Source organism: Clarias gariepinus, chromosome 7 (genome assembly GCF_024256425.1).
Source record: "Clarias gariepinus isolate MV-2021 ecotype Netherlands chromosome 7, CGAR_prim_01v2, whole genome shotgun sequence".
Taxonomy (NCBI): domain Eukaryota; kingdom Metazoa; phylum Chordata; class Actinopteri; order Siluriformes; family Clariidae; genus Clarias; species Clarias gariepinus.
The window spans coordinates 4866611-5010789 of record NC_071106.1 but is presented as its reverse complement, the minus strand read 5'-3'; the positions used below and the strand labels follow the sequence as shown (position 1 = coordinate 5010789).

Here is a 144179-nt window from a genome sequence, read left to right as displayed (position 1 = left end):
ACGTATGACATCTATGATTTAAATTGTTCACATTGATGTGTTGTTGATCTAATGCATTATCGTTACCATAGCAACCACCCATTCACAGAGCTTGTAATAAGAGGAAAAAAAAGTGCTATTATTTATTCAATTTAAATGCAATTTTACTTGTCACACACACACACACACGACATGCAGTGAAATGATTATTTAGGCTGCCTGTGATATAAAAGTTAAACATTTATAAATACAAATTTACTATTAAACAGATAAAAACGGGGAAAATATAGTATTAAAAATATAAAGGACTTCAAGTGGCAAATAAAAGTGTATTTAAGGTAAAGTGTAGATATACTGTATGCAGTTAAATGCAATACAAGAAACTGCGCCATGTCAAGTTGATGTAGTTATAGTAAAATGAAATCAACAACATACAGTGTGATGTATATTAATAAAAACAAATGTGCTGAAACCATGTAACATTCGTTTATTTGTCGTTTCGGTCAGGTTTAGGTGCAGGTTCTCAGTGAGTTACACATTTGGTTTACTTTAAATGATATAAAAAATTAGCATGTTTTCAGGTAAAAATAAACTAACAAACAAACAACTAACTATTATTATTATTATTATTATTATGGAATAATGTTAACCAGTGCAACATGTAAGGAAACAAAATTAGAAAAACCAAGGTCATACTATGTAAAATTACCGAAAAACAAAAACAAACAATAAAAAAATAATAAAATAATAATGAATGCTTGTTCTCTCTCTCTCTCTCTCTCTCTCTATATATATATATATATATATATATATATATATATATATATATACACATATGTACATTCAATTTAAGCACAAAATCTGAAAAAGAAAACTGGGTATACAGTATATACATATATATATGTGTGTGTGTGTGTGTGTGTGTGTGTGCGTGTGTGTGTGTGTATATGTGCTTATATAAAATATATAATATAATACATTGAAAATAATAAGGGCGTCTAGCTCTGTATATTTTCTTGGTTGAGGATAAGAGAATTTTAGCACTGTGCATGTGTGCGTGTGTGCACTCTTTAGCACAAAAGTAAAAACTGCCATTTTTTGTGATATTAAGGAAATTGGAGAGGGAAACGCTGTATATATAGCTGCTTTAACATAAGTAAGAACAGGAGCATCAATCTGTCCTTCCATACTTCCTTTTATCCACTGTTCTTACCGCTTATCCTGTGTAGGGGTTGCAGGGGCTTGCTTATCCAGAGAACCCATGGGACAAGTTTGGGTATACCCCGGATGGGGTGCCAACCCAACAAATAGGGACAAGCACACACACTCACACATTAATGCACACGTTCATACACTATGGGGCAATTCTGAAGCGTCCACACTGTATGTCTTTGGACTGTGAGAGGAAACTCCCCAAGCTTGCAAAGAACATGGAAACTTCACACACACACACTGAGAATTGGTGAGATTCGATCCCCCAACCATCATTAAATGTATGATCAATAGTCCTGGCATCTTTGGCAGATTTCCATGGTGTAAGAGGAATGAAAAAAACTTCGAGACATGATGTTGGTGTCTCCACTTCACCACAATCCCCTGGTTGATGATTATTTTCCTGTACCAGTATGACACAGTGTTTTATTCCCTCCTTTTTTTGTTGTTGTTGTTGTGAACACAGACAAGTCTAAAGTCCAGCACGTCTTCACATGGCTCAGTGTTGATCCCATCTATTTTCACACTGGCTGAAAGCTCACAAGAAAGATGATCTGAAGACTGATCCTTCCAGTTTATTATAGTGGATGGAATACAATCTCTCTCTCTCTCTCTCTCTTTCTCTCTCTCATCTTTCCATCATTCTAGCCCATCATTCCTTGTTGGCAAGATTATCTACATGACAAGAACACACATAGCCACAGCTGAAGGTTTAATCAAAACTAATTAATCAGGGAAAAGAGAAAAGCATGCATGATATTTCACAAAATAAAGAACTCAAACTTCTATCAGGATAAAGTCTTAAACTGATTTTAAATACGGACCCAGAGCATTCGTTTAACCTGACTGTGCACTTGTTTGGCTGGTGGAGGGACTGAAGCAGGTTTCACCAAAAATAAATGTAGCAGCAAATGAACTGCTGCTATCCATCATGTACGCTGGCTCCGTCGCCACCCATAGCTTTCAAGGACCAATCGAACTGTCTGCAGCCTGGGCTGTGTAGTGTGAAGAACAACAGAGGCGAAGCTAACAATAAAGCATGTGTTCAAGCAGGTTCGAATCAATCAGAACGGCTAGAGCATTCACAGTCATTCATAACGACTGAATGAAGCATGCCTTCCTACTCTCTGGTCTGCTCCTGTCAATGTTAAAACAGAGAAAACATGGCAGGATGTAAACGAGTTTTGACCGGTATGACTGTCTCATTGATAGTGTTTGTTTTTTTTCACAGTGAGATTGACAAACAAAGTCTGAGTCGGATATGGAGACTTTCCAATCTCAATCTCAAATCTCAATAGATTAATGTTGAATTTAGTCAACGCAAAAAAGTTTTCTGACACACACACAACACAGGAGAGGTTTGAGGATCCATGTCCCCTAGGTTTGTTAGGTTACAATCGTAAATATATGTTTTTATATAAACATATATATATATATATATATGTTCCAATTTATCTACAATATCGTAATATAAGATTCCCACCCAGCCTCAGAGTGGTGCAGCGGTAAAGTGCTGGCCCTATCATCCGGAGATCACTGGTTCGATTCCCAGGTGATGCTGTAACCTCTCGCAGCCGGAGGTCTAGAGAGAGCTGATTGGCCGAGCTCTCTCAGAGGGGCGGGATGAGAGGTGCTCCCACATCAATCACGGCTCTACAGCCAATCAGGGGCGTCTGTAAGCTCGCGCTCGTGAAAGGAGCGGAGAGCGCTGGTACATCGCCCCCAATAGTGCGTGAGCGAGCAGTTCGAAGGAAACACGTGATAGACTTTGGCCCTCCTGACTGAGTGGTAGGAGTAGCCTTACTGTGGGAGCCCCCTAGTGACAGGGAGGAATTTGATACGACTAAATTAGGGAGAAAATAATAATAATAAAAAAAATAGATTCCTATCCATCTAGAAACCTCTGTAGTCTAACTCAGAGCTGTGGAGGCCAATGGTGACCATTGTATTTGTTTTCATTTTTACGACTGAGGTAGGACCTTCACACTTCAACTTCACAGGCCAACATTCACACACGTCAACCATTTGGGTTACAGATAGTCTAACCTACATGTCTTTTGACTGTGGGAGGAAACCTGAGTCCCCAGAGGAAAGCCACCAAGCATGGAAAGAACATGCAAACTCCAAGCAGACAGGGATCAAACCCAGGACCTGAAGGTGCAAGGCGACCACTAAGTCACCATGCCACCAGTATGGTTATAATAAATCAATAAGATTAAGATTACTAAACACTATTTCTAGACATTTTATTTGTCAAGTCTTAACATTCTTGCTCTGTTGGTGATTTTGCTAATTGATAAACATGTATTTTTAAAAAGAAGTTATTTTTTCTGATAGAAAAAAAAGTGAAGTACGACTAGACATAGGCTTAATCATCTATTTGGGTTGTAATCTTTTAATTATAAAAACTCGATCAGTCAGATTAGATTGCTAACATGTGACTTTTCTGAACAGTACAAACACTCAAGTAAATTATTTTTAGTTTGATTTTGTTTTACGAGAAGTGTAGAGTGTAGTGTAATGACAAGTCAAAATGGGACTTTGGATCGTGCAGAATAATTAAAAGAGTAAAAACTCTCTCGATTTCTCTATATTTAAACACCTGCTACATTAATGCACAAAGATGTATAGTACAGTTTGGGGTGGAGGGGAGGTTGGTGGGCAGATGGATAGGGTCTACCTATCTAGACCTTCCCAATATTCGATCAAGTCATACATTATGAGGACTTGGGTTGGACTAAATAGAAAGATGTGACCAATTAAATAATATTTACAAAAAGGGACTGTGTAATATCCAAACAAATGTTTGTTTTTTTTTTAAACAAACAATCAACTTTGAGATAAAAGATCAATAGGGAAGAGCAGAGATATGCAAAGCTGTAAAATTCCAATGGATCTTGAGGTGTGAATGTCTCCTGACAAAATATCATGGCAACAAATGGCTTGACCATCCTACCATGAGACTTGGTATCATTCTGGAAGTATCCTAGCTTGGTGGATTTTAATGTATAGGTACACTCCAAAATTTTCCACTGCCAAAATCAGTGGTGTGTACAGGAGTTCCCTTGTAGAGATACACTTCTTTTCATGCAGTGCTAGTGTTTAACTTGGATACCGTCAAGGTAGAAAGTTTTCTCAGTATGCTGGAGCCATGATCGGACTTCACGTCTATATACTATAGACTAGCCTCCCACGAACACCTTTAATGGCTCAACCATGTGGAAATGGCTTAGAGTAAGGTCAGTACAAATGCAGGTAAAATGCAGTACAGTAAATGCGGCAATCTGTTGATCTTCAAGGATCAGGCGTTCCACTCATTGCATGTTCAAAGGAACGACTGCAGTGAGCTCCGAGCCACCTCAACTGGGAACGCCATTTATGGACATACAGAGTTCTTTACAGAGTCTTATCCCTGTACTGCACTTAGAAGTCTTGCTTAAACACCCCCCATAAAAGTCGTGTAAGCGATAAGTGTTAACGAAGTAAGACAAAGCTGGCCTTAATTTAATTGATTTACCGTCGCTAGAGAGGTTAGTATACACTCCCACTTTATAGTAGATACAGCATTATTTGCCTATTATAGATTATTGCTCTGGAGTCAATGACTAGATTCAAGAACATTTCATTTGCTAAAATCCTTTTTTGCAGTGTTTTGTAGTCTTGATATCAGCTGATATAATCCCTCTGGTCTTGATTTTTCATGAATTTCATGAGATTCAAGATTAAAAGTAGGCAGGTTCCACTAGAGAATTTAGTATTTTTACTCGGGTTTAAGGTCAGTTTAATTATTGGCTTCTCTGTAACTGGAATCCACAATCACTGGTTTGGTCAAGACCCTATTTTTTACCAGAACAAGGTATTGGGTTTCTGGACCAGTTGAAAACAGCTTTCACATCGTACAACATGCTGAATTTACAGTGTAAAAACATGTGCAATAGAAACTAAGGATGAATCAAGATGCTTTCTACATGGAACACTTTCTCAAAAAGAAACAGAAGGGTTCTACTGTACACAACTATGGAGGGATGAACCAGAGGATGATTGCGGTTCTTGTGAGAACATGCTGTATATTTAATTAAATTCAATAAAATTTTATTTATATAGCACCATTAACAATGGTCATTGTCCCAAGGCAGCTTCACAAAACGAAAAGGAATGTTTCTCCCTTATAGAAGGAAATCAACCTGTAAACTGGTGCAATGGCAAAAAAGATATATATATATATATATATATATATATATATATATATATATATAAAGATAGATATAAAGATAGATATATGTATAATAACGGTTTAACGACAGTCACATTGAAATAAATAAATAAATAAATAAATAAATAAATAAAAGTGACTGTGGGTTAAAGCTGTGTACCACTCAGGAGTGTGTAAAAGTCAAAGCCCACTATTGGTTTTCAATCAAATGTGCATTTGGTTCTTAACGTTCAATATTTGTTGGGTCAATAACGCAATATACTGCAGGTCAATATAAAAGTTATAATGCACATAAAACATTTATACATTTATACTGATCAAGTGACCTTTAGTGACCTTTAGTATTGTTTTTTTTTTTTTTTTTAAATGCGTGACCTTGTCTTTATCATTCATTATTTTTCTTAAAACAAAACACAGACCACACACTGAAAAAACACACCGAATTGGTGTTTTATCTGTAAAATTAGAGGGTTGAACATGAGTCTAGCTCAGCCTGCTTAATCAATATCTAATCAACATGTTCATAAGTCAGACGTGTGTGTGTGTGTGTGTGTGTGTGTGTGTGTGTGTGTGTCAGTGTGTGCATGGGCTGGAATCCAAGCCTGCAGGAGGAGTTAAAAATCATTGCCCTGACTGCTTAAAGTGGTAGTTCTTCTTCGCAGAAGTTGATCAACTGCTTTCTGCGGACAAGAGCAGATTTGTCTTCAGACCAGCAGACACTTGCTCTCTGGTGCTGATGCTAAGCTTCTTCTCTAGTCAGACAACAAACGACAATCTTAGATCAGTAAAAACAGGGACTAAACACTCACTAGTTCTTGATGTTTTCATAAACTACACTAAACACACACACACACACACACACACACGCAAAAAAAAAAAAAATCTTAAATATAGGCAATTCATTGGAAATCCTATTTCTTAATCTTGTCTTATGTTTTAGTTTATTGGGGCATTTGCAGATTATTAAACTTTTCTTAATTTGTAGAATGAAATTACTTTAAGCATTAAATGAGTTAAACTTAAATAAAAAAAGGTTGAGTTAAGAGAGATATTAGCTGAATTCTTGACTATACAGTATAGTAAATATATACACACTAAAATATATTTTCTGAGATTAAAGAGAGCACTGAACTATGTTCCCTTCGATTAGGCTCCTCCCCTTTCCATGGATTGTACCTTTAAATCTTTCCTTAAATAAAAACATAATTACTGTCCATTCACGGCTTTAAAGGACACCTATTATGCCACATTCACTTTATGATCAAGGGCATTTGCACCGCAGTATCTAAGTGAACTGCTAGTGTCTTACGATCCGCCACGCCTACTTTGATCAAAGGATGCAGGCTGCTTATCAGTACCGCATATTATGAAAACTACAGCAGGGGGCAGAGCTTTTTCTTACGAAGCTTCAAAGTTATGGAATAGTCTTCCAAATAGTATTCGGGACTCAGACACAGTCTCAGTGTTTAAGTCCAGGCTAAAAACCTATTTATTTAGCCAAGCATTTTTATAAATAGATTAGCCATAGGTAAAGGAGCAGATCTGGGGGACTCATGGACGTAGAGTATTATGGTGAACTGGTATGTTTGGATACTGTCTTCCTCACTCTCATTGATCACTCAGGTTTGTTGACGGTGAGGTGATTGTTTGCTCTCCATCTCAGGAAGCCCTCATGTCTGTGTTTCCTTCTGGCTCTCCCTTTTAATTATGCTGTTATAGTTAGTTCTCTGCACTCTACACTAAATACAGTATACATTCACATTACACATTACAGTATGTGACTGTGACCATATCTAACTGTTATCTCTCCTCTCCTGTTGTCTCTCCCCCTCTCTCTCCTTTCCTCTCTCTGTCGAGCTACACATGTCGTTCCTGAGCTGCCAGTGATCCAGACTCCCTCTGCCCTCCGGACCTGTCTGACCCATCCTGGTGCCCCGCTTCTGATTGGAGATCTCGTCAAAAGGATGCCCTTTGTGTCTCTTTGGGATGTGTTTGGTGTCTGGGGATGGTTTCACTCTACCATGAAGACGGTTCTAGCCCTGTTTCTTTGAAACAGCTGTCAACACCAGTTGTAGTTGCTGCAGTTAATCGATAGTTCAGGACTAGAATTTCCTAAGGAAAGAGCTGACCTGAGTCCCCAATAACTACCTGGACTCCATATTAACATCAATTAACATCAACTGTTATAGCTGAACTGGCTGCCACCTAACACACAGTATGAATGCAGATCATTTACTGCTTTCTGTTTCCCCCAAATGAGGATGGGTTCCCTGTTGAGTCTGGTTCTTCTAAAGGTTTTCTCCTATTACCATCTCAGGGAGTTTTTCCTTGCCACTGTCGCCCTCGGATTGCTCACCAGGGACAAACTGAGAAATTTTGATTCATACACATTCACATTCCATACAAACTTAAATAATTCTAGTGATTGTGTAAAGCTGCTTTGCGACAATGAAATTTGTTAAAAGTGCTATACAAATAAAATTGAATTAAATTGAATGTTAAGATAGATTAATAAGTTAAGATTAATAATACAACCTATCTGTATGCTGTTGCTGCATCTTAAGGTAAAGTTATTAAAGTATCCATTTGTACATACAATCATACTGTAATGTCTGTAGGATCTGTGTTTTTCTTATCAATATTTAAAATACAGTATAATCTCATCAAGCTACCTTCATGTATAGCTCTTAAACTGCAAAATTGTACAGGGTCATATCTTTCTTTGGTAATTTGGCCAATAACTGTTAATCCCCAGTGAAGGACAGTCGTAATGTTTCAGCATACCAAGACATCCTGGACAATGCTATGCTTCCAACTTTGTGGCAACACTGTGGAGAAGGCCCTTGTATATTCCAACATGATTGTCCCCCAGTGAACAAAGCAAGGGCGATAAAGACATGGTTTGATGAGATCAGTGTGGAAGAACTCGACTGGCCCGAGCATAGAGCCCTGACCTCAACCCCATCGAGCAGGCCAACATCAGTGCCTGATAAAATTCTCTACAGAATGGATGGGCACGAATTCCTGCAGAAACACTCCAAAAAGGGGGACCGACTCCATATTGAAGTATATAAATTTGGATACAATGTCATTGCAGGTTTGACCAAATACATTTGTCCATATAGTGGGTTTTTGGCCCCTCACCTGGGTCCTTAATGTGTGTGTCCTCTAGCTGGGTAGCATTGCCTTTTAATAATGCCCTGGTGTCAAAAGCTAATGTAGACAACACATCTTGTATCATACCGATAACACCATGGCCATATTTTTGAGATATCAGCTAACTACAAACAAACAAAGAACCTTAATTCGCCAGTCCCTGTGTGTGATTATATCAATTATCTACCGTGTGTTTTGACGCCCCAGGGGGATATGGTAATCTCTACCTGTTAAGAAATATAGAGATGATTCCTTCCTTGCTTTAGCAGACTGATAACAACATAGATCAACAGAACAATGAATTGACTGAGACTAATGAGTCTCATAGGGATAACTGAGAAGACCTCACTCTGGACTGGCCTCCAACACCAGGTGGGTATTACCCTAGTCGTCACCTAGATACTGGCGTAAAAGAGAAATATGGTGTAAATGGTAAGTAAATCCTTAGATGGTTAAAAAGCATTTATATAGTTTAAGTAGTTTGCATAATAAAACAAATGTCATGTGTGTCCACCACATGAACAGCTGTAATGTCTTCTGTGAGTACTCGAATGTTAGTGATGATATTTTTTAAAACCTGATTGGGAGGCAATGTCTGATAAACATACGCAATGTATTGCTTTGTAATTTGTTAGATATAGTATTAAAATGTCATAGAATGACAGAGGAAGGGAATTGGAATGGAAAATCACATTTTATTTGTGTGTGAAATGTGCAACGGAGACTATAGATACACTAAACTTGCTTGCTAGGTGTAGAAGGACAAAGCCTACGCGACCAGAACAAGATAAAATAGGAATGAACTGATTGTAGCCACCAATGGATGATAAGGTGAAGACATCTGTTTGGAGACAGATAACATCTTGTATGTGAGGACATTCTGTACCGGGCATAGATTATGTTGGCAAGGAAGTTTGTGTTTAAAGTGGAAATGGCTGGGAGACAGAAATCACCTTTCTCCATGAAAGTGCAACTGTTTGCTGTATGAGACCGGTCCTTCTGCAGAAGTTTCAATAAACCTTTATTTCCTTGCTCTTACTCGACATAGTTTTCAGACGAGTCCCATTTTCTGTGTTCTTATTGGCTTTATTGACAAAGGAGTGTGTGAGGGTGTGTCGAGACTGCATGGTCAGACAAAGTACAAATATAACAGGTACTAAAATCATCTATCCAAAAACGACAAATGGCATAATTTTCTGCTGATGTTTCCTCCGCAAAGTGTATCATCTTACATCGCTGGTATTACAGTATGTACTGTATGACACTAAGACATAAAAGAGTAAGTTTTTTGGCTTGTCTGTAACTTATAACAAGAAATCTATCAGCTAAACCCTGTAGCTGTTACCCAGAGTCGCAGCTTTTCAATGAAATCGAAACGATCCCAAAACTGCATTTTTTTTTTTTGCCCGGCTCAATAACACCTCATAAAAGCTGCTCTGATCTCTGGAGACATCTGAAGGAAGGAGTTCTCCGCCATCACTGAATACAATGGTATAAAACGCTCAAAATTTGGAATATACCGAATGATATTCTCAGGGACGGTTTTCTTCAATTTATTACTGTCTCCAAACAACAGTTAAAACCTGCAGGACAGTATCATATACAACACAGTATCACAGGTGTCGTGGACATAATGAGGAATATTTAAAATAGTGATGTAGTAAAGAAAATCTGAGTTACTAGAGCTCCAGATAAAGGAAATGATCTTTTAATGCCTCCTAGCTGGAAATGACTAAGGATAAAAATAACATCGCCTTGCTATGGTGTGTGTGTGTGTGTGTGTGTGTGTGTGCGAGGGTGAGTGTGTGTGCTGGTGTCTCTAATATATGCCAAGATCAATATTTAATGTTCATTTTGGAGCTGCCTGCAAATATCCTGAAAATTGGTTGACTCTGACCTGCCAGATATTGGAGATGAATACACTGCCGGAGGACAAGCGAACTCACAACTCATCTGCGGCTTCCGCTCGGAGACGGGCGTGTCACGACACATCCCTGACACTGACGTGAATCCTCCCGAGGAAAATAAAGCAATCTGGACAGCCCTGAATGATTCACACAGATAGCTGCATGCTTTCAGAGGATGGAAAGCAAACGACTGGGCAACGACTTTCCTTTTTTTTTTTTTTTTTTGGAGTTGTATATGTAGCTTATAGCAATCAGGAATAAAGTTGATTAAATCAATAAAATAAAAAAAAGAAACATTAGGAAAGAGGGAACAATTGAAAATAGGAAAAATCTTAAGAGAAGGTAAAAAATTAAACTTGATTAAAATGTCAATGATGACTCAAACCTTTCCCTATGGAATATTTATGGAATGTTATCGCAACATATAGGTAAAATTCAACCAATTATTTAAAAATGCAATTTAAAGAAAATTGTTTAGGTTTATTTATTTATTTTTGTTTTTCTAAAAAAATAAATGCAAAATAATTAAAATTTAAAAGAATCACCTGCTTATAGATCAATATATACGTTTTTATATAAAAATGAGTAGAAATTTCCCATAATCATGAAAATACTAAACACTACATTCGCCTGACTATACGGACTATACAATCTTTACAATATACAGTTTGTCCGTCTGTCAACAAGTTTTCGTATTCCCTCATTAAAAACATTTATGGCTGAGCTAACATGCACCACTGTCTTCAGTTTTTCATCAGAAGTTAATCTTTGTCCTCGTAGTTCTCCTTTCATGCGACCAAACAGACAAAAGTCTGATAGAGTGGGATCAGGACTATAGTGAGGATGCTTTAACACCTTAGAGTGTCAACAGTGTGGGCAGAAGTGTGCAGACGTGCAACATCACGCAAGATCACGACACCCTCGGACATCAGTCCTCTGCATTTAATCTGAAGTTTAGGCTTTAGCCCTTTGAAGTGTCTCACTGTAACATGCACTGTCCATCCATTTTTGCTTGCACTGCAATTACAAATAAACTGATGTAACACGTTCACACCTGCACAGCAGTGACTGGGCAGACAGGAGTCTTAAGCGGAAAATGTTGCTAAGACTGTGCGGCTGACAAGGTTTAATATCAGGTCATTTTTGTCTCATCTTATATTAGCTAAGATTTTGTGTTGGGTTTTTCCATTCTACTCTGTTACATCCAGCATACAAAATTTGACCAGGATTGGACAAATCAGAATTGTTTTTGCCCAATAACGCACCAACCAAACAGGTGAACACTGATCACTAATCTAATAGACATGATACTTTAGCAAAGAGTGAGCTAGCTAGCTAGATAGGAGAATTACTAGAGACGTGTGTATTATGTTAAGGTTCTCCTTGGGAGTGACAAGGATGGATAGGATCAAGAATGAGTCAATCAGAGGGACAACCCACGTTAGATGTTTTGGAGATAAAGTCAGAGAGGCCAGATTGAGGTAGTTTGGACATGTTCAGAGGAGAGATGGTGAATATATCGGTAGAAGGGTGCTGAGGTTGGAACTGCCAGGCAGGAGGTCTAGAGGAAGACCAAAGAGGAGATTTATGGATGTAACGAGAGAGGACATGAAGTTAGTTGGTGTGAGAGAAGAGGATGCAGAGGATAGGGTTAGATGATTCGCTGTGGCGACCCCTAAAAGGGAACAGCTGAAAGACAAAGAAGAAGAAAGAAGACTAGATACTATGTCGAACAAATATATAAGATATTCTTACTGTATCTTCTGACAGAACATTTGGTATAACATATTATGACCTGGAGATACAATCAGCAGGTGATTGGTGATGAAGTTATTTTTGGTTACAAGGATCAGTGTTCTATCTATGTAACAGTAATCAAGGCAAAGGTGTGTCCACATGTTCTCCGGCACATCAGGCGGCAGATACTCCCCACCCTTGTGGTATATTATTAATTTCTGTGGCAGTTACTGACAGGGTCGGGTTACCAGCCTAACACCTGATTGTACCTGTGCACTTGGAGGTGAAGGACTCAAGTGTTTTTTAACACTGACACTAACACTTACATTGGGAAATAAGATAGAATAATGTAAAGAAAAAATATATACAGTATATATATGTACATGTAGCTTTTTATATATCAAACACTTAGGAAATAGAGTACTAAAAGCATTTTTTTACATTCTTTTTGTAGTTTATTTGTTTAGAAGATGAAACAGTTTTCTTTTTCAGTAATTAGTCTCTTAGATATAGAAAATGAAAAAAAAAAGAAGACAGAAAAGCATATAGTACCAGGACAATCATATGGGAATATACTGCAGGTTGTGTCAGCAGCAGCTTCCCATTCAAAACAATAGGCGGTCAAATGACCGCTGAACCGCGTTTTTAGTAGGTGACACTGGCGCGGCGCTTCTAGTGTTAAATAAAATTTAAACAGATGTTTGTCTGTGTCAGATAAATCAAAAACTCACACATATTTGATTTAGCAAAATTATCTTTATAAGCATAAATGACAACTCTTTTTTTATTTGATTAATGAGTATTGCGAATTTCAAAGTGTCTTTGGCTTTTATTTGTTTAAATCCAGCCAAGAAAATCACTGTGATATAGCCAGAAATCATAATCAGGCAGGCAAACATCACTGCAATTTACGTAAAAATCACAGAAAAAAGTAGTTTTGAACTGATTGAAATGATAATCAAAGTCGTATCTCGCACTGTAACCAAGGACATGCATTAACAAGGACAAACAGGTCGGTTCTGACTTCAGGTTATCATTAAAAACCCACTTTCTGAAGATGTTTTTCATGTTTTTTTTTTACTTATACTCCTGGAGAATTTCTGTCCAGTTTTAATCATTGGAATCTTTAAAAACTCGCCACATGGGAGGGAGTAATAATTTAGTCATTCCCTGAATAGTAACTGGATCCAGGCCTGTTTCCCATATGGTGGAAAAGAGGCCTGAATCCAGTTACTATTCAGAGAATAACTAAATAATGGAAATGAAGGGAGAAGGAAGTGAAGGTGAAATTATTCCAGGTATAGAGCTACAGTATCAAATGAGGAATATTACAAACTACGGCTACTGATATAAGCACTAATCTGTAAACTTAGTGTTCTTCATGTGTGTCAGTGGTAAACATAACATCTTGTAAAATAAAGGGCTTCTACTTTTCACACTTTTAGGACCTAACTGTGAGTGAATACCGTAAATTGGATTTTCCCCCTTTCTGGATTAACCCATTACGGACTAACACCTAGCTCCGTTTTTTCGTGCTCCTGGACTGTTTCAACGTTACTGGTTAGACCGAGCCATCTCTCGCACTACACATACTTACAAACACGCTCATAAATAACCCGGACTCTAGACATTCTACCCCATCCACACACACACTCATCCATTTTTTGGTCTTTGTATATATTTTGTAAATATTGTGTTTTTTTGGTGCACCATTTCAGTTTCTTTGTCACTTAATACACTTTGGGTTTTGATAAATTGTTGTTGTTGTTTGTCTTTTCTTGTTCTGCTAGGCCTAAACCACACCGTAGTTAAATAAAAGACCCCGATTAAGGGTAACACGATTAATAACAAATTTGATTGTTACAACATTATATACAGTACATAAAAGGATCCATCCATACATCTATCCATCTACCTAGGAGCCTCTACAGTCCAACTAAGGACCATGGAAGCCAACAGTGACCATTGCATTTATTCCCATTTTTATGACCATGGTAGGATCACATAAAAAGATGTTCAGTACTAATTCATCAATCTGTTACAAAAAAATGGACTAAAAAAATCCAAACAGTTTCCACATATGCTGTAACTGAAGTCAATTGTGATATTTATCTTCCTTTTCTTACCCTGAAATCAGCTTGGATTCATATAAGACGATTGCTCTTTTGCTTGTTAAACATGACTAAAGGCAGATTGGCCTGTTCGCAGTGATCTGGGAGAACTCTGCTGCTTGATACACCCACTTTCCACCCACTCATGTATCGATCAGACATGAAATGTAAAATGGTTTTTAAAAGCCTGCAGCTAAGCTGAGATCAAACGTACTGTATGTGCACACACACACACACACACACACACACGGATATGCAGAAGGCTTTTCAGCCTGTGATATGATGGACTGTCCTTGCATAGTAACCATGTTTATGAAGTTCTGTTGTAAAAGTCAAATAACAAAAATGTTGTCCAAAGTGCATAATTTGTGTTTATAATCACTTTTATATTATATTATAGATATTACTTTTCCCCCAGTTTTCTTTTTGTAGTCAGTTTAAAGCATACTACATACTACTATAATAGATAGCTTAATAGTTATATTAATCTCAGGGTCTGAGACAATATAATAATTGTTTAGAGATGATTACATTGTTTGGAATCGATTGTGGTAAAAAAAAAAAAGGGGGGGGGGGGGGACAGTTCTTAATTCCAGGCTGTGGTTGAAGATTTGCCACAATAGGAAGATTTAAATGTGTGATAACCATGGAAACCATACACTTAGCGTTTATTTCATTTTTAGAAGAATCATAATGCGCCAGCAGGCAAAAATGCAAACAGTGCTTAAGTGTGTTAATGTTTACTCTGGCCGTTATACAGCATACCAAGTGACTCGCAAGACTAGCCAGTTTTCCCTAACTAAACACAGTTAATCTAGTGGTTCATGTATGCTAGAGCTAACAGACCCGTATTATTAGTGTGTTCAAGACCTGTTTAATTAGTGTCCAAAATTGAGTTGAGAGTGTAAGTGAGTATAATAAATACAGCACTGCAAATAATTACATGTTAGAAAGGTAAAATATCTTTAATCTAATAATATTTAGAAACCATTTCTTATTATATTCCTTATTACTAAACAAAATTCCAGATTTTTAAGGCTTAAATTACCCTTACAGTCTATTTCAACTCAATTTTATTTGTATAGCGCTTTTAACAATTGTCCTTGTTAGAAATGTGTACTTAAAATTGATCTGCTAAATCATCTGCCAGCAGAAGAAAAAAAAATTAAAGCTTAGAAATAGCAATTTCTAAACAGGAATTTTTGGTTTTTAAAAACGTTGTGATTTAAGAAAAAACCTGTGGCCATGGTTCTCAGAAGACCTGTCAACTCCAGGTAGGGAGTGAGGTGTTCTTGTTCACGAGTGTTGGAATATTGAAACGTGAAGTTGGCAGAAGAATCGGAGCAGCGGGGGCGGTATTGCAGTCGCTTTACCGGACTGTTGAGTTAAGTCAAAAGGCAAAGCTCTCAATCTACTGGTCGATCTTCATTCCAACCCTCACCAAGTGGCCGGAATGGGTTTTCTCAGAACGGTAGGACTAGATGGAGAGATTATATTTCCACACTGGCCTGGGAACGCCTCGGGATTCCCCAGTCAGAGTTAGCTGAGGTGGCTGGGGAAAGGGAAGTTTGGAGTTCTCTGCTGGAACTGCTACCCTTACGACCCAACTTTGGATAAGCGGTTGAAAATGGATGGATGGATGGATGGATTACAGCGGTTGGTATGATGCTGACATTCAATCTTTTTTGAAAGTTTGGCTTTGATGAAATGATGTTGCAAAATGATGAATACATGATGACAGGATAAGGTTTGCAATAAAATTGGCAATACTGAAAAAAACACTCCATAACAATATTAATACCAAACTGAGGACCTAAGCTAGGCTTAAAATCCGGTTGGTAAGGTGAGAGAGCACTTCATATTTATCATCGGACCACTAGGGGGCATGCTGTTGATGTGTTTACATAACAACAACTCCTGCAAACACCATATTATAGTAGAGTAATTTGTTAGCTAAGATGCAGCTTATGATAATATTTCTAAAAGGCAATTTTAAAAACAGAGAAGTAACATTACGACAAGCTGTGTGTGGGAAGCTGTTGTTTCTGTCCCAATCTCTGATCAGTATTCTAAGCCTTGTTAGAGAATTAAGAGAGCATGGATGTGGTCGGACCTTGTGCTGATGTATGATAATCTTCATAAACGCTCCAAAATGAAGGTTACACAGTCATTTCATTATTTTTAAGTTGCATTTGCAATGTTGTGTTTGGTGTCATTCGTTTAATGTCCCAGTGTTGAGCATCATCACAATGTCATTACAACTACAGTGGTACCATGGCATGTACATTTAATTTGTTTCAGAGGCGAGTTATCAAGGCGAAATTTCGTGTTGCAAAACATATTTTCCCATAGGAAATAATGTAATTGCAGATAATCCGTTCCAGCCACATAAAAATATTACCAATATTACCAATTTCCAACACTATAATCATATTTTTGTATATAAAAACAATCAAAAACAATCAAAACATTAAGAAAAGCAATGTAAATAAAGTGAAATATAAATAAAATAGACAGTAAACGTCACTTATCTGTAATTTATGATTCCTCTTTGCACCAGTTGCTATAATAACCAAACTGAAAGCGGCTCCCTTTTCTTCTTGCTATCGTTATTGATAACATTTTTGTGCCCAATGGTGCTATATCTTCAATAAATCTTGCACAAAATGCAAAAAAAATCCACAAAAAATATGTAAACTTGCTTCACTTGGCTTTGCACTGAAACAAACAAGTTTTAAATGACTTCGGGATTTAAGCGCAAATTCGATTCGGGTCAGTTCATTTGTTTGTATGCTGTTTGTTCGTATTTTCTCAACTTTCTTAAGGCAGGGCCTTCGAAAGTTGACATACCACTAAGAACACTTAGCAAATGTTAGAATTTCTGTTTGGATGCTTGGATATATCTCGAAATTGTCTTATATTTCATATTTTATCTTATAATGAGAATTAGCAGTTATATTTATTAGGATGTCAGGCCCAAAAAATAAAACAAAAAACTAAGACTGTAAGATATACTAAACTAAGATAATAAATGTAGTGAAAATGAAAGTCAAATTTAGACATAAAGTACCAGGGATGTGTGAAAACTAACTGTTCAATAAGGCTAACTTAACCGTGACTTTAATACAAATCAGCTGCATGCTAATGGCTAGCTGTCGTAATATATGATAGGGTTTCGTTCCTCATGTTAAGATTTGTTAAAAGTTCAGAGCTGCTCCATAAAAACACTATTGCAAATATATGATTATAGTTAAATGTAATGATGATTGAGAGCACAGTGATAGTAAGTAAGAAGAATGGAAGAAAGTGTTAGGTAAAAAAAAAAAAAAAAACTCAAAGACAGAAACTTTAAGTCACTGTAATTTGTTATTTTCCACCCCTGCTTTTATTGATGCATAAATCTCTTTCATAAAGTCTCTACGGGAAACAAAATGGCTTCTCTTGTCATCTGCCAAAGCAAAAACAAAATAACAACAACAAAAAAAAAAACCATGCAAGTTTTTAATCTCCAGAGCCAAAGCCTCTTAGATCCTAGAAGATAGAGATTGAATGTATGTTTGTTGTGATCGATAAAGAAAATTACACTCGTGTGTGTGTGTGTGTGTGTGTGTGTGTCACTGTGCATTATGGTAGGTTTTACATCATTGTTATATCCCTGGGTGGATTTTGTCTTTCTTCATCTCTCTCTCTCTTTTTCTCTCTCTCTCTTTCTCTTTCTCTTTCTCTCCTCCCTTCTCACATCAGGAGTTTGTAGAAGAGAACGAGATTTGATGTGGGGATTGGCAGATAAGAAATGACATCCTCACTTTGGATGAAACCAAAGAAAATGTTGCGTCGATCATGTCAGTTCTAGTCAGCTGTTGACGGTGTGTTCCAGATTTAAGCTAGTTTTGGTGGGTGTGATCTCCATGCTAGCTTTTAAACTTTGCATAATGGAGCTTTATGCTAGTTTGGTTAATTACAGTATGAACACATGGTACATCCTCATCATAACTCAACTAGCAAGACAAATATATGCAGTCTATAAGCATGGAATAAAATGCTTAGTGTGATGCTGTTCTAATAAAATGTCATGTCAGGAGGGTTATTTTGAAGTAGAGTTACTGTTTTCAGTAATTATTGGCAAGTGCTAGTCAGGGCTAGTCAGGGCCCGTAAGGGCCCAATCATACCCAATCAGGGCCAGGCATAGTGTAGTCTGTCAGGTCCAGTCACAGCCAATCAGGGTCAGTCATAATCTGTCAGTTCCATTTACTGTATGGCCAAGCAAGGCATTCAGGATCAGTTAGATCCTGTCAGGTCAGTCAGATCCCATAAGGGCCAATCAGGTACATTCAGGGCCAGTAGGGGCCAGCCAAGTTCAGTCTTGGTCAGGCAAGGCCTGTAAGGTACAGTATGGGGCAGTCAGATCCCATAAGGGCCAATCAAGACCAGTCTGGTACATTAAGGGCTAGTAGGGGCCAAACAAGTCCAGTAATGGCCAGTCAGATCCAGTCAGGTACAGTTAGGGGCAATAAGGGTGTATATACTGGGTTATATAAGGGTGTATACACTGGGTTATATAAGGGTGTATACACTGGGTTATATAAAGGTGTATATACTGGATTATATAAGGGTGTATAACTGGGTTATATAAGGGTGTATATACTGGGTTATATAAGGGTGTATATACTGGGTTGTATCAGGGTGTATATACTGGGTTATATAAGGGTGTATACACTGGGTTATATAAGGGTGTATATACTGGGTTATATAAAGGGGTATATACTGGGTTATATAAGGGTGTATATGCTGGGTTGTATAAGGGTGTATATACTGGGTTATATAGGGGGGTATATACTGGGTTATATAAGGGTGTATATGCTGGGTTGTATAAGGGTGTATATACAGTACTGGATTTTATAAGGGTGTATATACTGGGTTATATAAGGGTGTATATACTGGGTTGTATAAGGGTGTATATACTGGGTTATATAAGGGTGTATAACTAGGTTATATAAAGGTGTATATACTGGGTTATATAAGGGTGTATATACTGGGTTATATAAGGGTGTATATACTGGGTTATATAAGGGTGTATATACTGGCTTATATAAGGGTGTATATACTGGGTTATATAAGGGTGTATATACTGGGTTATATAAGGGTGTATACTGTATACTGGGTTATATAAAGGTTGTATAACTGGGTTATATAAGGGTGTATATACTGGGTTGTATAAGGGTGTATATACTGGGTTATATGAGGGTGTATATACTGGGTTGTATCAGGGTGTATATACTGGGTTGTATAAGGGTGTATATACTGGGTTATATAAGGGTGTATAACTAGGTTATATAAAGGTGTATATACTGGGTTATATAAGGGTGTATATACTGGGTTATATAAGGGTGTATATACTGGGTTATATAAGGGTGTATAACTGGGTTATATAAGGGTGTATATACTGGGTTATATAAGGGTGTATATACTGGGTTGTATAAGGGTGTATATACTGGGTTGTATAAGGTGTATATACTGGGTTATATAAGGGTGTATATACTGGGTTATATAAGGGTGTATATACTGGGTTATATAAGGGTGTATAACTGGGTTATATAAGGGTGTATATACTGGGTTATATAAGGGTGTATATACTGGGTTATATAAGGGTGTATATACTGGGTTATATAAGGGTGTATATACTGGGTTATATAAGGGTGTATATACTGGGTTATATAAGGGTGTATATACTGTATAAATGATAATGTGTCGTTTAAAGCAGCTTTCCCATAAGAGCTGCTGTTATAAGCAATTATTTAACACTTCCTGACCAATTACAGTGCAGAATTCAGTAGTGCTGTGGGGTACACAAAAGGTTATTGCTGAATTTGAGCTGTAGCTATATGGAAACTGTAAGAGTGCCTTTCCTTTTGGGAGTTGTCCTGCAGCTTTTAAATCATAAGGTTAGAGTTTCTTTCATTCATGTTACATCACTCACTTCCCACTAGCACAACAAGGCTTCTATTTCCTTTTTTACGTAAAAGTGTGTGTGTGTGTGTGTGTGTGTGTGTGTCAAGTCAAAAGCTCACTAGACGCTGAAAGTGTAAGATTTGTGTTGTTGTGATGTACAGCATTAAGCCACGCCTCCTTCCCATGGATCAAATACACTTGACAGGTTTGCCCAGACGTGCTCCTCTAATTTACAGCATCACAGAGGCTCTAAAAACTGCTGAGTCAAGGCACTATAACACTGATGACTGCAATGAAGTGTCCTTGGGGCCATATCGGGCAAAGGATGCACTCGGGGATACATCCCTGAGCCCTAGTCAGAATGATCTCCGCTTTCAGGATGCAGCCTGTAGGAAATCAGAAATCTGCTTGAGTTTTTTTTTTTTTTTCTTTCTTAGATGATTTTTTTGATCAAACAAAATAAGGTAAAAAGCACTTAGAGCACATTCATCTTGTTGTTGCTGCATTACTCGTTTGTTTTTTAGGCTGAGGTTTCCGGCAATGGAGCTCGTAAAGGGAAAATGGAAGCGAGTATCTGGAGGATAGGGACTAATGCAAGAAACAAAACACAAATATATATACTTTAAATCATTCATCATTTTTAATCATCTCATAATGAAGATCATAAAGTTTTCCTAGTTTATTCAACGACACATAGCTTCAGGGACACTTTCCCCTCATATTACATTAGATACACTCGGATAGCCATTCCATGCTAAGTAAAATTCCCATCGGCATTCCAAAGTGGATAGATTATCACCACTGTATCTGAGTGGACATGTGCATCACCTATTTCTCTCTCAATATATCCCTATATCTTTGTATTTGACATTCTCTTCATCTGTCTTCCTCTATGTCTGTCTTTCTTTCTCCTGCTCTTTATCCCTCTCTCATTCTCTCTTTGTCTTTTGTTGCACTTTTCTTTCAGTCATTTACTTTACAGTATTTTTGTTTCTCTCTTTATTTCATTCTTTGTCTCTGTCTTTTTTGTCTCTTTTCTGTCTCTCTCTGTCTCATGTGTCTTACCAGAAAGAAATTTATTTAAGTGTACTTATAGTATAGTTCTTTCAAATAAGAAATAAGAAAGTATGCTTTCAGTTTACTTTTTACGTAAATTTCAGAGATATAGCAACATATCCTTAACTATACTGTACATTGCAAAAGAATTCAGAAAAGTTTAAATTTACAATCATGGAGAAGACTACGGATCTGACGGACACCCCCCCTCCCCCAATTAATATGCTTTCCTGAACAAAAAGTCTTTAATTGTTTTTTTTTTTAAATAGTCCACAATCTTAAGTGCTCACAATTCCTTTTAGCCAGGGCATTCCAGAGCCGTAGAGCAGCTGTCGAGAAGACTCGAACCCCATTGTGTGGAGTGTTGTCCTAGGGGGCAAAGATTTTAGGTATTTGTGAAGTGAATGTGTCTTGTTGCATTAGAGTGATGTGTTCATATTTCCGCACCCTCATAAGGATCCTGGCAAGTCCAGTTAGGCCCAGTCAGATGTTTTCGGCATAGCAATGAAATGAGACTCCATGAGTGCCAATGATGTGGCCCAGTGGAAGCATGTATACTGTAGATGTTATGGTAACACAACTGACTGAGTGGGGCTGTGATTTGGCATCCCCAAGGGCTACGTATGCTACATTGGTAAAATGGGACCAAAGCCTTTCCAGAGCAGTGCCAGAAAATCAGGCTACATGCTGTTTATGCAGTAATTCTTGCTACAGGATCACTAACCTCTCTTAATTTCTGATTCCCACTTCTTTCTCTCTTGCTTTTTTTTTATCAGGTTATTCTACTCTCTCTCTCTCTCTCTCATTTTGGCTTACAATCCAAAAATCTTTTACTTTACTAATATAAATTCCAGAGCCATGCACCGGTTTATTAAATGGAAAAACAAGAGATGACAGGCAATGAGAGCAGGAAGGCTGCGGGTCAGAGCCGACATCAGAGCTTTTATCTGTCAGAAAGGCGTGCGGCGAGTTTTGTTGACGAACGAATCCTCTTTGACCGTCTCCAGTGTCGCAAATCCTTTTTGTCCCCATTACTCAAATGCATCTGTGATACACATCAGCAGAGAGGCTAGAGTTTCTTTCTGCAGGGAAAGACTGACTCATGTGCACAGATGTCCTCGTTCGGAGAGCTCATGTGAGAGGCAGAAGGACGCTCTGGGAACAGCCAGTGCTCTCCATCAGTGTGTATTAGATACCGCAGGGATGCATCGGCACCATATGGGGCAATTCAACACTTAAGAATAGTCCAGTTCCATATCCATATGTGTGGATGGGGTTTTCTCAGGATAAATACTGTCCTAACACTGGGTCTTTCAGAAACTGACTATACTGAAGCTTTAAATACTTTTAAATAGTAATGCAAAGTTTAATCCGCTATTGTTTCGTTCCTGCTGAGTTAAGATGCAACAGTTTGAGGTAAAATAATTAATAAGCTTGGATAAAACTTATGCTTAATTAACCTGGGGAAATAAATAAAGACCAGAGCATTTGATTCATCATCAAACAGATTTAAATGAGAAAAAAAAATGATTTAAAAAACAGAATGAAAAAGGAAAAACACTGACAGGTATTGATTTAGAAGAGGTTTTTAATTTAAGAGGCAGAGATCAATGCAAGCAGAGGTCTTCTGAGGTGAAGGGCATAGACGGGGATGGAAGTCATAGACTTTCCTGAATCAGTCGCACACAAATTGCTTGGGTGATGTTCAAGGACACAGCAGGGACTTACTGCCAGGCTCAGGATTTAAAATAACAACCTCATGGTCACAGGAAAAACTGAAGAATTTTCAATTCTTCATTTTATATTTTATTTAATGTTGTGGAACATCCTGTTCTCACTTACAGTATGTTATAGCAGCTATAAACAGTCCTTCCCTTCTTTATTTCTCTCTCTCTTGTCTGTAGTATCATAAAAAATATCATTATCCCATTTGATGTTGCGTGTGATGTCGGTCGGTCACTCAACAATGTGTCTCTTTCTTCTTTACAATTTACCTTTGGGATCTATCTATCTATCTATCTATCTATCTATCTATCTATCTATCTATCTATCTATCTATCTATGTGTGTCTGTTTTTCTTATTCTATCCCTCTCTTCCTCCCTCTCTCTTATTACACTTTTGTGTCACTCTGTGTCCTCCCTTTTTGTTTCTTCAGGGAGTCTTGCCTTCTCTCTCTCTCTCTCTCTCTCTCTCTCTCCTTCTGTCTTACAATCCTCACTATAAAGTCCCACTCATAAAAAGTTGTTTTTTCTTGACTTTCACATCTTTTTTTTTTCCTCTTGATGTTAATAAGACAAAAAGCACAGCTTGTTACCAAAGAAACTGCAAAAAGGCATCAAGTTCCTTGTGCTGAAGATATTGGAACATCTTCAAGAGCTTTACATACTGTATAACTGTTATATAAATGTTCTGACACTGGAGACTCCTTACACTAATGTTTAAGGAACACTCTTCTCTTTTCGTTTATGATCTATCATGCATTTCTCTTTACAACACATTTATACTTCTTAATGTAATTGATTACCTGCTTCAGTTAACAATTGGAGTGAAAGAGTTTATTAATATACAGAAAACTGTTTTGAGAAAAACCTTCTGACCAAACAGAATTCAGCATATACAGTACCATATACGATATGATCCCCCCCCCCCCCCTTATAAATGATCATTCGATCCCAGCTCCCTACTTTACAATGATTATTTATTTTTTATCTTGTATTTCATTGGGCCTTGGTTGTGGGTCTGGAAGCCTAACCTCGTTCTGCTGAAGCGCTAGCTCTGAACAAACAAAACCCGTTGCTAATAAGGCCGATTCCTCGGTGACTGACTCACAGTCTGGTGTGTTTGCACAAGCAGGTGAAAACCTCATCACTTTTTTCCTCCCCTATTTACTTCTCTCTAGCTCTTGCTTTCTTACGCTGAGCTTTGTGTAGCACTAGAATGAATTATGCAGATTCACCAGCCTTTTGATTTATTACCGCAGGAACCTAAAACATTTTCTAATTAAACATTTTTAGTGTGTGACTGTGTCCTTCTGCAAAGAGAACGATGAGGCTTACTGCAGGATACATTGCTCTCTCTCTCTCACTCTCTCTCTCACACACACTAAATACAATGAGAGTGTGTAGACTCTGCAGCAGTGTAAGTGGGCTGATGTTCCACGAGCCCCAGGCAGTTGTTTTACATCCTGTCGTTGATGTGAGCGGACCAGGCAGCCCTCCACTTTGATCCTACACTACTGGAAAAGAGAAAATGCCAACGCTGACACTTTCATTACTGTAACCGGGGGCATTTTCTTCTCAGTGACCTCCAAACAGGTATAGGTGTGCTCCACTGCTCCACTGCTCCACTGGCTTCTTTTTCTGCTGATTATTTCTGATGGTTAGTTGACTGCATATTTAAAATAAATAAACAAAAAAATATATAAACATTGTTTATTCCAACATGGTTTATGTGCTTCTCTGGCGTCTGTGGCATCTGGTTACACTAGAGTGAAAAACACTGCACACTGAAATACAAAAGGTTGACAATGACGTTTCAATATCCACACACAAGTGCACTCACTCATTCATTCCTTTATTCATCACCATACATCATCGTCTATGACTCTTTGTTTTTATGTGAACTGTTCTCCACCTGTCAGCTCAGACATGCTCACATGAGCTGCAGTTGTTCAGTGATGTATGATGAAAATACATCAAAGTGACACATTAAACAGATTTATTGAAGTATAAAATCATTTTTGCCAAATTACATGAATACACATCTATACATACATATAGCCTTCATGTAAAGAACCAGTCAAAAGTTTGGACACACCTCCTAATTCAATGTTGTTGTTGTTGTTGTTGTTGTTGTTTTTTCAACACTCTATTCTATACAACATTTTATTTTCACGTTCTAGACCAACACTGGAGATTTTAAAACTATAAAACAATAAACATGCAATTAGGTAATTGAAGAACAACAGCAACACTCAGTAGTTATTTTAAGGCATGAAGGTTGGCTGTTCTGGAACAGTTTCTGGCAAGAATGGTATTGTCAAGTGCATTTGCAAAAACCCATCAAGCACCATGATGAAACTGGAAAAAAACCAAAACAGTCTTTATGAGAGCCAGTTTTCATTAGGTGCTTGATAAAACTGACTCTCATGAAGACCTTGCCTTGAAAGCAAGATCAAAACTCATCTCTGCTGCAAGTTCATTTAGAGTCACCAGCCTCAGAAATCACCAATTAACAACCAGCACCTCAGATTAAAGCCGTTATGAAGCTTTACAGAGCAGAAGTAGCAGATAAACATCTCAATATCAAGTGTACAAAGAAAATCATTGCATATTTTGGATGCCATCTGTGTTGTTTAACAGTGTAGAAAGAAATAAAAATCAGGAACGACCATGGGAGGGGTGTCCAAACCTTTGACTCATAGTGTACATACATGCGTACATACATATATACATACAAATGAATTGATGTCTTGATGTTAATTTACTCTTGTAGGATTCTACAGTGGACCCAGAAGAACAAATACAGTATACAAAGCCTGAATGTTTTATTTTTATTATTATTATTATTATTATTATTATGCTAGCAGTGTAGTGGTGTTTCCTGAACAATCACTTGAGTGTGTGCTGGATGCAGGCTCTGTAGTGAATTAATCCCACACACCCCTGTTTGACAGGTCACGGACATCTCGCTGTAAAATGTCACTCCAGGTGGAACTCAAAGAGCGCAGCATCCACATTTTCTGAAATCGAACACCCAGTGTAAACTTTGCGAGTCCAGCAGCGTAATCACGAACACATCCGGAAAGCTGTGCGGCACTTTTCATTTTGTGCACTCAGGCTGTTCTCAGACGTGTTCATTTAACACCAGAGACGGGGTGTATCAGAGCGTTAAGCCGCAGTGCTCCGCTTCCTGCTGAATCTGTTTTGTTCAGCGCTGGTACTTACATGGCGATGGCAAGAAGGCCGGTCTGTAGTGGAATGGGGGTGTGATGATAAACCAGTATGATGGTGTTCTTCATGAAATCAGAAGAAATTTAATTAATGTGGGTGTAAAATGACTGCAGAAGGAGATATCTCTATTCTGGTAGTTTTGAGAAAGATGAGAAAAGCAAGAAGTGTAGATACTGTAAAGGGTATAGAATCGCATGTCACAAAGAAATTGTTTTTTATTTATTATACCAAAGAAATGATTAAAAATTATCAAAAATCTAAACATTTCAGCTAAGGAAAAAGTTAGGACACTCACATATTTATTTATGCTTAAAATGGTTTAAATTAGGTGCAGGTGTGTCACATCAGGTGCATCTGATTAGAACTATTTTGAAGAAAACTAGCCTTATTTAAACCCCAGACAGTTAGGTTGGTTTGCCCTTAATTGTTGAAGTGAAAGGTGTCAACATGATGAGATCCCTTAGGGCTTCAGAAAATACACTTGCAAGTCTGGTGAGCGATATTAAAAGATCACTAAAGAATTTTTAATTCAAATTTATAATTTACAAGTGGAGAAGATTTAAGACAACTACAACATGGCCAGAGAAAATTCACCCCAAGAGCACACCAGAAGATGCTTTAAAAAGTCTCCAAAAACCATAAAACATCATCAGGGGACCTACAGTACTGTAGAGCAAGCTCTTTCATGTCAACGTACATGCATCCACAGTCTGAAAGAGACTGCAGGACTCTATATACCATGCAAGGTGTGCAAGAGGAAAACCTTTGCTATCTAAGAAAAACATGAGGGCAAGGCTGAAGTCTGCTAAATGACATATAGATAAAGGCCAGGACTTATGGAATAATATGCTTTAGACAGATGAGTCTAAAATTGTATTATTTGAACACCATAACAGAGGGCATATTTGGCGCAAACTAAATAGAGCATTTCAGCAACAGAACCTTATGCCAAATATGAAGCAAGGAAATGTACTTTAAGCGTCATGGCTTGGGGATGTTTTGCGCCATCAGGACCTGGCGAACTCATCATCATAGAATCCACTATAACTTCTACATTTTATCAGATGGTGCTTGGAGAACATGTGAGACCATCTGTCACAAAACAAATGAAGCTGAAGCAGAACTGGACCTTTCAATGTGACAATGACGCAAAACATAAAAGTAAATCCACTAAGGACTGGATAAAAAGGAAAAGACAGAGTTCTGGAATGGCCCAGATCTAAATTCTATTGAAAATGTGCATTGCAAGAAACTCATCAAACATCACACAGATGAAAGAATTCTGCATTCTGCAAGTGGAGGAAACTTTCTTCTAGTTGATGTCAGAGACTTGTAGGTGGCTGCAAGAAATGTCTTATTGAGGTTATTCCATTCACATAGCTAGTAGCTATAGTTATAGTTATAGCTATAATCCTAAAATTTTTAATGATGTAATAATGATTTAATATTTTTTTAGATGATTAGATTTTTTGTTTAATAAGTGAAAACAAAGTGATTCATATGTTATTTGCTTGCAACACAGCACCCTTTATCTGCAGGGTAAACCAAATTAAATATCAATGTTGATATTTTAATAGGATCCTAATTTTTACACGACTATATAGCAAACTTACAAACTTTGCTGATTTTTTTTTACCGAGTCAGAAGTGACAGCAAATTAGATTCAGTAAAAGAGTATTGTGTTTTATTACACATGAAACCTTTTTCAATTACAAAGATTAGAAACATTAGATACTATACAAAAACTTCAGTTTACACCATCATGCTTCTTCTCCTTGTAAGTCCATGGGTGTCGGGGAAACTGCAACAGCAGTAGCAGATTCTAAACCTTATTAAATACCCCAGTAAATGCATGTTAATGACTTTGTTTGACATCTGTTCTTTAATTTCTTTAGATCATGGCATGATGTGAGTTCTTGATTCAACAGGAATGGCAGTAATCAGGCCTGGGGCTGTTAAGTGTGGCAAAATTTAACTCAGCTTTCGAAAAAAAAAAAAAAGTGGTTAATCACTGAAAGGGGGGCATGACAGGCTTGGACAGCTTTTTTCCCTAATAAATAAAATCATCATTTACAAGCTGCATTTGTGGTTTACTCTGGTTATCTTTGTGTAAAATAAGAATGTCAGTTCCTACTATGGTTTATGCATTCTTTATGATTTTAATTAAATAATTTGTTCAAATATAATGGTCAACTTGTCACAAAAATCAGAACTCACTAGTGGTGTCGTGAAACCACCTTTTGTCTTGTTCCTTTACTGTACCATCCTTTGTTTGAACTAGCAGATATGTTACATGGGGGGAATTTGCTAACTTGATCCATTGATATAGCGAAGAAAAAAAACATTGCTTTTGTACTTTTCTACTGTACCTCAAATAATACTGAAGAATGACTATATATATTTCTCTCTCCTTTGTCCGGTTCCTGCTCCGTGTCTTTCTGTCTATTCTTGTCTTCTCTCTCACTCTCTCTCTCTCTCTCACACACACACACACACATACAGCATCTGTCATATATAATAAGGTTCTGGAGGGGACACAGAGATTTTCCACCATATGAGTCATTTGGAGCGTTTAACAATAAGCTTGTTTTATATCCATAATAGCTGCAGTAATGCGCTGATTGCCGGTGTGAGTGTATGAAAAAAAGAAGAAAAGGCAGTTTAGACGAATAAAACAAGAGTGATGTTTCACAACAAATAGCTCTCTCATTATCCTGACAGTTTCACAGCAAATGTTTCTGTCTTGTGTAGGCTGAGTTCTTTGAGTTTGAGGTTTTGTGCAACAAATGTTTATGTGTGAGTGTGTGTGTGTGTTTGTGAGAGAGAGAGAGAGGGAGGGTGTGAGTACGCAGACACTTGACCCGTGTAAAGAAACAACGATACTACCAACACTATGTGTAGATCAACCAAACCAAAAAATAATGTCTTAATCAAATACTGACCCATGATTTGTTCATACGAAGAATATACGTTATAATGTTGCATGTCCAACTTATTTATCAATCTTCCAAAAACTAAAAAGATGTTTGCAATTGTTTTAGAAGGGACTAAGCTGAAAAGTTTCCACAAGTCTAATTTTCTTCATGATCGCTTGTGTATGTTTAAGCCTCGCAAAAAATTCCATAAAAGACGAAGCTGATAGGGAGCTATGTAACCATGAGAAAATAGTGAAAGACGCCTCCTAATCAGGGCGGACGCCAGATTAATAGCACAGTAATGTAACTTTGCATTGTGCAGACTACCCTTCATACCCTTCATACATTTCCCCCCCATTTATAGGGTGCCATTACATTAACCTTAATTGAAAAGGTAGCACTTCATTTTATCCTTTATACCACCTTTTCCTCACTTTAGGCAATTTGGGAATGCCAATTAGCCTAATCTGCATGTCTTTGGACTGTGTGAGGAAGCCAGAGGAAACCCCCTAAGCATGGGGGGAACATGCAAACTCCACGCACACAGACCCTGAAGCAGGAGTCAAACTCTTGATCTTGAAAGTGCAAGACAACAGTGCTAACCACTATGCCACCATGTCTCCTTTCAAATGAAATGTCTTTGCCTTAAACAATTTGCACCTTCAGGGTCCAGGTTTAATTCCCACCTTGGGGTCTGTGTGCACGGAGTTTCTCCCCATGCATGGTGGGTTTTCTTCAGGTACTCCGGTTTACCTCCCACAGTCCATTGACATATAAATTATGACTAACTGGTGTCCCAAAATGCTTGTAGTGTGTGAATGACCATGTGAGTATGTGCCCTATATGTGCTTTGTGTCCTAAGCATGTATCCTGCATACCAAACTGTGCATTGGTGTGAATATGTGGGTGTTGTCCCAGGTGCATAGTTTAGCATGCAGGGAAGGAAATATGCTTTTGGGAGAAAAGTAGAAAACCTAGAGAAAACCTCAAACAGAGAGACAAAAAGTGTGTGAAAGTCCATATGGAGAGAAACCTGAGCTCAGGATTAAATCCTGGAGCAGTGAAAAGTCAAGGCTACGCACTGTTGCATGTTGTGATGTGCAAACCTGCAATGACATTGTACCTACTGTACACACATTCTTCAATATGGAGTCGGTCCCTGTTTCGCAGCTATAACAATTTCCACTCTTCATCCACAAGATTTTGTATTGTTTCTGTGGGAATTCGTGCCCATTCATTCTGTAGAGCATTTATGAGGTTAGGCACTGTTTATTATTGCAGGTTTATAATACAAATAATTCTAAGAATTTTAAGATAATTGGGATTAATTGGGATTAGTCACAGAGTAGCCTATATGGTGGACTTGCACCTCCAGGGGAGAGGGTTTCGATTCCCGCCATGGGGGCTGTGTGCATGAAGTTTGCATGTTTTTCCTGTGAGTATGAGTGTGTCCACAGTATATGTGTGTGTGTGCCCAGTGATGGATTGGCATCTTGTCCAGGGTGTACCCAGCCTTGAGCCCTAAGTCTCCTGGGATAGGGTTCAGTCCCTCTGTGGCCCTGTATACAGGATAAAGTGGTGATAGATGTGTAGATGATGTGTGAGTAAATGAGTGTATTTTGATACAATATCATTGCAGGTTTGGTCAAATACTTTTGTCCATAAGATAGATAGATAGATAGATAGATAGATAGATAGATTGCACTTTCCATATAGCGCGCGTGTGGGAAGATCCAAATAAGCACACACCCACCTCTCTCTCTCTCTCTCTCTCTCTCTCTGCTATAAACTCAGATGCTGAGTCGATCTCTCCCCGCACACACACACACACACACACACCGGACACCGAGTTGAGTTGCGCAACGCGCTTTGGCACTCCTCCGCCTCTCGCATACACACACGCGCGCGCGAGCGCGCGCTTCGGATTCTCCAGGCTCGAGCTCAAAGCACGCGCAGGCTCTCGAGGCGGGTTTCTCTGTGTTTCTCTGTTCCGGCGGGCAGGGCGGGTGGAGCCCGTCTCTCTCTCTCTCTCTCTCTCTCTCTCTCTCTTTCTGTCTATCTGTCTCACTATCGCGAGGGGGGATCCGATCAGAGAGATCAGAGAGATTAAAGATCGGTATCAGATCACACACACAGACGCGGAACGGAGCGGGAGCGTGAGAGAGCGCGAGCGCGGCGACAGGCGCGCATGCTGGAGCGCGTGAAGCCGAGCGGCGGCTCGCGCGCGCTCTGATGGTGCTGAGGAGAGCAGGAGGAGCTTCACTTTCTCCGCTCATATGATCAGGTCAGTGCCAATCTCGGGGTGATCGATTGTTTATTTACTTACTTATTTACTTATGCATTCCTTTATCTATTTGTTTATTTATTTATTTATTGATCTAATTGATGCTTCAACCCTAAACAAACCTCGTGCACGGATCATCCATCTGTTCTTCTACATTAGTTCACATATAAACTTCTCTTTATAAAGTACACTCCATTACACTGCTCACACATAAATAAACATATATATATATGGGGAGGCGGTGGTTTATTAAGACTCTGAGTTACTGATTTGAAGGTTCGAGCCCCATCTCCGCCATGTTACCACTGTTGGGCCCTTGAGCATGACCCTCTAGCCTGTCTGCTCCAGGGGCATCGTAAAAATGCCCGTCCCCGTGCTCTGACCCTAGCTGCCTAACAAAGCTGGGATATGCAAAGAATAAAATATCTCACTGTGCAGTAATGTATACGTGATGAATAAAGCATGAACTTAACTTACTACATATATAAAACATCATGTATCACACATTATATGACATTTTGTTTCAATTTTATTTACTATCGCACGCTGGCATATTATTTAGCACTGTCGCCTTGCACCTCCAGGATCCAGCTTTGATTTTCACTTCAGGTCTGTGTGCATGGAGTTTGCATCTTCTCCCCATGCTTTTCGGGAATTCCTCCGGGTACTCCGGTTTTCTCCCACAATCCAAAGACATGCAGATTAGTCTTATTTCGTCATACCAAATGTAATATCATATTATTATGAAATTGTAAATATATTTATTTTATTTAATCCCCTTATTTTTTTAAGCAAATAAGTGTTCAGCTAGTTTACGTTAAGTTAAATATAATGTTTGCACTCTTTTCTATTTAATATCATTACAATTATTTGCCGCATAAAAATAAAAAATGATGTTTTAATAATTCCAGTTTTATATATATTTTTATTTTATTTAGGTATTACAGTATTTGACCCATTGAAGGTTTGCCATTTTTTGTGTTCAAATTAGCCTATCTTTAGTGAAAGGGTATTTTGTTTAAAGTAATCTTATTTAAAACATCCAATTGTTTCATTAACATAACCACATCAAAACCTTGAGTGTGATATTAAACTTTTATACAACCGTTTCACATTTTTCTTCGCCAACACATATACTTTTGCATCTACTGTAACTAACTAACCATGACTGGCAGAGCTGGCCACCGACAATTAGAGGCAAGAGGTGAGGAGAATAAACCATGGAGGTGGTGAACAGTCCTGACAAATTTACAAGATTTACTCTATATTTCCACTTATTTCGCTTTAGAATATCAGCTTCGTTAACTTCCTGGCTTTGGGGTTGATTCCAAATAGTGTTAAATTGAAAGCTAGTGCGCTATGTAGGGTGTACAATCCCCTGTTCCACACACCAAGTAGTGCCCTTGATCAGGGGTTAGAAAAGGGTTGGGAATTCATCCTTGTTAGCTACGTAGTTATAAATTAAGCAACACAGACAGTTCAAAGACGATTCAGAAGGACTTAGAAGCGATTACTGCAGAGACGGCGTGTAGTTTAGGATGATATTACGTTATCAGATGTGTGTTCTTACTAATAGTGCTTTTGTGACTGGTTGTGAATGTGGGTTTTGTCAGGCAGCTGCTCTCTCCTCAGTACTGCGGGCCGTACAGACCCACTCTCACCCACGCAGTTAGTGTAACTAACCACTGTACAACACGGTTGTACAATTAATAATCGAATGTTGTGTGTAAAGCTAGTAGATAATGTATACATGCAATATAATTGCTGGATTGTTGCCCTGGCAATAAAGAACATTATTGTTGTCCTAATATTTTTAGTACATTTCAAGTTAACTAAATCAAGTTAAGGAATTTGATCTGTATTTTTTTTTATTATTTTTTTTGCTTAATTAAACCATAATTGATGTGCCCTTATCATTAACTAGAATAACCATACCTGGCTAACTATGAAACATAGTTTAAAGGAAACTTCCACCCTGAATTACATGCATATTATCTTTGTTTTACATGCATATGTGATCTTCGATGACACCTGAAATTTATTTAATAACAAACTTTTTAGTGGACTTTTAGTTAAAACTTTTAAACTCCTGAACTTAACAAATAACGCCTAACTTTACCAACAACGCCATTCAACTACAAGACTCCTGGCTAGTATTGAGACTGATGCAACTTCCTCACCCTGTACATTAACCAGCCAAATCTTATCCTGTAGCTGCATTGCATTATGGGAATCTGATTTCAGCATTTTCTTCAACATCTCCTCTACCCTGAATTTCTCATTAATATGATGTTATGTTACTGTATGTTGTATGATGTTGGTTGAAAGTGTAAAAAGCTCACCACAATTAGGACAAACATCAAGTAGAATCTAATGAAAGAAAATCATACTATACTGTAAGTAACAAATTTAGAAACTAGCTATGCAAAATCCTTTGGGAATTATTTCTATGATTGTTAGTATCACCGTGTGGTGTGTAACGAAAATTTAGCTGTAATTAATTCTGGTCATTTATAGCTTTATACACAAGGGGAGGAAGTCTGTAATTAAAAACAACACACCAACAAGCAGAAACTTCTTCAAGGCTCTCTAGCACACGTGGGAATTTGTTGCAAGAACTCCTGTGGAATATTAAGTTTTACAGTGTAGAACTCCTTTAACAGCGTTTAATTAACCTGATGTTCATTTGTGTCCAGTCAGATTTATAAAAAATGCAGAAGTGCATGAGGTGCTATGATTACTGTAGTAAGCGTTAAAACTCCTAATTAAAACACAGAGCTTCAGCCATGTTACTCATATGAGGTCGGTTGTAACTTAATTATTATTATTATTATTATTATTATTATTATTATTATTATTATTTTATTTTACGTTTTTAGTAAACAGTCTTTGAGGCATTTGCTATATATCCTGGGGCATTATTATTTGTTGTCAACTTATGATGGTTTAATCGTAAAATCAGATACTCATTTACAGTAATACTGTATTATTAATGTATTTAGAATTTCCTTTTTGATTAAGTATCTATCTATCTATCTATCTATCTATCTATCTATCTATCTATCTATACTGTAAAAAAGTTTAGTAACATGTCGTACAGCTTTTTTAGGTTTGCTCAACTTTTTCTGGCCAAACTAAATATTACACATTACTGTTTAGTTGACACATTGTGTACCCAGTTCATTGTACCCAGTACCCAAATCTTAAGTTGACTCAACTTGTAATCACAAGTGCAACAACTTGCAAATATTTAAGTTAGCTCTAGTAGAATTGTTGTAGGTTGTAGGCTCAATTAATTATATTTATCTAGGATTGAGTAAGCCCTACTTTTCATCTACTCAGAAGGTAAGTTGTCAAAGATGTAGTTTGCTCAAGTGATTGATTGTCTATGGCAAAAAGAGTTTCTTTCTCTCCAAGTCTCTCCAAGTCCAATAATAATCGTTCGGATGGCTTCATACTGTAGGTGTACGTCCAGTCTTTTTGGAGTTCAATGTCCTGACCTAACATCACTCCTAAAGCTGTTTTATAGTCACCCAGACATCAAGGACATCAGTCGCACCACAGCACCTTCATCAGCTTGTTCACGCTCCTGCAGTAGCTCAGAAGGCCAGCCATCACTCCATATCTGGTTATGATAAAAAATAAAAGATATTAATAAGGCTATATGCCACCAAAGAGTGTAAAACACCATTTCTGGAATTCTAATGATGGGTTAAAGCTACATATTTAAACGAGTTTTTGATATTTTCAAGGTTTTACTTTGTCATACTCAGGAGTAACTGTGAGGAGTGATGTTTTAAAATAACCGGGTATCCAATAAGTATAATAATAACTTTTTGTACAGATAAGTTAAACTATATAACACTCGAAGATGAGCATCAGCAGCTCTGAAGTCAAACTAACACAGACATACAGTACCCCTAAACAACCAGCACTGGTGTCGCTGCTACTTCTTAACCAGCAATACAATATTAATTCATTCAACATTTTTACAGTGTATGTATCGATTGATCAATCTATTAAATATGCTGGGGTTTGAACCTGGGACTTTTTAAGCAGTATTTTAATGTCTGAACCACTGAGCTACCCCTGCCCTTATAAATTTGTAGTACAGTGTCTGCCAATTCACTTTCACACCATCATACAGTCAAATCATCGTAAGCTGGGGAATGCCATGGTATTAGCCATTGGCATTAATCTGTGTACAATCTGAGTAATAAACAAATGTTTTTTTTTTTTTTTTTTGCAAATATACAAATAAAATACAAAACAATTAATTACCAGATTGATTTTTCCTTTTTTTTTTTTTTTGGTATAAAACCTTCCAGACTATCAGTGCTTATCACTTTGTTGTGAGAAGCTGAAAGAGTAAGACGCTTTGATGGCAAAGGCAGATCTCTTGGGCAGAGAAACAGAGGTTGCTGTAGTGTGATTAAGGACACATTAAAAGTAAGGGGGTTGTGAAGATTTGAAGAAATGAGATAACCGCTGTAGAAAAAGACTTGTGTTTTAAAGCTCATCTATGATGTCATTACTGTCTGCCCTGCCATGACAACCTTATTCATAAACAGCAGGCTAATTTGTGACTAATGCACTTCAATGCATGAAACCTGAAGGAGAATTTCCTCGTTCTATGTATTTTTTGATGCTGTTGTGTAGCTGATGTTTCAGCGATATGACCCTGACTGATCCGAGCCCATACACGCCATGCGCGTTTATTATGACTGCTCCCGGCTTCAGATGAGAGCTCATTAGAAACCTTCCACTCTTGAATGCACATGAATCAACTTTTTGTAGCGCATCTTGCCTCAGGCTGACTCAGTAGTCCACAGCCACAGCCCCGGTGCTGAATTAAGTCTTTATTTCATTTTAATTCACTTCAATTAACTCCAGTGATGGCTGGCGGTGATATTAGAAGGGAGGCGAAAATCTAATATCTGTCAACAGCTCGAACAACCATCAGCGCTGAGCATTATATCACGAGGTCTCGTCGATGGTGTGATGATGCGGAATGATGTGTGTGGGGGAAATATTACGCACACACACACACACACTTAAAGAGGTAGGCAGCTGCGTTTGTGAGTATCAGACAAGTGTTTCACGTCTGTAAATCTTTCCTGAGCTTGTGCCATGATTTAACTGGAACTAAACGTGAATCAACATAAATTAATGCAGGTTTAAGTTCAGCAAGGTTTACTAGGAATATGTGTCTTTAATGGATGTACATTTCATCCTTGTGGAAAGCAGAAAAGGAAATCTTTTTGTATCTACATCTTCAAACTGGCACAAACTGAAATTAAAATGCAACAAACCTGTTTTAGACACCTTACATAAAAAGAAGCCATGTCTTTAAAGATAGAAGGTTGGAGTGGAAGAACTAACTGAACTGATCTCATCCCCACTTAACACTTTAAACTGGATAAACTGGAACTGGAGCCAGTTGGAGACATCCCAACCTCAGTCCCTGACCTCACTAAAGCTAAATAAACATTCAAGTGTAATGGCCGGATTTCCACATACCTTCAGTTCTATAGTGTACAACACCAACACAACAACTGTCAAGTATTTAATGCTAAAGCCATAAAGTTGCTCCTACCGCAAGCCTGCATCGAACATGTAGCTACAGTTTTGTGCACTAGTTGTGTTCACTAAAAATGCTGAAATTCTGTTGCTCCACAACTCTCTAGATCTCTGATCATCTGCTTTGTTCTGACCAAAAACTTAAGACTACTAATTAAATCCTTTCAAAATGGTATTCTTTAGCACATTAACCTCTTAAACCCCCAAACTACATCTGAAGGACCTCATTTCCATCACTCTCATGTCTACAGTTCCACCGCAGTTACTGAATAATTTATATTAGTTTCTGTATAATATATCTTAAGATGAATTATTGAATAATAAGCTGGAAACGTTTTCTTTGATAAGTAACTGTATAATAAGAAGTGTAATAAGATTCCTCCACTTCACTTTTGGGTCATGATGACCCAGTTGGGATTAATTATCTTTTAAATATGCGTTGAAGATAGTTTAAAGTGCTTTAGCCTTATCTTGACAGAATAAAGTAAAAGCTACAAATAGTCTGTCACTGAGTTAAGAGTCTTAATATGTTTCAATACACAGAAGGCTAAAAGAAGACTTTGCACTAATTACACCCCACCCCAGTTACATCCCAATTAAAACCCAAGTTACATCCCAGTTATATCCCAATTACACCCCGGGTAAACCTCAACTACATCCTAGCTACATGGCAATTACACCCCAGTTACATCCCAATTACACCTTGATTACACTCCAATTACATACCAATTACACCCTAATTGCATCTCAATTAAATCCTGCTTACCCAAAATTACATCCCTATTACACCTCAACAACATTCCAATTACATCCCAATTATACCCACAAACTACAGTTCATCCCAACTACCCCCCAGTTACATCCCAATTACACTGCAATTACCTCTCAAGTTACATCCCAGTTATTTACAAATTACACCCCAGGTAAATCTCAGCTACATCTCAATTACACCTCCAATTAGAGTTGGATTCCAACTACACCCAAGTTACATTCCAGTTTCATCCTAATTAAACCCCACTAACATGCCAAGTTACATCCCAGTTACATCCAAATTACACCCCAGGTACATCCCAATTACACCCCAACAACATTCCAATAACATTCCAATAACATCCCAATTATACCCACAAACTACATCCCAACTACCCCCCAGTTACATCCCAATTACACTTTGATTACACCCAAATTACATACCAATTAGATACCAATTACACCCTAATTGCATCTCAATTAAATCCTGCTTACCCCAAATTAGATCCCTATTACACCCCAACAACATTCCAATTGTATCCCAATTATACCCACAAACTACATCCCAACTACCCCCTAATTACATCCCAATTACACTGCAATTACCTCTCAAGTTACATACAAATTACACCCCAGGTAAATCCTAGCTACATCTCAATTACACCTCCAATTAGAGTTGGACTCCAATTACACCCAAATTACATTCCAGTTTCATCCTAATTAAACCCCACGTACATCCCAGGTTACATCCCAGTTACATCCAAATTACACCCCATGTACACCCCAACTACAACCAAACTACACCCCAGTTACATCCCAATTACACCCCAACAACATTTACATAACATGCCAATTAGACCCACAACTACATCCCAACTGCATCCAAATTACAGGCAAATTACACCGCAGTTACATCACAGTTATACCCCAATTACACTCTAATTAAACTTTTTACAAAAGTTCAGACACAAAAGTCACTGCTCAGTACATGCCTCAGTTTTGGTATTTTTTCAAAACAGATAAGTGCAATAAGCAATGCACATAAAGCCATCACACATTACTTTCTTAAAAAGTAAAACAAAAAGCTGCATCTAGGTATCTAAGCATATAAAGTTGTTTAAGAACAGTAACAGCTCTGTCAGTAGTAAATAGTGCAAACATTGGTCCTTATACATAAGGATATATATAGGATTTATCTCTGGATTTATAATTTATATTGTACTATTGGCTATTGGTGATGGCGTGGTCAGTGAATAGTGGTTGCATTTTTTCTTCTCTTCTCCAAAACCTGAAAAAATGTGGCGCATATCATTTTAAACTTAAGGCCTGTTTTTTTTTTTTATTTTAGTTGTACACGTGACTGACTAAAACAGTCAGTCAGAATTGGAAACATCTTAAAAAATTTTTTTATTAACATCCTGATTAGGGATGAGAAAATATCAAATTTTATTTGAAACACAATATGTATTAATTAATCATGTGGGATGGATGGAGTATAAGATAAGCATTTGGTCACTGAAGCCTCTCACCCGCCACTTAAGCCATTTGGAAGCTTAAAAAAAAAAAAGCATTCGCAAGGTTTTTGCAAGGCATGTAATTCTTTTTTTTTTCAGGTCAAGAACAAGCTGTTTTAAACACATCAATTTTCCTTAGAATGGAAAAACCTAGTGATTTTTTTAATGTTGACAACATACTTTTATTTTGCCGAACTTCTAAAGTGACAGTTTCCCCGCACCGCTTCCTAATGCCGCAGCTCTCTACTACTCATTATTGCCGGCAGTGTCCTTGTATCTCTTTTATGCATTAGTATTCGCTCCTCTTGACTGATTTATTGCATTTATATGCTGCTCAGATGTTTTTATTTTTTGTTCTGTTTATCAGGTGGTGCAACCTCAGCAGAATCTGCAGACGAGGGCATTTTTCCATGTTTTCTGAAGAAAGTACACTTGCAAACTGTCGACTGTGCCATATTGATATGCTAAACCATAACCTAGGCGCATACTCGCAGATGATTGGCTCGGGTTTGAGCTCGTCATCCATTTTTGCATACGAAGTTCTGGGCATGTGTCAGGGACTAAAATGTAAGTCACAAACTAGTGAAAAAACTTTATTTGTTTAAATTGCTCAATTAAATTTTTTAGCAAACCATATCTTGTCTTTTTTTAGTATTTCTGTTGCCACAGCACCAGAAATACTATGATACCACCTTATTTTAATATAGTGTAATATATGCTGTGGTCGCAGTGATGATGGCTGAGCATATAGGCCATATTAGAGATGGTTTTTGGTAAAAGCAAAAAAAAAAAAAAAAAAAAAAATCTGTAGTGTCCGTAACCAACCTGTAACAATTTTGCATTTTAGCATTATACACTTTTTCAGGTTCATGTTTTTTTTTTTTGTGAAATCTAAATTTATTATATATATATGTGTGTGTGGTGATCCAATACAAAAGAATCTCAATACCTAACGTCTCTAACAGTGACCCAGGAAAGATCAGGTCACTTGGATGAGTGTGTCTTTTACATAAAAATCAGTTTTTGTTTCCAAGCACCAAAGGAGTCTACACTAAACGCTTCATGGCAGTGTGACAGATCTTGACAGTGTAGCTACTGTATGTCACGCTACTCCATCACAACCTGCCCACCTGCTGCACTACACACACTTTCCTCATTACCAGAGATAACAGAGCGTGCTGTAGGTAGCACGAAAAATCACCTGCCGCTGAACCTATCAAGAAGGAAATAGACAATTTCTTTTGACTTTTGATGTGATGCGAGGACAGGTCTCCCACCCCGCCAATTCATCCGCTCCTTCATTTCCCTTCAGTCTGTCTCCCAGCGCTTAACAAGCTCGCCGGGCGTTAGTGCGCTACAATTCAGCCTGGTCAGTTAGGTTTCCAGGCAACCAAAACACAGGACTGGACATGCCCCGAAGTGTTCATTTTCCCAGTGGGAGCGCTAATACGTTTATGATTTGCCCACCTCTGCAATTACATGTGCGCTGAATTTCAAAACGGCAAGACGAAATTTCATCATCTTTTATTTTCCAGAGCTAGGGATTCAGTTTAGCCGGGCAGAGAGTGTTTCTTAGTGTAAAATCTCTCCAGGCACAACTTTATGATCAATATGAGCTGTTTTATGGTGTAGCTTTATTTCGCAAACACACACACATGCACACACACAAACACACACAAACTTTACACACCCCTTTAAACACCACATCACCACCAGAGGGCAGCGTGGAGCTAAAAGGTATACATGTGGGCTATATGTGGTCATTCTGCACACACACGCGCACACACACACACATTTATTGCTAAACAATGCACTCAAATTAATAAGTTTTTATTTAGATTTTGAGGAGGTATGGACTCATCACTCTAAATTATATATCTTGGAAATAATTGTAAAAAAAAATCCAAAAATCTCAATTCTAGCTCAATATACTGTATGTATGTTTTAAGCATCTCTCAGATTCATATTATAATGATATAACCTTAAAAGAACCAGATTGACCTCATAGCAAATTCATCACATGTGCTGTGGATCTTGCGTGCAATGCTTACGCTCACGCCAAGCCGCAAGTAAAGGAAGAGGTAGTCGTGTATGGACATGGAAAAAAAAGATGATGAAGCGAAATTTGCTTAAATTGATTAATTTCCTATAAGAGCGGCCCTGACAGTCGCGCATGTGGAAATTAATGAGCTTGTTCTGATCTTTCCCATACTAACAGTCTACACGGGGACGTATACAGGGAAGCGTGGCGGTCGGTGAATGTGATCTCAGCTAAACATAAGTGATATTCCTGTCTCACTCCTGTAAGCCTTAAGGATTATTAATGGCACAGAATTTAAGCTGAGTGTGTGCGTGTGTGCACAATATGACAGATGAGGCGGCTGCACTCCATCAATGTCCAGTCAGGTTACTGTCTGACCTCCTCTTTCTCAATAACGCTGTACGTAACTCCCTGCTGATGGTTTCCACTCGGTGTCATGCGTATCAGAGATCACACACATCTAAGTGAAGAATACAGACGCCAAGGTCAGAAGCAGACACGGCATACATTTGTTGTTTGAAACTATAAATGAATTGGGTTAGTAGTGCGCTGTGACATTAGACATCATGGGACGGAGTTTATTTAAAAGTACCAGGCCGTAAAATCACACAGGGACATGACGACAGGCTTTTTAAGCACCAACAGCGGCTTCTGGGCAGGGCAGTGCTGGGATTTGAACTTTCAACCTTCTGGTCAGTAAAACATAAATATAATCTTTTTGAAAAAAAAAAATTAAATATTGCGTTAAAGTGTTTTACTGACACTGAGATTTTAAATCGAATTAAATGTTTATTTAATAAGAAATATTGAATATTATGTAAACTGTGAGAAACTGCTATGAGACCCTACAGGTGTGATCTGACCAATCCCTGTAACCAATGACCATTCATAACCGAACTGCATAAAGGCGTCACTTTACCAGACTGATGCAGCCAGTAATGTGATGTATCCCGTGTCTGGAAAGCTCTTTATAAAGGAACCACTGACTGTATGTACTGTATGATTGCTAATAATTTGTATCAGTGCCTTAAACATCCTGAAAATGTATCAAAAACCTGAAAAAAAACTAAATAGTTAAAAGTTGTTTAATAAAAGTGGCCAAATCAATCTGCAGACGTCTAGACTAATGTCCCCTTCCAGGACACGCCAGTGTGTTTATTTAAACATGTTAACAATGTTAGAGATACTTCTATTGAAACTCCGCACAGGGAACAGCATTATCCACAGGGGACAGTATTAGCCTGGGCCAGTATTAGCACAGGGGGGATTATTATCACAGGTGGCATTATTTGTACAGGGACAGCATTAGGGGACAGTATTAGCCTGGGACAGTTTTAACAAAGGGGACAGCATTAACACAGGGGACAGTATTATCACAGTGGAAAACATTAGCAAAGGGGACATTATTTGCATGAAAACAGCATTACCACAGAGGAGAGCATTAACCTGAGACAGTAATAGCACAGGGGACAGCATTATCACAGGGAACAGTATTATCCCCAGGGACAGCATTAGCATGGGAACAGCATCAGCACAAAGGACAGCATTAGTCTGAGCCAGTATTAGCACAGGGGGCATTATTATCACAGGGGACATTTTTTTGCATGGGGACATCATTAGCACAGGGGGCATTATTTGCATGGGAACATCATTAGCACAAGGGACATTATTTGTATGGGGACAGCATTAGCACAGAAGACAGCATTAGCACAAGGGACATTATTTGTATGGGGACAGCATTAGCACAGAAGACAGCATTAACACAAGGGACATTATTTGCATGGGGACATCATTAGCACAGGGGACATTATTTGCATGGGGACATCATTAGCACAGGGGACATTATTTGCATGGGGACATCATTAGCACAGGGGACATTATTTGCATGGGGACATCATTAGCACAGGGGACATTATTTGCATGGGGACATCATTAGCACAGGGGACATTATTTGCATGGGGACAGCATTAGCACAGAAGACAGCATTAGCACAAGGTACATTATTTGTATGGGGACAGCATTAGCACAGAAGACAGCATTAGCACAAGGGACATTATTATCACAGAGGAAAGCATTAGCACAGGGGACATTATTTGTATGGGGACAGCATTAGCACAGGGGACAGCATTAGCATGTGTTCATCCTCTTTGGCATGATCGCTGCTGCTCAGCACCAATAAATGTGTTAGTTCTTGTTAGCATGGTGCCTGATACTCCACCAGCCTCTGACGCATGACTCCTGAGAGAGCATGCAAGCTTGTTTTGTACTCTCATCAAATCTGTGTGTGTGTGTGTGTGTGTGTGTGTGTGTGTGTGTGTTTGTGTATTCAGTGTTTGAGTGTGATTGTTTTGATTTGTTTGTGTGAGAAATGTGTATTTGTCTGCGTGTGTTTTGAAAAAGAAATGTGTATTTGCTATTTGTGCACGTGATCTTGTGTGTGTGTGTGTGTGTGTGTGTGTGTGTAAGTATGTGTGTGTGCTGAGACTTTCAGTACTGGCATACTCCCAGCAGGCTGAAACATGCTGCAGCTCTCCAGATGGCTGTGCCGGACGCCTCGCTCTCACAAACCCAGGACAGAATCGACAGGGTGCATGTGACGGAGAAGTGAGAAAGAGGCAGAAACAGAGAGAGCGAGAACAGAGAGAGAGAGAGAGAGAGAGTGAGAGACAGGGAGTGAGGGAAAGGGGGAAACATCTATAGATCAGTCGTTAACCTTCTCTGATTGTGCTGAACAAGCCTGCTGTTAAAATAATCAGTCCACAATTACATAATCAGACCCTCATTCACCTGATAACGATTCATTAGATTTTGTAAAGTGAAAGAAAGCTAACATCTGTAGTTTAACTAAATTAGTGCTTCAACTAAAAAAAAAGTATATATATTTTTTTAATTAACCCAAAAGCGTTGGTGAGTAAATGCTTCTCGGGCAAGGGTCATTATTCTTCACTCTCACCCCTCATTAAGTGCCCTTTTGTAAAAGCTTGACACATGATTGCTTTAAGGATAATGGTTTGGAGCATCGGAGCAAATTGGGAAAAAAATGTTGGACACACAGTTTTGAGAATTTTTTTATGTTTTTAAGGTTTGTTTTAAGTATTGTCAAGTGTATTTGTAAAACCCATCAACCTTCATGATGAAACTGACCTTCCCAGGAAAGCAAGACCAAAACTTTACCTCTGCTGCAGAGGAGAAGTTACCAGTCTCAGAAATCACCATTTAACAAACAGCACCTCAGACTGAAGGATTTACGGAGCATAAGTACAGATACATCTCAATATCAACCATTAAAAGGAGATAATAATGTATTTCAAGTCCGTACAGTGTAGAAAGAAAGAAAAATCTGGAAAGACCATGGAATTAGAAGGCGTGTCCAACCTTTTGACTATACACAGTTAGGGCCGCACGATTTGATAAAAAAAAAAAAAAAAAAACATTGCAATTATTTTAACACATATTACCTTGGATTCGAACTGCTATATGTAACTATTTAATGTACCATTTAGTATTCAAACATATTTATCTAGTCTAACAGCAAATACTGGCACAAATGATCCCGTTAAGGGGCTGTTTGTATTACTTGTAATAAATTACGTCCAGTTAAATGATCACACAGGTCCATATTACTTGATCAGTACTAACTCATATGTATCACAACGTAAACGTGCTCGCGGTTCGAATCCTGCTGCAGCTTTCTGTATCCGGGAGTTTAGTAAGAAGACTTGCTGTGCTTTCAGGCACCAAGGGTGGCACACCCACTCTCTCGCACTCATGCAGCGAGCAAAACTAACCAATCCACTCACACGGATACTGCTTGCCTTACTTTCACTAATATTGCATGGGCAAGAAGAGATGCCGAGTCTTTGGGGCAGCACAAAATAGCCTTCGTTTAGTATACTCGACTCATTTTAAGGTATGCCTTATTTGCTAATAAAATTTACTCTGTCTTGTGATCATAGACTGTATATAATGGACTGAACAAACCCTCCGTGATGTCACCCATACTGTAGGTTTTCTGAAGAGCGTTTTTTTTCATCCACAGTGCCAACCACTATTCAATTACATTCCATTCAATTTTATTTGCATAGAACCTCCAACAATGGACATTATTACATAGCAGATTTCCAGAAGTACAAATTCTAGATATAATAATAATGATAACAAAAATAATGCTTATCTTTGATAAGTGAGAAAACTTTCAGATGAACCAGACTCCTCATTTGGGTGACACCAAACAGCATGATTTTAATTAAATCCCTTTTATAATTGTGTGCTCTAAGATCAAAAGAACAGGGATATTTTTTTAGTTAATATAGAATGAACATAATAAAGGTTACCAGCCGTACACTGATGGAGATCTGGGTACGAAGCTGTTCAGAGCAATTGTCTGTATATCGTGGTTTAAAAGGCATCGATTACGTTTATAATCTAGGTAAGAAAAGGGATTTTTAGATGGCTGAAGTAAGATCAAAGCCTAATTTATGCGTCTGCATCAAGTCTATGGCATTTACAGTACTTGTACTTGTGCACTGGTGTGTCTGGATCGCTCTGTAGTTACACCTCCAAACCACTAGTTGGTGGTGACGTTTCTATGCCACTGTTCTGAGTCTCTTCACTACTCTCATGGATTGAATAAATGTTGAACAATAGTTAATTCAATTTAAAAAGCTTCTAAAGTGGAACAGAAATGCGACCTATGCTTTGTGGTGAAGAAGGAACGATGTTTAGGAGTGAGGTGACTGCGGACAAGTAACATGGCTCCACCTGAACCGTGCTGTCACACTGGCTTATTTTAATGTCTGATTTTTATTCGGTTGATTTTACGCTAGGTCCTGACATTTCTGTCGACTTTGTTACACAGGGGACATTTATTAAGCCGCATGACATACAGCGAAGGCAACGCTCGCGGTAATAAATGCCTGTTTTAATGCTCCACAAAGTCCTCAATAAAACTGACCGTTTGATGTTTAGTGCAGCTGTAGATTGTCTGCCTCATCGTCGCTGATCATTTCAGTGAGATCCTGATGCGCGGTGCGATTCCAAATTGTTCTTTGGCGTCTGGTCTTAGTGCGCGAGTAGGACATGGAGGACACACAGCCTGAGTTAAAGGTTATCCAGGAGCTGTCTGGGAAAATTAATTCCTACAGCCCTAGTGTGGTCCTGAGTAATGAGAAAAGAGAGGGATTCAATATGGATAAAGGTATGCAAGAGTATGGAATTATTAAAGCTCTGAAGGTTTTTTCACAAGCTGTACAGAGAGCAGCACTGCGGCATAAAATATTGTTAATAATAATAATAATAATAATAATAATAATTGACATTTTCCTTAAAACAATACATAATAAACCTAAAAAAAAAACAACTTTACATTTACATTTACATAGATTTTAACATTGCATCAGTTATATATTTTTTTTAAATTATTATTCTAGAAAAATATCTCACTGTCAGTATTGTGCAATTTCAATTTATGTGCAATATTTCAGAAAAGTGTACTGTAATGGAACATATCACTCATCTCACTCATCTTCTATACTGCTTTATCCTGTATTTATGGTCACAGGGACCTGGAGCCTATACCAGCAGGCTTAGGGTACGAGGCAGGGCACACACACATACACTCACACACACACACACACACACACTACGGGCAATTTGGGAACGCCAATTAGCCTAATCTACATGTCTTTGGACTGTGGGAGGATACCCACCAAGCACGGGGAGAAGTATCACAATATTAATATTAATCGTCATAAATATACCACTCAGCTCTAGGTATAAAACAGTGGTCTAATACGATGGAACTAATCCATTTTGTTAAGTTTTATTTTGATTTGTTCAAAATGTGAAAAGCCATAATACTAAAAAAAAAACTTTTGTACAGCAGACGACTCCCAGATTTTATGTGTTTATTGATGTGCCTCATGAATAATAATTTATATGAATCTTTACAGTAGAGAAAGTAAATTCATTCTGTATCCATACTGTATCCTAACAATGTGTTGGTATGTTAGTTATCCCGCACAGTAGATGACTTTAATCCTGGTAGAATCTTACACAGTTTCCCAGGAAATGCACTTTTTAGATGCTCCATAACTGACTTCATCACTATAAACCACCGGAGATCAGTGTTTCTTAAAGAATAGCCCAAGTACTGAAGAAACATAGAAATGTTGTTCAAAGATTTCCATGGACTCATCTGTACGGACATCTTGAGGAAGTTCATTCCACCACTTGCCAGAGTCTAGATGAATGTCTTCCTAGATGCCTGAGAGATGGTGGGCCCAACAGTTCTGGAGGATCAGAGGGAACTTGTTTTTGTCTTTGTAGGCTAGCATCAGGGTTTGGATTTGATGCAGCAGCTACAGGAAGCCAGTGAAGGGAGCAGAGAAGAAGGTGGTGTGGGAGAACTTTGGCTGGTTGAAAACGAGATGTGCGGCTGCATTCTGGATCAACTGCAAAGGACAAATGGTGGACAGAGGTAGACCTGCCAGGAGTGAGCAAAGAAATGGCCGAATTCTTCTGATGTTGTAAAGAAGAAATGGTCAGGAGCGAAGAAGGTTAGCAGTATGTGGCGAAATTGACAGATGATTGTCCAGAATTACAGTAGCTCAAGATTACGGGCAGTGAATGAGGGAGGGATCTGATTGTTGTCCAGGGAGACCACAAGGTGCTGACTGGGTTGAAGTTGGTATGTTGTATCTTGTTCTGCTCTGTATGTTCGCCTGTAGGCTGCACATGTACATTTACATTTACATTAAGCCATTTGGCAGACGCTCTTATCCAGAGCGACTTACATTTTTTTTTATCTCATTACACATCTGAGCAGTTGAGGGTTAATGGCCTTGCTCAAGGGCCCAACAGTGGCAACTTGGTGGTTGTGGGGATGAAACCTGGGATCTTCCGAACCGTAGTCTAATACCTTAACCACTGAGTTACCCCTGGCACAGTCTGGTGCGTTATGACGACAGTTATGTGGTGATTTGTATTGATGCATTTCTCTTCGCTTGGAATTTTCTACTGCAAACAAACTGTCCGCCAAAAAAGTGTCTCACCTACTGTAGGTGAAAAAGTGAATTTCCTGATAGGATTATCTAACACTATTTTTCATAATACTTAATGCTTCTCATCTCCTGATCCATGCTGCACTTTTTTTTTTTTTGGAAATATGGATACACACTTATATTTTCATTAGACAAAAAAAACTAATTTGCAAATTAAAGTATCATGTCCTTTTATGTTTTAGTGTCCGTAAACTTTTTTACAGTTCTAAAATGCAAAATTGTTACAATATGTTGCAACATGAATGTGAGATGGTTACGGACACTACATATTTTTATGTTTATATAAAATCATCTCTCTAAAATGACTGAAATAAGCAATTTGCAATTTTTAGGGGAGGAAGATTGGTCACTTTCATGTTGCATAAACCTCACAAGTAACATGAATTATATGTACAACCTAAAAAAAATAATAAAATCAGTGACATACTGGCTTGACTTCTTTATTAGGGATTATATTTATAAACCTAATTTTATACTGTGACTTTTATAAATCTGCTTTACAAGTTAAATTGAAACTGACTTGAACATCGCGTGTGGATTTTACATTTTAGCTGTATGTTAGTACCTCAGTACCTGAACCTCTGTTTCAAGGTGTTGCGTCAGTTTTCAATTAGAAATCGAACTACTTACTGCCCCTGGGGTGTTGTGGCTCGCTGTAATGCCCTTCCTTTAGGAACAAAAAGCCTGTGTGGCAACAAGACAGCCGATTTTAGGGCAGAAGTCTACCCCTACACCCCCAACAACACACACACACACACACACACACACGTCACCTTTAGTGAGAATGAAATGTCAGTTTTTAATTATTCATCTGGAGTGTCAGACAATTCCCCAGCGAGTGAAGAGAGTAAGAGGTTAGGAATAATGCATGAGGGAGCTCGTCACTTTCAACGTGTTTGCTTGTGTTTTTTTTTTTGTTTTTTTTTTACTGGACAATGTTTTCCGACCCACAACCATACCGGAAGACCTTTAATGTCACTTAGTCCAGCATGGGTTGTGACAAAATTGCACCGTTTTCTCTTTCAGAAAGAGAGAAAGAGAAAGAGTGAGAAAGAGGGAGAGAGAATCTTTCTTTGGTTGCCTGGTGCAACTGAAAAGGTGCACTGCTTGATCTGTCAGTGAAGGTAATCGGACAGTTTTCAGTTTGACTGGCTCATGCAAGATATATCCGAACCTGCACTGGGCAAATTAATTGAACAAATGAAATTCCTGGCTGAGTCTGGGAAGCTGGGACTGGCCGTGCCAAACCTGCTCGCTCATGCCCATAGAGCTATCAGAGTGTGTTATACCTGGCTGGCATCACGTGTACTGACGAGAGCACGTGATTTGCTATCGCTGTTGCCTCATGCCCCTGTATGTTGTACAAACGTCTAGTGACCAGGTTTGAATGTGAAGAAATCCTTTATTCTTCTGCAGCTTTAAACAAAAACTTACTATCAACCTAATACAGGTCTCAGAGCGTCTCCAAAGTATATGTGTGTTAAATCTTCAGCTGAAATACCCCACAGAGTATGAATGTTGTACCCCAAACTTCTCCAAATGTGCAGTTTCAGTGACTACGTACGTAAATAAGCTACTTATGAGCCACGCCCACTCAGAGAGCAACAGAGATAAGCGACTAACATGGAGAGGAGCACTTGTTATATTATGTCACAATAGGGGGGAAATCTAGACTCTAGGCTTGACGCTTCTGAACGTTTAAACAGGACTAAAAAGTAAATTTTGCATAAAATTAGCATTTTTAATAGTCCATGTCTTATTAAGAACATAATTTTTTTTTCGATTAAAGAAAATTGTGTCTGTTTGGGCAGCATGATGGCTTAGTGGTAAGCACTGTCGCCTTGCACCTCCAGGTTCCGGGTTTGAATCCCGCCTTGGGTCAGTGTGTACTGAGTTGGCATGTTCTCCTCATGCTTAGTGGGTTTCCTCAGGGTATCTGGTTACTTCTCAGAGGCCTCAAATGTGCGTAAAGTATAGTACATACTGAAGGAGGAGAAAACAGATTGTAACCTGAGATGTTGCTTCTTTTAAGATTACAGGTTAAATTTAAAAAAATGCATTCAAAGTGAGCTGTTAGTGTAGCCCTCAGTCTGTAATCGAGCACTCGTTCTGTTCTGCCATTACATAGCATCAACGAACAAAAACATCATTATTATTTGAGTAATTCAGGCATGATAAATAGCCCACATCTCACATTATTATTTCATGACCTCGATTTAGCTTAATACGCACGGTAGAATTAAAATAATACAAAAAACAGGACCAAGTGTTAATTTGCTCTTATACTGTACATAAGCTGATTAATAATGAGCCATTGGAAGTCAACTAGAATTCATTGAATTAATTATATTTTTCAGTTTTTATTCCTTTTCATGCATATATTATTTATATACATACTCAGTCTTTTATACCTTCTCTTTTTTTACTTATCAGGGCATGATATATGATTTCGATTCTGTGTAAAGTAAATCAAATTTACTTAAAAAAGTAAGAAGCTTATAAAATATTTCTGAAAAAAAGGTTTGCAAATTAAATCTTAAATCTCTTAGACTTACAGGATTGTTTGTGACTTTGAAAAGGTCAAAGGAAGTAAGGAGGCAAAAACTATACATTTAGTCCTAAAATATATCATGTTAACGAAAAAAAGACATATATATATATATATACACACACACACTATATTAAGGCCGTATATAAACGTTTAATAAAATAACATATCTGAGCTACAGCACCAAAACAGATCCTGTTTATTTCCATGATTTCTGTCAAATAGTTTTAGTTAAATGTATTTTAAGCATGGACAGTATGTATGAACTGGTTAGACTGCATCTTGTGTTTAGATATACTGTTCTTCTATCCAATTTTTTGCCAGATTTTAAAAGGGGCACTTTTGTTTAAAGTGTAAATTACTTGAGATTTATATAGTATATCGCAAAATTTATTGCAATGCAAAAACAACACACAATATAAAGTTTGGTCTCGCGATATGTATTGTGGTTTCATTAGATTGTTAGTTACTTTTTATTTTTACTGTTATGAACACAGAACAGAAGTGAATATTCATCCATAGACAGTGTTGTTCCGTGTATATTCCATAATTTGCTTTAATCAGTGTTTGTTTTAAATGATGAGCACCATATCGTGGAAACTAAAAACATATCGTCCAATCCTTATAATTTATTCACGCAGCTAATTTCATCTTGAAGTCTAGAAAATCAATTAAAGTGTGTGTAAGCTGACTCTGACTAGAGCTTATCTAGAGAGATTTTAGACTCCAGTCCTGAATAGAGTCTAGAATGGATGGAGTCAAACCCCTAAACAGTTTCCCTATTATAGAGCAGAAAAGATCAGCACTAATTAATGAAGAGTTTTCTCTTTCACAAGTAATAATTCTGAGCTCTGAACAGGAACCAAACTCTGCATGGTCAGGTGTTTCTCCAGCACAAATTCCCTATGTGACATTGTGAGGGATTTTAACTGAATGCTGTGCCTGAAAAACAAGAAGAAAAGTGATTGGGTTTCTCCGTTTCTCCTCAATATCAGGACTTTTAACCTTCAGCTGAAGACGAGATGCCATGCAGCACCAACTGTAATGTTAAAGAGGAAGCCACTGTTTATAGCTGCTATAATGCAAGTGATAGAAGAGATGAACTTGTTTTGTGGACGTTTCACCAACATTAAATGCAGATATAAATAGATATGGCATGTTGTTAACTGCTGTGATTTTAGAGGAATAAATAAACCACTTTGGGACATGCTGTTATAGGGAAACGTTGGTGATTATTTCCCTCAGATCTCACACTGTTTTTGTGTGCATTTTCAGGTGATGAATACTCCACATCTGGGGATATACCTGTCGTTTCTGTTATTTAAGGGGTCGGGTTGCCAGCTTGACACCCCATTCACACATTTACATTACATTTAGGCATTTGGCAAATGCTCTTATCCAGAGCTTACATTTTTATCTCATTACACATCTGAGCAGTTGAGGGTTAAGGCAACTTGGTGGTTGTGGGGTTCGAACCTGGGGTCTTCCGAACCATAGTCCAATGCCTTGACCACTGAGCTACCCCTGGCACAGTGGAACACACTGCAGGCAATTTGGGAACGACAATTAACCTAACACAAACCCGAGGCAGGAATCGAACCCAGTCCCTCGAGGTGCAAGACGACAGTGGTAACAACTAGGCCCCTGCGCCGCCACACAGTGTTTACTCCTTCTTTATTATTGCTAAGTTAAGTAAAGTTGTTTAATATGGCATTTTTAGATGTATGCTCATTTTAAATGAAAAATGAGAGACAGAGAGAGATAATAAGTTTTTGCTTTTTTTTTTTTGTCTAAACAGGTTTTTCCTTTTAACTAAAAGCAGATGGTTTCATGGTCATTTTTACCGCATTAGCAACAAAAAAGGCTCACCAGCTTCATTTTGCCGTACTCGAGTCAAAATATAATATTATAAAGCGCTATGTCTTGATAATGTGTCTCTCCATCTGCTTTAAAATTGTGTGCTTTGGAAAAATACACATACAGTGTCAAGGCTTTATAGAGCTTTTACCCACTCCGGGACAGCACACCTTGTGCAAACTAGAAACCATATTCCTCTCCCACTGATGATAACGATGGAACAAGCAGTAATGTCACGTTGTGGTATCCGGGTAAGCAGACTGATCTCTATGGTGATGTGGGAAAATTTAAGTGAAATTCTACATCCTGCTCTTTGCAAACTCGTAATTAATCTACAATATGCGTGGCAGCTGTTCTTCATCATACACACGCCTCGTGTTTAATCAGCGAAGCCACCTGTCACCTGTCCTGATCACACACAGCGTGCATGTGACTAAACAACCTGAACCTTTAACACAGTCATGATTTATTGGTCATGGCAGGAATTTACAACAAGCTTGGATCGCCATGTGATTACAGTATATATCAGATTATACAGTACAGATAAAGCCTAACATGCCTTCACTGGGGATGCAACAGATCACTAAAATCCCCGCTCATGTTTTTTTACACCAGTCGATGAATCAGCAAAAAGAAAAGAAAAAGGAGATAAAGATCATTTTGATTCCAATTTATTAATTCTAGAATTTAAAAAATACGTGAAAATTTTGTCTATTCACATTGTTCAAAGAAATAAGATACGGGGCTACAGTGTGCAGTGTAGTACTGATATTATTGCTATTGTAGTGGGAGGGTGTTTCAGCAGTGCATAGCAGGATTTTCTCAGTGTGATCTGGCAACCCTGGTGAGCACAAAACAAGCAGAAAGAGAAAGCGCTTAAACGAGCAACAATGCAGTTCTTAGATTTATTCTAAGGTTCACATGCATGCCGAACTAAAGAAAGGGGTTCTACATAGATCATGGATCAAATGCAATCTAATAAACCCATAGTCTTTGTTTTAAAATCTCTCGTGTTGTTCCATATGTCATATTTCATATGGTCTTAAGAGACTAGATTAGGAAAGTGTTTGTACGGCTCTTGTTGTGACATGGACATAGGGAACACTGGGAATATGACTCCAGGGGTATTAATACTACTGTAACTGAGCAAGTAAATAATTGCTTGGTAGAGCTAACGTACAGTACCTGTAACAAAGTGCTGACACTGGAGACTCCTTCCATAAATGATCACTGTAGAGAAAACTTTGCTGTATCACTGATTATACATTTCCATCCTGGATATACAATCCAGACTATTGATGTGTTTGTGTGTGTGTTCTATTTAAACAGTTCAAAGCACCATCGAGGTTGCTGGCTGGGTGAAGGACAGGAACTCTCCTGTGTGATTTTTACATCAATATTTCATAAGCCTGTAATGGGTTCATGGCTGCACTCAGGTCACTGCTTAAAAAGAAGAAGCATCCCTCTGCTTTTTCTCTCTGCGTCTCCTGTGATCTCTCATTCCCTTGCTCTTCCTCTCTCTCTCTCCTTCTGCCTCATTCTTTCTTCCGCTCCGAGATGATCGGTCTCTCTTTCTCACCCTATCTCTCTCTTCCAAAGCAATCACAGCGAACGCTTTGCTAACTGATTCCATTCAGATGCAGCCTGGCCAACAGCGCAGTATTGGTGGAGCTGGTGCATGATGGGATTGGCTTCAGTTCTGTGAGCTGTAATTTAAAACCTCTCTTTTTGCTCGTGCTGGTACCCCTCCATGTGCCACCTGCTGTTTTGTAAAGCAGACAGGAGCTTGCATGGTTTTGCCAAGTGTTTATCATGTGAAGAGAGCAGTTAAGCGCCACAGGATTACAGCAACAAGCCTGTTATTTTAATTAGAAGTGTAATTCGATTTGTGGATGAAGAGGAGACGTGATGCTTGTTGAGTTCTCTCTAGGTTCCTTCAGGAATATTTTTAGTATTTGCTTGCTTTAGCTGTACATTTAAGGTGGTACAGTATAAACCTGTAATTTCCATTTGTTACAAATAAGTCAGCAGTTTAGAAATATTGGGTTTAGTCAAGCGTTGCTTGAGGCGAGAACACAGTCATGTGGTGGTGGAGAACCTAGCAACATTGAAGATGCGGTGTCAGAACCAGTACCTGAGGGTTTAACAAAGGACATTTCATCTGATTTAATTTCTTTCATCAGTATCATCTGCATATAAATCCTACTCTGAGTGATTCTGAACTACTGCTTTTGTTATGTACCATGTTGAAGCAGGAAGACCTCCTCTATGTCCAATAAGCTGCTGTCTGAAGAAAATGCTGTCTTACAAGCGATCTCCTCAAGCAAAGTCCTTAACCCTGTCTCCCCCAGGAGCCCTGTATCCCTCGCTGACCCTTTACTTTGACTTCAGCTTTCTAACTGAGATATGTCAAAACATATTTTCCCTATGCTGTAAGGTATAATTGACAACTAATTGAATTTTAATCTTAATTAGCAATAACATAAACACTGTAACAGGTTCAACCATTTTTGGACGCGCGGCACCATAAAGCACAGACACGAGGCAAGGACTTACAGGAAAAAGGGTAACTTTTTTTTATGTAAAAAAAAGGGTTAAAAGAGGGAATATGGTAAGATAGGGAAGGAAGGTTGTGCACGTGCAGATCTGGTGGGCAGTGCCCTGCTGACATGCGGGCACAGGCTGGTAAGCGGTGGAAAGCAGGCAGCACGCGCCCGCGTGGACAGCAGCTCCTGTCTCCATCCGCGCACATTGACTCTGCTCTCAGTGGATGGCCGGACCGGCCCATCCCAGCTCTCCTTGTGGGCGTGGCCTCAGACGGTAGTCCTCTCTGACGTCCGGTGGCTGGGCGGCTTTTTCCGACTGGGAACAGGGACCGTGCCCTGAACCTCCTTGCGGCCTTTTCCTTTTCAGCGGCAGGGTCACCATAATCTGGCTCCATTGTGAGAGCTGAAAAGCCACGTGAGCTTCGGCAGTGAGCTCGCGGCTGTCCTTGTCACGGAGTTCAAAGGTGTACTCCATTCTTTGGAGTCCCTGTTATTTTTAAATATCTATCAGTAAACAGGTGACTGGTGACCTTCCCCCCAATGTAATGTTGATTATTAAAAAGAGACTTAATCAAGTTGCATTTGGAATCGATTTTGGGATTGAGTCCATTATTTTTTATAATATATGAAACCATATATACAGTATGTCTTATATAACAAAACAGTCATAAAAACAGTGGCAGTATGCTTGCGGCTGTCCTTGTCACGGAGTTCAAAGGTGTACTCCATTCTTTGGAGTCCCTGTTATTTTTAAATATCTATCAGTAAACAGGTGACCTTATCATAGGCACCCAAGGATACTCGTGCCCACAGTGACAATCTCTTATGTCTATTTTCACACCAAAAAAAAATGCTGGCCGCAAAAGAAAGGGACTAGAGTATCCAGTAGACTAAAGTCCACCATGCATGGGGGCCAGCAGACAAAGAACCCACTGACCCATATTAAGTCACTTATCCAGGTCCCAGTTCAGTCCGATTGAGAACCCATAAGAAAAAAACAACCAACCCATGGGATCCATGGAGGGCCCACCCCTCAACCCACAACATCCAAAGGATCTACTACCAATGTCCTGGTGCTCTGGTCCCTCTGGGTATAACTAAATTTGCCCCCCCTTCCCCCAATGTAATGTTGATTATTAAAAAGAGACTTAATCAAGTTGCATTTGGAATCGATTTTGGGATTGAGTCCATTATTTTTTATAATATATGAAACCATATATACAGTATGTCTTATATAACAAAACAGTCATAAAAACAGTGGCACACTTCTTATCCTTATGTAAACAAATAAAATGCTCTCATAAAGTATATAAAACAAAATAATAGACCGTAGATGCACTGCAACCCTGACCAGGATACAGTAATTTTCATTTCCACGGTTAATGTTTTGAGTTTTATCTGCAAAACAATTTGGATCAATGGCATTTTTTTAAACCAGACACCTTTACTACATAATGTTTACCTCACTGTATCCGTTTGTAAGGTTAACCACTCCGTTCTCTGTGTGTAAATAGTGTTTATTAGCTTGTCCCTGGGACATATTATCATAAAGTACAAAAACAAAGTAAGTTCAAAGCGTGAAAACAAAAAAGCAGGAAAAAACACATAACTGTACAAAGGTAGCAACCCACTGAGCTAATAATGAGCTCGAAGAGACAAGGATGAAACAGCGAGCAAACCTAAATCTTGGGAAGGTGAAATAACTAAACACAACATGGCATTAGTATTCTGAGAAAGTGGAGCATTGCTTCACACAGTGTGTGTGTGCGTGTGTGTGTGCATGCAAGTGCATGTTAGTGTCGTAAAATAAAAACGTCATCTATTAAAATTTTATGTCAGCTCCAAGCTGATGGACTGGTTGTAATAACAGCTACAAGCTTATGGACTTGGGACTGGTTGTACTTTGCCAACAATGCCAAATTAAATAACATTTTTTAAATATAGGTAATGACAAAATGATGAATGACATCGCAGAGAATACAAAAACAAAGGATGCTGTCCTCTGGTTATCTCCAGTAATCGTCTCATAGGTCTAGTTTGGTGGACTTGTATTTGAATGTAGAGTTTGAGGATGAGGGATTCAGCATTTTGTATAGACTGTGTGGTAGTCAATACAAAGCCGGAGTCCACTGTTTTTCTTTTTTACAAAAGAAACCCCTATCAATTTTCTGTTATTACATGAGGGGCTACGATGTGATTCCTTTTGGGGTATAAGACCAGGCATATTTACGTCCAGTCCTGAAGGGCTGGTAACCAACACAGTTTGGTGTTTCTTCTTCTCAAACACAGTTGAATCAACTGATCTGTTTATTAGGTTCAGTTAGTGTGTTTAGGTGATGGTGAATTCTGCAGTGTTGGACACTGCCCCTTCAGGTTTGGAGTTGAAGATCATATACACATTATGCCAGACAGTCACGTCTCTTTCAAACTGTTCCTTATGATGCATCATAGAGCAGCATGACACACTCAGAGGACAGCACAATTTACCCTCTTTAACATACATGAGCTTAAACCTTTCCCACAATCTAGATTAATGCTGTTTGAATTAACAGGTATGGTCCTATGGGCATATACCCTACCTACACAGAGACCATGGTCAGGTTGCTCTTGATATTTAGGTCCTTAAATCTTCAACATGATAGGGGGAGCTTTTTGTTGCACCACTTGGGAGTTATGCTTAGAAAGTCTTTTACATAAAGCCGAAATCATTCAATTTAATTTGCCTATATTTATAGCTTGGTCAAATGAGCAAACCGGGGGCAAGGGAAAAAAAAAAAAACATCAGATGACATGAGAAAAACCTTGGAAGGAACCAGACTCATTTTGGAAACAATGCTCATAAGCATAACTAAAAGAGAGAGCCAGAAGGAAACCCAGACTTGAGGGCTCGCTGGGACATAAAGCAGCCAGCCACTTTGCCGTCAACAAACCTGAGTGAACTCATGACAGTATGAGAAGACAACATCCAATTATTTATCCAATTTATCCCAGTTCACCAAAATAGTCTATGCCCATGAACCTTTAAAATATTCTGCTTTTGCCTAGAGAAAACTTTTTAACAAAAGCTTTGACAGAAGAAATAAGTTCTCGGCTTGGACTTAAACACTATCTGAACACTAATTGGAAGACTAGTCCATATCTGTGGATCGTTGAAAGAGAATGCTCTGCCTTTCTCATCTCTGTTTCTGTTTTTGCAACAAAGGCTGAAACCAGTAGAATGAAACTGTTGCTGCCAACTGGTTTTCTTAGCAATGTCAGTAGGATTGGATTGATGGTCTTACTGGTTTTCAGCAGTAAGAGCAAAAGCAAGGGGTCACGAGCTCATGAGATTAAATTAAGTCAAGAAATTCAGAGGTTTTAATCCACAAGCCAGGGCAGTCCAAGAACCAGTTGGTGAGAGTAATGTTGCAGTAGTGTAACATTTGTGCAGCTTCAGAGCTTTTTTCTGTAAGGTCAATAGCTTTTCATCAAAATTTTGTCCATGAAGCACCAGTTAGCAGGGCATGGTAGTGATCTGCGAGGCTTGCTCTAGGAGTGGATCGATGTAACGACCAGCCAGTCTAGAGCCATCAAAAATATTAGCAGCATGTGGAAATCTTTATTTTAATCTAGATTGGACTGATCAGAGCTTCACACAAGTATTTCCTCAGTCATTCCTCAGTTATTAGCTCAGTTCTGTCACCACTATGATTGGGGCAATTGTGGAGCTGAGTTGATGAGTATATGGATGGATTGTTTCTGAGTAAATCATCTAGCTAGATAAAAAAAAGACTCATCTAAAGTTGGCACTGAAATGTGAAATCATTTTTGTGGAAGTTAGCACAAACAAGATCTGAGATGTGGTTTATTCCTCGTATCCCTTATATCCAGCCTCAGTATCTACTCACTATTGCCCTGGCATTCCACTGGGCGATCAAAAACTGCTTTAAAGCAGGCTGTAAAGTGTATGACAGCACCTTCCTGCCTCGTTCAACCCACTTCCTACATAAAATAAGAGGATGAAGACGATTTATTGATCATAACGGAGATATAGCACAAAATGAAAAAAGACCTAGCAAGGTTTACAAACGCATCGCTCATGTTGCATGGGCGGACAGGAATACTGCTTCTGCTTTTTTAAAACATTCTGAGCGACTGTGTAGATATTGCAGTCTTGATATGATTCACTCCAGGACCTTGTGCTTGATATGTGTTTGGATTCCGCATTAGGCTTCATGAATGATAATGATAGTATTTATATAGTTCTTATATACAGGACATTATTGTGACAAACTTGTGTGCCTGTTGATGTATCTATAAGCAGTCCCAGGGATAAGAATATCTGACTTATCGTCAACTTGTGTTAATTAATGGAGCGCCATAAAGCTTATTATGATAAACTTATAAACTTTATAAAGCTTTAGAGATATGCTAGCCCCAGAAAGAAGCCATACATTGGACAAACATTGGGCTAACTGATGCTAAATATGAACCATTTGTATATATATATATATATATATATATATATATATATATATATATATATATATAGTAATTAATAACTGGTTCTGCCAGCAGCTACACACCTAACCCTAACCCTAACCATATATATATATATATATATATATAATTTGACAAGAACACATCTGGTCCTGGATCTATTTGTGTTAAAAATGGTTAAATTCTCTTTACACTGTCACTCAATGTGTGTGTGTGAGAGAGAGCGAGAGAGAGAGTGAGAAAGAGAGAGAGACCAGTACACAAGTGTTTGCGTGACTTGTTAGCTGGGTGCACTGAGGAGAATTGATTTGTTCTGTCAAAGTGAAACAGAAAAGAGAGAGAGAGAGAGAGAGAGAGAAGAAGGCTGCATTAGAATCCAGATTATCATGATTTACACCTTTCAACAAAGATCTCATCCACAAAGAGTGACCAGAAGGATTATTAGTTTAAACCCCAGCACTGTTAGTGAACCCATGAACTGTTCATTCTCACCTGGATCGTATTATGAAGTTCAGAGCTTTGGATAAACAGAGAAAAAGATATGTAATGCACTCTCTGGTCTCTTGTTGTTTGGGATATTTATCCTCAATTAGTCCAGCGGAAGCACACGGAGACAGTCAACCCCAGGAGAGAGTGTGTGTTAATGAGAGTGTAGAGACGCTCCACCGTGTGCTAATGAAAGGCAGACAGAGAGGACGCCTCACTTGCGCACCTTTTCATTATTCCTGTGAGTTCTAATCAATTGGCTTCTGAATCCTGACTTTAAGATGTGCGTGAGTGTGTGTGAGTGTGTGTGAGTGTGCACTCTGTTAACAAATAGCTTGATTACATATAATATTTTTGAATTATTATAATTACATGGAATTGATTCTAATGTGAGCAATGTAATTTATACAGTCACTGAATAAGACAAGAAATTTCTGCATCTAGCACAAGTGGTGCACGTTTCATGAAAGATTAAATTAAAAAAACACAAAATAACACAATGGATCATATTGTGACCCGAGTTAGCAATTCTCTAATAACAATAATCCTCTTTCTGACTATACATAATATAGCAAAACTTAATAATACTGATGATCAATATGAACATCGCTGAGAAAAAGTGAGCCCCAGGAGCCTTTCCAATATTCGGGGGATCCAGACTATAGATTCAATTTCCTCTGAACCTCCAGCCTTTGTATGAAACTTAATATATATTAAAAAATGTGACTATTGAATTCAGACTGAAAGCTCGACTGTATGTCAGGTCAATATTTTATCCTGTAGCCCTGGGGTGGGGAAGAGTTTTATCAGCTTCATCCTGATTTATTCTTCATGAGAACAAACCTGAGATGAGATGACATTCATCACATGTTTATGGGTAAACAATCCATCTAAACATCCACTGACATGACACTTTTTGAAGAGCTAGGAATAAATCCAGATGAATATTAGGGTTGAGTGAGGTAGGCTATATTTTATTTTTCCAAAAAGTGAACTGGGAAACAGGGAACAACTTGGATTCTAGAAGAAAGAAAAAAAACAGACATAACTTGTGGTCTTGGTATATTATGTCACGAAAGACTCATTTATCACATTTATAGTATTCTGTGTCGAAAATTGAAACGGCCCAATCAACAGAAGCAGTGAAAATAGACAGTGATGTTACTATTTTTAAACAACTTATTTAGCACATATTAATCAATTATCAATAAGTTAATTTGTTTAATTTAAAGAGATAAAAGTAAATGATGTGATGCATTTGTTATGCGTTCAGGAAATTATCGTCAGTTTGCCACTCTTTACGAAATTTGTATGTTTGTACGTATAACTTTATTATACCAAAACGGTGACTTTAAAACTGAGGTATGTACCGCATTGTGACTTTGGCTTGCTGTTTGAGTCGGAAGGCAATTGGGTACATTACTTTGTTACTGTACTTAAGTACAGTTTTCAGGTTTCTGTACTTTACTTGAGTAGTTTTATTAGTTGATATTTTTACTTTTACTCCACTGCATCCCACAAGAACTATCTATACTTTCCAATTAACTACATCTATTCCTGGCATTGCATTGTGTTTGAGGCGGTAATTCCACCATCTGCCAACCATTATATGTAACTGCAGTATTTGCATTCCCTCCATATAGTGCTTAGTCATGTAGCAGGTGTTTGAACAGAAGATGGAAGATAGAGAAAAAAAGAGAGAGAGAGAGATGTACTTTTTCTCAAGTAGAAAGTAAATGGAAGACTTGCTTAAGTAATATTTTATTTGGAGTATCTCTACTTTTATTTCTTTTAATTCTTTTAATATTATTTTATTTTGCACTCCACTGTTATGTCACACCCCACATAAACAAGGCGAGGAACGTGCACAGAATGCCTTATTTCCTGCTGTATCACAGCCAATGCTTGAGACTTTTTACCTTCCTTTTAGGTTTGTTTTTCACTGCCATTTTAGGATTTTAATATTCGAATGTAGTATTTAGCACCTTTTAGGACAATCAGATTATTTATGGAAAATCTTATTGTAATGTTTTAACATGTAAAATATTTAAAAGTTGCAGTAACTCAGACCCCTGATAAACTGCTTTCAGCAGAAAAATCTGGTGAGGAAGAAAAACAAGACATCTTTCATAGATTTATACAATTACTGTGTTCTTGTCTTCTTGTTCCTCCTCCTCCTCCTCCTCTGAGCAGATAGATCTTTTTATTGCTTATATGATAAGCTGGCAGTTGAGAACAATCAGGATGTAAAGTGTCACTAATTTCCATCCAGCTGTGAATGTATGTTCATGGCTTTTGTCCCCGGGCTGTGTACACTTGTTGATGTTTTGTTGATCCCTGTCCATGTACTTGGTGCTGAAATCCTCACATCAACAGTTCAGGCAGTGAAACGAGCGCATTTTAACATTTAAAAAAATAAAATAATAATAACTTTTTATGATAGTTATATTTTAGTGTATTGCTCTCAGGTCAAAATCTATTGATTTGTCCTACCATTTCTAATTTCAGGTAATTAAGGCATGCAAAATTATAAACGTAGAGTAATTGAAATTTAATGTAGCGTATAATGAAACAAACGGTGCACATTAGAAGGTAACAGAATTAAACATGCCTAATTAAACACTAGCATGCTGGCCAAAAAAGCTTATATGGAATGCGGGTCTCAGCAAAATCTCAGAAGGTGCACACAAAGCCAAGAAAAAAGGTTCAGGAATGAGAAAATGCCTTTTTTTTTTATTATAAGCCTTAGTACTGGAAACGGGTTCACTGTGATGCGATGTTTTAATACTAGACAGATATGCTAAAGTGTGCAACCCTACTGACTCTCCGGCGTGAGTATTTTCGAATATTGTATTCAGTATTTTCGAATATTGAAAATAAGTTATTGAGTTAATTAACGTGATTATAGACGTCTTGTGTTTGTTTGAGGTACTATGCAGTATAAACCAAATACGTCTTTAACTGTTCTCAGATCAGTAGACATCTGTAAAATAAAGACAATAAGTTTGATTAACGAGTCATTTGTCTATCAAAACTCTCACAGGCCATTAGCTGACTGACCATCTGCTACATAACACATTCATTTTAATTCATTTTCATTCAGGGATCAATGAACTGACTTTTTTTTTCCAAGTAAAATGTGTAAGTGCGCTAAGTGGAGATTGCAGACAGATCAGAGGGAGCTGACTCTTACCAACGGTTACGAGCAGCAGCAGAGCTGAGTGCACTTAAATGCTGAAACAAATAAGGCATTTCATACCATGATGATTATTATTTGTTCACCATGACAGGCAGATTCACACTGATTTCACACTGGTGTGTGTACAACATGATCTGTCTACCCTGTAGCCCTGCAGATGCTTTTCTACAGGAAACTCCACAGGAAGCTGCGCTGCTCACTTTATTGTCTGTTTGCCTTCAGCATCCTTCTGAGTAATTACAGTTTATTCACGTGGGCCAAATCTCTCAGGAAAAATGAGACTTTATTTAATATGCTGTGTCAGTATGAGTAGGGATGCATTAATGCCAATGGTTTCATCCTGAATATGAGAATGAATATGATGTAGTACCAATATTCTGCCTTACATGAGTAGTGTACTCTGTACTAATAATTAATCAGCGACATCGTGGAACAATGTAAGAGGTGTGTTCAAGTCAAACCTGGACATTTTGCATTGTGCAACGAGTAAAATCTCCATTTATTTCTCTTTACAATCCCCTGCGACACTAATGCATCAAGGTAGAAAGTTTTCTTAGTATGCCTGAGCCATGATTAGTGCGTGAAACTTTACTGTGCTTGAAATCTTATGGTTTTACGCCTTCATTCACCAGAAACCTAATCCTGGTTTGGATCACCCAATGTTTTTAGCTCTCTTAGTGGTACTTTGGGGATAAACAGTGACCTTCAGGCTACTGTAGTGAGTTGATTTTGATAATAGATAAATGCACAAGCATTAGTGATCTACATCAGTTTGCTTGGATCAAATCAGTCTATGGAGGAGGATTGAATTTGGTTTCACTTTAAAGTATGATGTAAAGTATAGTTGTATTGCTTTTTTAACATCCAAGTACTACAGTATGACATCATAGTGTGTGCAGAGCCCTCTTGTTCTTCTAAGGATTTGCTTCCAGCAGGACTTCTTAAAAAGTCTCAAAAATCAGCACATCAATTGGAATCTAAGCAGCTGGGCATCCAGGTGTGGCACAGGGACTCTACAGGAGATTTTGCTGCGTATCTCATACGCAGTTGCACAGATCCATGTAAAACCCGGTGTGCATTTACTGTAGATCTCAATATGCTAAACAACCTTTGCTGTGCATGTCATGAGCTCTACACAATAAGAAGTCAGTTATTTTGGATTGTTTGCAAAATGCACTTAATGGCATTTGATTAACACTTCCTAAAGGATTTATTGAGGATGAAAAATTGTGAAGGGGTTTTTGATATCTCAAACGGTTCATGCCTAAAACTTGGAAAAAAGTGGCTAATAATTTCCGCAGTTTTGTAGTTATATATTTATATATTATGTCACAATGGTATTATAAAGTAATATAAAAAGTAATTATAAAGCTTTATTACTGTGTATGAATAAATCAGATCTACCACAGCAGATAATAAACTATGCAATGTCATAACCGAAGCAAACACCACGATTATGCCTCGTTTCGTTCAGTGTTGCTAGGCAACGGACCACGCGCCTCATCGGTAATCTTCACTTTACAAGTACTAGAAGATAACAGTTTGGTCTGTGCAGTTAGTGCCCTTCGAGAGGTTGTGCGCGCGCACGGTCCACTACACAGCAAAAATATCTTAGTATATCATGACTAAAATACAGCGGCTCACATCGGCGTGTGTTCATTCATCGACAGCGCTTATTTACCACGTATAAATTTGTGTTTGTTGTATTTCTGGGACAGAATAAATCTCTTATAAATCTCTCATATCGACGCGCGCGTTCATCTGATTCGCCATCACGAGGATTAAGGCGAGGTGTGTGTTTTTCGATAAATTGTTATATCTGCATCAGTGCAGTCCTTCCTCATAAATACAGTTTACAAAACGTCATGAGGGATTAATCAGTTAAATCTTCGCTGTGTTCACCCTCATCACACCAGCTGTTTCCTCTAGTGAACATGAAGTCCTTAATACACACTCACATACTAACGTATAATCTACTTTATAAAACAATCATGCTGTTGCTGTTTAAATTGGAAAACCTAACTGTCTATACATTTATCAGCCTTAGAGTAGGGTTTTTGTCACTTTGATTTAGAAAAAGTTTCTTTTTTTAATGAATAATAAATGATTTGATAAGAATGATATTAAAAAGATGCTTGTTTGTCTATATTAATGAATTTGAATAAATAGCCTAGTAGCTATGAAATCTTAAGGGGTTGAATAGAGAACCTACTGTCTTATTTATGTTGCTAAAACACTAAATTAAACTATATAACATGATCAACGTTTTAATATTTATATTTAACTGTAGATGGAAGGTTTTCACATAAAAAAAAAAGATGTTCTATTCTTACCTGCTGCACATTTGGAGATCTACTCCCATGTGACTTATAAAACCCTCCATCTCCAGTTCTCTGTTCAGTTCTACAGTTCAGTTCTCTGAAAGCGCAGCCTCTCAGGCACATTAACACTGGGTTCCCATTGATTGAAGTCATTGCATTAGAAACTATATTTCACATTTTTTATGTCTGCCAGTTTCCAACAAAAAGCCGCAGTATTGTCAAAGTATTACCAGATAAATGTTTAACATTATTGTCACCTACACAGTTTATTCCATTGTCCAGCCTCATAGGTGTGTGGTTTATATTGCTAATCAATGTAAGTTTAAAGTTATATGCTGTTTTCTGATTACATGAGCACAAGTAAATGACAAACACCTGACCTTTAATTAAAATTTAGCTTTTTGGAAAAACAATGTCCCCACCTGATTGGACAATATTTCACATTAATTTGTGTCTTCATCAGCATCTTATTGTTCACTCTCTTTTTATGTCTTTCTCTGTTTCAACTTTGCAGTGTGTATAGAGATGCTGTGGGCAGACTGTAAAGTGCTGGAGGCTGTGAGAGGGAGGCGCGGGTTACTCCGGGTGTCTCGGACGAAGCTGTCCTGCTCCTTCTGGTTTGTTCTGCTGTTTGGCGCCGGAGGTTTGGTGCTTTTCATCCACCTACAGGATCTATCAGACATGGTGCAGCAGCAGGGACCAGGTCAGGCTCTCTGTTACACACACACACACACACAGCCTCATTCACAGCCAGAGAGAGGGAAAAGATAAATGAATGCAGGGGAGTCAGGTTCAGGTGTGTCACATCAGTCACTATGCCTCTGGTGCATCCCCAAACTATCCATCTATCACGCTGCTGTCTGCATGCCGATTTTAAGACTTAAGATTCAAACATAGAACTGAGTTCGCACTTAGCACAAAGAGAAGCTTTACTGTAGAGAAATGCATGCTGGGAAACAGGAGCCTTCTCTCTTTCTGTCCTGAGCCGACTGGAAACTCAATACACCTCATTCTCTCTTATCGAGTGAATCTAATCTAGTCACGTTCTCATCTTTTTGCTTCTCCTTCCTTCCTCTCTGTTTCTGCCACTCATCTACCCCATTATCTCTCGTTCTCTCCATGTCTCTCCGAGTCGTCAGCGAGAACGGACCTGCCATTGACTCTCCTGCATTACGAGCTCGTGATCCATAAGCCCGGCTCTGCGCTGTTTATTTCTGACCTGTGAAGCAGATCAAACTGAGAAGGTTTCCGAAGTAAAAGCTGTAATTACACAGCAGGAAGACACACAAACATGCCTCCATTATATACATCTCCACTACAGTACATCTCACGTCTCTAATACCTCAATCAGCTGGCAGACTTTCAGCATACATTTTCTTTGTCATTAGAAATGAGTTGACGTCCAAATTCCACAGTAAAGATGCTCTAATCTCTGAATGCAAGTATCACAGCTGAAATCAGATCCGTAATCAGTAATCCTGCCTCATATCCATGACCCAGGTCCTGGTTCTGTCCCAATCCCTGTGTGTAAAAATACATTATTATGTATTAAGCACTCATTATCAAAAAACAACTAGATAAACCACAACAAACTCATGGTTAGTGCAAAGTGCAGTATAATTGCTGCATGAATAAAATGGAAATGGAAACATGGGAAATTGAACATTTAGGGGAAAAGCCCTGAATAATGTCAAGAAGCTAAAAAATTTTAGTAATAATCAACTGAGATATATACTGTAAATAACACGTCCGATTTGATGTGGTACAGAGCATGTGTGAAGCATCAGAATGACATCACTTATTGGATGAAGAGGTCGATGGAGGGGCTTGTCACCTCTGAGCACGAATCACACCCCTTGGCAAATCAGAGCCAGCTCAGTGGTTAAGGCATTGGACTATGGTTCAGAAGATCCCAGGTTCAAACCCCACAACCACCAAGTCACCACTGTTGGGCCCTTGAGCGCGGCCCTTAACCCTCAACTGCTCAGATGTGTAATGAGATAAAAATGTAAGTCGCTCTGGATAAGAGAGTCTGCCAAATGCCTAAATGTAAATCAGATATTACTGCTGTTTAAGGCACATGAACAGCGAAGTCACACCTGACAGTCTGTGTGCCAACTGTATTGGACTCAGGAACCCAAGTCCCAACAGAAATAGGAGAATCGGTCTGGGTTACTGCAGACCCACCCACAGAGACGATTGTTATGAGGGGTCTATTACGAGAAGCATGTGTGGGCTCATCCTTCCGCTGATAAGCAAGGCCCTATTCATGAAGTAACTTTAGAAACTTTTAGCAAAAGGACATTTGGCACTCAGCTTGAACTCGGCTAAGAGGAGTGTGATCAACAGTGGGTGGAAGGGTTAGATTATAACGGGGGAAATTTCCCAAAGAAAATAAGAACTGGTTGGCACCGACCTTGGCGAATAGAAGTAAGAAAAAATAAAAAGACCAGAAGGACCAAACTTGGCAGAAGGATGTATGAAAAAAGGAAAACCAAGTAATCAGAACCAATGAACGAATTTGGTCAAGGGAAGTTAGAATAAAGAAAAAAACCTAGGAAGGAGCCTGTTGAGTTCCTCCCTCAGACAACAGTAGACTGTATACGTAAGGCATGTGCATTGAATTGCTCTTTAGTTTGCTCTTTGCCTGTTCTTGAGCTGCCATTGGGTTGACACACTTGGGCTTTGTTGCTGCAATAAACTCCATCTTACTTGATCTAGATAAGTCTTTTTTTGATACTATTATAATTTGAGTTACTTAGCTTATGTTTTAGCGCTAAAGTGTACGTAGCATTAACAGTGGAAAATAAAAAATCTCCTTTAATGACTGACAGCTTTAATGATTATATTACTTTTTTACCCAATATGTGTATTTCATTCTCAGTTTAAAGAAGAGGTTTTGTTTTTTTCATTAGACTTTGTGGCTTCACCTACATTCTTGGGTTCAAAAGGGTAAAAATTTTATTTTTAAATGCTATAATAGTAATTGTTGATTTGTGTGTGTGTGTGTGTGTGTGTGTGTGTGTGTGTAGGTGTGTAGGTGTGTGTGTGTGTGTGTGAGAGAGAGAGAGAGACTGGTGCGTAGTCATACAAAACTGCAATACTATTTAAATATTTTATTACTAATGTTTATAAAGATTTTAATTCTACTCTTATAATCCTCCCCAGATGAAAGCCATGGAAACGATCAAATAATAGTTTTGACAATTGCATGTTTAAATGCACATGTTGTTTTGATGGCTCCAAGTTGATTTAATTAAACTTTGACATATTTTGCAATCATGTTGTATAGTTAGTTTTACCATCCCTCTTTATTTATTTAAATAATAAAATAAATAAATTAAATATATAATAAAATAATATAATAATTTTTTTATTATTATTATTTTTTTTTTTACATTTTGACCACTGATCTTACTTTCCAACATTATGTGAAGCTGAATTGACAACAAGTATTGCTAAAACTAGTGTAAGGTTACTTGGTTGGCTGATTTAAGAATTGAAGGGGAAAAAAAAATCAGTATTTACTGCTTTGTGTTCTTTTTGTGTATTTTTATATTTGTTAAGGTTTAAACAGAATAATTCGATTTTCCCCATATTGTGACCTCTTAAAAGAAGATCCCCTCCCCAGCTCCTTACAATGTTCTGCTGATCTCTGGAAGGGTGTGGCTCTGCAGAATCTCATTTACATAGACACCGAAACGGTTCATTTGGAAGTGGAGTTGACTTAAAAAAAAAAAGTAAAATATGGGACCTTTAATTTCTGTACCATTAAGTGCTTTGCGGAACAGGACGATGAGTTGCCTATATATCTAAAAAACACAAATTTGTTATTAGAAAACTGTTTTTCTGCCAGTTCATATGGAACTGGTTGGGGGAAGATCTGTTTCATAAAATGGTTAAAATAAACAAGGTGATGTTTACTCTCATATAGTAATTGGTAAAGTTCATGTTGTGCAGAGAAACCAACATTTGACACAAGTATGGCAACCAGAAAAGAAAAACACAGTGAATAAAATGCTAGTATCTGTAGCCTGCAGACACACACACACAAAGTCCAGCAATTCAGTGCCATCCATATAGTGTTGATGGACAGATGCCAGATCCAGAAGGGCTGAGAGGAAAGAGAGCAGTCTAAATTTGACAGCAGGAGAGAGGGGGGGGTGGTGAGAGAGAATAAAAGCAGATGAGTGATCTGACTTACAAAGTGCTGCTGAGAGATATGAGAAAGAAAAAGCGAGTGAAAGCTACTGCAGCACAAAGAAAGAAAAAATTAGGGAGAAAAAAAGCATAAATGAAAGAGAGAGAAAAAGCAAGTCTAAGAGCGTGTCTTCTCTGTAAAAATAAAGAAGAAGAAAGAAGCTTTGAGATGGCTGGTGTATGTGATGTTTGAGGACAACACCCTCAGATAAGGCAATACTTCATGAAGGCTGTCATGAGGATTCTTTATCATGTTTTACTCTCCTTCATCGTGTTACCCCTTCACCATACCTGCCTCTCCATTCTGCCCCTCCACCCTGCACTTCCATACAATGCCTCCCACCTACAGTACTATTCAACCCATGTTCTCCTACACTAGTCCATCCTACCCTTCCACGGTATTCCACTCCTCCACCCTACCTCTGAATGCTACCCTTCCACCCTACCCTTCCATTCCACTCTAACTATCCCCCCACCCTATACACGACCATGCTCCTTTACTACCACTTCTACTCCTTCTACTACCTACCCTACTACCTTACATCTACTCTAACCTTCCACTCTAACTTGCTCCCCAAACTTCCCAGCTGCTCTACCCCTCCACTTCACCCTCTGCTTCACTTCTCCACACCACTCGTTCACTTCCAACCTCCTCATCCACCCCGCCAGTCCATCCTACCTCTCCACTGTACAATCTGCTTCACTTCTCCACACTACTTCTCCACTCTGCTCCTCTTCTCTTCCCTTCCACTCTTCCCCTCACTACCCCTCCACCCTCTGCACGACCATGCTCCTTTACTACCACTTCTACTCCTTCTACTACCTACCCTACCACCTTACATCTACTCTAACCTTTCACTCTAATCTGCTCCCCAAACTACCCTTCCAGCCAACAAGTCTACCTTGCTTCGCTATCCTTTCCTATCTGCTCTACCCCTTCAGTCCACCCTCTGCTTCACTTCTTCACACCACTTGTTCACTTTACAAATCCAACCTCTTCATCCACCCTGCCAGTCCATCCTACCTCTCCACTGTACCCTTCTGCTCCACTCCTCCACTCTGCTCCTTTACCCTTCCATTCCACTCTTCCCCTCACTACCCCTCCACCCTCTGCACGACCATGCTCCTTTACTACCACTTCTATTCCTTCTACTACCTACCTTCTACTCCTTCTACTACCTTTCCTCCAGCATCAAGTTCTATACAGACCACAAAGTAAGAGATAAAAGCATTAAAAGAACAGTTTCTGTTAATTACAGTGGCTTACATTCATGAAAGGTTTTTCATATGGGCAGCTTTTTATTTAGGGAACGTGCTATTTGTCAAAGAAAAAAATGTAGATTTTTCTTTATGATGACCTTGATGAATTATACTGTAGGAGAAAAGAACAAATGAAAAGAGAGTCCGTATTGAGAGTGACAGAGAGGACTCAGTGAAACATCCTCAGGTGACAGCTCACCACCACCACCAAAACAACAACAACAACAAAACAAAACCCGCTATTAATTTTTCTCTGAGGGTTCTGTAAAGATGCACACATCACTGCTTCTTCTACAGTACATGGGTTAATGCCTCTCTACATATGATGGACAGATGCAGAAAAACAGAGAGAGAGAGCGAGAGAGAGAAAAAAAGAGAGATGGGAAAAATTGGGAAAGAAGAAAGCCTGGAATGGGGTTATATAAGACCTCTTGGAGGTCCTATGTTCATGTATCCAGATATTCTTGGAAATTTTGTTTGTCCTTCATGTTTCCCACTAGAATATTATTTTTTTCCATTTTGAGAAGCCAGCCATGAGAAAGGCCTGGGTTCGATTCCCAGCCAGTGCCCAAACCCCAGCCACTGGATGCAGTCCCGGTCCCAAGCCTGGATAAAATGGGAGGGTTGCGTCAGGAAGGGCATCCGGCGTAAAACCTGTGCCAAGTTGTAGTGCGGACCGGGTATTCCGCTGTGGCGACCCCTTGCCGGGAGCAGACGAAAGACCAACAACAACAACTGTAGGTGCCAATAGTTGTGGGTCAAATCCCATTTATCAATCCACTCCCTTTAACCCAGGACAAACTAATTAGAGACTCTAAGGATCTCAGTGTGTATATGCCTAATTACAGCTGTATCTAAAAATACTGATGTGCTTGAGTGTAACCAGCACAAAAAACAGTTTCAGTCTGCACTGAGTGTGAGTGAAAGTTCCTCGTCTTCCCATCTTATCACAAAGATATCCCTGGGTCCCACCTCGACAAAAGATGACTAGAGAATGAGCTGTCAGCTGGTGAAAAGTTCCTTTTTCTGTCAAGAGGAGGAGAAGAGGAGACGCACTGCAGTGCCGGATTTTTGCACTGATGCTCATCTCCTCCATGGCTGTGATTGAGAGAGAGAGAGAGAGATAATGAAAGACACAGAGAGAAAGAAAAGCGGATGGAAAAGAGAAACTGAAAGATTTAAGGTTAAAAAGACCTGTTTGGGGTTGTGTTCCATCACAAATGCTTGCTTTACTGTACAGTACATGCCAGATGGAAGGAGTCTCCAGTTTCAGTGGTTAATGCATTGAATTATGGTTTGGAAGGCCTAAGGTTCAAACCCCACGACCACCAAGTTGTCCCTGGTGGACCTCTGAGCAAGGCCATTAACCCTTAACTGCACAGATTTATAATGAGATAAAAATGCAAGGTGCTCTGGATAAGGGCGTCTGCCAAACGCCATAAATGCGAGGCTGAAATGCTCAGAACGGTGGAGGTGGCACTTGATTAGTGTTGACAGATTGCTGTAGTTTAATAGGAATAAAATGTTTAAAAGGTGAGAGTGACCCCACTTTATCACACCAGCCTGTAGTTGATTATTTTCGTATTACACCTAGGGTTTTTATTTTTACATCAGAAGAGCCCAAGACAGAGGGGAGAGCTACAGTACAGTATCAGTGCAAATGTCAAAGGCAAAGACATGAGATGAAATGGGATGGAAACAGATTGGAATAAACGCTGATGTAGCGAGTGTGTGTTCCTGTCACTCTATGACCATGTGCGTGTTTTGGCCGAAGCTCTTTCAATGATGTCATCTCCTTCCTTCTGTTCAGCATAGTTAATAGGAATGAAGGCTTTTGCAAAAACACAATGACTTACAACATTCATTTGCTAAAAGCGCGTCAAGTCCTAAAGCAGGACGGAGCTGATTTTATATTAATTGTATAAAAAGGTTCGCAGCCGGTCCTGTGAGAAAGCTGTGATCCCAGACTCTCTCTCTCTCTCTCTCTCTCTTTATCTGATTTTCTGTAAAGAGGATAAAAGTCACTCCACCACTTGCCATGCCTCTTTTTAAAAGCCTCCATATTGGCCTCAGCATTTCTTTTTTTTTTAAACTCGAAAAGCTGAATATGTCTCAGACTGACCTGACTGCGGTTCTGCTAATGGCTTCAGTTAAAACACACTGGATTTTGTGTGTTTGCGTGTGTGTGGTTTTGTCTTAGTCATATATATTTTTTTGCTCCACAGGCACAAAAAAAACCTGACTAAGTGTTGAAGTCAGTAAAAGGCGACGGTCAGACTGTTCATGACTGTTTTTGTTCCTTCTTCTCTTTTTTTTTGTTGCTCAAGGCATTTCCCCACGGACTCCTCGATGATATCGATCCTGAAACAGCAGCCGTGTGCTATGAAATTGAAACGTTCTTCGAGTTTAAAAAGCTGCTTCTCGGGGTTTTATGATGGACTGCGTTGGCGTGTGGCGTTTTTATTATTCTGGGGCGAGTTTGAGAAAATAAATGGTGCAGCCACTCAATGCTGGCTAGAACATTCAGAGGCTGCGTGACAAATCCATCTTCACTAGACACGACGTTTTCAGAGACTCAGGTCGCAGCGTTTGTGCTCTGAAGCTGTTGTACTGCGTCTCACCATGGTCTGGGTGTTCACTCGAAATCTGTTGACCTGTCCAACTAAACCTGATGAATCTGGGCCCAGGAGCTAATCCAGGACTAAAACCTGAGATAAGATTCTCCTAAGAAAAGAAATAAAAGTCACTTGGTCCCATTTAAGGCTTTGTTTAGTATTGTCTTATATTTTAACTACTGAAGCTCGGGTTCGTTCAGCTGATCAGGACCAGAAGATGAGAAGATCTGTGAAGACTAAAGCTCTGGAGGTGAAGAGACTCGGCACACACAGTGTTTAGAATAAGAGGATTTCCGAGCTTTGTGAAAAACGCCCAGCAGAACCGAGTCGAGCCTTAAACCCGACATAATAGAGGGATTTGTCGAGGCTGCTTACAGGCGGGAGAGACAGTTCCAGGGCTTCTGTCTCTCAACACTGTGATGTGGCTGAAAAATATCATAAAGCTCTAGTAAAGGGAAATGCCCTGGTCTTACCTCTCACTTCCTACTTCCTGTTTGATTTCTCCAGGACACATTTCATTTAATAAACCTCTTGATTTTATTATTATTATTATTATTATTATTATGTAAGTTTATCTTTCCTCTCACATTTACTCTCATTCGTGTAAAAGCTTTCATTTTTACTGCTTTGTCTTAAGCTCTTACATTTTACAAATCGGTCTGGATTAAGACTTCCCTCGCTTTAGTCTCAGTGTTTAGGTTAATGGCGTTCTGGAAAATAAAACTCACATAAGAAATTTAGGTGACAATAAATCATACAATACGTGCTGGTCTTGGACGTGTCAGGGCTGAAAACAGAGAGGAGTGAGTGTGCATTCATTATGGTAGAGATAGAAGGACACACACACACACACACACACACACACACACACACACAGGTGATGTGTATTCGGCTCAGGCTACCTGTTGGTCTGATGTGTCCGCATGATTGACGCGTCTTTCCTCTTCACTCTGAACTAATAACGACTAATGGAGCTTCATTAATTAGCAGCAGAAAGATGGTTAAATGTCGGTTGCCGTAGAAACACGTGAACAGAGTTTGCATATGATGCATTATATCCAGACTTTGTATATATGTATTTGTAAGGGTTGTTGCATTTCCAGATTGAGTTGTTACATTTAAACTTTAGTTATTAGCAGCTGCTCTGGAATCTGTTTAACGTTGTAACGTGTATGTGTAATTATTGGACATGCAAATAAAGCTACAGTGAATTAATCTGAGAATTTAGAGGGAACAGGTCGGAGAGTTTAATCACACATTTAACTGATGGATTTCTGGGTCAAAAACCGATTAAAGTCTAATATATGATGTATGTAATAGATTTTATATACGGAGGCAGCGGCATTAACACACTGTGTTTATTATATAAGAATTTTAAATACATTGAGAAAATTAGTAAAATAATATATTTATTACTCTTCAGTAAATCAGTGAATTTAAATCTGACTTAAATCTTCCAGTGAGGAATCGACTCAAACCAAAGGGACTTAAAGATCTTCATGTGACTCACAGCAGCTTTAATGGCAATCAAATGTAGAAGGACGTCTCGATTAAAACACAGAGGAAGACTAAAAATATTCAGCATCCCATATTTATAATCACTATCATGATCATCATCGTCATCTTCTTCATCATCATCATCATCTTTTATTATTGTAATCATCGTCTTTATCATCATCATTGTCGTTGTCGCCGTGTTTATCATCATCATTGCCTTTATCATCATCATCATCATCTTCATCATCATCATACTCTTCTTCATCATCATCTTTATCATTGTCTTCATTATTGTAATCATCATCATCTTCTCGTCATCGTTCTTGTACTCATCATCCATATCATCATCATCATCCTCTTTAACACAGTCATCATCGTTGTCACCATCATCATCAATAACCCACAAAAGCATGGAGAGAACACATGAACAGAGCTGAGCTCAGGATCGAACCCTGGACCCTGAAGCTGTGAGGCGACAACTGCAGAAATTCTGCTCTGTTGTGTTTATTAACGTGAAAGCTAATCGAGTCAAACAGCTTCTCTACCTGCTGCATGAAGAGACATAACACACACCAGAGTGCGCTTCAAAACAACTCACTCATAATGAAATCTGGTGCCAGATATTTTAATTATTCAATTCTATCCCAATCTCTTTCTCTCGCATCAGTGTAATTTGATTAAAAGTGTGGATTTGATTCAGGAGTTAAAAGAGGCGTCCCATATCGACGGATATTTACAGACAGCAGGAGGAAAAAGCTCAGGATAATGTGATTATCTGTGAAACAGATTCACTCTCCACATTTTTAATCATGGCTCGGTGTTTTTGCTTTATTATACACATTACACATGACTGTAATCATTTGATCCCATCACCAGCATCTGGCTGCAGGAGCAGGGTGTGTGTTTCATCAGCAGATATTAAACCTTCATTGTTCTCACCGTTGTTTTTCTCAGAGTTAACTCGACTCTATTACAGTGATGCCTCCGAGTTCTGCTAATTCTCTGAGCTGATTATCAAACCTGCGACACACCAACCGGTACGCTCAGCGTTTACAAATCATTGTCAGATGATCAGCTCCGTCCTCAAACCCTACTCATGCTTTCTCCCAGACTCCTCCTCCTTAACGGCTTTCTGTCTTTTCTGGAGGAAGCTCTTGGATGAAGGAAGCAGAAACAGTCTTGTTGTTGTTCCTCTGGTTCTTTTTGTGTATTAATGTGTGAGGAGCATGTAGCCCCTGGCCCACTGCGCTTCCTCTTGAACTCTTACAGGGTGATTAGTTGTGTCCTGAATAATGCATGCTGGGATCCTGGGGGAAGAGACGGGTCTCTGTTGACTAGCGATAAATCAGCTTTTTATTGGATCCTCTTTAAAAGGGCTGCCGTTGAGCTCTGAATGCACACTGTATGTCTGCAGGTGTGTGGGCGGACTTCAGTGTTTCCAGTGCATTCTTTAACATTTAATACTGACATTTACATGATCCATTAACTTTTAAAGTGCTGAATGCTGAGTGGTTTTTATGATCTGTGGTTACTTATCTCTCTGGAACTTAAAAAAAGAGTACACGTGTGAAAAAAACAAGAGTACAAGAGTGCAAGTGAGATTGTGTAAATTAGACTTCAGGGAATTCAGTGACATCAGACCAAAGATCTGAAGTGGCTGAATCTGTAAAAAATCGACTGTGTAAAGATGGAATATGTAAAGATGGGCTGTGTAAAGTTAGACTGTAAAGATGGACTGCAATGATAGAGTGTGTAAAGTTGGACTATTTAAAGATGGACTGTCCAAAAGTACATTAAGCAAAAATGTGTTAATTTATAATATAAATATATGAGATATCTTTATAAAGACAGAATATTTCAGTTGAGCTAAAATAAAGATGGACTGTGAGAAGGTTACAGCACCGTGTAATCCTAGAAGCACAAAGATCTGCTGTGTACGGTGAGCAGTGTGACGAAAATATGGATTCTATAGTGAGCCGTGTACAGATGGAAGTTGCTTTCATTTTATTTTTAACCATTTCATTGCATCACTGCTAAAGAAATTAGCTTTTAAAGCTGAGATCTGAATGTTGGTGCCAGTTGGCGAACCATAAAGTTCCTTCATATAGGGTGAGAACCGGAGAGCAAAGCGAGTGGAGATATATATTTTTTGAAGGTTGGGTTTTTGTATGAGGAGCAACTCACTGGAGAAGTGATACGATGAATTTTGTCATGGCTGATGATAATGAAAATGCATTTTAAACATGACAATGAACACTGGACCACTGTCTCTCTCTCTGGTTACAAAAGTTCGAGAGGTTTTTGTGAATAATGATAGAAATGTGAAGTGATTTTTCATTCATGACATTTTAATAAACTTCTATTTTTTCATCATATTTAAACTTTTTTTTCTTCCCAGTGCCACTTTCTGGACTCTAACTGGGTCTGGATATGTAAACTATGTAGACCCTGCAGAAGGCATTTATAAATGAGAATGAGCAATGATTGAAATGAAGTTTTCTGAAAACCTTGGCCTCAACATGTGCCATCAATAATTAATCTCAGCTGCTTTTCAGCCTGGACGTCTGTATGCTGTGGTTAAAACTAAGTCAAATACTTAAACATTTATGATTAGTGAAGTCTCTTGGCATGTGCTGAAACTTTTTCAGGTGTGATTCAGGTGCAGTGCTACTTTTTTTTACCATCACCTAATTTACCCACCTGACAATTCCCGCCTAGCCGTCAGCTCCTGTCTATCATACTCTCAAGCAGCTGAAGGCTAACACAAGCTTTCAGCAAAGACACGTGGAAATGGACAACTGCATACTTTCCAACTCCTCACGATGCACCATAGGGAAGCCTAACACCCTGGAATTAAAGTCTGCCCAAATCTTTATGCATGACTATACAGATGGCCATGGTTGTCTCATTGTCCATACAGCTTTATCCTGTATTTAGGGTCGCGGGGGGCCTGAAGCCTGTCCCAGGGGACTTAGGGCACGAGGCGGGTACACCCTGGACAGGGTGCCAATCCTTCACAGGGCACACACACACAAGTCGTTGGACTGTGGTCGGAGTACCTGAAGGAAACCCACCAAGCATGGGGAGAACATGCAAAATCCATGCAGACAAAGATGGGAGCCGACCCTGGACTCGAACCTGGACCCTGGAGGTGCAAGGCGACAGTGCTAACCACTACATCACCGTGCCGCCTTGCTATGAGAAACAAATTCTGATGCAATAAAATAAGAGAAAGCATAAGCGGTTTCTTTTCAAGCTTGGAACTGTACACTTCTAACTGAATTGTATTAAATGAATTAAAATTGAATCCGATTAGTGCTGAATTGGATCATATTTAAAATTAAAATCTTGACAAATGTGTCCCATATGCTTTAAAGGTTGAAAAATCTTTTGAACTTTAAAAAAAAAGCAGATGATAACGAGAGGCGCTGTGGGGTGGCGGGGCGGTCAGTGCTTTGCATTTCAGTGAGAAGCTGTTTGCCGTGGTGCACTGTGATGACCTCGCTGGCAAGATTAAGACCGTGTGAATGATTCATTACTCGGAGCGCATCAGGACGGTGGGCTCGTTATAGCAGGATGTGTGAGGCAGGATGTCTGGCTGAGATCAATATCGCTACCGGCGTCAGACCCCCGACGCTGCAGCGGTTGAAAATAAACGAGATTTCAGGAAGGTTCGTTTCATTTCACTTTAATACTTCTGTAACTGCAAGAACACGACTGCTCTGTTCTGCTTCTTTTTGATAAACACAGAAACTTCTGTCAACTGTCAATTCAATCGACATGCCACAGACGGACCGTTTGTGCGGTTCCTCCTCTTCCCTCCAAGCATTTGAAATAATTGAGGAGAGAAAGAAGAGAAAGAGCTCTACAAAGGGAGAGATAAAAGGTTTAAAGTTTCAAAGTGTGCTTTATTGGCATGACTGTATTAATGATGCTGCCAAATTAAAATAAAAATCTATATACACAGACTATCATTAAGAAAATAAAAGGAATTATTATAAGATTTTTTTTTTATAATAATAATAAATCAATAAAAAAAAGACATGAATAGACATCTAGAGGCATGACGTTGTAATGGTTGGCATTGTAGCCTCGCACCTCCAGGGTCAAGGGTTCCATTTCTGCAGTCTGTGTGCATGGGTTAGGGTTAGGGTTAGGGTTAGGGTTATCTTCTCCCCGTGCTTGGTGGGTTTCTTCCAGCTACTCTGGTTTTCTCCCACAGTCCAAAGACATGCAGATTAGACAAATTTGCACATCGAGTGAGTGTGTGTGCCCTGCAATGGATTGGCATCCTGTCTAGTGTGTACTCGTTTCCAAAGTCTCCTTGAATAGGTTCTATAGCTGCCAGCTGAGCATAAAGAGAGAGACAAAAAAGAGAAGGAGAGAGAGAGAGACTAAGAGCATTAGAGATAGAAAGAGTAAGAGGGATACAGAAAGACATGAAGAGATCAAGAGGGAGATAAAGAAAGGCATAGAGTGACAAAAAGTGTGAAGGAGGCAGAGAAATACAGAGAACAAGAGAGTGATGCAGAAAGCGAGTGTGTTGTGATTAACGTTGCTGATTAATTCACATCTGCTGCAGATGATCAGAAATGAAAAGGTAATTAAATTCGAAGACTTATTGCTAACACAGTAAGGAGGAATAGATGGCGATAGTTTCTCTTTCTCTCTCTCTCTCTCTCTCTCTCTCTCTTGCTCTAGTGACAGGTGGCAGCTGGACTGGAAGTTTCAGAAGATGATGATAAAAACTGACTGTTTTATTGATTTGTTTTTCACACACACACAAACACACACAGGATAAGCAGCAAGGACAAGTGGAATGTACTGTAAATTAAAAGCATAACAGTACACATGGAGCAGTCCCAACCCACCAACATAAAACACCACGTTTTATCACTTTAGGGAAAGAATTGACTTTTTACAATACATAGTCTGGAGAGAGAGAGAGAGACAGAGAGATCTGTTCTCTCTTCATCAGGTGTGGCTTTGTTTCACTCCGTCTCGATATCAGTCTTTAATTGGCTGTCAAACACTGCACCTTTTTCATTCACTCGATAGCTGCTGTATGATATAAATTAATCTGTCAGTCAAACAGCTCTTTCTCTCTCTCTCATTTCTCTGAGTCTGATTAACTCTCTGAGGTTCATTTACTGATGTGCCATATGCCATACGCCATTAAATAAAGCGCTAGCAGAAAGAAGACCACCTCCGCTTGTTCTCATCCTTTTTCTCGCTCATGCAGATGAGATAATAACCGACGTGTGCGGAATATTTTATGGGTTTAGAGAACGGAAAAAGATTCTTTAGTATGGTGTATACCGTCTGGTTGTCGTCTCACAAAGTTCCTTGGTTTCTTGGTTTGACCCTAAACTCGGGTTACAGTCTGTTTCTACACGTCCATGTTGGTTTTGTCCACATCCTCTGGTGTCCTTCTATGTTATGTGAACATACATGGTTGGATTAAAGATGTAAGATTGGCACTTGGTGTAAAGAAAAAACCTTTGATGGACTGGTTTTCCATTTAAATATCCTTCCTGGTGAAAGTTCCAGTCTCAACAAAGCAACTGAGAAGGTCAAGCTTCTCTTCCTGGAACATGCATGGAAACGCCAGGTTAGATTCCGGTTTCTCTAAACAAGTTAAATCCCACAGTTTGGGTTTAGGAACGCCTGAAGAATCATCTGGAATCTGTAGTCAGCTGGGATTTAACCTCTTCAGCAGATCTGGGATCTAACCTGGGGTTTCCATGCATGTTGTAGGAAGTTCCTGATACACGGACTCTCAGGTAATAAAGCCTGAACAACTGAACAACCTGAGTCGAATCGAGCGCCGGCCAGGAGCCGCTCAAAACTTGTTTAAGTCAGGGTTTTTTTTTTTTTTTTTGCATCTTTTAGTGAAAACATAGCACCATGGGTCCCAGTAATGCTACGTAGCAAGGATGCTAGCAAGAACACAACGGAGCCACTTTCAGTTTGGTTTTTAAGGCAGCCGGTGCTAAGAGAAATCATAAATTAAGATAAAGTGAGGTTTAATGTCTATATGTTATTTCATATTATACTTGATTTACATGTATTTTCTAAATGTTTAGATTGTTTTAGTATACAGAAATATGATTATAGTGTTGGAAATTGGTAATATTGGTAATACTTTGAGGAGGCTGGAACGGATTATCTGCATTTACATTATTTCCTATGGGAAAATGTGTTTCACAATACGAAATTTCACCTTAAGAGCTGTACTTGATTAAAGTGGTAATATTGGCCATAATTATTATGCATAATTGCGTGATTTGCATGTTCTTCGTTAAAAGCAGTTGTTAAAATTGGAAATTGGCTTAAATCAGAAGGTACTTCTTGTTCTTGTTTCACGGTGGTTGGCATCCAGTACAATAAGTTGCATAAACTACCGCCAATCAGGAAATGCACATATGAAAGAGGGAGATTCTTTACTATGACTTTAAGGCTACAATGAGCTAATACTGTACAAGCTCACTTTTGAACTTTTGAAACATTAAGCAAAATTCAAGATTTTTTGTGATTTTTGTGCTTTTGTATTTTTACTCAAGTAGAAATGTAAATGAAGGACTTTTACTTTTACTTTAGTAATATTTGATATCGCTACTATCATACAAGTCCAAGGTTTGTGTATTTTGCCCGCCACTAACATGGAGATGGGTGAACTTATTTCTTAATTTATTATTATTATTATTATTATTATAAATATTATTATTGTGTTGAATTTGAGCTCTGCACAGAAATACTGCTACAATTTCAGTACAGGATTTTAAATAAATAAGGGTCAGAGGAGAAACCGCAGTGTTACTTGTAAAGAAATGAGATAGAGGGGCTCCAGGTGAAGAAGTGATGGAGAGATAGAGGTGGCTTCTATAATAGAAAGACTGGAATCTCGTCTCATGCAGCTGTCTGAGTTTTATGGCATCTCCAATACCGGGTCTCTTAATGAGAATAAATTTATCGTCGTGTCTCCTCGGCAAATTGAATCTCAGAATCTGGGAATCTCAGACGGAGTCAGTCGAAAGACTGATTCTCTCTCCAGGACGAGACACGCTTTAATGCAAGCGCATTATTTGCTGACTGTCAACAAAACCCCGGAGCACACTTGTGCAGCTTTTTTGTCATAATGTAACACAACATTCATCTCAAACAGCCAGAAGAGGTTTAACTCAAACTCTTTTGTTGTAAACAAGAAAAAAAAAAAAAACTCTGAGCCCTACCAAGAAAAAAAAAGTTTCTTCTGTTTTTTTTTATTTTTTTTTTTAATATTACGTACATTATGGAGAAAATCGGATCGGTTGCGTGTCGGAGGTGTGTGGGTTTCACTTTGCAGATGTTTCTTTACTCAAAGCTCTGTAAAGATCCCTGCCGTCTGAGAATGAGCACGTAGGCGGTCTATATGTGCTGCATCTCAGATCCACGGGTCATGGAGCTTTCCATAAGAGCTGTATATATTTAAGAAACTTAAGAGTGAGAGCTCGTTAACAAGACATAGTATCGATCCTAATGACTGAAGCAACCAGAGAAAAAAATGTTGATTCAGTTCTGTATCGCAATTAGTTTTGTATGGCAATCTTCACACTTCACACTCTAAAATCTATTTTTTAAAATTAATTCTTAATCAATATGTTTGCATTTTTCAAGTGGTTAAATGTTGCAGTTCCTATATGATTCAACAGGTGGTGCACTTTAAACTATTCTTGCATTAGCACAAAGCACAGCACCCCATGTGGTAGGAGTGAACTATTTGCTAAGTTTGTTTAGAAATGAAATATTTATCAAATCATCATACAAACAGAATCACCACCTGGGTATCTTAAGATCATAATATACGGTGGTTTCTGATTATTCCCTTATATATAAATCACTTTGTGTTTAGATTCCCCTCATGGGCTTTCCTCTTTCTTTTCAGAGTCTAAAATAAAAAATGAATTCCTTATCATGCTCTGTACATTTTAATAAACAGCACGCTATACGATGTTCGATAAGAAGCAAAACAAATAAAATCATCAGTGTGTCGGCTTCGCTTCTCTTTCCGGCAGATCGTAAAAGAAACCCAACCGACAGGCTTTAGTTTGGTGTAATTGGCGAAACGTTGTGCACGGTGCCGCAGAGAAGCCTTTTAGTCACGCTCTGTGATTTTCCATTTACAAAAGCAGATTTTTGTCCATTATGATGAACTCATTATGAGGAAAATCCGTACAGAGCCATTAGGAGAAATGACACACTGTCTTACACTTACACACACACGCACACACACACACACACACACTGTATTATTCCCAAAGATGTTCTGAGTGCATGCTGGATAATAAGCTGTGATCTGACACTGTTATGGAGCAGGAATTGTTATGGCTGGTATGGTTTAGTTAGAAACGTGGGGTGTTTTTACAGTAGTACAGTCGTTTACTACGCTTCGTAATATTGTTCCCTACCTGTGTACACTAGCGGTGTGCAGTTAGTTGATTTGCAATTTACCAGCAAACACAAAATGAACGGATTTGACCTTAGCACTATGCCGAATGTTACTGACCTTTCAAAGATATTAAGCCTTCGTTCTTTATCAGCTATGGACGTCCAGTTTAGATGATGTTCCATGTTCCTATGGTTATCTCTTATATTTAATTCGAAACATGTCCGAGTACACGGTACTTTGCTCAATACCATCATTTGATGTTTCCTCAAGCACACAATGCTGGTGCGTGCCCAGGTACAGTACAGCATGTTTACCCTACACAAAGTCGTTTTGAACTCAGATTCAAACCTAGTCCCTAGTGTGACGGCACTCTCAATCACATCATGGCACTGCTGTTACTGTTAATGTGCACTTTACATTACATTGCGGCATTGAGCAGACACCCTTATCCAAAGCGACTCACATTTTTATTTCATTAAACATCTAAGCAGTTGGAGGTTAAAAGCCTTGTTTAACATTTGTTGTGGGATTTAAACCTTCCGAACCATCGTCCAATGCCCTAACCACTGAGCTAGCCCTGATGTAGCCCTGTGCTAAAGTCTACATTAGCTAAGTTTAGTCGCAGATGGTTCCGTGTGTGAGAAACTTTGTTTTCCTCAGTCATCGCTCTCAAGTCGTTCCGAATCACCTCTGAACCGCCTGTGTCGTTCTGTTCACGGTTAACGTTAGCTACAAAGCTAACTAGCTTCTAACATTATGGAACCCCAAATTCCTCTCTTACCCCTGATCAAGGGCACACCAATCAAGGGGTTGTACACCCTATAGTACATAGTGCACTAGCTTTCCACCTAATGCCTATTTAGACTTCACCCTCAGAACAGTTAGTTAGCTATTAAATACAAAGCGTGAAACGTCATCTTTGTGATTATCAGGTAAACTTTCTGTCCATTTTTTGCCTCCAAAATACACCTCGAATGTAATTAGCCTAATGTCGGTTAGCAGTGTTTCTGCCACCTGCTGTTGTCGGTAGTCACGTGACTGCTAAAGGTCTATACGGTTGAACTGATAATAAAATCCATTAATAACTGGTTATATTACTAAACTCATATTAGTTACCCTATAATTTCCTCCTGATTTGCACTAATTTGGATGGAATTTATATACTTTGTTTCCATGGCAACTCTTACACACCAGTTTAAAGCCAATGTTTTAAAACCTGACAACGAAATGAAACAGTTGTCACGGTAGCACAATTACGAGTCACAGATAACCCCAGACAGACAGACAGACAGACAGACAGGGTGGGGAAGAAAGATCTTTTTATAGCTTGTCAGCACCAGCACTCTGAACATGGTGGCTTGCTCTCATGCTGCTTCTTTCCCGTATTCGTTCATTCGTTCATTCATTTATTCATAATCAATGTTTTTTTTTTTTTTTTTCCTGGTCAGGGTTGCTGTAGGATGAATAACTTGATTTGTTTATGGTTTGGCTGCAGGAAAAGATGGGATTGGGATTAAAAAAAAAAAAAAAAAGTCATGCACGCCTTTACTCGAAATCAGAAACAGGGTTTTTTTTTTTTTGCTGGCCGCATGTGCTCGCATGCATACACAAGCAGCTTGATTCCAGGTACACCAGTGGAAAGAGCGTAGAAGAAAAATGTCTATAAAAGGACGACAAACACATTGTATTGTATAGCAGTAAAAGTAAAACACAGCCTTTATTTGAGTGTTAATTGCTTTCCCTTCTCTCTCTCTCTCTCTCTTTCTCTTTCCTCGGCTGCATGTGGTTGATCTCCCCTCATTCTGACACACTGTGCAGGTAAGTGTGTGTTTTCTGGTTCCTGTAATTGTCTCCTTTCTGGTCATTCCCAGACAGCGATATCAGCTTTCACTTTCTGTGAAATTCCGAGCCAGATGCTCGACAAGGCTGTGATTGTTCTAGCGCTCTGCTCTCCTCTACACAGATAGAGAAAGCGGGACGGACATGTGAAATGTCAAGGAGATCCTTTGCTTGTTTCACTTCAGTGTCAGGTTAAGCTAAATCTCCTGAAATAGCCATATTTATTTGTAAGGTGTTCAGAGCGGTAGCTGCTTTCAGAGGCTGAGGTTTCTCATTTTTAGATCAGAAGGGTCAGGTTGCCCGGAAAACACTGACATCTTGGCAACCTCATAAGAATTCTGGTGTTTGATCTTTTAAACAGTGAAAAGGCCATTTAGCTAAAGGAGAACATGAGAATTGTTTCTGACATGCTTGAGGAAAGTTTTTTTTTTTCTCCGCCAGCTCTTGTGAAGGCATCAAAGCAGTCAGTGTTTCCTCCGAGAGAAATTGTCCGGCTTCCTTCGCCGAGGCCAGTGTTTCTGCTTGGCTTTGTTTGCTGTGTGAAATGCGCCGAGTGCCTGCGTTTACAGATAAAAGCTGAGCTGTTTGATGAACACAGATGAGTTCTGTCAGGGAACCATGGCACATTTTAACACAGTGAATATTTTGCACAGCAGACTCGTGACAATGGAGTCAAGGTTTATGTTGTGTTTTGGAGAAGTGTAAGTCTGGCACTTCCAACATCTGATCCACGCTGACCTGAATGAGATCCAGGCTTTAAAGGACTGTGAAAAAACTAACCGTTCACTCAACCAAATGACATGTGGTATGTTCATAAGTGGCGTGTTTTGGAAGCGTTTTCATTATGGAATGCTGCACTGAATGCTGATGCATAGGGTTACATCGACCACACCCCGGTCTCTGATAGAGATTTCCGAACCCAGTTTAATGCTTAAGACAGCGTAAGAGCATAAGACTGGAAGGACAAAAGGAGGTAAGAAAGAAAGGAGGTGAGTAAGTAAGTAAGTAAGTGGGCAAGGAGGTAGATAAGTAACTAAGTAAGAATGGAAGTAATTAGGGAAATAAACGAGTTAGTAAATATGTAAGTCTGTAAGTCGGTAAGTACTAAGTCTAACTAAGTAAAAACGTAAGTAGTTAAGTAAGTTAGTAAGTAGGTAGGTAAGTAAATAAAAGCACTAGTAAGTAACTAATAAGTAAATAACGTAAATAAAAAAGTAAGTAGGTAAGTAAGAAAGGGCTTAACTAAGAAAGTAAGTAAGTAAATATAAATAAAAATGCCAGTAAGTAGGTTAGTAAGTAAAAAAGTAAGTTAACATAAAAGTAAGTAAATACAGTAGGTAGGTAATTTAATAAAAACACAAGTTAGAAAGTAAAAAGTAAGAAAAAAGTAATCATATTTATGAAAGTAAATAGGATGTAAATATAAAAATAGGAAAATAAGTAAGTAATAATATAAGTACAGTACGTAAGTAGGAACATTAGGTAGTAAGTAAGTAAGTAAATAAGTAAGAACATAGGTAATAACACAAGTAGGTAAGTCAGTAGGTATATAAGGAAGGAAGGAACAAAGCAAGCAAGTAAACAGGTATGTTTATAACGAATAATTAGATAAAAAAAATTGTCAAGTTTACACCATTTAATCTTCCACACTTTTAAAAGTGTAAATCGATTCTAAATCGAAACTTGAACCATTGATGCAATGAATAAAATCAAACAAATTGTGTAATCAATTTAATTTCGCAGCTCGAGTAAGTAGATGCATAATTGAGCAAATGGGCAAAAAAAAGTAATTAAACACATGAGTAATTAAGTCATTACTTATTAGGTAACTGTGTAAAAATAGTAACTAGGCGTGCAAGTAAGTAATTGAATAATTAATGAATTATATATAAAAAAAGAGGAAGGAAGAAGTTAAACTAGTGCTGTAATAAGCATAAAAAGGAAAGTTGTACATGAAATGCTTTTAATCCATAAACAGCCACTGGAATTTTCTTACCTGAACATTATTTATGATGCGTACAGTAAGGCTTTGATCATGTTTTTTTTCTCACCAATCCAACAAATAAGAAAAAGAAAATGAAGGATATTCTTTCACTCACGGTGATGACTAAGCTTTTTCATTTTCGGCATCTGAAGAGTGATGGAGCTCTTGGCATGAGAGACATAATACAGACCAAAAGAAGTGCCATGAAATATGAATGTATTCCAACTTAAGAAAACACACTCCCGGATTTTTTCCTTCCTTTTTAAACCGGCTGTTTTTTTTTAAGCGCCAAATAAATTCCATCCTGATGACAGTGCGGTTCTGTGAGGAGACCTTCTGCATTCACCATCTGGAGCTGTATTGGATTTCATTTTCAGACTTTCACTGTACCAGCTCTGATTTTTTTTTTCTTTCAACCATTAGGTGAATGTCAGACGATGACCTTGTATGAGAGGCGTGCTATTGTGCAGGACAGGCGTGCTATTCATTCAGCATGTATTCACGTCTTTAGCACAGAGATGCTGAAATTCAAAAACACTTATAGAGCTCCATGAGTCACGGGCTTTATAACACAATGTCACCGAGGCTTGATCCCTCAAATGCATTTATTTTTTTATCACACCAAAGTAATAAAGATGAGTGGACCATCTCTACGTGTTCTACCAGGTGAAATGTAAAAGGATCTCCTCAAAAACTGCTTGTTAAATCTCAGTGCAGGTTGCTGTTCCTGATCAGCCAAATGCCATAAAGATATAAAGAGACTTTTTAAAACGAAAAGAGAAGCAAAAGATCAAAACAGAAGCAGGGGATTTTCAGCTAAACTTTGTTAATTGGTGATGTCTGAGGCTGGTAACTCTAAATAAACTTAGTAGGTTTCGGTTTTGCTTTCCTGTGATTTGTTCATGAGAGCCAGTTTTATCATGGTGCTAGATGGGTTTTGCAGACGCCGTTGACACAACGATTACAAAAGCGCTGACCTCACTCACTTATCGTCTAGACCGCTGTACACAGGGTTGCAGGGGGGCCTGGACCCTATCCCAAGAGACTTAGGACACTAGGCGGTGTACACCCTGGACAGCGTGCCAATCCATTACAGGGCATGTACATACAATTTGAGAACGCCATTTAGTCTAATCTGCAGGTCTTTCGATGGTGGATAGATAGATCCTTTGTTCATCCCCATGGGGAAATTCACAGATCCAGCAGTCCACAGATAGTTACATCTAGGGTTAGCATTTAGCTATGCTATGCTTTAGACTGTCGAGGAAATCGAGTAGCTGGAGGAAACCCACCATGCAAACTCAACGCACACAGACAGGCAGGAATCGAACCCACACCCTAGAGGTTTAAGGCGACTGCACTAACCCCTAAGTGTAGAAAATAAATCACTAAACATAAAACATTGAATTAGAAGGTGTGTTCATGCATGAATACTTTTCGTACCTTTAAATGTAAACGGTTCAGTTTTAGGTGTCACTCTTGGGACAGGGGTAGCTCAGTGGTTAAGGCATTGGACTACGGTTCGGAAGATCCCAGGTTCAAACCCCACAACCACCAAGTTGCCACTGTTGGGCCCTTGAGCGCGGCCCTTAACCCTCAACTGCTCAGATGTATAATGAGATAAAAATGTAAGTCGCTCTGGATAAGAGCGTCTGCCAAATGCCTAAATGTAAATGTAAATGTAGCTGCAGAAACTCTTTAAATCTGTGCTGAAAAATGTCAGCTCAACTCAATTTCAAATCTGAATATTTATTCACTTTCCTTATCCACTGCTCAGAGTCTTTACAGTGCATCGATGGTTACTGTATCTAACACTGTTACCGGTCAAGCTCTTCAACACACACCACCTTCATCGTTTCCTGCTTCAAAAGAAAATCAAAAGGTCGGGATTCGTAAGCCAGTTTATGGGGGTGTTAAATCTCAGGAACGCAAGATCATCACAGCAGAGCCCTTTATAAAGAAGGAAAAGATTTTAGCCTGTAAGTGTCCCTACAACGATCACGTCCCTCTGTCTCGGTGTGAGCTTTAATTGCTCCTCCTATTCCTCTGCTCATCCCATCAAATATTTATCCTTTTACATGTGATGTGTGAAATGAGCCTGCATGAAGCTTTTCTCATTCAGATCAGCCTTTTTGTATTACACAGCATTATCTTATTTGAGATGGACCCACTGTGTGCCTTTATTATAAATTTAATTAAGCCTTTCTTTCTTTCTTTCTTTCTTTCTTCATTTAAATTTCACCTCGAGAACTTGTAAAATGACATTAATTCCATGTAGCAAGGCTTCCCAGGCTCTATAATAGGATTAGACCTCCTCTAAGGGTTGCCAGGTTGGCGCATTTATTATTCAGCAGCACATTTCATCAAAGGTGTGAAAAAAAATAAGCATCTTTTAAACAGGTCGTTTACAACCGTGCAAGTCTGTGTACATTCACAAACACACGCAGAACAACAGCTATGCACGGGTTTCTGACGTTTATAAAGGGTTTGACATTTAGATACTGACTTTTTCAGGTTAACAAATTGCGAGGCCATGTGCTGTGTTGTGACTTCTCGTTCATTTTATACTGTATGCTGCTGACCAAGGCAGACTGGTTTAACTTTAAAAAGCAATAAGTGAAATTGCCAAAGCATCGCTTTCCTTTCATATATTGGAGAAATTAATAAGAGAGAGATTCGTCCATTTTAATATAATTTTAACGGCCCGTTAATGCAAATAACCAGTAATCAGCCAATCACATACCAGCAACTCAGTGCATAAAAGCATGTTGATATAGATGATGATAGACGATCGTATAAAAGTCAAGCCAAGAATTAGAATGAGGAAGAAAATGATAGTTGTTGGTGCCAGATGGGCTGCTCTCCAGAAAAGATCTGAAAAAGAAAATATCCAGTGAGAGCAGTTCTCTGAGTGAAAATGCCTTTTAATGCCAGAGGTCAGAGGAGAATGGCCAGACCGGTTTAAGCTGATAGAATGACAACAGGAACTCCATCTCCAGATAACTTCTTGTTACAACCTCGGTATGCAGAACAGCATCTCTGAACGTAAATGATGTCCTACTCCAGTCACCTAAGAACAGGAAACTGAGGCTATAATTGGAAAAACTTCTCCCAGTTTGATGAGTCTTGATTACCACTCCTGGTAGTGGTGGTGGTGTAATGGTGCTGGGATTTTCTTGTCAAACTTTGGACTCCTTAACACCAATCGAGCATAGTTTAATGCCACAGCCTACAGGTCAGAGTATTGATGATGACCGTGTTTGTCCCTTTATGACCATAGTAAACCATGTAATGTCAAAAAACGCAAATAATCCCAAAAGGGTTTCTTGGAAATGACAATGAGGCTACCGTACTCAAACACTCTCCATAGTCACCAGATCTCCATCCAATAGGGCACCTTTGAGGTGTTGTGAGATTTGCATTATGGACGGTGCAGTCGACAAATCTGCAGCGACTGTCTGATTTTCTCATGTCACCTTTAAGGAATGTTTTCTACACCTTGTTGAATCTATGCCTCAAAGAATTAACGCAGTTTTAAAGGGAACAGTAGGTACTAGTGAGGTATACCTAATGAAATGGTGAGTGCGAGCTGGTGAGTGTACAGTAGTGTCCAAGTATCTGCATTTTTTCATTGTGATTTAGTACTTGAAGGTCATTACGAAGTCAAAGATGGCCAGATGCAGTGACATTTACAGGTACTTTGGGATGAGACTGTAATTTTTTGAAAAGAGCTTTAAATGCAAAAGAGGCCTGTGATCGTTACACAGAGCTTTCACGTCCAGCACCACAGTCACACCGCACAGCATGATGCATTATCCCCCCCGGAGGAAAGCGTGCGTGTTTTTCTAGACACTGAACAGAAATCGCCGCAGTAGGGAATTCTGGGTGCTTCTCTCGCACCGCAGCCGTTCCATTTGTCTTTTGCAGAGACTGATGCGTAGTCGATGCATCGCAGAGATGCGGTAAGAGTGGAAGAGAATTAATAACAGGCAATACAGGGTTTAACCTTGGAACGTACCAAACATCTCTGGATCTGTGGAACGTACCAAACACATTCATGCTGATGAATATGTAGTTAGATAAGTGTTTAAACCTTGACCTAAGTGTATTGCTGCACAGAGTAATTTCTCATTCTCAGCCAATTCATATTCAGGTCATGAATAGATAAATGTAGGAGTAAAGTTCTCTCAGTGGTACAGTATGCTGCATACGCTTGTCTTTTATTCCCGTGGCCTCGCTATGACGTGTTACACTACACTGATTTATGTAATAAGGGAACATCATCATTGTCAAAGCTCAGACCCAGACTAGTCCTCTCGGTTCCTGGTAGCCTGAGCGAGTGTTGCATAACACCACAGACACACAGATACAGGATTAATGACCATCATTTAATTAGATGTCAGTGACCTTGGCAATCAGGGTTAAAGGGGACGTGACAGAACGCACAAAGAAATACACACACATTTATTTACACTCTCTGATGGAGTGTGATTTTTCTTTTATGATGAACGCTTATTAATAGAGGTGTTGCTGTAAGAGAACTTCAGTGTGAATCCTGTAAGCAATGAGGTCTATAGTTTTATACGCCACCGTCGCCCTCGGCTTGCTCATCAGGGACAATCTCACAATCTCATTGTTATCAAAACACATTTTTTCTCACTCATACACACTTCCATTAATTTTTTTTTTTCATTTTGTGAAGCTGCTGTGAGACAATAACCATTGTTAAAAGCACTATGTAAATAAAATTGAATTAAATTGAATTGAATAAAGGACATAGACCTGATTCTGCTCCTCCTCCAAAGATCCATGAGTTTCTATAAGATCAATCTCAGACATTTTACATAATTTTAGAACACCTGTGAGATGATCGAGAGGTTGAAGGAAGTCCACAGGATGTCCCCAAGATATCCGATGTATCGATTTACCAGTGCAGTTTTTTTCCAAACATCCTGGACGCTGCAAGGGGCAGAAGTATTGAGACTTCATCGATTCCAACATCTCCAGGGCAAGAATAGATTGGCAGGAAGAGAAGAGCTGTGGCTGGTGAGGAGCAAGCTGAAACATTCCTACAGCCACTGAGATCTGTTGGATAAATGTCTAGAGCACTTGGAGAACATTCTTAAGTACATGTAGCAAAAACCATTCCAAAATGATGAAAGAGCAGCCATGGAGAAGGAAAAGATGTGAGCAAGCTGTTGAGAAGAATATAAAGTGGACAGGCAGTCTATGATGCTCTGTTTATGATAATAGAGTAGCACCTCCAAGCAAATACTGAGCACCTGTCCAGAGGTGGTGGTGGTGGTGGTGATGGTGGAAGACAATATCAACAGCAAGAGTCAGGGACTTCCACAGAGACAGCAGTGGAAATCTGTAGAAGGTCTTCAAATCCAACAGCATGTATATTATGAAGTCCTCAACACAGTACAACCTTAGACATTGTCTACTTGTAAGAAAAGGGTCTGGAAGAAATTTGGGAAGGTGGTTTAAGGGGAATATTAAAAAGCATGGTTGTTGGCAATAAAGGCTTTTCTGTGAGGTCCTTCTGCAGAACCTATTCTGCACTTAGCACAACAGGAAATGGTCTTCCTTCAGCATCAATATATATGGATGGATAGTGCTTTGGATCTTTGGGAAATCTTGCCACACGATGACACCTGATTGATATCAGATGGTCAAGATCTCTAATGATGTACCCTCATTAGATGTATCACCCAAACTTAATGGAAATGTCAGCTGAGCATAGGATACCTCCACTCATCACTGGCTTTCCTGTTAAAAAACTCCTTCAGTGGAGTCCAGATACTGGAACCTACAGTCAATACTGAATCAATGACAGTGCTAATTTAGCAATTAGCTTCATTAGGCTCTTTAAATTAACACCAATTTCCCCTCCAGGGGTCCACATTCCCAGTCTCCGATGAGCAGCGGAGAACGACATTGTAAATCTTCGGCAATCAGAAGTGCTCTGTGTTTTATTTCAGCAAGTTTGCAGGTTACATGTTGAAGGTTTACATAATCTTAGTACAGCATGAATATTTCATGACACACCAGATCCCCCAGGCCTGTAATGTACACACTGTAATGAAGTATTTTTAAAGTGTGTGCGTGATGCTTTAGATTGCTGTAGGTTAAGTGTGATCTCCATCACTGCCGGAGGTTTGATCTCCTGAGAAAACGTATCATTCAGCGAGCTGTCACCTGAAGCTGTCACGCTGCTTTTCACTCCGACCTCTTTAGAGATCACACATTCTCAGAGTGCTCATTCACACAGCAGAAATAGTTTCTGCAAATAGTTTATCCTGAAAAAAAACTTTCTTCACTTTTAAGGAGCAGAAAGGGTGTGAAAAGGTAATCTTCAGCTTTTCTTGTCGTTGCCATATAGAACTAGTTTTCTACCAATCCTGCTCGGTCTGCTGATCACTCAGTTCCATTTTCACTTTAAATAAAACCAATTGCTCTGTTTAAACCAAACAAAAGCAGATGTAATCTCTGGTTTTCATCTTGCATTGTGCCTCGTCCACAGAATCACATCGTTTTACCACAATAATAAAAATATAAGCGCCGTTTAAGTCAAACTTGATATATTGTGCAGAATTATTGTCCAAAAATTCTATACTTCTATACTAATGCACTTATCTCAGCGTTTCACTAGTGCTTGAAGTTTTTTTCAGTACAACGGAAACATGATCGGACTGCTTGCTTCGCATCTGAAACACCAGCCTTCCAGGACCTTACCTTTAATCACTCACCAGCCGAGTTCCTGTAACGTGCAAGTGGTGTTGGTAAATGATTGTGTGTACTCTTTCCAGACAGATGTGTTTCTTCCAAACGATGGTGAAAAGTTGTCGTAGTCATCGTCGCATCAGTTTCTCCTTAATACATATAGAAGCTGACATAGAGAGAATGTCTGTGGACTGTGGGAGGAAACTGGTGTACCTGGAGGAAACCCACCAAGCATGCAAACTCCAGACACGTAACTGTAGACTGGAGATAAGATCTAAACCACCAACCCATGAGGTGTGTGCTGCCCTAGCAATATATCAATGTAGCCATGCTCATGTACGTACATAAGGATGAAAAAGAAGCATTTCTGCCATTGCTCCATTTATTTATTTATTTATTTTTTTGAGAGAGAGAGTTTAGATGATGGGGTGTTTTGCTCAGAATTTGGTGGGCCAGGGTTTACATTTATAAAGAAAGAAGGAATAATTGATTCAGATAGACCTGAAATAATCAAAGTGATGCCAAATGTGACAGCGACAAAAACATGCCCTTGGTAATCATTAACACTGACCAGTAAAGGTGTAATTCACAGCGAAACAGGCAAAGCAACACAAAGGTGCACATTAGCTTTTGTTTAAAACACAAAGACTTGAATGCTGTTCACACTGAGACACATAATAATGAAAATGTCTGAAAGGTTTCCTTTTTAAACAACACACATCTGTAGATGATTTGTTTCTGGGGTTTTGTTAAGATTTTAATTTTAAGTCCATGAAAAAAAAAATGTCTTTAGCTACAACAGATGGTTTTAGCACTCTTGTGTGGTTTCAGTAATAAGGCACAGCAGGTATTTTCATGCATTATAGTAATATTATATGTGATAAGAACAATAGGTCTTTTAAGAGAATAAGGCAGCATTGGACTTCATCCATCTGAAAGTAAATGGAGCCCGACTCAGATTATGACTCAGCCCTGTGTTGCTGACATACGGTTTGTGACCACATGGATTGTCCACATGGGGCAAGAGCTATCACCAGCAGGAGTGCTAAGTGTTTCTCCTGCTACGTGTGACAAAATGACTGAGGTTCCTCTTTAAAGCTCTACCTCCACAGAGAAGGTCATGGCAGAGTGATAAGGCTGAGATATGTCCTACGGAGAGGAAGTGAAGCTCAGTGGGTAGGCGCATCAGATAGAAGGATTAGAGAAGAGACAGCAGAAGCACAAATCTTGTCTTTGATGTCATTCATCCTCTTGCATGTCCTGAACGGATCCTATTACCTGCACTCCAGCAACCCGAGCTGCTCTTGCCTTGATAAATAAGGGGTTCACATAAAAGATGAAGGACTACAATTTAGCAAAACCGAGGAAGATTGAGAAATCAAGCAGGGAGAGTAAATCAATAATAATTTGATGGTACTTTATATTTTTTGATGTATGCTGATATATACAATGTTTACTTGCGTCCGCATTAAAGAAAATGTATCTCATCGTACAGCTGAACAATTGAGAGTTAAGGGCCTCGCTCAAGAACCCAACAGTTGTTTAAACCTGTGGCTTTCCAACCCGTAGACCAACATCTTACTGTATGCACTGAGCCTTTCCTGCCTCCTATCCAAGAATCTTTGTCACCAGTCACAGATCCCAGCTCCTCATTGGGGTTCCCCAAATCTTCTTAAGCCAACTGTGAGACCTAATCCCTTCACAGGTTCTGGCTCCACAGTGAAGTCCCTGTTGAGCAAAACATGTCTGATACTGCTCTACCAGGAGTCAGTCAGGTCCTTCTGTTTCAGGTTCATGGATGTCACCATAAAAGAGAACTGCTTCTTTCCAAATCAGCATAATATTAGTCTTTCAGGCTCACCTCAAGCTCAGGGCTACAGCAGGAACGTTCACTGCATTTTACATTCTGGGGGATTTAGAATGCTTTTTTTCCCCTGGGTGAGCCAGATACAAAGACGTGTCTACCTTTGTGTTAGTTCAAGCAACAAAGGAAAGCTACGGAAAGTCTTAAAGCAGAAGAAATACAGTACTATAGAACAGGTGGAGGAATGTACTATTCTCATGTGATGTCTGTACTGTAGCATGCTTCTAGGGTTACATGTGAGTTTTCTGAAAACTTAATTTTTTCGTTACAGGGCAGGCAGTTACCTGCTTTGAATTTGTTGAAACAAATATGTGCCCCCATAGTGAATGCTCAGGATGGTCTATCCATCCCTTATCTATACTGTACCACTTATCTTTTCTGAAAGGGAAAAGCCTTTAAGCCTTTCACAAGGAAGTTAGGAGTTCACATGGAGGGGTACACTCCGGATGGGTTGCCAATTTATTGCAGGGCACTCACTCACTCACTCACTCACTCACACACTGTGGACCATTTGGAAATGGAAATCATGTCTTTGGACTGTGGGAGGAAACCAGTACCCTTGTCAAACCCCCTACTGTATGTTGGAGGTGTGAGGCAACAGTGATAACCAGTAAGCCAACCTACCACATTATTACTCAATAAATAACCATAACGAATGCACACTTTGAATAATATAAGACAGTCCAATAGTTGTGATGAATTTAAGTTTAGGTTAGCCATCTGCCATGTAAATATTTGACAAAATGTACCTAATTAATTTATAATGTGAAACTGGTTTACCTGAGAACTGCTGAGAACGCTGGAGGTGAGGCAGGAACATAGTTTGGATTGGACACAATCACTGGACACCTTGCATACACACATTCACACAATCATTCACACCCAAGGGCAATCAAATGTAGCCAATCCACCTACTACGGAGAACTCGCATACCTCTTTGCAAACAATAAACTGAGCTCTAAATTGAATGGGTCTGTATTTAAGGGTGTTGACTTTTGAACTACTAAGACCTCTACAATGTGTTTACCATCAATACCAAATGCTAAATTGTTATCGCATTACCAGAACACATCAATCAATTCATACAAATCTGTTTACAGTCGAAACGAAGTGATTTTAGGTTGACATAACCTTTAAAATCCGTTCATCGCCTCCATATCCGTCACTGAATATTAATAGGGGAAAGCGCAGCATGGTTCAGTGTGAGATCTTGGCCAGTACTTACAGCTAAACTGCACCTCTAATTCACACCATCTGAGTCATGAGAGCTCTGAATCACTGACTTCAAGAGACACACTGCTTCAGCAAACACACCGACTCACAATATGTCCACCTCCATCTGGAGAGTTTGACAAGACTCTGGAAACTTTAATAGGTGTTTTTTTCTCTCTCTTTTTTAAACAAAACTCAGCATAGTGTCGCATTGCACAAATGTCACTGAGCAGCCCTGGGTGTTGACCTGTGGAGGCAATCCTTTAAACTTTTTTTTTTTTAAAGTGGGAATTTACTACACTTTGTACTATTTCCCAGTTTGCAAACTTTTTGATGCCCTTCAGTCAGTCACACTGCCCACATCGAGACAATGTGCGAAAATCCATACCGGAAAAAATACACAAATGTCAATGACTCATATAGGACTCATTGATGTCACTTTTATTTTACTGATTATATCATGCTTGAAGTAAAGAGTAAAGGAATGGAATGGCTGCAGTCTTAGAGCTGACATCACACCTATCCAGATTTGTTGAAAGATGCTTACAAGTTCGTCGGCCACTTTCGGAAAATAAAGTAGGTGCTACATGGCACTGTGATTTTGTGTCCTATCTGAAAGATTGCAGCATGTGCACTTGGCAGTAGCGGGTCCCAGGATTATAGCATAGCCGGGAGATGACACGATGAGCACAGAGAACTCGGTGCTTGTGTTTAGAGAAATTGGGCCGTTGCAATGAATGATGAGTCTACTCCTTAATGATCTGCTGTCCAAGACTTATGCATTCATTCCAAGGTTGTGTCTCAATTTGGAAGCGCAGAGCTATGTTAGGATATGCAATATGATGTTCCCAGGGGCCCGGCTGTTGCAGAGCGCTGAAATAATAAGCAGACTTTCTAAATGATGCAACACAACAATAATAATACATGAACTGATACAGATAGGTTGTAACAGACTAACACACTGGATTATCTCACCGGGGTCGCACTTTCCTCTTGAACAAGCCTCTCCTGTGCTGGGGGAAACATGGGAGCACATGACCTCCACACAGGGGAAAAAACTGTTTTATCGGTGCCCTTGACATTAAGAGCAAATTTTCATTTCAGCACTAACAACTGGTTAAGATGGATTGCTAAGTCTATGAGGCCACCAAAGGTGGAATGACACTACATCTCTACAGGTCAGCTCGATAACAACGTCCCATCTGAGTCCTTAATGGAAAGCAGCAGTAGGAATGGTTTCTTTCCAACCACTGCGAGTTGCTAATGCACACTTAGAGGAACAACGACGGTATGGAAAAAGAGACCCAAAATGCTCATAAGACCATATGACCTCATCCCAACTATTCCACGAGGTTTTAGAACAATAAAAGCTTCACCATGAACAATGAGATCTTTGCTTCTTCGAAGAAGATCCACAACAAACACAGGAACAATGGATCCTGACACTAATAATGGTTTACGTCAAACTTATTACCTTGGGTTGTGTAGGGGCAGTCTCAGGTGATCCCTGTAAATAAGGTTAAATAATGATGGCACGTGCTGCTGGAGATGTTTAGACTGTTTGCCAATGTGGTAGGCATAGTGGAGAGCTGTTGTTGTTGTTGTTGTTGATCTCTGGCAGCTCGCCCCCTGAGTGCACACAGCCTACTTCAACTCATGCTATGTTGCTGCATCCATGGTAACAGTGAAGGCTTCTGTCGTGAATGCACAGACAAGATAGAGTTTCCTGCAAAAGTTGGTACACTGATCAAAAAACAAAATGCAAAAAAAAATAATAAATAGCACCAGGCATGTCCAACCTGACAGTAAGTACAAGATTGATTTTTATCTTTGATTAAGTGCAGGTGATTACGACCTGGAGTCTGGTAACCTTAACTTTGCGTAGGTTTGCTGCAAATCGAGTTTTTGTTCATGCAGGTAGACCTTGGCTATGAATTGTGGGAAACAGCAATAGTGCTTTTCTGTTTGGTTGCTCTGCTTGACCTGACAACTGAGCTTTAATCATAAATTCCTCTCATCACTCTGTATGTTTGGCTGAAATTCTGCAATGTTTTTTATTATTATTATTCATGTAAGTGTTAGACTTCATACAGCTGAGCTCCCACAGATGCTCTCACTCTGTCTGACGCTCACACATTTACATGAGGACTGTTTCTCTTATTTGCACGTTTCATGTGTGTGATAATGATTCCTCGTGGTCCCGGAAACAACCACTCTGTCACATTCTGAGTCCTGGAGTACGGCCGTGCCATAAGGGAAGAAGAAAACCTCCGTAGATGTGATAACCTGGTGATTCAGTACATTCAGGTGATCAGCTGACTTCATTTTATTGCCCCAGTCTCGACCTGAGTAACTGATCAACCCCAGATCATAACACTGTCTCCAGAGGCTCGTACAGTGGACACTATGCATGATGGGAGCATCGCTTCATGTGCTTCCCTTCTCACCCTGACACGCCCGTTATTTAATCTGGACTTAACAGATCACGTGATAATTTTCCGGTCCAATCTTTATGCTTTCTACTACAGTTACAAACTGATGAGTTCTTTTCTGGAAATGCTTTTAATTAGACTTTTAATTTACCTATTTGATTAAAAGTAAACAAATACCTGCACCAGTAGATATTAATTAGAAAACTGAATATTTTTAATGAGATTAGTTCATATTTTCACAGCCAAAATTACATTATAAGATTACATTAAAGCTGATTTGTAGGTTTTACCTTTTAACTATTTCTACAAACTTTTTCCCCCATCCACAACAGATACGAACGCTACAGTAGTTCATAGTTAATTGATGCATTTCGATGCACTTTATTGAGTAGCATCCTACTGCGAACAGTACACTGATAATGCCCAGGCAACGTAAAGTACACAGGATTAATGAGAGCAGAACAATAAGGGGCAACCTTCATCGTTTACCCTCCATTAAAGCTTTTGAGCAATGGACATCTCGACTGTGTGAATCATGAATACAGGAGCGGAGTCTGGTGTAACAGACAGATCTTTTCATTCCAACTGTAGGCTGCTGGGGTGCTTTCATGAAAGAATCCTTTTTAAATAATGTACTTTGCATATGATAATAGGAGAATAAGCAGGTCCAATGAGCCGTAAAAGTCACTTCTGTACATTCAGGTGGAGACAGTACAAAGGCTACAAACACAGGGATTCACTGTACAGTTGACCAAGCAATGCTAAGAGATCCGAAAATATAAGCTTCTTTCAGCACATGAAAGTGTGCCATTACTTAGTGACAAAAAGATTTTGTAGGTAATGGGTAATAAAATGTATATTTTTTTTATTTAAGCATTCAGGCGCTTGGTTTTTGATCTTGTGATGCTTTTCATCTTTCTCATCCCAACTCTTTTCTATAGGTCTAAATATGTAGTATGGCTCTTCTTTAAAAAAAACGAAAGAAAAAAGCAGGAAAAGAAGGATGTTTTTTATTTATTTTATTTTATTTTTTTCAAATGATGGACATTCGTTCTTGCTCTTAAATCTGTCCTGCTTCTTGGTGATGAAGACTCAGAGAATTCAGAGCTTGCCCCTGTGCTACCCTTCACCTTTATCTTTTTTTCTTTAAAAAGAAGGGAGTGTGAATGAGTCCATGACCTCCAGAGAGAGAGAGGGAGAGAGTAACGTCGAATGGCATTTCTGTATGTCAGTATGTCAGAGCTCCTGTTTCAGTGACACAGTGCTAAAAGCCGACTGTTGGGAAATTACAGATAGATTTAAAAGTGTGTCATTTTGTTTTGCTGAAGCTCAGGATGCGTGATGTACATAACGGCAGAGGAAATCTGCCTTTCGTGGCGTGAGTGGCTCCTATTAACCCTCCTTTTGTGTGTATTTTCAGTGTTGTAGCGATGACATGTTGACTGGCTGCTTCAACAGCTTCGTGAATTGATTTGTAAGTGGACCTCCGCGGTAATCATACAGAGGGTTAACGGATGCAGTCCGGAGTGTGTAGCAATGTATAGCGTTATGAACTTTAGGCTGGTCTAAGGGTTTCTAATTGAAATGGTCTTAATAAGTCTAGATCTGTTCGAATGCAGTGAGAAAATCATTCGATTCTGAATCAATTACGTTGGAGGAAGTGAATCAGATATGGTATGTGTTTTGGGTTGCAAGAGATGTGAGCTGATAACCCGTGCCATAAGGTGCAAAATTAGCCAAAGTCCGAATGAAATATGAATTAAAGAGTGGAGAAAAGAAAATAAATCCTGGTTACTATATCCCGCTTTTCAGGAAGTAATTTGAATCATCATTAAATCGTTTACCCAGAACCAGCTTCATGTTCTCTGGGATTTCGGTGTGAACCCGCTTACCTTTTTCTACCATCCGATTTCTGACCATGCTTTCAGCTTCTACACACTTTTGCAGCTTTTTTATTATATATATATTTTTCATTAATAGATTCAATTCGAACAACAGTATTAACAGGGTCATTTAGTGCAGGATGTAATTAGCGGCTTTTTTAGGAACAGGGAATTAGGGAAAAACAGACCAAACATTCCAAAGGTTCAGCTTTTATATGGCTTCCAGCAGCAACACATTAACGTTCTTATGTGACCCCGCTGCGACATGATTCTCCAAGCCCACATTAAAGCTGAAGTTCAGCAGCACCCATGCCTAATAATAAACCATGATGATCCGGGCTTCATTTGGAGATGCACGCACAGCTGTTTATATGAAATGGATTCATTTACAGTAGTTTTGTGTAAACTAACAGACAAGCAGCTTTACAACCAGATAGTTAAGCTCACTGCTACCCCACTGTGTCAAAAAACAAGACGGTGAAGAACGAATCTGTGGTTCGTAGCTCTGGTTCATTTAGAGCACTGTTTAACATATTTTTAAAGCATGAAAACTTTTAGCAGCATGTTCTATACAGTGGATATTAAATAACATTATGAAATACACACCCTGAATCTTAGCTTAAGTCTGAAAAACCATTAGGAATAGAAATTACGTTAACATAAAAAAAAAAAGTTGGTTTAAATTCTGCATCGCCCGTACCCAATAATAAACCATGTTTAATTTAGAAATGCATGCACAGCTGTTTTTATCAAATGGTTTCATTTCAATTCAATCTGATTACAGCTGTTTATGAAACATCAGCCCGAACAAACAGCAGTTTGATAATGTGTATTAAAGACAGACGATGCGATATCCAATTACCCTGCATGCTCTCCAAGGTCAAACTGGAAAGGGATTTTCAGTTTAATCTTCAGGTATCGCTGGCCAGATGTAATGACACTGCATGCATCATCCCCGACACAGCATTTATTTCCCGACCGTCAAAGTCAAACCCCTCCAAATAAATAGCGCCCCCCCTGCTTTTAGAGCTCTGCCATGGATCTTTGACGCTTTTAACACTGAGCCTTTTGGATAAGGGATTTTGAAGAAGACAAGAAAAAAGACAAGAAAAAATATGATAGAAAAAGAAACAAAATAAGCGTTTCTTCCAAACGCAGAGAAAGGGAACACCTGAATGAAGACCCTAAAAATAACCCTAAAAATAGTGTCCGTTCCTTGCTCTGAGATTACCCTGACACGTCCTGTGCTGATACAAAGGCAACATACTGTACACACAACGACACACACACTTGCTGACTTTCATAACCTCTGAGTCGAATAATCTATATTGGATTTAGCAGCCAGTCATGGGGTCAAAATGGAGTTAATGACCTCTTATACTCAGGCTAAATGTCTCATATCTAGTTCCCATGGGTATTAGTGTGGATTTAAAGGTGTAATAAAATTTACGAGACTGCAGTTTTATCCTTATTAAATTTACGACAGATGTTCAAGTCAAATCAGGACTAGTGACAGAAGGTGACAGAAGCAATTGACATTTACAGAAGTCGTCAAGCACAGTACGGTGATGAGACTCTTAGCCGCAGTAAAACATTTGAATCATGTGAATGATTCACAGGAACTCGGCTGGGAGTTACTGCCACTTCCCTCATACAGTCCTGACCTTGCTCCAAGCTTTTTCCATTTCCATGTCTGGGCTACTGAAGGAGTTCCCGGGAAACCAGCGTTTCAGACATAAAACAGGCCGTCCAATGTCTGGGAGAACTTTCTACCTTGATGGTGTCCAAGCACTAGTGAAACTCTGGTGTAGCAGGGGATTATATAGAGAAATAAAGTAAATATCTACTGTCATAACTGTGTTCTGTTACTCTGCACATACACAAGTCCAGGTTTGACTTGAACACCCATTTATGGAGCAGCAGTTCTGCTCAAAGCCTCTCCTCTTCTGCTATACAGAGAGTAAGCCCACATTCCATGCAAAAGAACCTCACATTAGGTACTATCTGTGCCATTCCATTGATCCGTGCCAATAACTCATATCTATGAGTGACCATATGGATGTGGAGCATACTGTATGGATGAACTGTATGAATGGTGGAGCCTGAGCTTCTGGGATACCAGAAACACTGAGGGGATGGAACGCACCGTGTGTAAGGGAAGCCAGTCCAACTGCAAGGCATCACACACAAGCAGCATTTAACTGTATATAGTTATAGTAGGGCTGTTACCTATAAACCTTTGATATTTGTCTATAAAATCCATAAACATGAATTGAGAAAAGATACTCTTACTTAAGTAAATACTTAGCATTGATGTTGACTTAATGCCAAAAAAGTGTAAACACAACAGATTGTGGTTATGCAGCATACAGTAGGACGCAGGTACCTCCTACTTCTGCAGTGCCTCCTACATGGAAAGCCAAGCACACAATTATATCCCAAGTTTAGACGAAAAAGATATATTTTTGGATACCACTATACAGTATAGACCTCACAAATGTACAGAACAGCAAAGAAGACCTGGATGGAACCTGCTGAGTCCTAAGTTTTTCACTCATGTGGTATGTTCATGTGGACTTCCTAGCAGTGTGATTCCTTTATTGGTGAATAATAAGCATCGCCAGTTGGATGGTCCATTTGTCACATATACAGTACCGTTTGGTAATGCACTTAAATTTCTTCCTTCGCATATCCCAGCATGTTAGGAGGCTAGGGAGCCCTGTCAGGGCAGGCAGCTGGGATAAGGACCTTTGGAGCACGCGAGGTTAATGAAACTGGTGGCAACTTGGTGGAACTGGGGCTTGAGCTGCCTATCAGTAACACTCTGAGCTTCCACCGCCAAAAAAAGTTTCTAAGCTCAGTGCTGTTATGTTTGTAGGAACTCCAATCACAGAGATGGGCGGCAGCAGAACTTTGTGAGCTCACGTCCGTTTGAATTCTCAAGTGTTTTGCTCTCTTCTCAAGAATTTTCTTGCATTTGCTCGTTCGCACAGCTTGTGCAAGGTCTCGCCTCCCGCGTCTGAGGTGCCAAACAGTTTGCTGTAGTATCTCGCCAAAGCTCTCCTGTGCCTGGCCTTTTCGCTTTTGAAATCGCTTTTGTCGCAGCCCTTCTGGCGCCGCTACACCTCTCAGTTCAACCAAGAATACTTTCTTATTTAACAAAGAGAAATTAATTGCAAACATGCTGAAATCCAACACAAACAATACTCAGTGAGAGAGCAAGATTTTCTTGGGTTTTACTTGAAAGTTCAACCAGATTGTAAGAGAAAACAATCAATGGACTTTATAACGCAGTGATTTTCCGCTCTACTGCTCGAACACTCAATTAGTTTAAGTTCATGACTTTTGGTTCAGTGTAATTTAAAGAGATCGATATCCAGCAGGAAGCACCAGGTGTGCACATACCGCTATTTGTAACATGTAAGAAAACGTCTTCTCCTTGCGCTATCTTTTGTCATGTATCTGTATCTGATTGTTTCTCTCCCACCTCGAGGAAGGAGAATTGGCCTTGGCCAAGTCACAAGTTACAAATGAGGTCATAGGGGGAACTCTACGCACAACCAATCACCAATAACCATCTCTCAAGCCCTTTCCACATTCCCAAATGACTCCTGGCTCCAATCTAATGGCCACTGAATGAGTTTCCACATGAATGCTTGCGAATAGGAAACTGTAATATTAACCTCACATGGTGTGGAAGAATGAATAATCAATTAGTCACACAGTAAATTGGACGGGGAGCTGAAAGTAGAGAGGAGGAGGCAGGTGGCTGATGGTGTTCATCGACTGAACAATGAAGAAGAGTGAGCAAACTATGTAAAAGCAGATGCTGTATAAAATTTGATGAAACTTTTTAGGCTTTGATGGAGCTTGTCAGTGTTTAGGGACGGGTTCGAACCTGGCAGATATACAGCAAAGATTGGTTTCAGGAGATGATCATTGTTCGTGAAATATATATATAAAAAGACAGGCGTGAATTATCTATCTGTGGAAGACTTTCATGTTAGTGACTTTGTTGTGAAGTAATAAGTGAGTCTGAGGAATTAGCAAAAAAATATCACTGAGAAAAATCTCCTTATCTCCAATTAAATGTTAAATAGAATAGATACTAAGATAGTAAAGAATCTCTTTTTTCCACCATCAGCATCCGTCTTTATCTCTTTCTCTTATTCCTATTTAACCGCCTTTATCTCTGAATCGCACTGAAGTTTACTCTGACAGTCATTCCTAAACACGGTATTATTCATCAGGCTTTTTTCCCCCTCACCCTGGCTCATCATCTCACTCGTCACTTGGTTCAATAGACTGAACTGAGACTTAACTGTCATGAATAAAACAAAAGCAGCAGTAAATAGCAGCCCTCTTTGCATAACAGAAGGAAAGACCAGGGATCAGAATGATCCAGTGCTTTCAGAAAGCAGACATGAAGAGTTGGAGTGCAAAATGATATAGCATACGTCTCGAATGCAAACCTTGTGTCTGACAACTTTGAACGATGAAAGACAACAGTAGCATCACTGCATCTTTATATTGCTGAGCACTTTGCATGCTAAAAACATGCTCTATTGTTTACCTCTGCCCTCATCAAAAACTACAAATTCAAAAGAAAGCTTTGGTAGCATTGATGTTCCTATCTGCAGAGGAAGGCCAATCATTTGTATGTTCATGGCCTCCCATTGCCAAAACATACACCATCACTAATTGGGCCTCCTGGACACATCTCAGTGTCTCACACAAAGACAACAACTGATGATGATATGCTGGAGAGGGAGCAAGGTGGACAGGTGCGCAAGGTCACGTTGGTCAACCCTGCTAACGGCTACCTATTGGAGACAGGAAATTAAATTCATGGCAGGGTAAGATTGAGTACAGGGAGCCAGTGAAAAGGAAGAGAGAAAAAAAAAGTTTTTCAAGAGCTGGTAGTGGAGACAATGTTAAAATTTTTAAAAAGGAAGGAAGGAACACCTGTGGACACACTGCTGCGCTCCATCTGCTTGCTTGGTCTTTGTCTTTTCATTTTTTAATAAACTCTGCTGGTTTCCACTCACTGCCTCGATGTGATGCAGTCTGTATGGCGTAAGGTTTGAGCCCAGCCAATGACACACTGTGCGCTGACGGACTCCATCCTCTACGTCCATGCGTGTTTTTAGCCTGGTCGTTCGGGATTATGAAACCGAGTGGGGGTCATGTGGCAAGGCACGTGGCGTGGTTTCTCACAGCAGCCTCAGCGGTGATGCCAAATAAACAAACCGATGCCAAAATGTCCTCAGAGAACTGTGCTAGAATAACAGGTTCAGAGGTTTTAATGCAATAACACCATACACATGAATCCTTGACGAGTTTGCATCACAGAATACTGTTTACTTGTTCTACAGCTGTGCTTTAATCTTTACCACGTCCTCGGACAGAACCATCATCACGTGACTCAAATCTAATTTAAGCTTTAGACATGGTATAATTTCGAAGACTTGTTGTTAGTCTTTCGGCCGCTCCCGTCGAGGTGTCGCAACAGCGAACTATCAGCTCCGTATACAACTTGGCACAGGTTTTATTTTGGGTACCCATCCTGATGCAACCCTTCCATTTTACCCAGGCTTGAGATCACCACTGCATCCACTGTATGTCCAGTAATTGGGGCCAAATCTTACAACCCTGGTTCAAGAAGTTCAGCTTCTGCAGTCCCATTCGGTTAAATTAAATTGCTCGTTATTTTGTATTTAGTACAAATGTAACCAAATAAGTCTTTCTATAGGACCAGGTCTGGAGAAAGAAACTCGATTTAGCTCAGTGGGGCGGCCGGAGCTTCATATGAGTCTCAGCTGAACTTTGGAATGCATTTTTGCATGGAATGAGGGCTGCAAATTTGGCCCCAATTAATTACATTGTACTCACGCTCTGAATAACAAACTATACGGTCAGTGTGCAGAGCGGGGAATCTCATAATGAACAAGACCTATTGTCATGTACTGTACTTAAAAATCAAACCTCTATAATGATTTAATCAAAATTAGCCCTTTAGCTTACAAGAGAGTTGACCAGGAAACCTCTTAATAATGAACATTGCTTGATATGATGTACAGCAAGATAATCATCACTTCCTGTACCAATTGTCATCCAGCCAATGCTCTAGCAGGCAAAATGAGTGAAGTTTTTGTTGTGTAGCATTGTGCTCGCTGTGCACTACAGAAACTTTTTACAGTCATTAAACACTGACTTGTCTGACCTTCCCTTCATAGGGCCAGTTGACAAGTAATGGCACGCTTTTATTGAACCAACAAACAGTTCATCATTTATCGGTGTAGGAGGAGCAGGACAGCACTGTTTCAGATATACTGTAAACCTGAAGCCTCATGCAATCTTATATCAGTGAAAACTCAATCAATGTCAAGTCCAGCTGAGGAGCCAGAAGATGGGAGGTTACAAATTACACGCTGACGCTTTAGGTTAATAGTTTACTGACACTTTGCGGAAATAAATCCACAGCAACCAGTCACTCTTTCATGCCAAGGATAAAAAAAAATATATGCCAAGGGGAGGAAAAAATATTGCTTTCTAAATCATTTTCTGATCCTCGATGTGCTGGATAGCAATCAGCAATAATCTGAACAATTTATAACTCTGACAGTAATGAATGTAGTTTGATCAAAATGTTTTGAGGAAAGATTCATGGAAAGATAATAGTATATTCTATAAAAAAAAAGCTGTCAAACCATCTTCGCTTGGCATTTTCAAGCATAAAGAATGTGCAGACCTGTGTACTGTAGTCATTATGATTGATTAATGTGGAATAAGCGATCTTTGAATAAACCACGGAGATGGACGTGTCTTAATGATGTACACACCTCATTACCAAAAAGCAGATTGATTTGACCTTTATTCTAAGCACTTGTTGTTCTCATGTCACGCTTGATCATTGGCGTGAATATACAGTAGCATGTATGCATGCTGTATCTGTGCTAGGAACTCAGAGACGCCTACTGGAGAGAGTTTATGCTGAAGACAGTGCAAACCGACTTTACAAACCTTTAAAACATGTCAAGACAGGATACGTGCTGGCAATCGATTAATACATTTGAATCTAGTTAATTGCAGTCATAGTATGTGATTAATAACCTACTATTTTATTATAAGCGTGTAATATTGGAATAAAGGAATGCATGGCAAACTGGTTAGAGGAATCTTAAACGTTAACATTTAACAAATGTTAAATTAAAACTTTTTGAATAGGACCGCCTCTGCATGCTCTGGCTGTGTAGTACGCGGTGTGGCAACCCACCCACGGCGGGGCTCGAACCCAGATTCTTCAGATCCAAAAACCAACAAACCTAGAGCTTTATTCACCAGAGTCACAAATCTCAAGTCTTATGTTTATATTTGTAAAAGTAGCTCGAAAGCTTTATCCGAACTTCCATCTGGAAACTTTATTATAATGAAACATGTTGTTCATCTTTAAATGTACTGTTATCACACACAGCCAGGTAACCACTCTGCGATTATGAGAAGTCTTTAGGGTCAAACATGGTCATATGATTAATTTGTATAAAAAAATCGTTGCATATTAATTAATTAATTAATTAATTAATAATAATTACAAAATAATTCATTTGAGTTAAAATTTCTAGATCAATCGGATGCTTTAGGAAGTTAGCAGAATATGCTGCCTATTTTTTTATTCCTGTTGTTTCAGCTGCTTCTATTAATGAGTGCCACAACAAATCATTTAATCGGAATTGTTTAAACGGAAAATAATAATAATAATAATTATTATTATTATTATTATTATTATTATTATTGCATTAGTTTTATGGCGAACAACATGACACAATTTTTATTTTTTTCCGTGCTTTGACTTTGTAACCTGGCCTTGCATGGATTAGAGTACCAAGCTTAATAATATACACGAAAAGGTGCATACTGCCCCCTGCTGCATTGGAGAGTGTAGATGCGTAATGCACTCACAGAATATCGTGAAATGTGAAAGCTGGAAACCTGGGGAAGTGGTGGGGGCAGTTTTGCTTTACCATAGTACAAAGCAACTGTAGTTAACCTGAAAGCAGCCTAAGGATGCCCAGCGACCTCATTGTCTGGGCTTATTGAGTGAATGATCACTATTCGGAGCACATTGAGCTCAACAAACCTAAGCCGGTTGTGTATTCTGGAAGTTTTGCTAATGCGTGGCTTTTTGTCAGTTTGATAGGCAAAGGTAATCAGGGTGGGAATAAAACCCCGCCTGCGTTCTCTCATTTGTTCGTGTGTGTCAGGAGCAGCAGATGCCACGCAGCGAGACAGAGAAACAGTTCCTCTGGCACGTAGATGGATATAAACTCTTCTCCGGTTATTAAATGTTAAGGAGATTAAAACAGAGCCGCAGGTGGAGAAGAGGTGGAGAGGGCTGCGAGAAATTTTAATAACAGTAAAATATCACCTTGGACATTTATAAAAGAGGCAGAGAGGGTGTGTTTGTGTGTGCATGTGTATTGGTTGGATTCGTATGTTTGGTTATATTGACAGTGTGATGAGTGCTCACTCTTTCTCTTCATTAGGGAGACGCTGATTTGTCTCAGTTCTCTGCCACGTAGAAATATTGCAAACGCCACGAGTGCCGCGCAATTCATTTATTTCACCAGCGAGCTGCGACTCTTCATAAATAAAAGAGGCCAATGAATAAAGCTGTGAACATGATGAGAATATCAGTTGGTGTGTGCATAATAGCATGAGTTGTTTAAATATGAGTAGGTAATAAAACACCACTGCTTCATTTCCATATCTATGCATCTAAAGCTTTTATTTCTTTATTTATTCATTTATTGCTCTGTTATTGCACGTCATTGTCACAAAAAGTGTATTGGGTTTGAGGTGGGAGTTAAAAACAATGGACCAATAGTACATTTTTACTTTTAATTCCAAATACAATGTAGTGTTTCTTCTCTTTAGTAATGCATCTTTCATGATCTCCCTATGCATTGAATATACATTGAATACCTTGTTCAACTGCTTGCTAATGCAAATATCTAATCACCCAATCAGATGACAGAATGTTGATATGGTCACGATCTGCTAAAGTTCAAACCAAGCATCAGAATGGGGAAGCAAATGATGGGTTTTGAAAATGCCTTGTCTATGCCAGAGGTCAGAGGCGAATGACTAGACTGGTTTAAGATGATGGAAAGGCAAAAGGAACTGAAACAACATCTTAATACAACCATGCTATGCTGAAGAACATCTCTGAACACACAACACTCTGAACTTTGAAGCAGATGGGCTACAGCAGCAGAAGACCACACGGGTGTCAGCTTAGAGCAGGAACCCGAGGCTACAATTCACATGGGCTCACCAAAATTGGACAATAGAAGAATAGGAAAACGTTTTCTGGTCTGATGAGTCTCAATTTCTGCTGTGGCACACGGATGGTAGGGTCGGATGGTTGGCTTAAACAACATGAAAGCCTGGATCCTGGCTGCTGGAGGTGATTTTCTTTGCACACTTTGCCATTAAGCGTGGTGAAAACTACACAGCCTACCTGAGTATTGTTGCTAATCATGTCAATCCCTTTATGACTTCAGGGTAATGTGGCATTTCACAAAGACTGGGTTCATGAATATGAGAGTGGGTTCACTGTACTCACACGGCCTCCACAGTCACCAGATCTCAATCCAGTAATGCACCTTTGGGATGAGCGATTTACATCACGGATGTGCAATCTGCAGTGACGGCGTGACGTTCTCATGTCAATATGGACCAAAATCTCTAGAGAATGTTTCCAGCACCTTGTTGAATCTATGCCATGAGAAATTAAGGCAGATCTGAAGACAAAATAGCCTCCAACTCAGTCCTAGCAAGGTGTACCTAATGTAAAGTAATAGGCAGTGAGTGCATTATACACTGTCTATCTTTAAATCTTATAACAAAACAACCACTGTTTTATCATGCAGAATGGCTCAGTGACATAAAAAAGAAAAAAATATATATTAGCAACTTACTGATGAAAAAGCTTTTTAAAATTCACTAATTTATAATTCATAATTCATCAATTTAATGGAAAGATCTCTCCTTGTCCCGAGCGGTGCAACAGGAAATTGTTCACCCAATCATCCCGAGATTGTAAGATCGCAAATCCTGATGATCTCACAGCTCTCCACGGAGAGCCAAATTGTCCATGCTCTCAGGAAAGAAGAGGTGGCACACTTAAGCTCCCATATCAATCACAGTGACAGAAGATAATCATGGGCATTCGAATGTCCTCAAAAAGTGCAAGTGCATGGGTAGTGCTTTTCTCCAAACGTGTTACACTAGCTCGTAATGTTGCATGAGCAGCGTTATTTGAAAAGATGCACCTGGCTGGGTTTCGATTGCCTTGAAAGGAAGAATGTAATAGCCTTCACCTGTCCTGGGAGTTAGACATGACTAAAGACTGGGGAGGAAAAAACAAAACAAAACACACAGCTCTTTTACATCTAGTCACAGATTATGCACCTCAAAATCCCCTGATATGACCATCCTGCATCTCCAACTGATATGGCAATTACATTTAGTTCTAGATTATGTTATAATGCGCATCATCGTGTTTCTCATATCCATATATTAGGATCTGTACATGAAGCATATTTTTAACGACTCTTTAACTACGACCTGATTCAGTGTGGATTAGATCCAGAAGTCTTGAGATTTAAGAAGCCAGGCTTGTTTGAGCTGTAAAAAATATGTATGTGTGTATTTATTTATTTATTTATTTAGGTGATCATTAATAAAACTCCTTAAACGCATAGGCTTGTTACTTACAGAATGGGTGAAAAGTAACTAGGCATTAAAAATTTGTAATAAAGTCCATGTTTCTAATACAAATTTATTGCAACAAATCATTCTTTATTTACATACTGTAGGCAAATGAAAGCAAATCCTTAAATTTGAATATAGGCACCGGTGGCATCAACCAGTTTCCTCACAGTTTATTGAAGGAAGTGGTTTGTGATATTGCTGAGAACCTCCTGAGGTTTTGTCCTGTACACCTCCGACTTTGAGTAACCTTACAAAAAAAAAATCACATGTAGTGAGATCTGGGCTTCTTTCAGGCCATTCATGAGATCCTCGTCGTCCCAGTCAACGTCCTGGAATGGAAATGCTGGTCTAACCGCGCACGCACAGGACGAGCAAACTGGGGTGCTGCACCATTGTGTTTGGGCGGATTGGGGGTGCTCCAGTGAGACTACAAGTTCTACCGCCATTAAATATTGCCTAGTTCATTTCCCCCCACCCTGTACTGTATATGCATGTATTGTAAATATACTATAGATTTTATACTAGAGGATTTTTTTATTTATTCCTGAGCCTTGAATCACCTGCTGTTTTTTGGCATTTATACACCTACTTGTTTTAATGTTTTTTAAGATGTGTTTTCATTAAGTTTGGATTCAATCCACTCGCAAATTAAACGACACATAAAAACTTTTTGTAAAATAAAACAACCCTAAAAATACCAAAAAAAAATATGCTGCTTTTCTCATCAGCTTCCTGTTTGAATTTCCATTAATTTGACTCATATGGTCTGGCTGCAGCAAATAAACAATGAAAATCTTTGCCATCTGTTTGTTGAATAAAATAATTCTCTTCAAATGAAAAAAGTGTAAACATGACGCTTTTCACTCCATCGCTATTTCACGCGGGTTTGCTTTTTGTAATCTAATACAGCGTAAACTAACGATTTGTTTGAAGGCTCAGACAAAAAGGGATCAGAGGATATAAAGAACATAAAAGAAAATGATATATAACAGTGGAAATCACAAACAACAGTTGAGAACATTTCAGTCCTAAACATGCTTCATCATCACTGACGCTTTTAACTTCACAGAGTTTTTAAAGTGTGACTTTTTTTTTTTTTTTTTTTTTTTTATAAACATGAATCGGCGTGTCTAACTTTGCTTCTGTCTCTGAACTTTTTAGCGCGGCGTGTTTGAAGCTGTAATTATCCAGTGTGTCGTCACAAGCAGCAGTGTGTATTAGCGTCTTTTAGCGTGTATCCATGGTCTGGGAAAAGAGGGACAAAAAGCACGATTTATGCAGATGGATGAAATATCTTGCTACTAATTTATGCCAAAGTTCAACATGTTTACGGACCACCTCACTACGAGTGCCTGAAAAGCCTTTTGTCTTGCCGTGAAAGTGACGGGTTGTGTTTCTTTGCTGGTGACATTTGAGTCCCGGCTGCACAAAGCGCCGTCCTTCAGGAGTGGAGGCTGCTCAGTGCCTCAAATGTCACCCAATACCAAAAGTGATAGCATTAGCCCTGACTTGAGGCGAAGCTTTTTACTTTATTCAGCATCATACAACCAAAAACCTGCTCCTGTTCATGGAAGCAGCTGAACAAATCCCTTTCATAGGGAAATGATTTTCCAACACCTAGTAGCTGTGTTTACATGGACAATGTTTTTTTTTTCAATCTGATTAAAACCATTCTGATTGAAGATGTTAACATGGATTTTAAGCTGATCTGATAAGATGTGTGTTTACATGATCAAAGTGTTTATTTAGAGTATAAATCTTTTGATGTGTGCAAATGTAAAGCATTTAATCTGCTGGAAAATATAACAGAAAATACACCATTATTATTATTATTATTATTATTATTATTATTATTATTTGATTTTATCTTTTTCTTTTTGGTTAGGTCAGGATTCTTAAGTAAACACTAACAGGAGGGATTTGTTTGTTCTCATGCAGTTTACTGAACAGCTCAATTATCCTCCCGGAACTCGTCACTCGTCACTCCTCCACTCGGGGTGAACATGCACAGAAATAATATACTTATTCCCAGATCAGGTGTTTACATGGCTAATATGTACCGTCTAAACAGATTAAGGTCCACCTCACAAACACCTTCTCACTGAAATTGTATTTGATTGGGCCGGCCGGGGTCAGACTGTCCCAGTTAAAGTGATGACACGTTGCAGTTTTATTCTAAGTGAGCAATAATTCAGATGATTATCAATAAAATATTAATGTCCATGTAAATGCACCTTGAGTTTAAAACTGATTTTATGAATCTTTTGACAATTATCTTTATTTCAATAGCAAATTAGTGTAATGTGTAATGCCTACAGAACCACAGCACTGAACAAAACCCAGACTAGGATGATGTGATGTGCTCTTAATTTCCCGTAACAGCATGGTCCGAAGTTGTCGTTTATTTTTATTTATTTTTTGCACTAGAAGTATTGCACTGCCAGTTACAGTTAATGCTCTGGAACGTCCACGAGATACAATACTGTGCAAAAGTATTGACCCCCTATTTTTTATATTAGATTCAATTTAATGATACATTAATTATATTAATTATACTGTTAATGATAGATTATATTAAAGAAATGGGGACAGTTTTTTTTTTTCTGTGACAGGCTTCAAAGTGCCTAAATATAAAATAAAAAAATATAGTTGCAAGCAACAACCAGCAGGCCCAAGCATGTGTGTGTAGTATGTGTGTGTAGTATGTGTGTGTGTGTGTGTGTGTGTGTGTGCGTGTGTGTGTTTGACATCATAGTCATGTCATCATCGTGCTGATGTCATGGTGCTTGTGCCCTAAAAATAACTGTAATAACCTCAGCAGCAGCCTTGTTTCCCCTCTTTTCTATTCCAACCATTCAGTATCAGCAGTATATAATCACTGGCATGAACATCTGTCAGCATCTGCACTTGTTTCTTTCTGGATATTTTTATGCTTGAATGATTCATAGGTCACTTGTGTGTCTTAACAAACAGAGTCATTTGTTCACTGCTCAGGTACACACGGACTGAACTGGAAATTAAAGACAAAAACGTCTTTCATGAAGCCTGGAGTATTATTACTCAAATACAAGAAGGTCAAAAAAAAAAAAAATACAAATAGGTCTGGCTCTTTTTGAAGTGAAAAATAAAGAAATGATGGGAGTCAAGACTTTTGTGCAGTACTGTATGTAAGATCCGTATTCTATACAGTATATGTTACAGCAGATTTAAACATTTCCGTCAGTAGCCAACTTTTCTGTTGTTTGAAGAAAATACGGAGAAATACGTGCAGTTGATATGTTACGAAGGAAAAACCACTGACACTGGAGACACCTTCCTTAAAAGTCTTCATACACGTTTTATAACAGAAGAAAGAAAAAAAAAACATCTATTTTTATTAGGTGTAAAGTATTTATTCCATCCATCATCCATCAAATTCACGTGAACACGTTGCACCCATCAAAGCGATACCTCATTCAAATGAATGCATTATTTGTCACCTATCATTTTTTCTCACAGTCAGATGGATCTACTGTACTGTAAGAGCTGTTAGTGTAGAAAATGAATCAACACCTTCTGAAAATTCAGCTTTGCTCTAGTACAATAATCATTATTCTTTATTTAATGAGGTCTTCTCAACACTTACGTGTACCATCTGTTAGCGCAGGGCCACCAAATGATTAACGACCTTACATGAGTGATTTTTGCCTTGTTTCGGTATCACACCATAAAGCATATCGTTTCATTCATCACCTCCAGCAACACAAATGTACGGAGTTACAGTATGAGAGCGAGGTACTGTTCATACATTGGGTCCGCCGTAGCTGAAAAACATTACACCTATACCTCCTGTTATGGACTACCACACATACTGTACACACACACCCTTGCTGCAGACGGAATAAACATGCTGACTGACAGCTTTGGTATATATTTACACCATCTGCGTTAAAGACGCGTGAGAGGTTTAAACATCATTTTAGGCTTTTACACCAGAGTAACAACCACATCGCACTCGTTCCTACTAAATATAAAGCAGCTGCACCGCAGTGTCAATCATCCTAGCGATGCTCTCTGACCTCCTCTGAATAAACCTGCGAGTGTGAGAGTGTTTTCTCAACCTCTCTCGGTTCATTGTGAACGATGGATGCTGAGCCACTGAGTCACATAATTACTACTCACACGCGCTTGCTGCTCAAACATGTCAGATCTGTTACTGTAATCATGGCGTACCTTGAGATGCCGCTCAGAGGAAAACGCTCGTTAAGTGGGCGGGGTCTCGTTCCGCAGCGCTCTAACAGAACCATGGCGGAAATGTTATATACTGTAATGCCACTCACTGTAAATGACACGGAGGATGAAGGTTGAAGGTTGGTAAAACACAGAAGGTTAGAAGACAGAAACTACTAAAGGGAGACAATCAGCAGTGAACAAATAAGGAAAGTTGAAGTCAAACTCGGCAGAGAGAGTTTGAAAAGTCAAATGCGTCAGAAGCAGGATGGATGAAGCAGCATGGCAGACTTCCTGTGTACAAATCCTACGCTCTGATGCACTAATGCCTTCTGGGAACTGACTACAGCAACAGTCGGGCAAAAACACTGGAATGAATATTTTTTCTTTCTAGGTCTAGCATTAGGAATCGAATATGTCCTGGTTGAAAAAAAGTGATGCTCTTCAAAAAAAAATCTTTTTTTTTTTTCAAAGAAAGATGGCAGGAAAGTGAATATGGATAGCAAGGGCACGTCTGAGGGGTGTTAAGACAGGAAAAAGAGAGAGCAGCTTTAAGGCAGAGCATATGTGTGTGTGTGTGTGTGAGAGAGAGAGAGAGAGAGAGAGAGAGAGAGCTAAGAACTCAAGGTTTAAGTAGGTACCAGCGGTTATATGATTAAATGGTGGGGAATCAGGCTGGGGCATGGTGGCTTAGTGGTTACCAATGTTGTCTTGCACCTCTAGGGTCCGAGTTTGATTCCTGCCTTGTGTGTGCGTGTGTGTAGGAGAGAGTGTGGAGTTTGCATGTTTTCCCCTCGTGGGTTTCCTCTGGGTACTCTGGTTTTCTCCCCCAGTCTAAAACCATACAGGTTAGGATAATTGGTATTCCCAAATTCCCCATATTGTGTGATTGAGTGTGTGTGTATGTGTGCTTTGCATGTTTCATCCTGGGTGTACCCTGAATTGTGCCTTAGGTGTCCTGGGATAGATTCCAGGCCCCCCATGACCCTGTACACAGGATAAAGTGGTATAGACAGTGAGTGAGTGAGTGGGTAAGTGGGTAAGTGGGTGGGTGAGTGAGTGGGTGAGTGAGTAAGTGAGTGAGTGGGTGAGTGAGTAAGTGAGTGAGTGGGTGGGTGGGTGAGAGTGGGTGAGTGGGTGGATGAGTGGGTGGGTGGGTGGTTGAGTGAGTGGGTGGGTGAGTGGGCAAGTGAGTGAGTGGGTGGGTGAGTGAGTAAGTGAGTGAGTGGGTGAGAGAGTGGGTGGGTGAGTGAGTGAGTGAGTGGGTGGGTGAGTGAGTGGGTGAGTGGGTGGGTGGGTGGTTAAGTGAGTGGGTGGGTGAGTGAGTGAGTCGAGTGGGTGGGTGAGTGAGTGAGTGAGTGGGTGAGTGGGTGGGTGAGTGAGTGGGTGGGTGAGTGAGTGAGTGGGTGGGTGAGTGAGTGGGTGAGTGGGTGGGTGAGTGAGTGGGTGGGTGGTTGAGTGAGTGGGTGGGTGAGTGAGTGAGTAAGTGGGTGGGTGAGTGAGTGAGTGAGTGGGTGAGTGAGTGAGTGGGTGGGTGGGTGGGTGAGTGAGTGGGTGGGTGAGTGAGTGGGTGAGTGAGTGAGTGGGTGAGTGAGTGGGTGAGTGGGTGAGTGGTGAGTGGGTGAGTGGGTGGGTGAGTGAGTGGGTGAGTGGGTGGGTGAGTGGGTGGGTGAGTGAGTGGGTGGATGAGTGGGTGAGTGGGTGGGTGAGTGGGTGAGTGAGTCGGTGGGTGAGCGAGCATGAGGCTGGTTTTCTTCAGAGTATAGAATGCTCAGAGCAGGACATGCAACCCCAAATGAAACCCCAAAAACACATTTGTTTTTGTGTTAAAGGAAGTGAAGGAAAAGGTTGTGGGTTTTCAGTGCCTTCCATTAAGAAGGTGTGCTTGGCATGTGACATCAGCCTCGTGCCAGTGTGCTGAACATTATGCAAAGAAGCCAAAGTCCTCTTTATCTTATTGGCTTTTAGACCTAATGTAAGATTTTTAGATTTTCTTGATCAGCTTCTACACATCTTGTGAACACTTAATGAGCTAGAGCTAATAGAACAAAACCATGGAGATGAGAAGCATTGTTCCGACGAGACATGATGGACTTTTGGTTCATAGCACATGCATAAGTTTTTTTTTTAAGAAACTTCAGGTGTTTTTAAACCTTGAAATATAAACTCATGCATAGTAATAATTACCTTTTTTGTCTCTCTCTGTCCCTTCCTTACAGGGGTCGAGTTCAGCGGCATGACACGGCACATGAGGGAGGTAAGGGAAGACATTTATTTGCGTGTTCATATGTTAATGTACACCAAAGAAGGGAATCTGATCTGATACTTAGTGCACATCTTCTGTTCTTCATACAGTAAGTTTTTCTTTTCCGTGCTGCAGGAACTGTGCGCCCAGCAAGACAGTGATGGTAAAAGTGGTCCTATGGGAGTTCTGTCGAACAGACAGCACAGAGCAGATGAACCGAGTGCTGATAACTCCATCTCACCAGTGCAGTTTCCTGCCTTTGAGTGGAACAAACCAAATCAAGCTTCTCAGAGGATCACCAAACGCCACCGGAAACTCCTCAAAACCAGCACAGTGATCCGTCCCGTGTCTAATTCCTCCTCCCTCTTTTCCTTCTCGTCCTCCTTATCATCATTATCATCATCATCATCCTCATCATCACATTCTATATCTGAGAACTGGATGCGACTGTCCCGTATCCAGGAAGCTCGCCGTCGCCTAATCAAGGATGTGTGCGCCAAATACAAGAGCAACATCTCACGAACGATAACACCACACCATGTGTCTCGTATCTATGTAGAGGACAGGCACAAGCTGCTCTACTGCGAGGTACCCAAAGCTGGCTGCTCCAATTGGAAGCGAGTGTTGATGGTGCTTGCTGGTGCTGCATCCTCCACACAAGAGATAAAACACGACGCTGTTCACTACAGCAACAACTTAAAGAGGTTGGACAGCTTTGATCGTCGCTCTATTGCCGAGCGCCTCCGCTCCTACACAAAGGTGCTGTTTGTCAGGGAGCCGATGGAGCGTCTGGTCTCAGCCTTCAGGGACAAGTTTGAAAGCCCCAACTCGTACTACCATCCTGTGTTTGGAAAGCCTATTATCTCCAAGTACAGGGTGAATGCATCTAAATCGGCACTCAGGACAGGAAGCGGTGTCACCTTCCAGGAGTTCATCCGCTACCTGTTGGATGTCCATCGTCCTGTGGGCATGGACATACACTGGGAGCCTGTGAGTCAGCTCTGCAGCCCATGCTTGCTCGACTATGATTTTATCGGCAAATTCGAGACTTTGGAGGAGGAAGCCAACTTCCTGTTGCGCATGACTGGAGCTCCAAAAAACCTCACTTTCCCCACATTCAAGGACAGGAACCCTGAAGCTGCCAGGACTTCCACACGGATCACATGGCAGTACTTCACACAGCTCAATGCTTCGGAGAAGCAGAGGGCGTATGACTTCTACTACATGGACTACCTGATGTTCAACTACTCCAAACCCTTTGAAGACCTGTATTGATAAAGCTGTGACATATTTTGTTGTTGTTGTCCTGGCTGTATTTGCAAAACTGTCAAAAACTGAGGGTGTATGAAAAGCTACACACATTTATATATGATGGGCGTTCAAGTCAAACCGGGACTTTTAAACAGTTATGAGAGAAAAACTCCCTTTATTTCTCACTTAGAGTTTAACTAGCGCTTGGATATCATCAAGGTAGAAAGATCAGACTGCCTGCTTCATGTCTGAAATGCTGGCCTCCCACAAACTTCTTTAATAGCCCACACATACGAAAATGGCTTGGAGCGCGGTTAGGACTGTACGGGGGATGTGGCCTCCCAGACGAGTTCCTGTAATATGCAAGTGGTGTTAATGAATGATTGTGTGTACAGTTCCCATGGACATATGCGTCTCTTCAGCACGTTGGTGACAAGTTCTGTCGACTTTCATGGATTGATGGTTATGTTCTCTAAATGTTCACAGGAACGACAGCAGTGGGCACCGAGCCATCTCGGCTGGGACATTTAAAATATTTCCTGCAACTAAGAGTCTCATTACCATACTGTGCTTGAAGTCTTTCTGTAAATGCCAAGTTCATTTAAAGTCCCGGTTTCACTTGAACACCCCTTGTATTATTAACCCATGCTAACTGCAAAACATACTGCTTTAAATCATTAACACTTTAAGCAACACCAATAGGACCGAAACTAATCATTCTGATCATATATTAGACTTTTATCTTCAGTTCAATTCAAAACCATTAACAGACTAATTCTACATATACTGAATCCCTCTCAACTGTTTCTTCCACTAAACGTAACATCCCTCGCTCTTTAGAACTTAAAATTTGAAAGAATAACAGTAAATATAATATTCAGTTTTTGTAAAAAGGGCATTCAGAGGATTTTATATTTTTCTATGTATTTGTATAAGTATGGCTTTATGTTTTGCCATGTGTGTGTGTGTGTGTGTGTGTGTGTGTGTGTGTGTGTGTGTGTGTGTGATAATTGGCCATGCTGCAAAATAAGAGTTTCCTGTATTGGATTATAAATCATCTTGTAACATAGGGGTGTCAAACTCATTGTATGCAACTGGTGATTACACGCCAAAGTCCACTTAAAAAGTAGCTCTTGAACATGGTAAGGTGTGCTTGGCCACGGTAAAAGCTAATCATTCCAAAAATTTGACGTGGACTGCTGTTTAGAATGTGACATCATCTACTGTATGTTACCTATTGGCTTCATTGGACTGCACTCATTTTTGTCATTTTCCCAAAAATACAATCAATAATAATAGTCATATTGCAAAGGTTGACTTCCTTGTACTTGTTAGAAAAACAAGTGTATTTAGGTATTGAACAACGTTACTAATGTGAAGCTGGTCAACATTGGAGAGGGGAGCAGGGCAGTAGTACTTGGGCACAGTATGGCGCAGTCATATCTAGTATGAAAGCACACTTAGACCAATGTCAAGTGGGTTGCACCAAAATTAAGATACCAAGCACATCAGGAACTTCAGCACCTCTTAAATGAGATCAGCCAGCAATTAAGTTTAAATATGTACAAACATGGGTTGCGTAAATTGCTAAAATAATTTGCTCTTTTTATATTCTTTGTTGGGTTACAACCAATGGACAACCTCCAGTTGTGAAAAGTTCCAAAACACGCAATTCCTTGGATGGCTCCTAAATCGAAATAAACATGTTTACATCCTGGTACATAAAGCTGTTTCGGTTACAGTAACCAGTGTTACTGTACAGATGTCTGTTCCTGACAACTGTAGTTTGTATGTAACAAATCCATTAAAATTTTATAAAACCTTGCATAATTAGGGGCATGGCTGATATGAGTGACAGTTGCATTGTAGGTGTGTTGTCTTCTATGCATCAATTTATATAACCAACTAATTGAAATTGTTGTAGTTTAATTTATTACAAGACATTTTGGCGCTGACGGTGGGATGGTGAGTAGGGAATGGATAATGGAGTTGAATCAACTGCTATAGTATAGAACATTATATTAGCCACTATAGCATTTAACCTAAGCTAAAGCTAAAACTAAGCTAAGTGGTTGTGAGTGGTAACTGAGCTAGGAAGGCGTGTTGTGAACAGCAGCCAGGCTCGGTTCATTCCGCAAATTTACTCACTTATGGATAAACCAATGTTCATGCAGAGTCAGTCCCTGGCAAGATGGTGACGACTAGAGCTTTCACAACCCTGTGTGTGAGGTCTCAGAGGGTTCGCCCAGTTCTTATTTACACAGTCTGTGGTTACAACATGGAACTAAAGAAGATTTCAAAACATTTGTTAGGAAGGTTGTTTAATATGCATTATCAGCAACTAAATGATGTAAAAATTGTGATCGCATCACCATAAGTTAATTTTTTTTTCAGCATGAAGATAAGGAGCTAATTCTTTAGCGCATTTTGTTAGCAGCCAAGCTAATGCTTAGAGTATTGCCATGCTTCACCCCTAGTGGAACAATCGAGCATTTTATTATATCAGTTTTCAAATAGTTCTCCAATTAATTTTAAATGAACACATTTAATTAGAATTAGAAGCCAGTCCGTGCCAGTCTGAACATTTGACACCCCTGATGTCACAAACCTCAAATTCAGGAGATATTCGGTTGCAGAAATCCCAAATGGTCACAAGAAACTTCCATGTAATACTCTCTTTAACTGGTGTGTAACCTCCTACATCTTCTGTGGAAATGTTATTTGGTTTATCTGTTTAATTGGTAATCTAAGACCAAAACAAACAAAGGTGTTGTGTTAACTAAAAAAAGAAAAAGTAATGTAACAATGTATTAATCCATGTTGTAAACCATGTAACAACCCTGTAATAAGCCTGCAGGTTTATTATTATTATTATTATTATTATTATTATTATTTTGTTTGTTTTTGTTTTGTTTTGTTTCGTTTATTTACAGCTATCATAACAGCTGTGTATGAAAAGATTACAATATTTTCTTATTGATTGTATTTTCTAAAAAAGAATGAGAGCTAAAGGTGAAGAGATACAGAGCTTTATGGTATACAGAGGTAATATATTAAAATGGTTCTATAGAGTAAAATAAGTATAGTAAGAGGTATGTAGGTGTATAAGGAGCACATGTAGTCATGCACAGATGTGTTTTACGAGTAAACGTACTGTCGAAGTGTTTCAGATGCCGTGTGTTAACTCAAGCAGAACGACGGATCGCCTCGTTCTCACCTCGCTCCGCTGAACATCTGTATGAAGACGATCGTACAGTGGAAAACATGTGAATGTAAATGTGTACAGATCTGTCATCTGATGCCCTTTGCCTTATTTTTACACTGCCAATGAAGCGGCGTGAATCAGGAAGACTTTCTTCAGGTGGTGAAGATCTCTCTCTCTCTCTCTCTCTCTCTCTGTCTTTCTCTCTTTCTCTCTCTATCTATCCAACTATCTGTGTTGAGTGTCTATGAATAAATATTTATGCATTCATCTTTTACGCTTGTGGCCTTTTATATGCTTGTGTAAACACTGCTAAATGATAGACGCCATCTATGCATGTAAGATTTTAAACAATACAGCTGAAAATGAATAAATAAATAAATATTATTATTATTATTATTATTAACTCACTCACTCACTTGTCTATACCCTGTGTTCAGAGTCTGTCCCAGAAGAATTAGGACATGAGGCAGAATACATCCTGGACAGGGTGCCAAGCCCATCACAAGGCGCACACACACACACTCAAACTACTGTACTGTAAATTTCGGAATGCCAATAAGCCTAATCTGCAGGTATTTGTTCTGTGGGAGGAAACCGGAGTACCCGGAGGAAACCCACCAAGCACGGGGAGAACATGCACACTCTATGCACACAAAGATGGGAATCGAACCTGCAGCCTGGAGGTGCAAGGCGACAGTGCTAACCACTACACCACCGTGCTGCCGTTATAATAATAATAATAATAATTATTATTATTATCATTCACATCCATTACACTAACATCAGGTTGTGCAGGAGGATAAATGTTTCTACAGTCAAATAGGAAACTCTTGGAGAATTTAGCCTTGGTAAAATGATATTACTTGTGAAATACTTGCAAATACATCATATTCATTCTCAGTGTTTATTTTAAGTGTTTGCACAGAGCTGACATTTGACTGAGGGGTGAGATAAAAACTATTGAGAAACACACAGTCTTCACATAATTTGCCAGGATTGTAGCGACAGCGTACACTTCAAAATAGTCCTAAGTGCAGCAGAGAATGTTGCAGGTTTCTTTACTATTCCCCAGACAAACAATTCCAGAATGATAACCAGCGTCAAGGTCAACAAACAAGCAGAAGTCAGGCAGTGTGCAGAGGATAATACAGCTGCGAAAGATAAAGGTATGAACCAGAAACCAAGGGTCCGGGTGTGTGATCGGAATGAAGGTGAAGATGAACATGAAATCCATGTGTAATGTGTTTTGTATTCCTCAGCAGACATGCTAGTAGGCCACTCCATATTCTGGGAGGATGTTCTACCGTGTTTACTGACCGCTAAGTAATCTGGCAATCCATTCGACAGGGAGGTTTGTAGGCCCAATTGTAATCATGAAGTTGGAGTTGATGGCTGTGTTTGTAAGCTGTCCTGTAATCTCTGAGTCGTATTTGGTGGCCAAGGTTGCATTCAGCAGTCATGTTTGTAGGACACTTTGTAAGATCTGGGAGTTGTAATCAGAGTCCGTGTTGGCAGGCCCGTCTGTAATCTGGGAATTGGGGTTAAAAATGTCAGATCGTCAACTGATGTGAAGCCTGGAAGCCCAGGAAGCCCATTTCACACACTTGTAACGTCTTCACTGATGCTTGAAAGATGTTCTGCTTTATTTGTTTGTTTTTTTTCCGATGTAGAATGGTTTTGATGAGTTGATCAAAAACAATCAAAAAAGCATATTTTACTAGGGGCAATATTTTTTTTATATTAAAATAAAAACAATAAAAAGGCTTACAGTGATGTTTGATTTAATATTTGAAAATGAGGCAGAGATTTAGAGTGGTGTTTGTTTTGCTCGCTTGCACCGGTCAGCTCCCTGATGCATTTAAACAGTTTGATCAGCAGATCAATAATGCAAGTCTACAGATTCATATTTTAAATCGTAGCTAGTATTGCTGATTAAAAGTTTTTTTCCTTGTTTTTACTAGTATTATTATTATTATTATTATTAGTAGTAGTAGTAGTAATATTTCTATACATATACACTGCAGTAGTAACCTACTTATTAGTATATTTTTTGTTAGGTGCAAGTTCTCAAGAATCCGGGAAATGGACATCATTGGGTACAAGTCATGTCTGCTTTAAAGGAGTTAATACACAAATTACACATGTTCATATTCAAACCACAAAAGCTACTAGAGATTTAAGCACTGCCAGTAATGCTGCATGTCTAAGCACCAGGGCATTACTGAAATAGCAAACCATTACACGATGGGAAAGTTCCTCTGCAACATCCTGCTGGAGGATGGAGACAGCATTAAAAACCCACCAAGATCTCATTACTGCGGTTTGCAGTTTGAACTTTTACAACCTTACACCATTGCAAATGCAGACTAACTTACAGATTCCACTTTTATTATTCCCACAGCGTATAACGGAGTGTGGGAGGGCTTGTGCTTGTGTGCTGTCATAAATTGGCACCCCATTCAGGGTGAACTCCACCTTGTGCCCTAAATTCCCTGGGATTACAGTCTTTAAAGCCGAGATGTGTTATAAAAGTGACTTTTTAGGCTGGGGGATGACTTAGATTCGTCTACATTTACAAAAGAAAAGGCACTAAAGAGGAAGAGACGAGCTTAGGTAGGGGATTAAGAGGAGGTTCTCTTCATGTGGATGGGCTGAGGGTTCGCTGAGGGATCTAACAAATTCGAGGGTGTGTCGTTATGAATTTACATACAAATAACAGAAAGTGTACTCCAATCAGCCATAACCATCCTGGCAAGTATTGTGGAGATTCCTCTTCTGCCACCTGGGCAGCTCTGGCACCATGAGCCATGACTCCACAAGACTTCTTGGGGTGTGCTGTAGGGTCTGGTGCCATGACATTAGAGGCAGATCAATTTTTCAGGGTGGGGCCTCTGTGGAACGGACTTGTTTGTCCATTGCATCCCATGGTTGCTCCTGTTTTAGGAATTTGGAGCCCGGGTTGGCAATCTTGGGCTCTTCGCCTGCTGGGACCAATGCCAAGTGGGCTGCAGTGCACTGAATTTTCTGGTGCCTTTTTTATCAAGACCAGCATTGATGTTTTTGTGTTGCATTGGCTTTTCTGTGGAATCAGACCGGACACGTAGGCATGATCCTGTCCCCAGTGAACTGGTATATGGCCAATAATCAGTAATCAGTTAATGTTTAAATGTTATACGGTGTTAATGTTATCGATGATCGTTGTAAACTTACAACCTACTCAAGAGCTAATACAAAAAAAAAAGAACATCACTTAACAAGCACATGATGAAACATGGGGCGGAGACAAGACCAACAACTATGCAAGAACCCCAGTAAGCATGATGGACTTGCCAAGTACACTCAGGCATTGTCACAATTAATAAAACAAAAATGAAATGTTATCTTGTAATTATTCTGAAGTGTCAGATGCTCCCCGAGGGAGTGAAAGGACGTTGCTGGGAATAATGCATGAGTTGCGAGCTTGTTGTCTTGTCTGATTCTAACAGCATTTAACCTCATCCTCACACACCAAACTTTACTTTGACAAGCAATGATGCTTTCGAAAAGTAAACTTCAGTAATCACTTACAACGAGAAGACTAAAACATGGAGGTTTCCAACAGAGAGAAATGATGAGCCTTGAAGCCTGTGGTTACCTGACTGAAGTAATGAAACAGGAATAAAACAGAAACGTGACTTGGATTTAAAGTGAGTACACACATTCATTTTTAAGAGAACAACAAAGCTTTGCTTTGTCTTACAAACAGAAATATTTCTTACCAGTTTAAAGAGACACTGCGAACTGAAATAAAAAAATGAGTTTTGCCTCTCTGAGCTCTTTCAGTTGATAAAAAAGCATTTTTGTACCCATTAAAGCTAATGAAACGACAATGGCAGAATCGGGAGATTGAGAGTTTTCTGTTTGCTTTCTGCAGCGTCAGGAGTTAAAGCGTCAACGGAAACTGGAGACAAAAAGGGATCTGATCTCACTGTTTCCCAGCTTTCTATTAAAGATATGTATACACTTTCACGTCCATTCAGTGCTTTTTCCTGGTCAGGGTTGTGATGGACTCAGAGCCAGTTCCAGGAACAATGTAAGTCAAGTAGGAATGAGACACAACTCTATCACTCGACACTGTTAACAGACAGAGAAACAAAGACTCTCACACAGACACACACACTCACGCACAAACATTTCTACCATGGGTAGCACACCTTCTGGCAAGTTCGAGGTTTAAAGAAGACTGTTCAGCTTTCCATCATTTGAAGAAAAATGACCTAATAAGTTGAATTCATCTGAATTCTTCATGTGTCACCATAAGATGTTCAGTAAAGCCTGAAGGTTTTTAAGCAGTGACCTCGGGCCAACCCTAAACCTTTTATAGGTGAATAAAAAATTGATAGGAAATACCATTTCCTTTTGCCCACCACACATAAACAAACACCATGTATTCCTCTCTCGTTCTCTTTTTCACACACAAGTTCTAAATAGAGAACAAGTGATAACTTTGACTTTAACTGAACATGACACACTGCCTACTGTCAGGACTTGTCTCTTCAAGTTTGTCCTGATCACAGCAGGCTAGAAATGTGCATCAGGATTGTGCATGGGTTCCTGCAGGAACCAATCAAAGGATTGTCACAGCAGATGGTTTTGGAAGCTTTTGGGATGAGAAATAAAAGATGGATGTACAGTACATTGGATGCAGAAGGTTGCTCATGTGGTACTGTGCAACATCTTTCTTGTTAATTGCTTTATTAGCAAAGATTAATATTTTGCTTGGATTTTGAAAAATAATATAGGAAATATAACACAACATGGAAATCAGAACCTGGACCAGAATAGAATTTTGATCTCTCTATGGATCCAAATGCTGGCCAGCCACCATCAAGCCCAAGCAAGCCCAAGCCCTTCATGTCATGAAGATGTGGATTCTCCGGTGGACACTGCCACCACGGCTAGACCATGTCACAAAGAAAGAAGTGTGAAAGGCCATGGGAGTGGAACCAATAATGGAGAAAATTCAGGAGGACATTACTCTGGGATGTTGGTGGCCAGGATGGTCCTGCACTTTGACTTGCCAGTAATGCTGGAAATTAGCTTGCCAAAACAACAAACAAACAAAAATAATAACCGATGAAGATCAGAACACATCATTCTATTAACATCTGGGAAAAATCATCTCAAAGTGATACAGGAGCAATCAATCACTAATAGCTAATAACTAGGATAAAATCATCCCACATTACACTGTATTTCTACACATTTACTGTAGCTGAGCTTAAGCATGGCTTATATAGACAAGCAGTATTTAAAAATACAGTAAGTGTGTTAGTTTCCTTGTAACGTTTTTCTTTCAATCAGAATCGCATCATGTGTAACAAGGCCTGTAGGGTTACAGAGGCACAGCAGGCAACTGAATCTGAACGCGAAAGATTGTCAGATTTTCACTATGAATTATTAATTAGGAAAACACAACACATGGCCGGGGGATTTTTACAGTATCAATATGATCTTTTCTGATATTCTGTTTACTGAAGGAGTCCACAGTCTCACAGAAACTGCTTCAAAGCTAGCAAGCGCTCAGAGGCTACCTGGGAAGTGGGTTGGGGTTTCAAAAAAAGCAGGCTCTGGTGGCTTCCAGGATTCATTTTCAGTGCTTTTGGAGTGAACTATGAGAGTTCTCATGAGTACACCCAGTACACTGATGAGCCTTAGCAATACACAGTAATTATCCAAGAATAAACCACTTTATGTGGCTCTATAAGAAAAATAAGATATGACCAGCCAGTGTGATGAAGCTGCATTAACATTATCAGCCAAAGGTTAGTACTGTCCCATTAAAAACCTTGCTTTACTTTATAAAGTACAATGTATAATTGTTTTATATGTTTATAGGGTTGGAGACATTACATTTGAAATGCATGTCTCTTATTTCAAAATTATGACCATCAGCTAAGTACCACACAGGACATGTGTATGGGAGATGCTGGCGAATTCGTGATCACATGGTGTTTTAACTATATTGGATATATTTCTTTATTTTCAATCAGAAAGTTATTTGGAATATTTTAACCAAGTAAATAGTAGCTACTTTTTTATTTTTATTTATAACCCTATTTCATATAATTACACCTATTGTTGTAGAACTTCCATTATATGTTCTCTACGGACCGTACTATAGAAATTAAAATTGGATCTACTTTAGAGTAGTTAATATGCAGCTTGTTTAGCAGTACAGATTAACTGTTGATGGGTCTGTTGATGGAAGGGCTGTTTATAACAGTCTAGATTTACTGTCCTCTAACAATAACCCAACATGCAGCCATATTTTTAGGCTAAACAACTGCCTATGAAAATAAGTACATTTAGGCATTTGGCAGATGCTCTTATCCAGAGCGACTTACATTTTTATCTCATTATTCATTTGAGCAGTTGAGGGTTAAGGGCCTTGCTCAAGGGCCCAACAGTGGCAACTCGGTGGGGGTGGGGTTTGAACCTGGGATCTTCCGAACTGTATGGAATGCCTTAACCACTAAGCTACCCCTGGCCCTACGTAAACATGTCACCGTACACCCTACGTGAACATGTCAAAACTGTGTAGAAAGTGTTAATATTCTGTGTGAGCACCATCGTTATCCAGCATGGCCTTAATCCTCCTGGGCCAGGACTTAACCAGAGCTCTTCCACTCCTCCATAATGACATCACGGAGCTGCTGGATGTCAAACACACGGGTCTGGAGACGTCCTGAATGAACATGATGAATAGGTCATGTGACTCCACATGGTTAAAGATGTACAGCAGATGTTATCACTAACCCTAACCCTTACTGTACTTTTGTTGCTGGCTATTTTGACAGTAATGGCTGTATGTTGAGTTATTTTCAGAGGACAGTAAATCTATGCTGTTATAAACAACCATTCCATCAACAAATTATATTTTTTTCTACTAAGAAAGGAGTTGCTGAACCATCAACCTTTGCAGGAGCAATCGTAAATGATCAAGTGAGAGATCACTTAAACAGTTGGTGAAGGTAAATCATAAACAAAATCGTCAGCATAAACCAGAGCTACGTTTAATAGTGAAAGTAAAAGCATCTCCATATGTGCAGAACGTAATGAGAACTCATAGGATTGGGACTAAACAGCTGTGTGTCTATAAGAAAACCAATTGTTGGTGAGACTCATTAGAAAAAAAGGGTTCAGTTTGCTAGAGAGCATAAAGATTGGACTTTGAAGCGATGGAAAAAGGTCATGTGACCTGATGAGTCCAGACTGACCCTATTCCAAAGTGATGGGCGTGTCAGGGTAAGAAGGGAAGCGCATGAAGCGATGCACCCATCATGAAGTGAGCTGATTATTTAATTCAATGAAATAGCTGTACAATGATCAATATTTAGTATTAAGTCCTATATACATGTACCTCAAAGCCTGTTGTATACGGCTGGACATAGAATCAAAAAGTCGTCTGCATTATGCTGGTGTCACTCGCTCAATCCATACCTGCATGATCGCTGCTTGAGGATTATATACAGATATTTGCAACGGAATTCACTTAAATTTTAGCCATTCATTTGGGGAACATATTTCAGAAATGAAAGTCCTGCCACATGTTAGTCCAAATATTTGTTTCAGCCATCAGCTCTTTAGCCAGATATGCTCAAACTAATTAGTGAAATCTTCTGTTTTGTGTACAGAGAGAACCCTAATACATGGCATACAGTATGTTGTCCTAATGACTCCACTGTAGATCAGCCTGTGTAAATGGTTACCATAAAAACAATAAGGTATTAGAATGAACGCGTTAATATAAACCTTTTATTATACAGCTGCTGTTACAGGAATTAACTAGACAAGAATATATGCATGTGCAATGGAAAATGCGAGCACATTAGAGAAAGAAGCTGAATTGTTGTGTAATTTGTTTTTTAATCAGTATTTAATCTACTCATAAAAAGTTCATATTTGCTCAGCGGTAACTGCTTGGAGAAAAAACATCCCAAGACCAATCTCTCTCTCTCTCTCTCTCTCTTGGCTCTATGATTAGCATTGAGATGCAGGCTGGACCCAGAGCTGGTGCATGATGGGATTGGCTTCAGTTCTGCAAGCTGTAATTTAGAAACTCCTTCCTGGCTGCATTGGCCACTTGTTTAGGCAAACAGAAAGTGACATTGTTTGGCCAAGTGTTCATGTAATGTAAAACAGAGCAGTTTAAGCCCTTCACAATCAGAGCGGCCAGTAATTTTCATTAAATATGTAATGCGAATTGTCTGAGAGCATCCATTTATTCTCTTTTGATGTGTAAATGATTGGATACAATCACTTACTTTCTCACTCACTTATCTGCGATACCTCTCCATCCTGTATACAGGGTCCCCCATGCAAGGGGTGGGGTGGGGGAGTATGTGGGGGGGTACACCCAGGACAAGGCAGGGTGCCAATTCATCATAGGGCACACACACACTCATTCACACACTCTGGGCAATTTGGGAACTCCAATTAGCCTAACCTGCATGTATTTGGTAGGAAACTGGAGTACGGGGAGGAAACCCACCAAGCACATTCTTCCCAACTCTATGCACACAGAAGCAGGAATCGAACCTGCTCAGTAATTTATATAAAACAATCAATCAATGCACATTGAATTAATTAATTAATGACTTGTTTGCAAATTAATCAATAGTATTAATAGTATATTGTTCTCCAACATTTTCAACACATAGAAGTTTACACTTTTACAGTTTCTTGGTAACAAGACAAGCTGCTTTTTATCTAATTAGCACCAAGAGAGAAAAAAAAGAAACGAGAGACAGGCCAGAGAATAAAACACGCAAGAACACGCTGTTGTCGGAAAGGTTTTAAGCGACTTTTTGGATGGTTTGGACACTTCTAAAAACAAAAGCGTTTTAGTCACACTTCTAATCCGAAGAAAAATCCATATATTATTCAGAGAGCAGAAGGTGATCAGGTCATATCTTGAAATACATTAGTTTGCTGACAATTTTCAGACTTGAATACAAAAAAAAAAAACTAAAACTAACTAAAACTAATATTTGTATATTTCTTTATGGGCTGCTACGGTGTCTTAGTGGTTAGCACTGTCCCTTGCACCTCAGGGTCACAGGTTTGATTCCCTTTGGTCTGTGCTGGAGTCTATATGTTCTTCCCATGCTTGGTGGGTTTCCTCATGGTACACCGGTTTCCTTCCACAGTACAAAGACTTGCAGGTTAGGTTAATTGGTGTTCCCAAATGGCCCCTAGTGTGTGAATGAGCATGCGTACTGTATGTGTGTGTGTGCCCTGTGATGGATTGGCACCCTATCCAGGGTGTCCCCTGCCTTAAACCCTACAGTAAGTCTCCTGGGATCCAGACACCCATGACCCTGTATACAGGATAAAGAGATGAGTGAGAGTGATATCTTTTAATAAAAAACATTACAAATATTAGATATATACACTATATGTATCCCTTTCTGCTATTGGATATGACTTTTTCTGCCAGCCTTTACTGCTCAGTGAACCTTGGCTGCTCATGACTCCCTGTTCCCAGTTTCCTTGTTGTCCTTCCTTGGACCATTTTTGGTAGATGCTGAGATGCCACAAGAACTGCAGCTTTGGACTTGCTTTGGCATTTATGATAGCACCAACTTTGCTAAAACAACGCACCACTGTAGTTATAGAAGAGTTAAGTGCCCATGCTATATCACTCAACCAATCAAATTAGTGAACTGGAACAAACTGTTTTTTTTTTGTTTTTTTTTAGAACCTGATTGAGTGTATATTATTACCATCTTGATTATTGTCCAATAACAGCATGGCCTAAAACAGATTGCATTAGCTTGTTTACGCAGGTCTTTATGAATAATTTCAGCGTTTAATTATATTTTTGTAAACTAATCAATCAGTCTCCATGTGTGTGTGAATAGAGCAGGTCGGGTTTCACAGTGAACTCGTGCCAACTGTGTGTGTGGTATAGTGTCACATATCGGCGTGTAACTGAAACCAGCCCTGGTGCCAAAATAATAGGAATTATTATTCATTATATTAGGAATTAGGAATTACTTATTAATTATTAATAGGTGGAATTAATATTCAGTGAAATTTCCTCATACTGAAATTATGAGCAGTGAAAATAGTAGTGTTTTTGCTACAAGATGGACAGATCATACTGAAAGGATTAAACGCTATGTTGTGTGTTTACACAAATATTGTCATGAAAACGTTTTGGAAATCCTGGGAAAAAAGAGAGGTGTGCATGTCAAGGCTGCTAACGCTCTGAATAAGAGTCCTGTCACGTCTCGGTGTTCACGAGGTGAGTGATTGTGACTGTTATTGATCTATGTTTGATGTTCTGTCTTGCTCAGCATCTCTCTGGCTGTTTAGCTTCCTGTTCCCGGATTGTCCGAGGAGTGAACGCTAAATAAAGCAGAAGGAATTGTGTCAGTGATTTCTTTTCACTGGATTCAGACTGTTTCAGAAAGTGAATTATTTTAAGCATTAAACCTGCCTAGATCAATGTTTCTACCTGTGACAACGAGCCATCCATGTTTGTGTACAGGGATGAAAGTGATACCTGCCGCATTCCCATCCAGGCCGTGAGGTATCGATTGTTTATCTGAAGCAGACTTGACCAAGTTTCCTGCAGAATTGATTGCAAAACTATCATTTTTCATTCATTTATTTATCCTTGCACGAGTTGATTTGTCAGTTCATTACAGAACACCGAACACATGTAAAGCTAATTAGGGTAGAGAACGGTCTAAATGACATTTTGGCTGAAAAGATGAAGAACATGCATGAGTAAATGAGTTCTGTAAATTCCTTGTGCATTGAACATGTGGCTCAGGCGGTTGGGTCTGTGTTGTTAATCAGGAGGTCATGGTTTCAAACCCCTCCACTGGGTGTTGGATGCTGGGCAAGGCTCCTAAACTCATGTAAATAATACAATACCAGCAGTCATACGGTGGCCCAGAAGGGCAAATCATCTTTCCCGTATATGTGTGTTTTTTCCCTTGTAATTGTGTTTTTTTTTTCCTTGAAAATGTCCGCTTTTTCCCTTATAAATGTCGTTTTTTCCCTTATAAATGTGTTTTTTTTTTCATTAAAAATGTCCGCTTTTTCCCTTATAAATGTGTTTTTTTTCCATTGAAAATGAGCGCTTTTTCCCGTGTAACTGTGCGCTTTTTCCCGTGTAAATGTCTGCTCTTTTCCGTTTGTGCGCAACTACTTCTTTCCCGTGTGAGAACTCTTTCTCCAGTATTTTGCAAGCTAAAAGCTAAAGCTAATGCGCAAAGGACTATGGGAGTGGGGTCAAAACGCAACTGAACACGGAACCTTTCCGGATATCAGCTCCAGGACTCAACATCATGGAGTATACAGTGAATTATAGCGTGATAAAGTTATAATTTTCACTAAATTTTCAACTGCACACACTTACCAGGTAATGTTTAATATATAAAATTAATCAGATTTTACTGTTTTAGGCACTAATGATAACTTTGTAGCAGTGTTAATACTATTGGAGTCTTTGGGGGAAATGCCGAGCCGAGTGTAAATGGCAGTGATTAAAAGGAATATTATCTCATTTAGACCATTAAACACTGATGTAAACCATCAGCTCCATGGCATCTCTGTAGTATACATCCACATATGGATTTATAAGCAAGCTAATATCACTATGCTAACCGCTAGCGCTTAGCATGGGGAAACTAGCTTGTTTATTAATATATATTAGTTTAATAGTGTATTTGGACACCTATACGTGATGTAAACAGTTAGCTCTATTGTTTTTGTAAAATGCCTGTCCAAATATGGATCTATAAGCAAGCTAATATCACTATGCTAACCGCTAACGCTTAGCATGGGGAAACTAGCTTGTTTATTAATATATATTAGTGTAATAGTGTATTTGGACACATATACGTGATGTAAACAGTTAGCTCTATTGTTTTTGTAAAATGCCTGTCCAAATATGAATCTATAAGCAAGCTAATATAATTATGCTAAGCGCTAGCTTACTAAAAGAGCTAAGATAGCAGCAACTATTGCTAATTATCCCTGAGCTGCTCCTGTTATGTGCTAAATGTTACAGATGGTTAACGAATTGTTGTATGTAGTTTATTGGAGCGCCTGAGTGCCATATAATGTATACTGCTGTATAATGTAGTGGTTTTATCATAGCTAGAGATCTTCTGAATAGTTAGTTATGTGCTTACACAATGTATGTAACAGTCAAGAAAAGGGGCTTTTGTTCAGGTTCTATCTATTCTAGTCATTAAAGTCATTAAATATATGTTTATACTCCTTATAATATGTATGATTGTGTGTTTTTCTTCTCACAGTGAACTGTGTGTAAATCATCAACTGCCTGTGTATCAGCTGATTTCTACACCAGCTTTACATCCTGAGCAGAAGGTGAGTGCTCAGAAGTATTTACCTCTCTTTTCAAGAACACCACTGAGCACATCTTAATCAGGGGACAGGGACACATTTCTCTTCATGAACATGTGTGTGTTAATGAATGGTGAAGATGGGGCCAAATTTTGCAGCAATCCTTAATAGCAAAACCAAATAATTGGTTTTAATACACAGCATTACTAAAAGCTTGCATTCTATGAAATTTTGTGTGCGTGCCTGCCTGCGTGTGTCAAACTGATGTCATATGATGTCAAACATCATGAAGTGATATTAACTTGCTTATAAACCCATATGTGGATTTATATTACAGAGATGCCATGGAGCTGCATAGTAACACCATGAAGTCTTTTTACTAGACACTTATAATAACATGTCTTTATTTCTCCCCTGTTGTAGATTGTCGTGGAGAGGACGGACCCTTGATGCTCTGCCTTTTTGCACCAACAATACATACATGTATTTTATTAATTTGTAAATAAAGTCTTTAATATAATTTTATAGTTGAGTATTTATTTCTAGTTTACTTATTATTTAGCAAAACAGTTAAAGTGCATGTAAAGCATTGCTGCAAATGACACTGAATAGAATCAGATGTTACTCCACTCTGTGTGAGGGTACAGGCTTATATACAGTATGTGATTTTAGCATCAATAATGTTTTTCTACTAACTAAAGCATGCTGCCTTGGAGATATTAGTGACATCTCTGTTTCAGTTCGAACAACATATTCCATAATATTTATGAATACATTAATCCCATATGTTCAGCAGTTAAAACAGAGGTTCTTAAACATTTTACAGCGAAGGACTCCTTCAACTGTAAAACAAACACCTCTGCATACATTTACTTATAGTGCATTTCCAAAATTACATTTTTATGTTATTCAAAAAGTAAAACCTTTTGTTTTCATTTAAATGATTAATGATTAAATGATCCATGATATTCAAAAATCTAGTATGTCAAAATATTAGAATATTTCACTTCGATCATGGGGAAGACTGCTAACCTAACAAGTTGTCCAGAAGATGATCATCTACACCTTCCAGAAGGAGTGTAGGCCCTCAAGGTCAAACTTTACCACCAACTATTTCACTGACCATGTTGTTGCTTGATTTGCCAGCCATCTCACCTGACCTTAGGTTTCATGGGAAAGATGAGCTGAAATCTGAGATAAATTTCAAGCTGAATGCTTCAAGCGTGACCTGCAAACATAACCAGGGTGTCATGTTTAACAGCTTAATGCAATGGGTTACATAAAAACACCAACTATTTAAAAATATGTAGGCTTATGAATAGTGGCAACGTATATCTACTGTATGTACAGTGAATGTATGTTCAAGAATAAGAGTATCATAAATTGACCAATAATTAAAATACACATGTAAACAATGAGTCTGTCATTTGAAATGCCGTTTATCTAAAAAAATTAGAATATTGTGCAAAAGTGTTTAAGTTTTAAAATTATTGGGGGGGAAACATTCACAAGGGAAACGTCATACACATAGAAAAAAAAATCATAGAGCACGATAAAAAAATTATATATTCACAAGGAAAAAAATTATAAATTTACATGGGAAAATAATACACTTACAAGGGAAAAATAATGCACTTACAAGGGAAAAATAATTCACTAACAAGGGAAAAATAATGCGCTAACAAGGGAAAAATAATACACTAACAAGGGAAAAAGTACACATTTTCAAGGTGAAAAAGTAATATAAGTACACGTGAAAAAGCACACATTTACAAGAAAAAAATAATATACGTACACGGGAAAAAGTACACATTTACAAGGGAAAAAGCACACATTTACAAGGGTAAAAAACACATTTATAAGAAAAAAAAGCATACATTCTTAGGGGAAAAAAGGACATTTACAAGGGTAAAAAAACACATTTACAAGGGTAAAAAAAACACATTTCTAAGGGGAAAAAAAGGACATTTACAAGGGGAAAAAAGCACATTTATAAGGGAAAAAGCACCCATTTATAAGGGAAAAAAAGGACACTTACAAGGGGAAAAAAGCACATTTATAAGGGAAAAAGCACACATTTATAAGAGAAAAAAAGCACAATTATAAGGGAAAAAGCACACATTTCAAGGGGAAAAATGACATTTATAATGGAAAAAGCATACATTTTCAAGGGAAAAAGCACACACTTACAAGGGAAAAAAACACATTTACAAGGGAAACAGCATATATTATCAAGGGGGAATTTTTCCCTTGTAAATGTATTATTTTTCACCTATAAGTATATACATTTTCCCTTGTGAATGTATTATTTTTCCCTTGTTAGCGAATTATTTTTCCCTTGTAAGTGCATTATTTTTCCCTTGTTAGTGTATTATTTTCCCATGTAAATTTATAATTTTTTTCCTTGTGAATATATAATTTTTTTATCGTGCTCTATGATTTTTTTTTCTATGTGTATGACGTTTCCCTTGTGAATGTTTCCCCCCCAATAATTTTAAAACTTAAACACTTTTGCACAATATTCTAATTTTTTTAGATAAACGGCATTTCAAATGACAGACTCATTGTTTACATGTGTATTTTAATTATTGGTCAATTTATGATACTCTTATTCTTGAACATACATTCACTGTACATACAGTAGATATACGTTGCCACTATTCATAAGCCTACATATTTTCAAATAGTTGGTGTTTTTATGTAACCCATTGCATTAAGCTGTTAAACATGACACCCTGGTTATGTTTGCAGGTCACGCTTGAAGCATTCAGCTTGAAATTTATCTCAGATTTCAGCTCATCTTTCCCATGAAACCTAAGGTCAGGTGAGATGGCTGGCAAATCAAGCAACAACATGGTCAGTGAAATAGTTGGTGGTAAAGTTTGACCTTGAGGGCCTACACTCCTTCTGGAAGGTGTAGATGATCATCTTCTGGACAACTTGTTAGGTTAGCAGTCTTCCCCATGATCGAAGTGAAATATTCTAATATTTTGACATACTAGATTTTTGAATATCATGGATCATTTAATCATTAATCATTTAAATGAAAACAAAAGGTTTTACTTTTTGAATAACATAAAAATGTAATTTTGGAAATGCACTATAAGTAAATGTATGCAGAGGTGTTTGTTTTACAGTTGAAGGAGTCCTTCGCTGTAAAATGTTTAAGAACCTCTGTTTTAACTGCTGAACATATGGGATTAATGTATTCATAAATATTATGGAATATGTTGTTCGAACTGAAACAGAGATGTCACTAATATCTCCAAGGCAGCATGCTTTAGTTAGTAGAAAAACATTATTGATGCTAAAATCACATACTGTATATAAGCCTGTACCCTCACACAGAGTGGAGTAACATCTGATTCTATTCAGTGTCATTTGCAGCAATGCTTTACATGCACTTTAACTGTTTTGCTAAATAATAAGTAAACTAGAAATAAATACTCAACTATAAAATTATATTAAAGACTTTATTTACAAATTAATAAAATACATGTATGTATTGTTGGTGCAAAAAGGCAGAGCATCAAGGGTCCGTCCTCTCCACGACAATCTACAACAGGGGAGAAATAAAGACATGTTATTATAAGTGTCTAGTAAAAAGACTTCATGGTGTTACTATGCAGCTCCATGGCATCTCTGTAATATAAATCCACATATGGGTTTATAAGCAAGTTAATATCACTTCATGATGTTTGACATCATATGACATCAGTTTGACACACGCAGGCAGGCACGCACACAAAATTTCATAGAATGCAAGCTTTTAGTAATGCTGTGTATTAAAACCAATTATTTGGTTTTGCTATTAAGGATTGCTGCAAAATTTGGCCCCATCTCCACCATTCATTAACACACACATGTTCATGAAGAGAAATGTGTCCCTGTCCCCTGATTAAAGATGTGCTCAGTGGTGTTCTTGAAAAGAGAGGTAAATACTTCTGAGCACTCACCTTCTGCTCAGGATGTAAAGCTGGTGTAGAAATCAGCTGATACACAGGCAGTTGATGATTTACACACAGTTCACTGTGAGAAGAAAAACACACAATCATACATATTATAAGGAGTATAAACATATATTTAATGACTTTAATGACTAGAATAGATAGAACCTGAACAAAAGCCCCTTTTCTTGACTGTTACATACATTGTGTAAGCACATAACTAACTATTCAGAAGATCTCTAGCTATGATAAAACCACTACATTATACAGCAGTATACATTATATGGCACTCAGGCGCTCCAATAAACTACATACAACAATTCGTTAACCATCTGTAACATTTAGCACATAACAGGAGCAGCTCAGGGATAATTAGCAATAGTTGCTGCTATCTTAGCTCTTTTAGTAAGCTAGCGCTTAGCATAATTATATTAGCTTGCTTATAGATTCATATTTGGACAGGCATTTTACAAAAACAATAGAGCTAACTGTTTACATCACGTATATGTGTCCAAATACACTATTACACTAATATATATTAATAAACAAGCTAGTTTCCCCATGCTAAGCGTTAGCGGTTAGCATAGTGATATTAGCTTGCTTATAGATCCATATTTGGACAGGCATTTTACAAAAACAATAGAGCTAACTGTTTACATCACGTATAGGTGTCCAAATACACTATTAAACTAATATATATTAATAAACAAGCTAGTTTCCCCATGCTAAGCGCTAGCGGTTAGCATAGTGATATTAGCTTGCTTATAAATCCATATGTGGATGTATACTACAGAGATGCCATGGAGCTGATGGTTTACATCAGTGTTTAATGGTCTAAATGAGATAATATTCCTTTTAATCACTGCCATTTACACTCGGCTCGGCATTTCCCCCAAACACTCCAATAGTATTAACACTGCTACAAAGTTATCATTAGTGCCTAAAACAGTAACATCTGATTAATTTTATATATTAAACATTACCTGGTAAGTGGGTGCAGGTGAAAATTATAACTTTATCACGCTATAATTCACTGTATACTCCATGATGTTGAGTCCTGGAGCTGATATCCGGAAAGGTTCCGTGTTCAGTTGCGTTTTGACCCCACTCCCATAGTCCTTTGCGCATTAGCTTTAGCTTTTAGCTTGCAAAATACTGGAGAAAGAGTTCTCACACGGGAAAGAAGTAGTTGCGCACAAACGGTAAAGAGCAGACATTTACACGGGAAAAAGCGCACATTTTCAATGAAAAAAAAACACATTTATAAGGGAAAAAACGACATTTATAAGGGAAAAAGCGGACATTTTCAAGGAAAAAAAAACATTTATAAGGGAAAAAACGACATTTATAAGGGAAAAAGCGGACATTTTCAAGGAAAAAAAAACAAATTTATAAGGGAAAAAACGACATTTATAAGGGAAAAAGCGGACATTTTCAAGGTAAAAAAAACGACATTTATAAGGGAAAAAGCGGACATTTTCAAGGGAAAAAAACACATTTATAAGGGAAAAAATGACATTTATAAGGGAAAAAAAAACACTTACAAGGGAAAAAACACACACATATACGGGAAAGATGATTTGCCCTTCTGGGCCACCGTACGGTCATAATAGAAAATCATATGTTCTAAAAAAAGGGGGGAGAAAAATTCATACTAATAATCATAGTTTTCATTAAACCTGATATCTGACAGTTTATTTATAAATCTATGAATTTTACTTATGTCAGGTACTTATGCTAGGTGTTGGACTGTGGGCATAGTGTGGCAAGGCATAGATGCAGAGGGGGATGAGGTGTAACAGTCTTTTTAATAACAAACCAAACAAGAACAAAGGCTGTACCTTTGAGCATACTTTAAACAGAACCAATAATCAGCTAATACACAGGCAAGGGATTACACAAACTAATACAATACAGACAGGGGATACGAACCAGACGAGACAAACTAAACAGACTAGCGGACTAAACACAAGGGACAATACATGCAAGGGGCTAAACACACACAAGACAGACTGGCCTACTAGCTGTTATGCACATTAGCTGCTAAGCTAGCTAGTAGCTAAACAGACTAATTGCTAAACAGGCTAATAACCAGAGACCCAAGTGGCGAACAGACTAGGTACACAGCAGACTAGGTTTGAAACAGACTAAGAACTCTAAAGGTTAGTAACTAAACAGACTATGATCTAAACAGACGAGGAGACTAGACAGACTCAGATCTAAGCAGGTTAGTAGTGAACTGATTAGTATTTATACAGACTAAGAACTACACATGCAGAGGAGGTTACTCACACATGAGGGTAAACACACAAGGCTAATTCTCCTAGAGGCTAATCCTGCTAGGAGACACAGAGACAAAGACATACTAATGCAAACTTCAGGGCTCCAGAAACCAACTAAACAAACTAAAACAGAACATAATCAGAGAAAACAAAACCCACTTAACAGAACTGAAATTAATGCTCGGCCCAGTTTCCCAGAACAACCAGCTATTTATAACGAGAGTTTTTCCACCTTTAATGGCCTAGAACTATGAAAAAATAAAATAAAATAAACAAAAATAATTTTTGTACAAAACACATAAACTTAACTTGTTAAGGCATGCTGTTAGTGCACTCAGTCTTTTTGGTAAGAATCTACAGTATCACATTAGCGTTGTTTATTCATTTATTCATTAATTAGATTTTACATGCCACTCATTCTATCCCAGGCAATTATCCCAGGAACCACCAGTCAGGGTGTAACGCATGTCTTTCTGTTACCAATACTCAAGATGAAACCAAGGTACCCACAAAGCACAAGGTAAAAGTACAAACTCCACTAAAACATACTACAATCGGATGATTTGTGTTACGTTTCTACAAAAAAACAACAACTTAGAATTAAAAAGAGGGGACACTAACTTTTGGTCATGACTGTACAAGAGATTGGGGTCCAGGAAGTGATCGTTCCTTGCCCAGTGTTCATGCAGCTCGTTTAGTGTTGCCTTGTTTCTTGATGTCGTTTCCAAAAAGGTTATAAAGTCACCGTGTTGCCCTGTTTTCTCCAGCTCATGATGATGATGATGATGATGATAATACATCTGCATGGTGCTCTATGGGAAGCTGATTCTTTTGAAATTCTTTTGTACATTTCGCCTAATCGATACAAAGCTGGATGAAACCGGGAAGAAACTGTCAAGAAGACAGCTGATCTTTATTTGCAGTTTTAACAGTCATGTAAAGAATTCGCATATCCTCTGAACAGCCGTGTCCTTTCCGAACACTCCTGACAATGCACCACTAAATCTTGTTAGCATTGCAGTGCTGCCAAGAGTCATCCTGCCAGGCTAGCCAGTTAATGCTATCCAAGAAAGGGCAGAGCAGCTGCAATCTATCCTGCTCATGGGTTATTTCTGCTCCAATGGCAAAAGAGTCCGCCCGGCCAAAACTGGTTTTAGGTCCATGTGGGGTGAATAGTGCACCTTTTACTCCTGTCTATTCTATTTAAACACAGAATCTGTTTAATCTAAATAATGCTTTTATATTCATAGGCTATTCAAACCATAAATGCTTTTAACTTCGCAAAGGTGCAGAAATCAAAAGCCAGTAATTATAAATCTTATGATTAGTGACTCATTCTGCAAAATCAATACACCCTTTAATGTGATTTTTGCAATAAAAGCAACAGACCGCTGCGGTGTTTAGGAGCTCTCGGGAGTGATGCTGTTGTACTGAGTGTGTTAATGAGACTGTAGAGGAGCTTCACTGCGTGCTAATGAAGGGTCGATGAAGAAGACGCTACACTTACACATCTTTTCATTTCACAGGAAGGGACACGTGTGTACGTGAGTGTGTGTGTGTGTGTGTGTAGCCCTTGGTGTTGCCGCAAATTACACAGTAATTGATTTGCCATTAACATGCGGTCTGATTACACACATCGCTGATGAAAACCTGGCATTATATTAATTACATTCAAATTAAAATAATTACATTCATCACTGCAATTACTGCTTCCAATCTGAATAATGTAATTTATTCATTGATGGAATGGGAGGAGAAGATCCTTGCCTTTCTACAGTATCTGTCAAGACCTCTACTTTTGGTTCAGATATCACTAACTCTTAGGGCCATAAAAAGCATTCCTGAGAATACACAGTACTGAGGACTCTCCTTACACAGGTGTGTATTGTGATGCAGTAAACATAACACACGAATCACTGCAGATGTTTACTCGCTCACTCTCTATAGCGCATACCATGTATAGGGTCTGGAACCTATCCCAGGGAACTCGGGACAAGAGGCAGGGTACATCCTAAATGGAGCAGAAGGACACTCTCGGTCACACACGATGGGAAATTTGGAAACGCCAATCATTATAATCTGCATCTCTTCGGACTGTTG

The 144179-nt window shown here is 38.9% G+C and overlaps 1 protein-coding gene and 2 long non-coding RNA genes across 3 annotated transcripts; 2 read left to right on the top strand and 1 right to left on the bottom strand.

Annotated features, from left to right (window-relative positions):
* The first annotated feature begins 31040 nt into the window (after positions 1–31040).
* On the top strand, positions 31041–120874 carry LOC128527431 (carbohydrate sulfotransferase 8-like). The gene is made up of 4 exons (XM_053499780.1): positions 31041–31473; positions 66370–66558; positions 119000–119037; positions 119161–120874. Exons 2-4 carry the CDS (start codon positions 66381–66383, stop codon positions 120298–120300), a joined length of 1356 nt encoding a protein of 451 aa, XP_053355755.1. The 5' UTR covers positions 31041–31473; positions 66370–66380; the 3' UTR covers positions 120301–120874.
* Positions 120875–134622: 13748 nt separating this feature from the next.
* LOC128527436 (uncharacterized) lies at positions 134623–136370 on the top strand. Its single transcript, XR_008360874.1, has 3 exons — positions 134623–134900; positions 135802–135874; positions 136274–136370. It is a non-coding gene; the product is annotated as an uncharacterized LOC128527436 (long non-coding RNA).
* Positions 136371–139309: 2939 nt separating this feature from the next.
* LOC128527437 (uncharacterized) lies at positions 139310–140306 on the bottom strand. The gene is made up of 2 exons (XR_008360875.1): positions 139807–140306; positions 139310–139406 (listed from the first exon to the last, which is right to left on the bottom strand). It is a non-coding gene; the product is annotated as an uncharacterized LOC128527437 (long non-coding RNA).
* Between the last annotated feature and the right edge of the window lie 3873 nt (positions 140307–144179).

Bases quoted from the DNA above. Each gene is read 5' to 3' on its own strand.
- LOC128527431 (XM_053499780.1), top strand. From the start codon at position 66,381: ATGCTGTGGGCAGACTGTAAAGTGCTGGAGGCTGTGAGAGGGAGGCGC. The intron at 66,559-118,999 runs GTCAGGCTCTCT...CCTTCCTTACAG, and splicing joins GGTGCAGCAGCAGGGACCAG to GGGTCGAGTTCAGCGGCATG. The intron at 119,038-119,160 runs GTAAGGGAAGAC...TCCGTGCTGCAG, and splicing joins TGACACGGCACATGAGGGAG to GAACTGTGCGCCCAGCAAGA.